This window comes from Tenrec ecaudatus, chromosome 2 (genome assembly GCF_050624435.1).
Source record: "Tenrec ecaudatus isolate mTenEca1 chromosome 2, mTenEca1.hap1, whole genome shotgun sequence".
NCBI classification, from domain to species: Eukaryota; Metazoa; Chordata; class Mammalia; order Afrosoricida; family Tenrecidae; genus Tenrec; species Tenrec ecaudatus.
In genome coordinates, this window is record NC_134531.1 from 48,809,348 (window position 1) to 48,953,526 (window position 144,179).

At 41.6% G+C, this 144,179-nt stretch overlaps 1 pseudogene; it reads left to right on the forward strand.

Moving 5' to 3' along the window:
* Positions 1-13,517: 13,517 nt before the first annotated feature.
* Positions 13,518-17,897, forward strand: LOC142439974 (beta-1,4-galactosyltransferase 3 pseudogene; annotated as a pseudogene).
* The last annotated feature ends 126,282 nt before the right edge of the window (positions 17,898-144,179 follow it).

Below are 144,179 nucleotides of genomic sequence, written 5' to 3' on the forward strand. Positions count from 1 at the left end.
TCAAAGACAACTTGATGGCAACTTACAGAGAGTCACACAAGTAAAGTATTCAGATGTAGACACCAGCTTTGGGAAATTTTTATTTTGTCTGTTTTTTAAAACCTTAGTGGTGCACCATTACTGAGTGGAAGTCCCTTGACTTGATATTCCTTGTGGAAGTTGAGTTTGGACATCTAGTTGCTGCTGACATGGATGTGTTCACATGACTAATAGTCAAAGCTTTCAGGAAGGAATTCACCACTTGTTTCCTCAGGACACTAATTACTTTCTGAAGGCTTGGTTGAACTTTTTTGGACACTCAAAGAAAACCAACAAGAGTCAGTGTGCCAGGATGCTTTGCAGATTTTCCAAAATTACCATTTTGGTATTCTGGTAAACCAAATCAAAATTTCCAGAACATTTCTCTTTTTAGTGACGTAGGTGAAAGCAAAATCAGAGTTTTCTTTCAGGGTCAGTGAGTGGTTCTGTATAAGCAATGATTGTCTTGGCAACTGTCAAACTTGATGTTGACACTCTTACTATTGTTGTGATCTTCCAAGGAGTAGCTCGGTCATAGAACAAACACAGACGTTCAGGGGAGGGTAGTGTTAGACAATTTTTTAGTTTCAAAATCAATAAGGGATTGGCAGTGTGTGTGAGCCATGTGGAGACTGTCAGACCTTTGCTTTGAACATGCCACTCTCTCTTGAGTGATGCGATTTGTACGCGTGCTGAGAAGCAGAAGTTGGCAATTGGCTCAATCAAGCTGTACCTTAATTCCATTAGGTTGTGCTCCACCTTCTCCTCCTGATAGCATTTTCGGTCCGTTAGTTCTGTTGTTCTGCATTGAAAAGTGGACTCCCACATTGAAAAATGTGCTACCTGATCTTTAAGTCCCAGCACATCACTCAATTCTTGAATAAATTTAGAGGTGTCTGTTATTCTCTTTGAATTTCAATGTTCTTTCCTTAATTTTGTTATGCCTAAATATCATGTGACCCACTTTTGCCACAGATCCCTATCAAGTGAAATAATCTTGGCAACGTAGGAAGGACTTTAAAATTATACTGTAGCATCATGTGTTCCCTTACAGGGACCACTAAGCAGCTTCAGGGGATCAGTTCACTCAAGGGTTATGACAGAGTTGGATACCATTTCTTCCAGATGACCAATCATTGTTCAGGACACACATAATGAACATTATAAAATAATAAAAATGTTTACTTGATTAAAATGATTCCAGAGGATTAGCAGTTTGTAAAATCTCTAGAATTTTGATCCAAGCTATAGCTAGGACTTAATGTTTGCATGGAGCTGATTTATAAACGTCAGCCAAAGCCTCATGTTTCAATCTTTATCTTCAACTCTATGCATTTTTACCACCTCTATGTTCTTAATATTTCCAAAATGTTTGAAATGCAGAAAGACTAAAAAGACTTCACATAAACAATGTACATCTTGGGGAAAGATACAGGGGCACTAATACATTGACTAAGTTACTACTGTAGATTTTTGTTGTTAATCATGCTGTGATCGTATCAGCACATAACCCTGGATAATAGCTTCATCTTCTACCTTATATATGTTTGAAATAATTTGCTCTTGACTTAAGAATATTCAAATATGGATTTATGAAAGAATAAGGTGGAAAATTGAGCCAATTCTGAATTGATTCTATTTGACTATTCTTTATGTAATTGCATTTTGTCCTTCTAGAAATTTCATTTTAGCTATGGCATCTTCAGCAACAAATTACAATTTAAGCTAACAGATAGTCTTAAAACGGAAAAAAAAATCTCCAAGTTTTCAAAGCCATGAGCCAAGGAAATGAAGTTGCCAGGTACCCAAAGCCGCCCAGCACGAGAACTGTTTCCCTTATATGCATGTCGGGCGACAAGCTTGCATAGAAAAAGGAGTCTTGTTCAAGAAGTAAAATAACACTTTTCTACAATTACGGAGTTCTCCTGTATTTGTATACAGGCCCCGTCCTTAGGAAAACCCCTCTTGCTACTAGCTCCCCCTCACCTCATGTTAGTAGGGGTAGCGCTAACATCATGGCAGCTGCTCACTGTCATGGCCCCCTCCGAATTCAGGATTACCAAAGTTGCCTTTTAATTGTGTTCCCCTTGTTTCTTCCTCCTCATTCTACGTCTCTGTCCCCAGGCTGTCCTTGAAAACATAGCTAAAGAGAGAAAATAAGTAACAACACACTGTGTTCTGGGATTATATTTCTTTCAATTTGGCTGACAACCTGCAACCTCAAGCCATGGGCTATTCAGAGTGTATCAAATACAAAAGGCCAGCTCTGGCCAATATTGAAATGAGATGCATCCAACAACAATAGAAATGTTGTCAAAAGTATCTGGGGAGTTGAGTACGCTTCTGGATCGATTCCAGGCAGCAATGTTTGGGGCGCTGTGTCACGGAAGGTACTGTCTCGCCAACTAGAGAGAAAAGCAAAGTTATCACTACAGGACTTTAAAAACGGCAAGCATGGTTCTCAAATGGAGATGAGTCCAGGGTATTTGTCAATAATATAAGTCCCCATTTTGTCTCAAATAAGATTTTTAGTTATTTTTCTTTAATTAAGGATTAGGTGTTTTTGTGTGCTATTGTTTGGGCATTTTTCTTTCCCTTTCTGAGATAGCTAAAGCTTATTTTGTCAACCTGGCCGGTTAACACATGTGGGGTTAATTGAAAGGCAGACAGATAAATGGCTTGGTGAGCCTCGCCTTTCTAGTTCTTGGGTCTCTTGCTTTCTGATGGTTGGACCAGGGTGCAGCTGCCTTAGCCAGTTCCCTGCTTCAGCTGGAAAGGCTCACTTCCTGCAAGACATCCCTGAGGAGAAGCCACATGGGCCTACCCCAATGCAGCCCTGGTTCCTGGAGCAGTAGTGTGGAGACCCCTGCCAGTGCTGAAATGCTTTCATACATTCACGGATTCGGCTTTCCTCCTGCAGTCAGCATCATTGTGTGTGTTTTGTGAGATGGAGGAGGACTTTGGGGACTGGTGTCGGACATATGATCTAATGTTGGACTTATGGGCTTGGGCAATACTGGATTGGCATGTTTTCTTGATGTGCATTTACCCTTTATATAAAACTCTCTCTTATTCATAGGAATTTCTGTGGATTTGTTTGTCTAATGTACCCATACCAACACACTTTCATATTACTTCTGTAATCCTTGTATGGTGCAAATGGTTAATATTTTCACCTACTGACTAAAAGGTTGGAGGTTTAAGTCTATCCAGAGGCAACTCGAAAGAAAGGCCTATAATCCACTTCTGAAAAACTAGTCATTGAAAAAGTGCTCCTCTGAAACACATGGGTTACCTCCTGTCAGAATCAAGTGTATGACAACTGTAAACTAGCATATTACTGTAAACTAGCACATTACTCCTAGAAGTATAATGTTAAGTGGCATGCTGCCTCAGTAGGAATGACTAACAATAAAGGCAACCTCCAAGTATAAAATAATGTCAACATATTAATGAGAAAAATGTAGTTTTATTTTTGTTATGAAGAATACTTTAAAACATTCAAATTAAGTTGAGGGTCCTGAGTATGAGATCATAAGAGGGCCCGGGTTTGCTTGGTTGCACTCGATCTGGGCCTGAATTGCTTGCTCAGTACCTGACTGTGTTTGCTCCTGACCTGGCCTTCTGTACACTAAATGTAGTGGGTTATCTTGTCACCTGCTGAGATGAGAGCTGGACTTCAGCCAGTCTTCAAAAAACACACAGGCTTGTTGTGAAAATTAAATTATATTATTTAAATTAGTTTATGTAATAACATAATTTAATTCGTTAATAAAGCTGTGCTTAGTATGGTACGTTGGTGAAGTCTGGTGGCGCTGTGAGTTAGGCACTGGGCTGCTAACCACAAGGTCAGTCAGTATTTAAGCCACCAGGTATTCCTCAAGAGAAATATGAGGCTGTCTGCTCCCGTAAAGATTTATAGTCTTGGAAATCCTATATAAAGCTGCTGAAGTCAGAATGGATGTGGTGGTGACTGCACAGTTCTCCTTGATATGATTAAATTATTGAACCACTCAATTATATAGTATGTAAATTGTGTGTCAATAAAACTGTTGGGGAAAACAAAACAAAACCAAAAAACCACCAAAAGACAAAAAAGAATCAACTCAACGGTAGTGGGTTTGGGGTTGTTGGTTTAGTTATTCTAACAAGTGAAGTATAACTATGAAACATGCAGACTAGGAGCCAGAAAATCAAAAGGAAAGAACAAACTCAGTATTTCACAAGCTGAAAAAACTGGGGAAAAATTGAGGCTTTAATTGCCATATTGAAGGAGTCTACGGACAACATATTGAGCAATGCAGGACGCATCACAAGAAGAGTCACTGTACCCAAAGAATGGAGCCGTGTTCACAATTTCAGAAGACAGTGTACAAGCTACAGCTGATGGTACTGGAGGATAAGTATAAGCTGCACGGAGGATGGTGGCAAACAAAAAAAAGCTAAAGGAATTGACAGAATGCCAATTGAAATGCTTCCACAGGCCAATGCAGTGCTGGTGGTACTTAATCATTAATGCCAAGGAATTTGAAAGACAATTATCTGGATACTAATTAGAAGATATTCATATTTGTGCTGATTCCCAATAAATATGTTACAACAGAATGCAAACACTATCACACATATCATTAATATCACAAACAAGTAAAATTTTGCTAAATATTATTCAAGAAGAATTGAAGCAGTAAATCAATAGGGAGCTATCAGTGGTTTAAGTCAGGTTCAGAAGAGGAGCTGAAGTGAAGGGGGTCATTGGTCATAAACACTGTGCTTTATTGACTAATATAAAGTCATTCATCTGTGTGGATCATAACAAACTGAGGATAATATTGCAAAGAATGGGAATTTTAGAACAGCGAATTTTCTTCACAGAGAACCTGTACATAGAACAAGAAGCCATCACTTGAACAAAATAAGGGGACAGGGCACACACAGTTCATAATCAGAAAAGCTGTGTGTGTCAAGGTCTTATTCTTTTCCCATATTTATTCAATCCATGTGCTGAGCAAACAATCAGAGAACTATATGAAGAAGAATGCAGCATCAGGGTAAGTGGAAGATTTGTTCACAATATGACATAAGCAGATGAGGAGAACTTGAATCAATTACTGATAAAGACCAAGCACTACACTATAGATTACACTTGAATATAAAGAAAACAGCAATCCTCACAAATGCACCAATAACACCATCATGAGAAATGGAGAGAAGCTTGAATTGTCAACTCTTTCATTTTATTTAGATTCACAACTAATGCCCATGGAAGCAGTAGTCAAGAAATCAAATAACCTACTACACTGAACAAGTCTGCTGCCCAAGATCTCTGGAAAATGTCCAAAAAAACCGAAACGAAGGTCATGCTGAAGACCAAGGTACACCTGGTATATGCCAGGGTATATTAAATAATCTCAAATGCTTGCAAAACTAAGCAAAGAATAGGAATATTGAAGACCTAATGCATTTGCATTGTGTTGTTAAAGAGTGGACCTCAGGAAGAATAAATCTGTCTTGAAAGAACTACAGGTACAAAGCTCCTTAGAAGCGATGATGGCAATATTTCACTTCACATATTTGGACATGTTATCGGGAGCGATCTATCCCTGAATAAGAACATTATACATGGGAAAGTAGATCAACGACAGAGAGGGAGAGCCTTAACAACAGGAATTGTCAGCAGCTTCAACAATGGGACCAAGGAGAACAGTGATTGATGAGATGGCAGAAGATTGAACAGTATTTATTCTGCAGTATGTGGGTTCACCATGAGTCAGAGCTAACACAGTGGCAAGGTTATAACAGCAGCAATATTTTTAAGTATAGAATTAAGTACTTATTCTATGTACAGATAATGGCTGGTGTAAATGTGGATTTAAGAATCCCTTTGCAAGGGTGACATCACAATAGATCCAGATGAAATACAAAGAATAATGCACTTGTATATAGAAATCTATACTCCAAGTGAAATAACTCAGAAGAAATGGACTAATTACTACACATAAATCACCTACTCAAAAATAGACAAAAATAGACAACCTCCACAGACCTATAACAAAAGAAGGAATAAAGAAAGTTATCAAAAATCCCCCAACCAAGAAAAGCCTAGGACCAGATGAGTTCACAGAGGAATTCTGCCAAGGTTTTAGCAAAGAACTCATTCTATGAAATGAGCATGCCTCTGATATCAAAGCTAGGAACAGATACCACAAAATCAGAAAACTACAGACCAATATCCCCCATGAAGTAGATGCAAATGTTTTCAACAAAATTCTAGTTAACAGAACTCAACAGCATATTAAAAAAATATGCCATGATCAAGTAGGATTTATACCGGAGATGCAAGGATGGTTCATCATCAGAAAAACAATAAGTGCAATCGACCATATAAACAAAGCAAATAATAAAAATCATATGATCGTATTGACAGATGAAGAGGAGACATTTGACACAATCCAACTCTGATTTTTTATTTAAACCCCCCCTCAAAATAGGATTATACAAGCAACTCCTCAACATAATAAAAAATATATGTGAAAAATCAACAGCCAACATCATGCTAAACAGGGAAAAACTGAAACATTCCCTGAGAAATAGGAACTAGACAAGAAGTCCCCTAACATTACTTTTATTAAACAATATCTTGAAAAATTTAGCAATAAATTAGATGACAGATAAGAACCAAGGGAATACAAATAAGCAAAGGAGAGATGAAACTCTCACTATTGGCAGACATGATTTTATAAAGAGAAAAACCCAGGGACTACACAAAACGCTTCTTGGAAACAATAGGGGAATTCGTAAAATGGCAGGATGTAAGATTAATAAGCAGAAATTAATTAGATTCCTGTATACTAAGAAAAAGAATTCAGAAAAAGATATCAAGAAAACAACACCACTTACAATGGTTATACAAAAGATAAAATATTTCTGTTACGTGTCATTGAGTCACTTCTAAGCCGTAGTGACTTAATGCACAGCTGAATGAAACCCTCCTCAGCCTTATACCATCTTCATAATTGCTCCTATGCCTAAACCCATTATTGCAGCCACTGTGCCAATCCATCTCATCGAGGGCCTTCCTAATTTTTCACTGCCCTTCTATTTTACCAAGCACGCTGTCTTTCTCTTGACAATACGGCCAACGTATGTAAGACAAAGGCTCACCATCCTTGCCTCAAAGGAGTGTTCAGCCATGGTCTTTCTAAGACAGGTTGGTTTGGTTTTTCAGCAATCCATTTTAGCAAATGGTACTTTTACTATTCTTCCCCAGTCTCACAAGTCAAATGTATCATTCCTTCTTCAGTCTTCCTTATTCAACGTAGAACTTTTACAGGCATATGAGGAAAATACCATGGCTTGGGTCAGGTTCACCTTAGTTTTCAAAGTAACATCTTTGCTTTTCAATACTCTAAAAAAGTCTTTATATATATACTTTGGGGGGGGGGGGGCTCTTACATCTCTCTTCACAATCCATACATTCATCCAGTGTGTCAAAAACACTTTTGCAACATCATCATATTCTAAGCATTCTCTTCCCACTTGAGACTCTAATATCAGCTCCCCATTTCTTCCCCCATCCTCCCCACCTTCTCTCATGAACCCTTGATAAGTTATAGATTATTTTTCCATATCTTACATCATCCTCTGTCGCCCCTCCCCCACTTTTCAGTTATTCGTCCCCCTGGGAGGGGGGTCTAGTTGATCCTTGTGATCAATTCCCCCTTCCTTCACCCTCCCTCCCCTAATCCTCCTGGTATCTCTACTCTCCTTGTTGACCCTTAGGGGTTTATCTATCCTGGATTCCCTGTGTTGCAGACTCTTATCTGTAGCAGTGTGCATGCTCTGGTCTAATCTGATTTGTAAGGTAGACTTGAGGTCATGATAGTGGGGTAAAGGAAGTACCAAAGCACTAGAGGAAAGTTGTGTGTTTCATCAATGCCATACTGCACCCTGACTGGCTCATCTCTTCCCTATGAGCCCTATATGAGGGGATGACCGATTGTATACAGATGGGCATTGGGTCTCCACTCCATACCTGCCCCCCCCACCCATTCACCTTGGGTATGGTTTTATTCTGTGTCTTAGATGCCTGATACCTGACCCCATCAACACCTCATGATCACACAGGCTGGTGTGCTTCTTCCATGTGGTTTTTGTTGCTTCTGTTTTGTTTATCTTCAAGCCTTTAAGACCCCTAGACGCTACTATATATTTTGATAGCCAGGCACCATCAGCTTTCTTCACCACATTTCCTTGTACCAATTTTATCTTCAGCGATCTTGTAAGGAAGGTGACCATCACAGAATGGTGGATTGTTAGAACAAACTATTCTTGCGTTAAGGGAATAATTAGACCTCTATAAATGTCCTTTGCCTCTGGGTTATTTCCTCTATTTCCCTTTTACTTTCCTTTTGTCCCACCCATCATATTCAGCCTTCATTCATATTTAATAATTCGTCACTGGTACATTGCTGTTAATTAAGCCCCACTAGGTACCATATGACCTTCCTTCCATTGATTTTAGTTCACTAGCTGTTCCCTTGTCCCTGGGTTGGAATCTCCCCCTCCCCCCATTCCTTTCTCCTACCTCCCCTTCTCCCATATCCCCCTGGAACCATTGGTCCCATTCTTTTCATCTCTGAATTATTTATCTCACCTATCTTATCTAGATAGACATGCAGATACATTAATAAGTGCAAAAACCAAGCAAAGGCAAATAAAACAACAAAGGAAGTAAAAACCAACAAAGCAATATCAGCAACAGCAAAAAACAAAGCCAAAATAACAATAACAAAAGAAAGCCACTGACAAAAATGGAAAAGCCTATAAATAGTTCAAGGTCTGTTTGTTGACCTTTATGAGTCTTTTCCAGTTGAGTCTGATGGGGTTCCACACTGTCTCCATAGTGGCTGTACATACCTACAGGTCCACCAGTAGTGGACAAGAGTCCCTATCTTCCCACAGTCCCTCCGACACTTACTTTATGATTTTTTGAATTGGGCTACCTTTGAGGATATTAGGTAGTATCTCATATTTGCTTTAATTTGCATTTCTCTTATGGTTTAATGATTGAGAACATTTTCTCGTATGTTGATTGGCCATTCAGATTTCTGCCCCTATGAAACTTCTATTCAGGTCCTTTGCCTACTTCCTTAGTGGGCAGTTATTTTTTTTCTTATTGTAACCTTGCAAAGCATTAAAATTTTAATAATAAGGCCTTTGTCTTAGGTGTCATTGCTAAAGAAAGATGTTTTCCCAGTCAGTGGGCTTTCTTATTAGTCTCTTAGTGAATTCTTTCAATGAACACAGATGATTTATCCCTCTTGTATATCCCACTTGTCAATTTGTGACTCCTCTGTATTTGTATTCTTCCCGATTTCCAATAGCCTATGTATTCCCTGTGCCAAGGTTCTCAGGTTTGTCCCAATTCCCTCATTAATGGCCATAATAGTTTGGGGTTTTACCTCAAGTTCTGTGATCCACCTTGAGTTTATTCTTGAGCATAGAGTGAAGTAAGGGGTTTGCTTCATTTTTATGCAGGTAAATATCTATTTTTTTCCAGCACCACTTATTGAAGAGGACATCTGCAGATTTACTTAATGCAATGTGTCCTTTGTTCTCTTGACTGCTGCTTCCTTGAGCATTGATTGGGAATCCAAGTAAGACAAAATCCTTGACAGCTTCAAACCTTTCTTCCTTTAGCATCATGCGACCTATTGGTCCAGTTGTAGGGATTTGGGTCTTCTTTACATTGAGTTGAAATCTATACTGAAGGCTACAATCCTTGGCCTTCATTAGCAAATACTTCAAGTGATCCTCGCTTTCAGCAAGCAAGGTGGTGTTACCTGCATATTGCAGGTTCTTAAGTATTACTTTGATCCTGATGCTGAATTTTTCTCCGTAGAATTCATCTTTTATCATTTGCTCCATCATGAGCATCCAGTTTGCAAAAGACTATGGTTAAGAGTGATATCCCCAAACCAACTTTCAGAGTCCCCACCAGGATGAAGCCTCTGATGAATCACCTCAGACTATTAGCCAGGTATATGACTAACTTGGGTGCATTGGAAAGTGAGTAAATGCAGATGTGATTTGGTTACAATGTAGCATCTGATCAATTCTCCACATACAATTTCAACAAAATTGTGAGGGGCAACAGACACCATTCCTGATGTTAAACCATGCAGTATTCTCTTACTCTATTTACACAACTGTCTCCTGATCCATTTAGAGTTTCTTCAAGAGCAAGCGAAGTGTTCCGGAATTCCCATTCTTCTCCACAAAGTTGAATGCCTTGATCTAGTCAATGAAACACAAATAAACAAAGTTCTGGTATTCTCTGCTTTTAGTTGAAGTCTACCGGACATCAACAATGAGATCCGTTATTGCATGTCATCTTCTGAATACAGCCCAAACCTCTGAAGCTCCCTGTTAAGTACTGCAACCGCTGTTGGATGATCTTCATCAAAATTTTACTTGCATTTAATACCAATAATATTTTTCTATCACTTAAGCTTACTGTTGGATCACCTTTCATTTAGCTCTGATGGACACATACTCTGCAAGCCATATTTCTGCATGAAGGCCCGCAATTTACACCTTCTGTAGGCCAAAGAACCTGCACTTCACCTCATAGTCTCAGCACTGCTCCTCTGCTCTGTTTCATGATCTTGATGCTGTGGCCTCTGGTGGCTCTGCTCCCTCTGGCACTTAAAGCAGGGGTCATGCACACACTCCACTGATGGCTCTTCTTTCCTGAGAGTCATGGTATTCGTCTATTCCTGCTCCTGAGATTGTTCGTTTGCAGACCCAGTGGAATGGCTAAACTGATCAATCCCTGAGTTGGAGTCTTCTACACCTTCTTTGCATGCTCCTACCCAGTAAGTGTGAGTTACAAAGACTATGTATAGAAGAATCATGTCAAACACTTGTACGCAACACAATGAGATCATAATAACAAAATAGTATTTTTCCTTACAGTCCAACATATTGTTGTTGTTAGTGTTCACATTTATTCTGCCTCATTGCTTAACAAAACTTTCTTGACAGGGAAGGAGAGCAATGGTGGGTCAAGGGTAGACTCTTCACCTTCCATACTGGTGACTTAGTCAGGAACAGCTATCGCTCATTTGTCAGTGGAGCTTGTGTGTTGCTATGGTGCTGAAGAGAGCTTTCTGACTAAGATAGAGGAAGAAAACAGCTTGCCAATGAGTTAGTGCACCCAGTGCGGTCACCTGGGAAGGTCTTCTCTGGTCACAGTGAATTTTTTTGTAAAAGTAGTTTCACTCGAACCTCATTTTTTTATGATAGCTGATTTAAGCGAACGGTGTTTAGCTGTGAAATTTTCCTGCTTGGGAAAAATGCCAAAGAAATTGTGATGGTGAACACAGCTTACAAGGATAGCACTATGGGAAAAACTCTAGTGTACGGGTGGTTTCCTCATCTCAAGAAAGGTAGAAAGTTGATTGATGACCAACATCATTCTGGATGTCCAACAACTCCCCTAATGGACAAATATGTAGACTCATAGGACATCTAGCCTTCATCCCACCAGGTCAGACTGTTCATCAGGCTTTCTATTTAGAGGTTCTGAAAAGAATGCATAACAGTGTGTGACAAAAACGTCCTGATTTGCAGTAGATAGGGTACTGGCTTTGCACCATGACAGTGCATCTGTTCACACAGGCATCTCAGTGTGCCAGTTTTTGGCAAAAAACAGCAGGCTTCTCTTGCCTCACACACCTTACTCACCTGACCTCACTCTGTTCAACTTCTTTTTGTTTCTGCAAATGAAGAGGGAAATGAAAGGACAGCTATTTGATGATGTAGAAGAGGTGAAGAGGAAAACGAGGGAGGGGCAGCCATCCATCCAAACAGATGAGTTTGAAAAATGTTTCCACGAATGGAATCGCAGATTTCACAACTGTACTAAGTACAATGGAGAGTACGTCAAAGGTTGCTTTGTAAAACAATTAAATCCATAGCTTTGAAAAGAGCTTCCATTTGTCCTTGATCCCACCTTGTGTAAACATATACATATTTGTGAATGTGTGTGTGTCACACACACACGTCTCATAGTGAAAAATAAATGAGAAAATAGAATACATTTGTCAGTCATTATAAGTATGTGTACATTTCTACATCAATTAATTCAGTTCTATTCATTGTTCTATTCTTATTTAGAATCTCCACTAAGTATTTCACGTTATGCTGTTGCACTTTTATAATTCACTTTCCAAAGCATGTAGATGACAATATGTATTTGACTTGAAAATGTAAAATTAGGTTGTTCCCTGATTATTCTGGGCTACTTTCTTCCTCCTTTCAATTAAGTTTAATTAGCTGCCATCATGTTGATGATGACACAGAACAGCCTTGTAGGGCAGGGTTGGAAGCCCATTTGTGTTTCTGAGACTTTCTCCCAAGAAGTAGCTAGTGGTTTCAAACTGCTGATCTTGGAGTTAGCAGTCCAATGCACAGTTACTACACCACCAGGGCTCCCCATTTAAACCCAACTTATTGTCACTTACCACTTTGTCACCTGACTGAGAGCAAACTGAGCTGAAGAAATAGAGCAACATCTTTTAACAGCGCACATTCAAGGCTTCTAGCTAAAGCATCATACGTACTCCTGAGTAACACCCCCAATCCTGCCCTTGAGTGAGAAATTTCTTTTTTAAGGATGAGAGGTAATGTTTATATAATTCAATATGATTTGTGGAATGTGGCAAATTTATAGCATTTTAATTTTCATAGCATATTTATGGTGCTTTTGTGGTGGTTATTACATGCCATCTGTTCACCATAGCAACCCCATGCGAAGTGGAAAGTCACACACATGACAGTGCGCAGACCGGACTGCTGTGGACCACATTTTCACTGGTTCATTTTCCTAACCCTATAATGCCTGAATTTTTAATTTCAGGAAGAAAACTTTCTTTGTTTTTATTCTTTACTTTCATAGCTATTAGTATATATAACAACCAAAACATATTTTAAAAATATAAAATTTGCAATGTTTTTAAAATGTAACCAAATTAGCACATTCGTCCATGGATTCATAATACAAGAATAAAAATGCACCTTCATTTCTGTATTATTTTTCACCTTATTTTATTATTAAATAAAAAAGCAAACTGAAAACTTATTTTATTTATAAAATATAATACAAAATTTATTTGTTTATAATTTTAGTTAGTGTGAAATTGAACAAAACAGTTTTTTCTTTTGTGATACAAAAACAAAGTTTGCATTTGCTGCAGAAAAATGCTGGTGCACTCTTGCAATTTGAATTTTTGCATCTTCCTTTGTTTGTGACCTCAAGGTAATGATGAAGACCATCCAAACGGGTGGTACATTCTGATGTGAATTCTGTACAGTGCAATTAGCGAGTCTATCAAATCAAGCAGTGTACCCCCAAATTGCTCACGTTCCTGTCTACTCAGTGCAAGAGGTTTATTGGGATTTTGCTGGATTGCATAAAGATTTGATTGGTCGACAATATGAGTAATGATATCCTTCGAGAAAAAATGTCTAAAATATTCAACAGGACGTTTTACTACCCCCAGAAGAATCTATTTGTCCTAACCATTCAGGTACAGATCTAACTGAACCATCTCCAGAAATGTGCTGCGGAATTCTTCGATTTCTTGATGTAGATGGCTTTGAACTTGTAGTTATTGGAAATGATTCTTCAACTTCAACAACTGAAGTTTCTAACTCATCTTCACTAGTATTATCATTACTAACTATGAGGTCTTCTAATTCATCCAAATCAGAATAATCAGGCGTATATTCACTTCCTATCATGGGAAAAACTAAATATTGTTACCAAAATAATTTGAATAGCAATATTATTAAATTTTATATTTTAAAATAAAAAATAAATATAATACACACTTTATTTACCAATTTCATCCATCATCTGTCTCCTTTTCTGAGTCTGTACCGCTTCCATCTAGGTGATAATTTGCCTTTTTCCATAAAGCAAATCACAACCCATGCTGTGCTAATTTTTGTCACCGTCGATTCAAAAGACAAATGTAACAAAGTTATGTTTTCAAAAAGCGTAAATACATAATAAATATAATGTTTTTATGAGCATTACACTTTTGACATAAAACTACAGTTTTATGAACATATACAAAAAGTATCAACACTAAAACTTCACTAGATTGAAAATTATCGTAAAATGCACTGAACGCCAACGACTACTTAACCTCAAACGCACAATCGGTCAAAACATGCGCCACTATCCAAGCATTGTGCTGCTAAAATGCATGACCAGCGGTGTGCATCTGTACTAGTAAAGTGTGACGATGTCGTTGACATCGTCCTCGGCTCCAAAAGCTTCGTAATTTCTGTACCGGACACGTTTTAATTAAAAGTTATGAAAACGTCGCGCTCGGCGTTATAGTGTAATCTATCTCAGTCTAGGAGCTCTGCTCCACATCATAGAAACACATCCGACTCCGCTGACAGCCGTCATCTCCATCGAAGGCGGAAAGTCAGCCACTGGCGCGCCACTACTCTCCCTCTCTCCTAAGAGAACTTATTCAAGCCTTGAATCAGAATCACCTTGTCAGCCACCAACGACATACTGTACTTTAAAATATAAAAACATATGTGTCAATTATTATGACCTCATGTAGCCCAGTGGACAAGTCATTTCAGGAAGGCTGTAATAGAACCTGGGAAGACCGGCGGACAAATGTCATGTGTCATCGCTTGCTCTGCTCTCTGCGTTCATTCAACTTAGCCATCAAACCTCCCAGTTTACTTCTGATCAAGATATAATTACAATATCTTTGCCTCAATTTCTAATTTCCAGTTGAAGGCAGATCTGATCAAGGCAGTTTGAATATCCTTTCCAGGTCTGATCTTTGGTCACCAGATGAGGCTCGATACTGTAAACCTAGCGGCACTGACCCTGGCTGGATGTTACTTACACAAACAGTGGCAGTTGGCTGACAAACAAAATTTACAATCGTGTTCATTGGCAACGTCATTTTTGGAGAATTCCAAATTTCCAATGCACTTTGTGCATTCGTGTTCTGATTTGTAATGGATGTCTGAAGCTGTCTCTTCTCATCTGGAGTTCAGTCACGCCATCCAACGAAGGCTCTGCACGCTTTGCTCCATCCGCGTCAAGAGCTGCTCCGAGGGGGCAGCTCTTCCAGTTGTACTTTGTATGACTTCCGGCCGGAGAAGCTCATCTTCGGACACCAGATCAGATAATATGCATAAACTTTTCAGTGACGAATCCCTCGGGAATGAACCACCCGTGCATTCTCCCTAGTGTCTCGCAGTCTGGAAACGGATGAAGAGGTGTGTGGCCTTGCTGGTGTTTGAAAGAGCAGCGGCAGAGCTGTAGCATTCTGTGAGTAGAGGGAGAAGTTTAAGAGAGATGGAGACACTGACTGGGAAAGTGTCTGGAACCAAATGAAAGATATTTTGAAAAGCAATCACCTCACATTTTCATACTTTTGTGTCATGTTTCTATAATTTTTGTAGTGCCACTTTTTGACTTACCATCTTGTACATGCATACATATATACAAGGCCCCCTAACTGCAGTCAGTAGATGAACCAAGACAATAGTCTTGAACTCTTGGCAGTTAATTCTCATCTCATTCATGAGATTGGTTTATCCTCAATGAAGAAAGCCCTTGTTTTTACTCCAATTGGAGAAAGAAAGGGTTTGAACGGAGTCTTCTGCCGTTATGTAGGAGTCTTGTAGTGATTTCATAAAAGGAATTAATGGCTGGTGCTTCATGTTACCAAATAGTAATACTGCATGACTTTTAATTAGCACCCCAGTTTGTTTAGTCTGAAACTGATCAAACAGTCAATCGAGATGTATTGATAATTATTGGTTACTAGAATACAAAAGTTGGAAACAAAGAGGAAGGAATAGTAGTTGGAAAATATGATCTTGGTGATAGAAAAGAAACGGGGGATCACATGATCAAATTTTGCAAGACCAATTACTTCTTCATAGCACGTACCTTTGTTCAACAACACAAAAGGCGATCATACACCTGGATGCCTTCAGATGAAATACACAGAAAGCAACTTGACTATATCCGTGGGAGGAGATCAGGAAGAAGTTCCACATAAGCAGCTAAAGCAAGGTATCAAACAACACGTTGCATTAGGTAAATCTGCTGCACAAGACTTTTATAAAGTGTAGAAAAGCAAGGTTTTTACTTTGAGGACTAAGGTGCACCTGACTCAGGTGCAATATTTTCAATTGCCTCATATGCATGGGAAAGTTGGACACTGATCAATGAATCAGGACACCAGAAGAAGAATCAATGCATTTGACTGATATGGGGCTGGTAAAGAATATTGGCAGTACCATGGACTGCTAAAAGAACAAACAGCTCTGTCTTGGAAGAAGTACAACAAAAATGCTCCCATAGGCAAAGATGCTGTGGCTTTGTCTCATGCACTTTGGAGATGGTAGCAGGAGAGATCGGTCCTTGGAGAAAGACGTTTACTTGTTATGTGGAGGGGCAGTTCAAAAGAGGCGAGCCCTTGGGTGGCGGTGAGGCTTGTCTAATGGTGGGGTGATGGGACCCAGCATCATCACGCGAGAGCTGAATGGGGCCTTCTCTGTCCTCAGGGAGCATTTCCAACTTTAGCCAATACTTCATATTTCTGTTCCCCTGAGGCACTATGAAGTCCCCAAGAGCCCCAGCTTGAATCTAGACCCCTCCCAGGATGTTGTGAATCGACCCTGCAGAATTGACCCTGAAAGCCAGCCCTGCTGGGGGTCAATAATAGACCTGTCTTTAGGGTGCTTCTGAAGCCTCAGTGCCCTATTTGACCAAGATCAAGGCCCCACTTTTGATTATGTTCACCCTCACTAACTGAGGTCTACACTAACGTCAGTCACCTACCTTTTCCCTTGTTGCCAGGGAGGCCGTCTAACTTCTAAAGACCTGCTCTACAGTCCAGAACATTCTCCTCTTGGTGTGGCCTGTGTTAATGTAGTGCTTCAGCCCAAGGCCATGCCTGGCAGAGATTGTCAAGCAGAGTCCCCTGTGGAACTGGTAGACCAGCCCTGTGTCCACACAGCCATCCTTGGGCTTCAATGTGCCCAGGAATGCCACCTCCGTCTGCTGGCTGCCACCTCTGACCCTTTCTGCAACACCAGCAGTTGGTCATGGCACCCGGGTCATCCACCAGGCTGGAAATGGAGCGTCGACAGGGCAAAGCTGCCGGGCACTGGGATGAGAGAACCCCTGTGGGAAGAGGAGAGGGCTTGCCTGTTTCTGCCCCATGCGAACCTCCTTCACACAATGAACGCAATTCTGTATGTGTGCGACCCCTGGGGCTCCAACATGTCACTGTAGCCATGAACAAGATTGGATGCAGCCTTCCGTACCCCCAGAATTTTAGGGGGGGGTTCAGCACTCACTCCTGAGGAGTACCTGAAGATGATAACTTCCCAGTGAATACTGGGACTGGGGTGATGAAGTTGATGACATAGCGACCAGGGTGCACCTAAAGAAGGTGAAGATCTCTCACCCTCCCACCTCTGTGGGACTCGATAAGATGGCAAAGCACCAAAGAGATAAAAGCAGTGAGGAAAGCTTGCAGGTTTGACCGCCTGGTTTGTACCCTGAATTCCTGACTCCAGATGGGATGAACTCACTAGCATACCAATTGCTGGCTGGAGAGCTGGGCCTTGTGTATTGCCATGCTCTCAGCAGACATTGGAACTGACTTTCAGGGTACCTAAGCAGCATCTAGCCCCGTATCTCCCCGCTGGGTCTCCCCAGGCTTTCTGTCAAAAGATGCTGCATTGCCAGCCCCCAAACAGACTTGGCGCCTCTACCTACTGCCCACCACACAGATCCCCATGGTTCACAGTGACCCCTCCTCCCATTCACCTCAGTCATGAGCATGATCAGAGGTGTGATACTCTCCCCACCTGCAGCTCCTTGCTGACCTTTGGAAGGATGAGAGAGACCGGAGCTCGAGGGCTGTGCCAGCAGGCAGGGGCTTCTTCTCACTGCTGGTCTGGAGCTGGGCTCCTCTAGGTCTGAAGGATCCGCTTAGAGTTACCTACCAGGGCTCATGACTGTGACTCCTTGATGTCACGATTTTATGTGATGATCCTGGGAGACCCCTGGCCCTGAAGTAGGACCACTGCTAGTCTCCAAGCCTCCTTTATCTTCCATGGACACAGAGATCGGGCTTTTCCTCTGGCCTCCTGTGAATATTTATTCTAGGTATTGTTTCCAGAAGTGGTTTTGGCAAAGGAAGGCCCTCCCTGGGCATTTTCTGCCTGCTGGAGTAGCTCCCTCTCCTGACTCTGGCTCAGGGGGATGGAAGTTTGATATCTTTCATAATAAAGAACTTGGTCTTTAAAAAAAAGAGAGGGTGGGGGGAGAGCCTTCCACACAATGGATGGACACAGTAGCCACAATAATGGATGCAAATACAAGAACCATTGTGAGGATAATGCAGGGCTGGGCAGCGCTTTGCTCTGGTGCATGTAGGGCTGACTAGATGGCACCTGGCAACAAAATAACAACATACTTGCCTTGCTAGCATACAATTTCTTTGAGAATTAATAGTTAATTTCCAGTAGAATAGAGTAAGATGATTGGTCCAAATGCTTTAAAACTGATTTTGCTAGCATTCAAACTACCATCTTTGTTTATGGAATTTTCTCCTAATTATAGAAATAGGACTTCACCCAGAGGCAGTACAATGTGAGTTATGAGTTAACAACTACAGTAAAAAGAGAATGTTGTTTTTTGAGGTTTTTTTCTATTTAAGTTGCCTTGCTTTTCAGACAGCTTGCTTTACTCAGAAGCAAAGGAAGACCCTTGACTTTATTTCTATTTCGAAGCCTAATCATCATGTAACATCTATTTTTCTGAGCAGTTGAAACTGCCTTGCTGACTACACGACTTAGGATGGATGTTAAAGGGCCATCCAGTAACGTGCAATTGCACCCGAGGCAGGCCTTATCGTGTCTGTTTGAAGCGACTGTGAAGAGTTCTCCCTCAATATTTTTAAAGGCATTTGATAGGTATCATTGGTTTTTATGAAAACCACCCAGCCACTTCCTCTTTTGACTGTGTTTGGAATTACTGTACAGATCTCCTTCCCAGCCTCTGGCAGAAGCATGTGATGTAAATAAGTTCATATGGCTGACTGGAAAGGAAGAAGGTGTGTATTATGAGACCCGATACATCAAAGGGGGTATGCATGTCTTCGACCGAAATTAAGAACAGAAGTGCTTTAGATAGACACCTCTGAGCTATTTATTCAGATTATAGGCTGCTTTCTCCTTCCATGAGCACTCTTTTCTGCCTCCATCTATACCTCCTATTCAAAGACTATTGTAAAACCAATGTGAACTATTAAAGCCATGATTAAAAAATGCTTGAATAACAGAAAGAGAATGTGAGTTAAGGAGTTGATGATACGCCCATGTCACAGATACATTTCTAAAAGTGTTCATTTGCTTATATAGAAGTCTACATGTGTCACTACTTAAAAAATTCTCTCATGGGACAACTTAATGTCTTACAAGCCTGCTCTTGATACGTTTTCTTAGCTGTCGGCTGAAACTGATTTTCAGAAGCATTCAGTCAATGCCTTATAAAACCTACATTGTATAAAATCTAATTCAGGTTTCTATGCCTGAGTTTTGTTTACATGTAGAAGTAATTGTTAAATTTTTGAAATGAAGTGACTACAAAAATTCTTAGCATGGAAGATTAAAAGCCTCCTAATCCTTTCTCCCAAAAGACAGCCATTGTCAACATCACTGCTGTCTCCCTTATCTATTGCTGTTACAACACAAATACTAGCAGCACGGCTTTCCTACACTGAAATTTATTGTCTCCCAGCGTAAGAGACTAGAGGTCTGGTTTAGGCATGCCAACTCTCGGGAAGACTTTCTTTTTGTGTTTATTTAATTTCAGCATCTGTGGGCCTGATGTTCCTGAAGATAACCATGTGTCATAGCAGCAGTGTCCTCTTGGGCGTAGGAGCTTCTTGGAGTGGGAGCCTTGAGTCTAAAGGATACCTTTGTTCCTGGTTCTTCTCTTTTGGTGGAAGTAGGTCTATCTGATCTGCTCATTCTTTTATGTCTCAGAAGCCTTTAATTCAACTAATATAACTACCTCTAATCTTGCTTTCACATGCGGGCGAGTGAATAAAGAAGACCAAGGAGGAATTGCTGCGTCGGAATTGAAGTGCCGGAGAAGAGTCTTGGGCTACTGTGGACTGCTCAAAGGACTCCCAAGCCGTCTTGGAAGAAGTAAGGCCAGAGTGCTGCTTGGAGGCAAGGATGGTGAGCCTACGCCTTACATAGTTTGGATGTGTCGTCAGGAGAGACCGGTCCCTGGAGAAGGAGGTCATGCTCGGTAAAGTGGAGGGGGCAGTGACAACGAGGAAGGCCCTCGAGCAGCTGGACTGACACAGTGACTGCACCAATGGGCTCACGCAAGCATGGGAGCAATGGTGAGGAAGGCGCAAGAACGGGCTGGGTTCGGTCTGTTGTGCATAAGGTCTATGGATCGGAACCAGTTCTATGGCAAATGACAATGACAACAATCTTGCCTTATACACGTCACAAGGGTTGGGATTTACAACACTTAGGATAGGACATAAGATCACAAAGTAGAAGATAATTACATAATAGTGGGCATAAAAGCCTAACCAAATTAACATATTTTGGAGGGCACAACGCAATCCGTAACAACTTCATATCATTATTTCTGACACAAAATATTTTTCTATTCTTATGCAAACATCTATTATTATTTTATTTCCTTTTAACAAAATTATTTTCCAGCCTGTTTTTGACCAAAATTGAGAAACAGAATATTTCACCCATTCTCATTCCATTTTAAAGCACAAAGAAAATGTCCACATCCTTAATGTGTTTGGTCATGCAGTTCATAGAAATCTCCTGATAGTCTCCCAAATAACGTCATTCAAATTTACACAATAATATACATGATTGATATTTTTTTCTTTTGGATATTTTAATAAGTATGATCTAATAAAGTTTTCTATAAAGAAAATTATGGCAAGTGAACAAGGTTCTCTGCTGATTTTATTTAAAGATAAGCATGCAGAATAAAAGGATTAGAACTTTATAAAACCTTTAAAATTAAATTTTTAAAAGACAGATTAACTTTGTGGTTAACATGAATAATAGTCAAAATAATGTGGTGGGAAAATGATACATATACACTAACCATTTGCCACTGAGCTACTTCTAACGCATGGTGACCCAATATGTACGAGAGTCCAACTGTGCTGCAAAGTGTTTTCAATGATTAATTTTCTGGAAACAGGTCTACGAAGCCTTTCTTCTAAAGTGCCTCGAGGCAGACTTGACTCTCCAACTCTTCTGCTACCAAGGCTCTTTTAGAGTTTTGAAGTAAGGAATGTTATTTTAGTTTTATTCCTAACAATGCATCAAAAAGCATAACATAAATATTTATTTTCAGAAAGTTTTCCCTTTAGAGTTTGTTATCAATGAAGTAGAAACAGAGCTGGATTGAAAACAAAAGCCTGTGGTATCTGTCTCTGGTTGTGTTAAAAGCTATTTCTATTTATTTGAAAAAGTAATTTAACTCTTCATTACCTTTCTATAGAATGAGAAGCATAGATTTGATTTTTTATAAGGATCCTTGCAACACTAAAATCAGTCTCTGTATGATTTTGGAAAAGCTGCTGAGGGAGTGAGCGGCTGAAAGAACGAAAACCTCCAAATGCAGAGGCTTAACCTAAGAAAAGTTCATTTGCATGGCCATGATAGAACCAAGTTCAATGCGCTATTCCGTGCAAATTTCCTCCATATGTCCGCAGGGGGCAGGCTTGTTATTTACCAGGTCATGAAGTGCCATCCACAAAGAAATAGAGAAAACACAAAGAGAAAACAGCCACTGTTTTACCTGAAAATGACACACCTTCTTTTCTCTGACTTAATTTCTATTGGTGAGAACTAGCCATATGACCTTATTTAGATGTAAAAAGGCCTGAGAAACGTAGTCCTTGGCTGGGCAGACACCTGCATCATCAATACTACATATGGAAGGGAGAGTCAAAATTTGATAGCTTATTAACCCCAAACACCATTCGAACTATAGTCTTTAAGTATATGGAAATAATCTAAATAGGACTTCTGGCAAGTTGGCATGCAGGTAAGCAGTTTGCATTGATAGCTCCATGGTGGTCAGCAAATTCACCAAGTAGGAGACTGAGTGGGAGATTCAGGAAAAGGAGAGAGCGACCCGACTTCAACCTGGGGTGCCAGCCTTGAGGGCAACATACCAGCATGTAACAGTAAAGTAACAGAGGTATACAGGGCCGGCCCCTAACCCAGCTTTGTCAACCACTATCCCCAGAAGAATGCACTACAGAGGACAGCACTGAAGATACAAGCCCAGGAAGAGTGGCAGGTCTGCCCAGACCACATGGGATCAAATTAAGAGGGAAAGGGAGAGAGGGAGAGAGAGAGAGAACAACATCACGGCCCACTAATCTTTGCGGGCGACATTCCCACTCAGAGAAGTCAATGCACAGAGAGTACCATAGAGTCGGCCTCATGCAGAGACATGGTGTCCTCTTACTGAACCACAGCAGTACAGGGGACAACACTGGAGACACAGTCCAGGAATTGTGCCCAGACTGACCCCCTACCCCCAAAACACACACACACACACACACACACACACACACACACACACACACACACACCACGGCATAATATGGAGGGAGCTCAACAAAGAAGCAAGGGGAGCAAAGCAACAAAGTCCCTGAAGAACTCTGAAAGTAGACTTCACATTCCATGGGCAGGGCTTGGCACTGCATCAGAACCAATCAGAAAATATTCATAAGGGTCATCAGACAGACCTAGAACTATTCATAGGCTACTTTTCCCCCTTTCTTTTCCTGTCTACCTATATAAGATAGACAGGATAAACAATCTAAAGGAGAACAAACCCAGGGACAAGGGAACAACAAGTGATCCAAATTGGTGGTGAGGAGGGTATAGGAGGCCTGGTAGGGTGTGATCAAGAGTAATGCAACTGAGAGTAATTACTGAAACACAAATGAAGGCTAAGCATGATAGTGGGACAAGAGAAAAGTCAAAGGAAATAGAGGAAAGAGCTAGGAGGCAAAGGGCATTTATAGAGGTCTAAATAAAGGCATGTGCATATGTAAATATATCTGTGAGGTTGGGGAAATAGATTTATGTGCATATATTTATAGGTTTATTATTAAAGTAGCAGATGGACATTGGGCCTCCACTCAAGTATTCCCTCAATGCAAGAATACTTTGTTCTATTAAACTGGCATTCCATGATGCTCACCTTCCTGACACGATCACTGAAGACAAAGCGGGCACATAAGCAAATGTGGTGAGAAAAGCTGATGGAGCCCAGATATCAAAAGATATAGAAGCACACCAAGAGATGTATGATCAAGAGATGCCAAGAGATGCCAAAGGGATCAGTTATCAGTCATCAAAGAACAAAAAATCATGTCCTTGTGTGCTCACCTCCATTATATGATCGCTGAAGACAAAGCAGGTGCATAAGCAAATGTGGGGAAGAAAGCTGATGGCGCCGTGCTATCAAAAGATATAGCATCTGGGGTCTTAAAGGTTTGAAGGTCAACAAGGGACCATCTACCTCAGAAGCAACAAAGCCCACATGGAAGAAGCACATCAGCCTGTGTGATCATGAGGTGTCGAGGGGATCAGGTATTAGGCATCAAAGAACGAAAAATCATATCATTGGCAATGAGGGGGAGTGCGGAGTGGGGACCCAAAGCCCGACTATAGGCAACTGGACATCCCCTTATGAAAGGGTCACAGGGAGGAGACGAACCAGTCAAGGGTGCAGTGTAGCAATGATGAAACATACAACTTTCCTCTAGTTCCTAAATGCTTCCTCCCCACCCACTATTATGATCCCAATTCCACCTTACAAATCTGGCTAGACCAGAGGATATACATTGGTACAGATAGGAACTGGGGACACAGGGAATCTGGGGTGCATGATCCCTTCAGGACTAGTGGTGAGAGTGGTGATACAGGGAGGGTCGGGTAGAGGGGGAAATGATTATAAGGATCAACATATAACTTCCTCCCTAAGGGACAGACAACAGAAAAGTGGGTGAAGGGAGACATTGGACAGTGTAAGATATGACAAAATAATAATTTATAAATTATAAAGTGTTCATGAGGGCAGGGGGAGTGGGGACGGAAGAGGAAAAAATGAGGAGCTGATGCCAGGAGCTTACGTGGAGAGCAAATGCTTTGAGGATGATGAGGGTAACATATGTACAAATGTGCTTCATACAATTGATGTATATATGAATCATAAGAGTTGTATGAGCCCCCAATGATTAAAAAAAATCTAAAGGAAAAAACAATGGGACCGATGGTTCTGTGGGGACAGAGGAGAGGAGGAGATAGGGAAAAGGGATGGGGATGCAACAAACCCAGGGACAAGGGAACAACAGAGATCTAAACCTGAATGCCTGGTGGGGTTCGATAAAGTGCAATGTAGCTGACAGGAAGTACAGAGAGTCGAATGAAGGTCAAACATGATAGTGTAACAGGGGAAAAGTAAAAGGAAAGAGAGGAAAGAACTAGGAGGCAAAAGACACTTATAAAGGTATAAACATAGGCATGTACTTATGTAAATATATTAATATATAATGATAGGGATATAGGTCTATGTATGTATAGATTAAGTATTAAGGTAGCAGTCCGACATTGGGCCTGTACTCAAGTCCTCCCTCAACACAAGAATGCTTTGTTCTAATAACCTGGCATTCTCTGATGCTCACCTTCCCAACATGATCACTAAAGACAAAATGGGTGCATAAACTAATGTGGTGAAAAAAGCTGGTGGTGACCAGCTACTAAAAGATACAGCATCTGGGGTCTTAAAGGCATGAAGTTAAACAAATGGTGATCTAGCAGGGAAGAAACATGGAAGAAACACACCAACCCGTGGGATCGCAAGGTATCAATGGGATCAGGTACTAGGCATCAGAAGACCCCCCAAAAAACAAACATTTTGATGTGAATGAGGGGGGTTGGAATGGACACCTAAAGTCCATCTGTAGGCAATTGGCAACCCCTCACAGAAGGGTCACAAAGAAGGGATGAGCCAGTCAGGGTACAGTATAGCCATGACAAAACACACAACATTCCTCTGGTTCTTTACTGTTTCCTCCTCCCCACTTTCATGACCCCCTTCTCAGTTATAAATCTGACTAGATCAGAGCATGTCAACTGGTACAGATAAGAGCTCACAACACACAGAATCCAGGACAGATAAACCCCTCAGGACTAATAATGAGAGTAGCAATACCATAAGAGTAGGGGGAAGGGGGGAAGAGAGAGGGGAGAAAGGGGAAACCAATTGCAAGGATAGACGCACAACACCCCCCCCCCCATACACACACCCTGGGGATGAACAACAGAAACATGGGTGAAGGGAGACAGCGGATGGCATAAATTATGAAAATTAAGATAATTTATAAATTATCAAGGATTCATGAGGGTGGGAGTTTGAGGAAGGAAGGGGCAAAAGAGAAGGTGATATGAACGGTTCAAGTTGAAAGACGTTTTGAAAATGATGGTGGCGACATGTACAAACGTGCTTGATACAATTCATGTATGGATTATTATAAGAGCTGTAAGACTCCCCAATAAAATGACTTATTAGAATAAAAATATTTAAAGAATCTATATAAGCAGAAAATAGATCTTGAGAAAATTCAGTAAATATCAATACACTCAAATGGCTTTATTATACTCACGGAGCACCGAAGAGTGTACTTGTTAGAACTGATCATTTCCAAAAAATATGATGTTTTATAAATACATTGAAGACAATCATGGTTTCAGACATAACTTGACATAATAAAGAACCTAAAAGGATCCCATGGCTTGCAGCAATTTATCTGCTGTTGAAGATATTAAATTACCTGTGAACAAGAGCTTGTTTGAAAAGAGTATTCAAAGACGTCATTTGAAAGAATATTTAAAAACCTTATCAATTAAGTTAATACGAGGTGATATTAACCTAATCTGAGGGGTGTTTTTATAGAAGGTTGGAAGGCACACACACACACACACACACACACACACACACACAGAGAGAGAGAGAGAGAAGGGACAGAAATGTGAAGGTGCATCTACAAGCCAAGGAATGCCAGAAGAAAGCAGAAGTTGGAACAGAGAAGAAAACGCATTTCCTTGGAAACTTTCGAGGGAGTATCACCCAAGTGATGCAGTGATTTGCACTTGTTGCCTCCAGCATTAGGCGACAATAAATCACTGTTTTGAAAACCACCAACTTTACTACGGCAATTCTGAAAAATGAGAAATATATTCATTCAAAGCAGTTCCATCACTTCCAGTAGTAAGACACATTGGCCCACTTCCACCATAAGTCCAAATCAATCTCTGCCAGAACTCTTTCTTGTTCTAACAATGATGTTTAAAGACTTCTCTTCTCAATGCTGACTGCATAAGTCTCTGTTTTTCTAAAAGCCTGCTCGTTTGTTCAGCTCCATTAAAGGCAGGACGATACTAGGTCCTTCTTCATCAGCTCTCCCTCATCTTGTCGTTCTCACTTCCCAGCCACTATTCTAAGTGAAAAATCACAGACTTGACACACTAGTGACAGAACAAGCATGCTGTGGAAGGACATACAACCTAAAGAAAACAAAAGGTCATTAAAAAGACAAGAAAGAAGCAAAAGATCAAAATAGATTCCAGATGAGACTCTGAAACCTGTTCTTGAATGTACAGTAGCTAAAACAACTCAAAAACACATAGGATTATAATGAAGTGTGCAAAGATGTGCAGTTAAAAAGGCAAAAAGCAAGAACAGCCTTAGAATATCTCAAGCTGAAAAAGTAAAGAAAATGACCCCAGTCTCTAATTTCAATATTGAAGGATTCTATGGATAAAATAGTGAATGATGGGGGAGGCATTGAAAAAAGATGGAAATACATACCGTCAGTGTGCCAGTGTAAACAAACAAAGAAACAAAAAACCAAGCTGCTTGACATACAAACACTTAAAGAAGTAGCATTTGATGAAGAACTGATGGTACTAAAAGAAGTTCAAGTTGCACTGAAGACACTATTGAAAATCAGGACTCCAGGACTTCAAGGGATGATGGTATCCTTGTAGGAACAAGCGTCTGCAGCTCACAGTGAGTAGTTGCCAGATTTTCGGGTGGGGGCTAATCCAGGGAATTTTGACCCAGCCCTGATCTCACAGCCCCGAGGGACTTTATAGTCATTTCCCCATAGCCAGCACAGGTGTGTTCACCACGATGCGTGTCCCTGTTTCTTACTAGCAGTGCGGCACATGCCAGCACTCCTGGCTCTCCCCAGCCTCTGAGATTCCTGCCTGCCACGTTCCCATGTGACTCCCATCCTCCACGCTAACACGTGTCATGGTCCTTGAGGGCTCATGACCAGCCTGGGGCTGCTGTGTGCCTGTGACTGGCTCCTGTGATCTGTTTGCACACAGGTTCCCTGAGAGGCTCCCTTCCCTATGGCGAATGCTGGGTCATGCAACTGGCCTGAATGCTGCTGCACGACCTTAAAACAGGCCCATAGAGCAACTCCCTGTCCTGCTGGGAATGCCAGGCCCTGCAAATGGCCTGACTGGCGCTTGCATTGCCTCAGCATAAGTCCCCTGAACAGCTCCCACCCCGGCAGTGCAGTGGATCCTGAATGCCAGACTGCCTGCATACGAGTGACCTGACTGGTGCCTGCTACTGACCTGTGCACAGATCACCTGGGAGACTCCCGCCCCCACTGCGAACACAGAGTAGCTCCTTACCCCGCTGTGGCCCATGAAAACCGGTCTGCCTTTGTGCAATTGGCCTACCTAGTGCCACCCTATTGTTTGCTTCCAGAATGGCACTGCTGCACGTGAACAGCACCTATGACCAGCCTGTGCACAGGTCCCCAGGGTCCCTGCACCCTGTAGTCCATGAGTGCTGGCCTGCACTGCATGGAATTGACCTGCTCTGAGCCTCCCTTACTGCTCATGACCGGCCTGGCGCTGAGGCTCATTACTGGAGCCACTAACTACATCCTATGCACAGGTCTCCTGAAGTGCTCACTGCACTTACTGGCCTGTGAGCGCTGGCCCGTGCCAAGTGTGATCAGCTTGCCCAGTGCCACCCTCCCGGCCCACAACTGCCTTGCCCATGCTGCCTGAGAGCTCCACCAACACTGTCCTCCAAATGGATAACCCCAGCTATCTAGGGAGAAAGTCAACCCCGTGAAACAGACACAGCTCAAGCTAGCAGCTCAGTTTTCTCCAGGTAGTCCCTACAGCAATTCTTCCTAGCCTCTGAGCAAAATAACGCAAGGCTCCTGGACTCCCAGAATAACAGCACCAAGCTCCACTGAAACACCACACAGACAATGACCCACATCATCAGCCACTACAAAAAAGCAAGAGAAACAAAAGGTAATGTATGAGGAGGACCTGAACCTAGTAATGTACACAGAAGGAGCAGACTTTGAACCACAACAGAAAAAAATCTTTAGAATACTATTTAGTTATACAGTATATGAGGGAATCAATACAGTAGAAGGATGAAAGAATGGAGAGGATAGAGTTCACATATCTTTAAGGGAATTTTAAGAGTCAAGGTACTATGCAATATGATCAAAGAATTCGGTGGGAAACCTCACCAACAGGCTGGAAGAAGCAGATAACTGCATAAGCAACCTCAAAGATAACCAAGCAGAATTCAACAAATGGGAAAAGTAATTAAACAAGGTAATCAAGAGGCTGAAGAAAACCTGAGAACAATGAGTGATGCAATGAAGAGGAACAATATTCAAATGATTGGAATACCAGAACAAGACATAACAAAATTTTGACCAAATGTACATAAAATGAATAATTCACCATGACCAAGTGGGATTCATACCAGGGATGCAGGGATGGCCCAACATCTGAAAATCCATCAACATTATCTGTCATATTGACAAGAAAAAGGGCAAGAACCACATAATAATATAATTAGACACAGAAAAAGCATTAGAAGCATGCAACAGTCATTCCTAATTAAAGCAATCAAGAAGATAGGATCGGAAGGAAATTAGCTCAATATAATACGAACTTTATATGAAAAACCAACAGCCAGCCTTACAATCAATGGAGAAAAGACAAAAACATTCCCACTGAAAAAGGACCAAACAAGGATGCCCCTTGTCCCTACTTTTATTCAACGTCATCCTGGAGGTCCTAGCTAATAACATCAGGCAAAGGAAGGACATCAAATGTATTCATCTGGGGAAGGAAGAAGTGAAACTATCATTATTTGCTGATGATATGATTTTATATATTAAGAACCCCAAAGGCTCCAAAATAGGAGTTCTGGAAGTGATAGATAATATGGAAGAGTGGCAGGGTACAATATCAACCAGAAGAAGTCAATTGGATTGTTATATACACTGACGGGATTACAGAAAAAGATATCAAGAAAGTGTGTGTACCCTTCAAAAGAGCCAAGCATAAATTGAGATATCTAGAGATATACCTAACCAAAAAAACAAAAGATCTGTATGAGGAAAACTATAGAACATTATTAACAAGAAACCAACAGAGACATTCATAAATGGAAAAATGTCCCATGATTGTGGATTGGAAAACTCAATATTGTAAAGATAACAATTCTATGTAAGGCATTCTATAAGTTCAATTAAATCCTGATATAAATACCAACAGCATTTTTCAAAGAAATGGAAAAACTGACTACGAACTTCATATAGAAAGGGAAGAAGCCCAGAAGTGACAAATAATTCCTCAACAAGAAGAATAAAGTATGAGAGCTTGCTTTACCTGACTTTAAAACTTTAATACAGCCACAGTTGTGAAAACAGCATGGGACTAGTATCATGATAAATACATGGACCAATGGATAGGAACAGAAAATCCAGATATGAAATCAGCAGCATCCAGACAACTGATCTTCAAAAAGGTCCTCAAAAATATCAAATGGGAAGCAGATGCAATTTTTAACAAATGGTGCTGGAAAAGCTGGATATCTACCTGTGGGAAAATGAAGCAGGACCCTCACTTCACCCAATACACAAGAACAAATTCAAGGGGGATCACAGATCTCGAGGTGAAACCTCAAACTATCAGGATTATCAATGAGAAACTTGGGACATATCGAAGAACCTTAGTGCAGGGAATACATGGGCTATCAGAAATAAGGATATACACTCAGAGTTAAGATCAAATAGATGAATGGGACATATCAAATATAAAACAGTTGTGGACATTGAAATACTTCATCAAGAGAGAAATAATAGAGCCCACAGATTGGGAAAAGATAGTTAGCAATGACATATCAGACAAAAAGTTTATTAATAAAATCTGCAAAATTCTGCGAGCTTACAATAAGAAAAAAATGAATAGCCCACTGAGGAGGTGGGCAAAAGACCAGAACAGAAGATTGGCAAGATAAGAAACCCAAGTGGCCAATAAATACATGAGAAAATGTTCCCAATCATTAGCCATCCAGGAAATGCAAATTAAAACAGCTATGAGATGCCACCTAACACCCACAAAGATAGCCACACTTAAAAAAAAGAATCAGAAAACAACAAATGTTGGAAGGAGTGTGGTGAAATGGGAACTCTCAGCCACTGCTAGTGGTCTTGTAGAGACGTACAACCACTGTGGAAAGAAATTTGGCAATACCTAAAACAGATAGAAATGGATTTACTTTACGACCCAGCAATTCCACTACTGGGCATATAACCTGAAGAAATAAGAAACAGACCACGACCAGACATCTGGCCTCCAATGCTCATCACTGTGCAGTTCACAATTGCGAAGAATTGGAATCCACCTACATTCCCATCAATAGATGGAAATTGATTAAAATGGATTTAAAAACTCCGGTATATACACATAATGAAGTACTACACATCCCCCCCAAAATAGCAATGAAAAGATGAAACACCTCATCTCATGGAGAGAGTTGGAGGATATTATGCTGAGGGAAGTTAGCCATGTCAGCCAAGCACAAGGCTGAGGACAAGATACTCTATCAAGAGCCAGACCAAACTAAATAATGCATTTGTCATCAAAAACAAAAAGAGAGAGAGAAAGATAAAAAGATGCAGATAGTACACACAACAAGAAAGCAGAAGGACTTTTGGGCTCTACTTAAATCTTACCTCAGAACAAGAATACTTTGTTCTAATAATGTGGCACTGTATGATACTCACCTTCCCAACATGATTGCTGAAGACAAAATGGGTGCATAAGCAAATGTGGTGAAGAAAGTTTATGGTACTTGGCTATTAAAGATTTAGCAACTGGGGTCTTAAAGGCTTGAAGTTAAACAAGCAGCCATCAGGCAGGGAAGTAACAAGGCCCACATGAAAGAAGCACACCACCTGTGTGATCATTAGGTGTTGACAAGAATACATATTAGAAGTTCAAAAACAAGCAATAAAACTGACGTGAGGGAATAAACCAAACGAAACAAAACCAAGTTGATGTGAAAGAGCATGGACAAAATGGAGACCCCAAACTCACCTGCAAGATAATTGGACAGTCCCTTATAGGAGGGCCACACAGAGGGATGATATATCCAGGGCGATGAATAGTACTGATAAAACACATAACTATCCTCTAGTTCTTTAATACTTCCTCCCCTTACTATTATGGTCTTTGTTTTACCTCATTAATCTAGTTAGACCGGTGCATATTCATTTGTACAATTAAGATCATTTGATGTATGAAAGCCAAGATAAATAACCCTTCAGGGTACGTGTGTTCGTGTGAGTAGACTAGAGAACAAACCCAAGGACATACATATGTGCATAAGAAAGAGTTTTATAGACAAGAGAAATTGAAATTGAGAAAACATCCCAGCCCAGTCCAGATCAAATCCATAAGTCTGATATTAGCCCATATGTCCGATAGCAATCCATAAAGTCCTCTTCAGACTCATGGAACACATGCAATGAAGCCAAATGCAGGACGATCACATGCCAGTGGGTAGAACGTCTTTGGGTCCAGTGATGTTGTAAGTATCTCAGTACTGGCAGCGATCTCTCGGTGGGTTGTCTGGCTTCATAGGTCTAGTTGCATCCATGTGGCTTGTCTTCTGCGATGTCTCCCAGGAAGTGGCAGAGAGAGAGAGAGAGAGAGAGAGAGAGAGAGAGAGAGAGAGAGAGAGAGAGAGAGAGAGAGGTGTCTTCAGCCTTCAAGGAGGAAGGACCAGATTTCCCAGAATTCTCAGGAGAAGGTCAGTCCCACACAGAAGTCTCATTAGCTATCTCCAGATTGACAGCCTAGACTCCACCCCTACACTCTTAATCCTTAAATTGACACCAGATTAGGTGACTACCACAGTATGGAAAGGGGTGGGGAGAGGGGAGAAGGGGAAACTGATAGCAATGATGACTGTATCACCCCACTTGAGAGGAATGAATAACAGATTGTAAGTGAATGGCTCCATTAGATGGTGTAAGGTACAGCTAAAATCATCATCATTATCATAACAAAATTGAATTATGGATTATTTTAAGATCTGTAAGGGTTTCCAATAAATGATTAAAAAAGAAAAAGCAAGACTCCAAAAATTCTTGGAATACCAACTGAAATATATCAATAAGCTGAAGAAGCACTGGAAGCATTCACTTGACTATGTCAAGAAAGCTGGTCAATCTGGTGGAAAACATCTATATTTGTGCCATTCCAAAGAAAGGTGACCCAATATGTGTAGACATTCTCAAACAATATCATAGATATGACATGTAAATAAAATGTTGAGGTAATACATCCAAAAGGAGCTACTAGACATTCCAGCTGAATGAAGATCATTGCTGAGGTCAATAGATCTTGGCTGGACACAGAGGATACCAGAAAGATGTTATTTGTACTTTATTGACTATGCCAAGGTATTGGTCTGTGTGGCTCATAAAAACTACTACCGTGAGAAAATGGGACTCTCAGAGAAGAGACTGTCCTGACTAAAAAAATGTATCCTGAGCATTTCTCGCATAGATTTATCACCTGTTCATTTCCTGAATAAACCTAGTAACCACGAGTATTTCCCATCAATTCTGGGTAGCCATTGCAATGAAAGAGAGCCCAGCAGAAAACCGGAGTCCTGTGAGACAAAGCAGCTGGATTCAGGTTCACAACAGGTTAAGAACATTTAAACATTTTAGTATAAATTTTACTAGTCATTTTTCTATTATGCCATGCCAATTTTAAGTCCAAATATTAGAGAATGTAATTGGAAGCATCAAATTACCCAGTTCCTGTTTATTGGCTCAGTGCTGGAGGGTGCCTCAAGCTGGCCGGAAAAAATGAATGACCCTAAGGCAGACTCAGGAATGGAAAAAGACCATCCATGAAGACACGAAGTCACATAAGAGAGCGCTTCAAATCACAGGAAATTTTGCCAGGTGAGTGAAGACACGTCTGGGAGCTGGAGGCAGAGCATGTGTGAACACTACTACCAGCCATCATGCTGGCTGCCAGGTTCGTGGTGTTACTCTAGGTAGACCAGAGAAACAAATCCATGGATATACATATGTGTTTAAGAGATTTATATACAAGAACAACTGGACATTGAGAAAACATCCCAGCCCAGTCTAGATCAAGTCCATATGTCTGATATTAGCCCATATTTCTGATATCAATCTATAAAGTCCTCTTCAGACTCACGAAACACATGCAATGACACCGAATGCAGAAGATCACAGGCTAGTGAGTTGAAAGTCTTTGGATCCAGTGGAGTTGTAAGTATCTCAGTGCTGGTACGGGTTTCCTTGTGGCTTCTCTGGCTTCTGAGGTCTGGTTGCGTCCATGTGGCTTGTCCTTTGTGATGTCTCTCAGGAAGTACAGAGAGAGAGAGGTGTCTTTTGCCTCTAAGAAGAAAGTGCCAGATTTCCCAGAATCCTCAGGAGAAAGCCATGCCCGCAGATGTCTCATTGGCTATCTCCAGATCAATAGCCTAGACTCCACCTCTACACTCTTAATCCTTAAATTGACATCAGATTAGGTGACTACCACATTCCCTCTCCCACCAACTGTTCTAGGCAAGTCCAGCCAGATGCCACTGCTTCTCACTGGGCCACCTATCCCACAGTGCTTGAACCCCCGGGTATGTTTAAACCTCTACTCTGTGACAGGTTCAATCTCTGGATTGAGGTGGGCAAGAGACTTGTTTCCATTGAGCCAATTGCTGTATGTGTCATATTTCTATCCATCTGAGCAGTGACTGTCACCTATCGTCCCTCCCCAGATACCACCTAAGGCTGACCAAATCTGTATCTATGCTCTGGATCAAGACAACATCACATGCTCCATTGTCCTTTCAGATTCTCCTGCAAAAACACACATTGAAAGAATTTCATGATTTCTAGGTCACTGCAGAGTATTAGCCCCCAAACACGGGACCCATCTGAGCCTGAGGCACTTTGCCACGAAATGCCTCAAATGAATGACTCTTGTTCAGCAGTAATCTGTCTTTCATCCAACTGTGATCCAAATTAACCAAAGGTTCAAAGTGGGCCCGCTGTCAAGGCAAAGAAACATAGCCCAACAAAGTGACCAAGAATCACGAAAATGGCTTTTACTCCCGTTTGCATTATGCGAGCCTTAATAAAGAGAAATCAAGAACTTGATTTACAACTCAAAGCAACACGTTTTACACTCCTGGTCTCGAATTTTCTCTTCCTAAAGCTGCTCTGGAGTCTGTCTCCACTCATTTTCTAGCTTACCACCACCACCACCACCCCAACAACAAAAGTAATAAAAAAATCCATACAAGATTTTTTGATGTCTTTCTTTCCTCTTTCTCGTCTCTTGCATGGATGAACTTGGCCTAATGGAATTCTTTCATACATGTTTCTTTGATTTGTCCATCACTGAGCTGTTCTGCCCCAAAGAGAAGCCTAGAAACCAAGACAAAGGGCAATTATCTCTCCCTTTTATGAGAGTGTGTGGAAGCTACAGATGAATAATTCTCTCCTTTTAGAAATCAAGGGCCCACACATGCAGGTTGATGTCACTTGTCTCTTAGGGATGCTCGTGATGCTGTAGCATCTATTAGGTCATTAAAGTGTGGCTTTTTGTGGGTGGGATAGAAGCAAAAAGCACTGAGACTGAAGGAAAACCTAAGTGCAAAGCTCAACTCATATCTGCTGGTGATATGGCGCTGGATGGGCTATTTGATCCACACCTTCCATCTACTGTGCGGATAACCCACAATTTCCACACACAAGAGCTTCATGTAGGAGAAGACTTGGTAGTCTGCATCTATAGAGATGATTCTGGTTGTTAGGTACAGTCAAATCAGTTTTGCCACATATATAACAGAACATTATACTTCCCATTCTTTTCTCACCATCATATTTGTTATATTTGACTCCATTGTTGGAGCCATTGTGTCAGTCCATCCCAGTGAGAGTCTTTCCCAATTTTAAACCACGCAATATTCCATTTGAAAAACTGCCTCTTGATTCACATGTTCCATGTAAATACATGAACTATTCTGGAATTCACATTTTGTGCAATATGATGCACAGTGTGTTATGATCCACACTGCTTTTGCATAGTCAGTAAGACACAAGTAAAGGTCTCTCTGGTATTCTCCAGCCAATACCCATCTGGTGTTAGCAATGATATCCATCATTACATGGCCTCTCCTGAATCTGGCTTGAATTTCTGGAAGCTCCTTGTCAATGCGGTAATGCAACCATATTTTAATCATCTTCAGAAAACGTTTACTTTCATGTGATATTTATGATATTGTTAAATAATTTGAGTGACCTTTCTTGAGAATGTTGAGTCACCTTTCTTGAGAATGAGACAAATATGGATCATTCCAATTGCTTGGTCGGGTAGCTGTCTTCCAAATTTCTCGGCCTAGACTAGTAGTTTGCTTCCAGTATTAAATTAAAAAATATTCAGCTGATATCCCATCAATTCCTACAACTTGTTTTTTGATAATGACTTCAATGAACTCTTTCTTCAGTACCCTGGCTCTTGATAAAATGCTGCTTCTTCAAGTGGTTGAACATGAATTCTTTTGGGGATAGTCATTCTGTGTATGTCTTCCATCACCTTTTGATACTTCCAGCATTGTTCAATATTTTCCCCATAATTTCCTTTAATATTTTAACTCAAGACTTGAATTTTTTTCGTTCGTGATTTCAGCTTGAGATATGCTGAGCATGTTCTTCCTTTCTGGCTAACTCTAGGTCCTTGTACATTTCATTATAATATTTGCTTTATCTTCTCAAGTTGCCCTTAGAAATTGCCCCTTACTCTTTTATTTCATCATTTCTTCTATTTTCTTTAGCCAAAATGCTCCCTAGGAACGAGAACGGTTAGACTGTGTCTTGATGTCTTCAGACATGTTCTCAGGAGGAATCAAGACCTAGAGAGGGACACTGTGGTTGGTAAATCAAAGAGTCAGTGAAAATAAGGAGTACCCCAAATATGACGGATTAGCCCGTTTTCTGCAACAATGGCCTCACATGTACCTACTATTGTGGTGGCACAAGCCTAAGCAAAATTTCCTTCTGTGATGTGTAGGTTGTTCTGAATTGGAACTGATTAGATAATATCTGACAATGCTGGTGTGTGAATATTATTTTACAAAGAAAATTTATAAGGAAGTTGCTCAGTGAAAAGTGTTTTACTATGAAAATCAATTGCCATCAAGTTGCTTCCAACTCATGGTAATCCCATGTGTATTGGAATAGAACTATTATCCTCCATAGGGTTTTCAATGGCTGTTTTTAAAAGGAGACAGCAAACCTTTGTCTAAGAAGCATCTATAAAAACTTGAACGAATCTAAAATTTAACAGTGCACAGAAACCTGATAGAGATTCTGAAATCACACACACACAAACACACACACGTATACAATAATAGTAATTATATACGTGTGTGTGTTTTCTTTTCAACATCATCAAAGCCTTAGATGACACTCTTCCTGGACAGAACATCAAAGATGGAATTTTATGTATTCCAGTCCTGAGGCAGTTCTTATTGTAGTCCATCTCCTTGGATCATCTGCTCAGAATACAGATTGAATAAGTATGGTGAAGGAATACCACCCTGACGCACACCTCGTCTGTTGAAAGGACTGCCTCTATGTACGAGTTCTGCATGAGCAGAATGAAGTATTCTAGAATTCTCATTCTTTGTAATGTTGTCCATAGTTTGTTATGGTCCCCACAGTTGAAAGTCTTTGCATAGTCAATAAAACACAAGTAAATATATTTCTGGTATTCTCTACTTTGAACCAATGGCCATCTGATGTCAGCAATGATATCCCTTATCCAATGTCCTTTTCTGAATCCATTTAAAAATTATCTTTAGAAAAATTTTCCTGGTATTTAATATTAATGATATTGTTCAATAGTTTGCACATTCTGTTGGGTCACCTTTCTTTGGAATGGCCACACATATGAGTTGTGATGACTACCATTCTATTTCTCATTTTGCCTGTATGAAGCTAATGTGCAATGACCCCACTTCCCTCAAAAGTAAAAATATGCTACATACTCAGCCTTGTGTTATTAGCAATATCAGTAGTCTAGAATAGAGCAAAGTGGTTTGAAGAAGACAGAAGGCTAGACTCAGGGCACCCAGGCAGTGAGTAATAGGGTTAACAACACCTCCATGAATTTTCAGTGATCTTGGAGGAGGCTGGTGCAGGATGGTGGGCTCCTAGTGAGCACTGAGGCTGGACAGGGTAGCTTCAGTAGTCTGAAAAATCTAGAACCATCCAAGCAGCTGTTACTTGGATCACACTAGTGGAGCGCAGCACCCCCAAATGTACAATGTCTTGGTGCCTAATGAGAATGATGATGAAGAAGATGGCAGAGTCATTGCTCCATCTGTGTGCTCCCCCTCCAGGCATCTTAGTTAGAGCTAAAGCCAGGAACATGCACACACTAATCTATGAAACCGGGATGGATACTACTGGCCTATTCACATAAACACATGCTTTGATGAATCACCTTTTTGATATGCAAAACTCTTCAAAGCGTTCATGCTTCATGATTTTCCAAGAATTTGTTTGCAGTTAGATTTTAGTGTTACATAATGGCATGCGATGTCATTTATCTATGTTGAATTTTGAGGACTAAAAAAATATCCATTCCTCAAAACATTTTATCTTGGCAAAGCATCTTAACTTGGATCCTTTGTCATTTCAGCTTGTGATGATATGAGGCTGCTTCATATCATAATAATTGTTTTCAAACCAAATACTTCACCATGCCTGACTTTACTGCCTGTGTTTTAAATCTACATTCCACTGTTTTAGGTGTACTATTGGTTAAGCATTGAACCACAAGGTCAGTAGTTCAAATCCATGGGTCACTGTGCAGAAGATAGATGAGTCCATTTGCTCCGTCAAGATTTACAAAACCTCCGAAAACCTATACGGGATCACTGTGAATTGAACCAACTCCGTGGGAGTGGGTTTCATTTGGTTTTGTTGCCTCCTAGTTTAGAATATTAAATTATTGCTGATCCTCAGCTTCCTTCTCTGTGATCTACTCTTTTAGAATTAGCCTTTGGGTCAAATGCAATCCTGTATGTATAGATTGCACATCAGGTACAGATCTAGGTCTTTGAAGATAAGTAAAGGGAAGATTAACAACCGATGTTACTCTCTTCTTTTATGGGTTACTTGGAAATCCTTCTATTTGCATAGAATCCCCGCACCCTCACCCTTTGCCCCCTGTTAGGGGTGAAAAACAGGGAGACTAGATATTTCAGAAGAGGTTGTGTTTGGCATGGTCAAAGTATTTTAAGGGTTACTTTCATTATGTATTTTAAAACAACCTGAAGACATACTGCAAGTCTTATAGATACTATAAACATCTTAGAAGAGAGTGGAAAGCTTAGGTATTTCAGTGCTCAGCTCTGATATTTACATAGCTTCCTAAAAGAGAAAATAAGAATCCACATTCCTGATGAAAGGACCAACGGCTATTGTTAACTTGCCAAAGAAATGTATTGGGATGCAATATAGGGAATGACTTTTTAACATCTGCATAGTACTATCATTCTTATTAGTTTTTACTATCCTCTGCCTTACCAAAATGCCATTGCCAGGCAGTTGCTGTCATGTTGGGGCTCCGAGGGGACTCATCTTTATGGGGCTGATGGCCACATCTTTCTCACATGGAGTGACTCCTGGGTTTGAACTGTTGACCTCTTTGGTAACAGCCAAGTGCTTCACCACTGTACCACCAAGACACCATCTTTAGCCTCCCTATTCTAAATTTCTAATCATGAGAAAGGAATTTAGGTGCTTATTTATTTCAAGCCTCTACCTTCTCTTCCCCCAACAGTTTCTCATTATAATTAAGTCACTTGAGATAAAATATTTGTGTGTGAATTTCTATACACACACACATGCACAAACATGCACACGTATGCACGCACACACACATAAATTGCATCATACTTTTCCCCACCCCATACCATAAGCAGTGTTCTATGCAAGAGGAAAGCATAAATAGTCTATGAACAGTGAAAGTAAAATTAATCAACAAATTATAATCTCTGGCTATTTGTGCTATCAGTTTTGCTAGACTGGTGTAATCAGTAAAAATTAATACAATGATGTAGTGTCTTGGCTAACAATTAAAAGGTGTTAACACTGTATTAAAGTTCTCACAAAAATAATCCTTCCTAAATCAAAACATGGGAACTGTAACACACACATTTGGATGCATCTTCCTCTGGAATTCACCCTCATGTACTCATTTGGTAGATGGCTTCTTCATTATTGCATAGAATAAAATATTGTAGTGATGTGTTTAAATTATTTCCATTTATATAAGCCTCTGAGTCAAAACTAGCTAGATTATTTGCAGGATTAAGTGCACACATCCTGGCCCACAAGGCCTTGAGGACCATCACCACAATTAGAGCAGCCAGTCCACAGAGAGGACCACATGGCCAGCCCCACTATGAGACATAACACCCCTCACTGACCCATGGCACTGCGGGGACAGCACCGTAGACACAGCGTGGGAATTGGACCCGATCTGATCCTGCCACACCTGAGGTAATGCACTGGGGGAGTGCAGCGGAACAGCAAAGGAATGGAGCGGTAAGGTCCCAAGAGAATGCTGAAGGTGGATTTTGGGGCCTGGGTGTGGTGCCCCAAAAGACTGGGCTGGAAAACACTCATAAAGGCCAACAAATGATCTTTGAACTAACTACAAGCTTTTCTTTCTTGTGTTTTGTTTTGCTCTTTGTCAGTGGTTTATTGTTGTTGTTTTGTTGTATGTTGTTGCTTGGTTTTGCTCTGTCTTGTTTTTGTACATGTTATTATCTCTGCAGGTCTGCTAAATAAGATAGGCTGGATGAACAATCTGGAGGAGAAAACAACGGGAGCAACAGTTCCAGGGGGATATGGGGTAGGGGGAGATTAGGGGAAAGGAACTGGTGTTAACAAACCCAGGGACACGGGAACAACAAGTGATCCAAATTGGTGTTAAGGTGGGTGTGGGAGGCCTGATAGGGCATGATCAAGGGTAATGTAGCCAAGAGGAATTGCTGAAACCCAGGTAGGGATTAAGCATGATAGTGGAACAGGAGGAAAGTCAAGGGAAATAGAGGAAAGAGCTGGGAGGCAAAGGGTATTTATAGAGGTCTGCATAAAGACAGGTACGTATGCAAATATATTTATATATGAGGATGGGGAAATAGATCTATGTGCCTATATTTATAGGCTTAGTATTAAGGTAGCAGAAGGACACTGGGCCTCCACTCAAGTACTCCCTCAATGCAAGAATACTTTCTTCTATTAAATTGTTATTCTATGATGCTCACCTTCCCGACACAACCACTGAAGACAAAGTAGGTGAATAAGCAAATGTGGTGAAGAAAGCTGATGGTGCCCGGGTATCAAAAGATATAGCATCTGGGTCTTAAAAGCTTGAGGGTAAACAAGTGGCCATCTAGCTCAGAGGTAACAAAGCCCACATGGAAGAACACACCAGCCTGTATGATCACGTGGTTCCGAAGGGATCAGTTATCAGACATCAAAGAACAAAAAAATCATATCTTGGGTTCACGTCTCCATGATACGATTGCTGAAGACAAATGGCTGCCTAAGCAAATGTGGTGAAGAAAGTTGATGGTGCCCGGCTATCAAAAGGTATAGCATCTGGGGTCTTAAAGGCTTGAAGGTGAACAAGCAGCCATCTAGCTCAAAAGCAACATAGCCCACATGGAAGAAGCACACCAGCCTGTGGGATCACGAGGTGTTGAAGGGATCAGGTATAAGGCATCATCAGAACAAAAAATTCTTACCATAGTGAATGATAGGGGGAGTGTAGAGTGGAGACCCAAAGTCCATTTGTCAGCCACTGGAGATCCCCTTACAGAGGGGTCTAGGGGAGATGAGCCAGTCAAGGTGCGATGTAGCAATGATGAAAAATACAAATTTCCTCTAGTTGCTAAATGCTTCCTTCCCCCACCCACCCCTATCATGATATGAATTCTACCTTGCAAGTCTGGCTAGATCCGAGGATGTACACTGGTACAGATAGGAACTGGAAACACAGGGAATCCAGGGCAGATGATCCCTTCAGGACCAGTGGTGTGAATGGCGATACTGGGAGGGTAGAGGGAGAGTGGGTTGGAAAGAGGGAACCGATTACAAGAATCTACATGTGATCTCCTCCCTGGGGGACAGACAACAGAGAAGTGGGTGAAGGGAGATGTTGGACAGGGCAAGATATGACAAAATAATAATTTATAAATTATCAAGGGTTCATGAGGGAGGGGGAGGGGGAGTGGGAGGGAGGGAGGGAAAAAATGAGGACCTGATGTCAGGGGCTTAAGTGGAAAGCAAATGTTTTGAGAATGATGAGGGCAATGAATGTACAGATGTGCTTTACACAATTGATGTATGTATGGATTGAAATAAGAGTTGTATGAGCCCCTAATAAAATGATTAAAAAAAGAATTAAGTGCACAATTAAAATATTGCATACCTTATTTTTAAAAGTATTAAGAATTTCAAGACAGAGGATGAAACTAAATGCATGCCTCCAGGTCTTGTGCAACCTCACAGGTCTGTAGTTGACTCTTTCAACATGTGTTGTTGATGAGTTGGTCCTCTGTTGATCCCAGTTCCAACAGAACGAAATGGTGCTTAGATCAATTGAGGATTGGACCCTTGTGACCCAAAGGATTTACATTGACTGATTTTTGGAAATAGATCACTGGTCTTTTCTTTCTAGTCTGTCTTAGTCTGGAAGCTCTGCTGAAACCCGTTTAACATGATCACAACACACAAACCACCATTAGCATGATCACAACACACAAACCACCATAGACAATCAAGTCACAGAACTTTTACAGTGTCACCTAGAGAAAAGTAGAACTCATTTCAGATGAAAAATAAGAAGGTGTTTTCATATTATAGCCCTTTAAGTTTGGAATTCTTGTCAGATGGAATGGAGGGGTAAATGTCATCAATAGAAGGTCCCTTTGCCAGGGTCTTAAGGGCAGAGCAAATGTTTTGAAACTGATGAGAGCAATGAATGTACAGATGTGGTTTACACATTGATGTATGTATGGATTGTGATAAGAGTTGTATGATCTCTAATAAAACGATTAAAAAAATAAAGAAGGTCCCTTAATACTTTCACAACTCCAGGTCTCTTTTGCAGTCACTTCAAAGATCATTTACTGTGCTTAAAACCTCTAGGATTAGGCAGAATTCCTAAGGCTATGCTTCCAGAAACTGGATTTTGGTTGTTATTTAAAAATGTAGGGCCCATACCAAGAATATACATACCTTTTTGCACATTCAGAATCTTTCTAAATACCACAGCCTCCCCACTCTCACAGATATCAGTACTGCCCTTTGAAGTACAACCTTCCACCTTCACAGTCTTGCTGTGCTGTTTTATTCCTATAAATTCCCCATTGCCAGTTCCATGGTTCCTCATGTTTCAGAAGTCTCATTAAGTCTCTGTCCTGAGAGTGGTTGGGGACTAGTTGTTTACATGGCATGGGGATTTGCAGGTCTAACCTCCACGGGCCAGTAGAGGTCCCTCTCTGACAGTTCTAACATTGTTGAAACAGTCGCTGCTCAGCAGACACATAATTCTAACAGAATACCGCAGCTGGATGCCCTCCAGAACCCCCAGCTACACCCATATCTTTCTGTGCTAAAAAGATGAGAAAACTAGCTTTTTTTATTAGCTTTTAAAAAGTATGATGATTAGATTTTAAGCCAACTGGATGTAGCCGGCTGAAAGTAGGGGTGGAACCCCATCAGTGGAGTTCTGTACAGGAGAGACATGCGCAGAACTGAGTTCTCTTTTGTCCCTTTGCTTTCTGCTGGATGTGGATCCTGTGTCTCATTCATCTGTCTCTTGTTTTGCCAGCTGTCAATCCCAAGAGTCTTCCGTAGACTTCTGATCTTGGATTCAGTCAATCTCAGATTCATTCAGGTCTACATCCACCAACTTGTAGCCCTCTTACTTCATCTTCCTGCTTCTTGACCATCAGCTCACGCAGCTACAAGAGTCAGGAGAAACCTCCAGCTTACACCTGACCTGCAGACTTGAACTAGATTGGACTTAAAACTACTTCTACAACTGTGTAAGCCATTTCTTGATGTAAGTCTCTTTGTATACACACACACACACAAGTGTCACTGGTTTTACTTTCCTGGGGAACTCAACCTAACACAAAAGGAGCACTTCAGGGCAAAGAATGTACAGATGTGCTTTAAACAATTGATGTATGTATATGTATGGATTGTGATAAGAGTTGTATGAGCCCCTAATAAATTGTTTTTAAAAAATAACAACAAATCAATGACAAAACTATAAAATGGAACACAACAAGAAAAAAAAAAAGGAGCACTTCCCGAGTCCTGAGATCAGTATTTGCACAGATCTTTGAGGACTCTTCCAAAATGGTCAATTTACTCTTTTCTTTGATGGTCTCTTCCTTCAGGGATTTTGGCTCTGGGCCAAGACCCAAATTGGCACTGGGCAATCTAAAGTACAGCAAGAAAACTTTTCTCAGGATATTTATGAACTGATGGGAAAAATAAAATAACTGACATTTCATGGGAAATCCTCTTCTTGTATGATTTCCAGTACAGATTTGCTGACTTAAAAGAACCTTTTAGTTTGAAGAACTGTCCATAGTCTTAGATACGTCCACAGACCTGAGAGCCAAGTCTTTTGATGTCAGCTTATCAGTCATCTAGACCAACCTTGCCCAGGTTCCAAATCTCCAACCTAGACTGGATGACTCAGAGAGAGGAACTGTGTTGTCTAAGCTTTCCCGTAGTATAAAGGAGACGCCGGTGGCAGTGACCTTCCTGAGTGACATTGAGTGGGAAGGAACAACAAGAAAAACCCCATGCCGCTGATCCAGAAGCGAAAATACTAGAAGCAGCATTTCAAAGGCCTGAAACAAAGCCCATGGAACCTTTAGCCAGTGAAATGTAAAAAGAATGAAATCTATAATCCCATAAGCATGCTATAACCTTTCTCCCCTCTAAAGCAAATATCAGGAGCCCTGTTAACACAGTGGGCTAGGTGTTAGGCTGCTAATGATAAGGTCATCAGTTCAAACCCAGTAGCTGTTCCCAGCGAGAAGGCCACGGCTATCTGCTCTGTGGGTAGTCACAGACTCAGAGTCTACTCGATGACAGTGTTTTTTGTTCTGGTTTCCATTTTTTTTGCTCTCTATAACTCATGTGGAGTCCATCAGAGATACCTCATCAGAATGATCTCGTGAACCGCCCCCAAACCTGCCATTGACACCCTTGTGGAGCCCAGTCTACACTGCAGCACACGGCTGGCCACAAGCTCAATCTCAACTCGACAGCACCTGGTTTGCTTTCTTTTTAAGACTGAAGGTTCCAACCTTGCTCTCTTTCCCCCTTGTCTTTTCCAGTGAAGCTTCCACACTAACTCCTCCCAGGAGATTCTTTTCGCCTGTTCTTTGAACATTCAGTAACGTGCTGGGGAAATTCCCTTGGGGTGTGGAAAGCATGCCTGCCTTCGTGGAAAAGGGCCTCAGCAACTTTCATTGGTGATCAGATGAAATCAATGGTCGACGTCTTCTTTCTGTATTCTTGGCACAGGAGACCTTGCTGACAAGGCCAACTTCAAAATTAAATAATTAATGAAACTGACCCAAATGGACTAAAACATTGGGCCAGAGTCACTTTGACATTCATCAAATATTTCCAGAACCATCCAAGTGGCAGCAGGAAGGCTCCCAGCATGCAGATAAATGGGTTATTTTATTTGGGGCAGTTCTCAGATTCAGGTCTTCTGTCTTGTTTATTCCTGTGGAGACGTTGCGGTTTGCAAGTCACTTGGGTACCTTCTCCCATCATCATGACTGGAGAAGTATCCATGCATCTCTGTCTACAGGGCATATGATCTCATCGCTCCTTTTCACATCAGCTTTTCAGAAATACTTCGGATCAGCGTAACAGCTCTAATGTCCAAATTCTGCTTATAATCAAGTCCTGAGAAGTATATTCAGGCCTTTATTAAAGGTTCTACTTATTGCCTGCTGCAAAATCATTCCAAAGTGCCTTTGTAAATCAAAGCTGCTTCCCCTGCACGATTCCCAGCAGGCTTTGTGCCCACCGATATTCATCCAAAACGTGATTGAGTCATACATTCATCCCGGGCACTCCTATGCAGGTATGCAGCCTACATTCTTTTACACGGAAAAGCTACATGTGTCCACAAGCCATGAAACAGGCATGCCCACGGCTCAGGATTTGAACCTTGGCTCTTTCTGATTTCTAAAGAATAAAAATGCCCCATTTGTCAGACTGTGACAAGGTGGTTTGTTCGCCCATTGAAATCTACAAAACACCTGTGATTAATACACATACACACACCGGCCTCTGTACCTATGTGTCTGGGTTTATCCTTATCTTTGGGATCTCACTAATAATTTGGAATTAACTCTTTACTGAGAAATCCTTTGGTTGTAACTGATTGGGTTTGGTCTGGGAAAGAAACAAATCCTGTGATGAGGATTCTTGTGCAATAATTTGTTTAAAAAAATGATCTCAGGGAAAGGGGAACAAAACATGGGAGGCAGTGGCGTGGGGCGGGGAGATAATACAAAATGTGGTTGAAGCTGTTAAATCCCTTTAGCTTGATCGCCTTGGGAGCTCAATAGTAAAAACTACACTTTAGAACCGGTTCCATCTTGAGGCAAGGAAACAGTGTGTGTGGACCCTGCCTGATTGTCCCTGGCTGGGGATTGCACGAAACAGAGGGGAAAGCTCCAGAATCCGAGGCAGTGGTGAGTCATTAGCAGCTAACACTCTCAACTGCCAGGAGGTAAGTACATTCTCCAATAAAGTAGATAAAACCCAGGCAGGAGAAGAATAACAGCACCGCCCGTTCTACTCTGCTCCTCACACCGGTCAGATCCACTCGCTTCTCACATCAAATTCACTTCATCCACACAGAACTTCTCCCAAGTTTAGGTCAATTCGAAATTCTAGTGGGGACATCAAAAGGAAAGTAAGGTCCGTGAAAACATGATTGCAGTTTTGACTACTACAGTTGGTTCCACGGTTGTAACTGATAGTCATTATCCGCCTCTTCCACTATCCATTTCGGACTTCTTTCTCTTTTGGCAACCTTTCAAAGGGCCTAGGTGTGATTTTGTGTGTGTGTGCGTGGGTGGTGAGTTCTTATCCCTAAGGTATGTGCATCTAGTGATCAGGCCCTTATCAGACTTGTGGTTGCTGAACTTGCAAATTTACATAAAAACTGGGCATCAAAAGCCGTAAAAGTGAATCCCCTGCATGCCAAAAAGATCTCTCCATTCTTCGTTATCTAACAGCCACCTACTGAGAAGAGAAGTCTCAAAATGACCACGAATTAAGTGTTTATTGGGATTCTTGCTGTGTCTTCTCATTAAGAAAAAGGACCATGCTTGGGAACCAGGAAAAGGGAAACATTGCAGGAACAACAAACACAAATTCTCCACGTGGGTCCCTGGGAGTGACAGTAACTAGAACTACTTACACTTGCGCTGAGGGGGGGGGGGGTACCCAATAAGCAAAGTAAGCACAAGCTTATTTGTGCTTACTTACTAAACTGCAGTGAATAATTTCAGATGGAGTCCATCTTTGATGTGGTCCAACAAACATGTGAAACTGTTCACTACAGAGTAGTAAGTAAGCACAAGTAAGATCATCCCTTCCCTTCCCTTGCATACTGAATCATTTGTCCCTGCCAAGGAATGTACATTGGAAAAGATCTTTTGATTTTGTAGGAAGGTGCTGTGGGTTTGGGAGAGAAACAGATGCTAGCCATACTTCAACTCCTTGATGTCGTGAAAAACAGGGGAAAGGAGAATTATTCACTATAGATTAGTAAATCAGTACAACTAAACCCAGTTTGGCTTGCTTTATACATAAGCTGACACTGCTTGGCTCCTTACTTCTCAGGTCCTTAAATTTCACCCATTGGGTACATATAATTGCCATTGTTTTAAAGGAAAACCACATCCTGAAGCGTAGGCCTATGTCACAGAGTGCCATGGCCAAACTTACAACCCCACTGAGAAGAGTCAACCCACTACTTTCTCAGGCTAGCAGTTTGGGAATGGTGTGCTATATTGTAGTCTTCATGGACACAATGATCATGTAATCATGATCACAACGTCCCTGCTATATAGTGTATCCTTTTGTTCAGAAAATGCTGTGTGGCAGGCTACGCCAATAGCTTAGACACTGAATTTTTGGATAAGGATGTTGGCTGAGGTATAAAACGTCAGTCAACAAGCACGGCTCCTTTCAGCAGTTAAAAAAAAATCCCAAAACCCCATAAAATAAAAGCGCACGTGGTATAGGAAGCTATGCACTAGGCTGGTAATCACCAAAAGCTTTTAAAAAAAAGCAATCAATAAATCAAAAACCAACTTGACCTCAAGTGGTTGTTTGATCTCCTTGACGAATGGTCTCTTCGGGGCTCAGCACTGGTTGTGGTGGCTGGCAGCTCAATTTGATCAGCTTTAGTGAGCAAGAAAGGCAATGTACCAGTGGGCCTATGCAAAACCTTTAGAGGTAATTTTCTACCACCTCTCCACTCAAATCCATTGCATAAGTGCTGAGGATACACTGATTGTTATCTACGCTCTTCCACTAATTCTCACTGTCTCTTCCACATTAATATGTGATATAATGTTACTTACACTTTCACCTTCTTCCTGTTTCTTTAGATCTAACCACTTGCTCCTTCAGTTCTCCTTTTCCTATTCTTCCTGTATTTTCTTTCTAAACTCATAACTAGGCAGCTCATGAGTCCATGGACTTGTTTCCAAATATTTAATATCCAGTAAGTAACTGAGCTAGATCATTTACTATTTACCTATTTAAAGAATTTCCTTCTGAGAAAACAAAAATTTCTACAAATAAGAAACCAAATGGAATATATTATGACAGAGCCAAATAAGAAAAATAATCACACAAGGTTCTGAAAAATTGTACCGCAACAAATTTGAAAATCCAGAATAAAATGGACAAATTTCTAGATATGCATTTTTTACCTAAATTACCACCAAATAATGCAGAAAAATCTCAACAGGCCTATAACATGAGAAGTATTAGATGTAGTCATAAAACAAGCAAACAAACAACAACAATAACAACAAAACTCCCAGTATCAAATAGTCCGGGTCCAGACAGTTTTACTGGAGAACTCTATAAAAAGTTTAGGGGAGACTTAATAGGAATTTTATATAAACTACTTCACAATACAAATGGAAAATACATTACCCAACTCATTTTATGAATCAAGTATGACACTAACACCTAAACCATTACCAAAGACATACCAGAATTGAAAATTATAAACCAATACCTCTAATGAATATGGACTCTAAGATCTTCAATAAAATTTCACCCAACAGAATTCAACAAAGCACTCAAAAAATAATGCTTCAGAATTAAGTGGAATTCATACCAAATATGAAAATGTGGTTTAATTATTAGAAAGCAATCGATGTAATTTGCTACATAAACAAAATAAAGGAGAACCATATGATTACATCAATCAATGCAGAAAAGACATTTGAAAAAATTCAGCATCCATTCCTGAAAAAAACACTCAATAAAATACAAGTGAAATTTCTCAACATAACAAAAGCCTTATATGTGAATCCAATAGCTTACATCTCACTTAAAGGAGAGAAATTGAAAACATTTCCTCATTGAACAGGAACTAGATAAGAGTACCCTTTAACACCACTTTTATTTTAATATAATCCTGGAAGTTTTAGCTAGAGCCATAGACATCAAAAAATATATTAAAGGTATCCACATAGGCACACAATAAAAAGCTCTTTATTTGCAGATGGCATAATCCTCTATCTAGAAAACTCCAAAGATTCAATTAAAAATAGCTCAAACTGTAAAATTCGACTGTGTAGCAGTCTATAAAATCAACATACAAAAACCAGTTGGATTCCTGTAAATTAAGGATGATGATACGCAAAGAACAGTACTGTTTACAATAACTACACAAAAGATAAAATACTTAGGAATAAATCTTACCAGAGAAACCCAACTTTGCTATAACTCCCGTGTCTTCTGTGTTCCCTTTCTGAGGGCAAGCATCGAGCAGGGTCATGATGTAAGAACTAAGTGTTCTTAAGTTGGAGCTAGGATTTATTGTGAGCCAAAACACATTCCTGGATCTAGATTTTGTTATTTGTTTAATTTATTATTACTTGGGAATTGGTGCATATGTCATATCATTCACATCAAACAGAATTGTACAATTGCTTCCACACTCAGTTTCCAAACATTTTGTCTTACTGGACTCCTTGACATCGTCTCCCTTTCACCCCATCACCGCCTCTGTACACCCCCACCCCTGAAGCCCTTATTCTACTTGCTGTCCCTATAGGTTCATCAATCCTGGGTTTCATTCACTGAAAACCAGAAAAACATATAACACAACTTCAAGAGGGTGACCCCCAATGAAGTAACATCTCTGAGAAAACATGCTAATTTGAACAAACAAAAACAACATAAAACAGAATGTCTGTCACAGATTTGCTGGAATAATGCATATCTTAATGCGGCATATAAGGCATTGCTGTAGCAAGACCATGTTTGTCTACCTACCGATAGTTCAGCAAACTTGTTCTAGCTGTCTTCCATTTGTGTGGACACCATGTAATTTCTGACATGAGTCCTCAAGCTACAAGTGTGCCTGAGGAAGAATCCAGTTCACCCAGTGGAGTTTCCACACTGGATCTCACTGATGACGCCTTTGGAGCATGCTGTGCACTTTGAAGATCCAGAATTCAGTATCCCAGCATTCCATGGCACCCAGCCTAGGTCCCAGGATTCATCCAGAAGCACGGGTCAATGTCAATGTGGCCCATTCAATGCATACTACCAAAGACACTCCCAACCTAGTGTCTTCCAAAGCATTTTCAGTCATTCATCCCCCCAACTGGAGGTTGATCCTCCTTTTTTCTTACCAAGAAATCCATTTGTGTTCCCCCAGACTTGTTTGCTCCCTTTCCCTGATCCTGAGTTACCTATCAGTATCCCTCATCCCTCTGATAGGGTTATCTGCCTGTCTGGGGAATCTCATCGTAGATTTACATGTCAGCCACTCAGTAGACAACATCCCCTTCCTCTCCCTTGACCATTTGATTCCATCTGCCCTGCAATGCCCTCCGGCCAAGTGCCTTCAAAATACTTCCCTATAGTAGATAGTCTATGGTTCATTGGCATGAGTCAAGCTCTCTCCTGGGCTGTCTGACTCCTCAGCCAGCAAACTGGATGCCCTACAAACCTGGGCTTGTAGACATCTAATCTTTGATAAAAATTAAAACACATTTAATTTTAAGAAGAGACCATCTTTTCACCAAATTGTGGTGGGAAACACTGGATTTTCACTTTCAAAAGAATGAAACAGGACCCATACCTCACACTATTGCACCAAAAAGTGGACTCAAAATGGATCAAAGACCTAAATATAAATCACATAATTATAAAACCACCAACGAAAACTTAGTGACCGAAATATAAGGCATAAACACACTATAGAACATAATGAAATATCCACAGTATAGAAGACACATAAAGAATTGGGACTTACTAAATATATGACAAGGCACAAAAAGTGGCTTCATCGAAAGACTCAACAGAAGTCCCACAGATTAGAAAAAAATATTCAGTAATAATATATCAGATACAGGGTTAGTCTCCGAAACCTATTAAAACAGAAACCTACAAATCTTAATAAGAAAAATACCAGTAACCCAATAAAACAATGATCATAGGACCTGAATAGACAGTTTACCAAAGACAACATCCATGTGGCCAACAAGTGTATGTAGAACTATTCAAGTTATTAGCAATAAGAGAAATACAAATTAAAATGAGATACCACCTCACACTTACACTTTTAGAAAAAGCCAATAAAACAGAAAATAACAAATGCTGGAGAGGAAGCAGAAAGATCAGAATGCTTGTGCATTACTGTACCAGCTGTAGACTTGTAAAACCACCACAGAAATCGGTATGGTGCTTCCTTAAATAGATGCAAACCCAAGTACCTTATGAGCCAGCCATCTCTCCACTGGGCATATTCCCTGAAGAAATCCAGAATACAGCACAGACCCATGCACACCTATGTTTATTGCAGTAATTTCCATAACAGCAAAAACATGGCAACAACCACAAACCCCAATTATAGAGAAATGGATAAACAAACTCTGGTATATTCATCCTATGAAATATTTTGCATCAATTAAAAACAATAACAACACTCTTGAACACTGAAAGACATGAACAAAGCTAGAGCATATTATGCTTAGCAAACTCAATCTTACAAAGATAAATGTTTAATAACACCATTATTATAAGGAAAAACAAATGAAAGGAAACGTGATCTATCTGCCTGAAGACCAGACTTTAGTGACTATAAGGAGACCAAGGATGGGGCAGGGACAGGGGGAAGGGAGGAAGAAAGGATGGAGTGGGGGGCTGTGTGGGGGGAGGGGGAGAAGGGAACCACGTCCATGGAGGGTTTGCCATGGAGGGTTTGCCAGGATATTGTTGATCCATTTCTTGAGATGGGCCATGTAAATATACACATTATGCTTCTTTTAAAAAATACATAAACAAAAATCCCTCCAGATCCCATATCCTTCAAACCTAAATAGTGGTCTGAGTGACTAGGGCAAAAAAAAGTGGGGACTGGGGGGTAAGTAAAATTGAAATGAACTTGGAGCTTTTAGTAACAACCAAGTTCATATCAAATGAAAAGAATTTCCTTTTACTACTGTCATCTAGTCCTTGCATTTGACAGTCTGTTTTTAGTGTATAATCACATACCAAGCTGACTGATCTAGGAATCAAGTTCGGGCCAATGCCTCTTCCATCAGCCAGATGTGAGAACCCCTTTCAGAGCATAAATGTGAATTTGGGAAAAGCATTGATGTATCATGACATGAGCTTACACCACACACCTTACTTTTAAATATTGGACGTGCTCAGCAGGTCTCATTCTGAATCTAACACTTCTACCTCCATTGTCTAATGAATTGTTACTGGATACACTCAAATTGAATCTTTGGTGAAAGAAATCAAGCTCATGATGGGAAGTTATGACTGAATGGTCACTGGATAGCACAAAATGAGAGATTCCGTTTCTGCTGTAGACCAATAATGTACCAGAATCCATTTGCTTGCTTTTCTATAGATGCCATGACCTTACCAAAAATCTGCTCTGTACTCTTATTTGGCTGCCCAGAATGCCGTGGCCCTCTGTACTGCAGTGCTTGCTGGCACATATGCCCCAAGGGGCAGCGCTGCATGTGTTCTCCCTCTCCCGCTCTCTCTGCCAGTGACACGCAGCTAACATCTTCTCACCTTCCAAAACAACTAGGTCACAGTGGTGTTACCAAGTGCAGAGTGCTGCCTTAAAACCCAAAGACACCAAATATTGTGCTTTCCTACTGCTAGAGAGGTGTAAGGTGCGATAATTTAGCCTCTACATTAAATAAAGGTGCCTAGTAGCGCTCCCTGCAAAATGTGAGTCAAATTCACCAACTGCTCCTGTAAAGATTTCCTGTCTCAGAGACTCTACCCAGAGTTACTAAGAGTAGGAATTGACTCGATGGCAGTAAATCTGATTTGGGATCCTGTGGATTTAATTTTTAATAGGTTCGTTTTATCTTTTTTAAGATTATAATTAGCTTGGATTTAATCATATATCATATCACTCCATATTCCAATCACATTAAGTAGAACTGTACAATTGCTACCACCATCAGTTTCTAAATCTTCATTTTCTACATGCACAGTCTCCTTGACATCTTCTCCCTTTACCCCCACCCCCCACACCACCACTGGACCCCCAGTCCCCACACTCCCTTTATTCGACTTGCTGTCCCTATAGGTTCGTCAATCCTGGCTTTCATTCACCGAAAAACAGAAAAGAATATAGTACAGCGTCAAGAGGCTGATCTCCATTGACAAAACACCTCTGAGATACACTCTGATATGAACACGCAAACAATACAAACCAAATATACAGAACATTCTGTAAACCAGATCAGGTCCAGCCTGCATCATAGGGGGATCAACTGATAAAGTTTTAACTGCTAAAATCAGGTTTATCTAGTTGGACTTCGATGCTCCTCTCTCCCAAGCACTCTGTTTGGTGACCACTTTCCTCCCATCCCTCCATGTTTGATAGAGGGGCTTTCCGGAGTCTGATGTCCTATGTAGTTCCACAGACGAATCACGGGACCCACTTTCATGCATTGCCTTAGGCACACTGGATTATCATGATTTTTTTTAGGCTCTGATATCAAACTATCCTTCAACTTCGGCTTATATAGGCTCCAGTCCTTCAGTGTCTGATGATGGTGTACTTCTTCCATGAAGACTTCATTGACGCCTCACTTGGATAGCTGGTTGTTTGGACACAAGCCTTTAAGACCCCAGTTGCTATTTTATCTGACAGCCAGGCACCATCTAAATTCTTCTTCATATTTTGCCACAGCATCCATATCTTCTGTGTTCCCTTCCCGGGGACAAGTATCAAACAGGGACACAATGTAAGAACCAATTGTTCCCGGATCTATGCTTTTATTATGATTTCTTCCTTTTAATTTGCTATAATTTGGGAGTTAATACATATTTCATATCATTCCATGGTTCAATCACATCAAGCAGAATTGTATAATTGCTTCCATAATCAGTCTCCAAAAATACTTTTTTCTTCCTGGACTCCTTGACCTCATCTCTCTGGTACCCTAGCGGCGCCTGTGTACACCACACCCTGCCCCAGAAACCCTTATTCTATTTGCTGTCCCTTTTGGCTCAACATCCCTGCATTTCACTTACCGAAAAGCAGAAAAACAAATAACACAGCTTCAAGAGGGTGACCCCAATCACGATGCACCTCTGACATACACCCTTATATGTACAAGCATAAGCAAAATAAAACAGAATATTGATTACAGAATTGCCAGAGTGATATGTATCCTAAAACAGCATATAGGACATAGATGTAGCAAGACCTGGTTTTCCACCAACCAACAGTACACCGCTCTTGGTACAGCAGTTTTCTGCTTCTTCATACCCATGTCTTTTCTGACTTGTCTTCAGGTTGTAAGTGTGTCTGAGGTAGAGTCCACTTGACCCAGTGAAGTTCCGCATGGTGCCTCACCGATGCAGATTCTGGGGCATGCCATTCATATGCCCTGGAGATCCAGGATTCGGTGTCCCAGTGTTCCACGGCACCCGCTCTGGGTTCCTGGATATGCCCAGATGCCCTAGTTCAATGTTGCCCATGTGCTGTACACCACTAAAGACACCCCCCACCTAATGTCCCCAAAGCATCCTCAATCAGTCCTCCTTCCACCTGGAAGTCAGCCCTCCTTCCCCTCCCCCTAGTGGACAAGAACCTATATTCCCCCAAATGTGACCTTTTCCTCTCCACTCTCCTGTACTGCCCCTCCCATGACTCAGCCGCATCCCTCTGAGAGAGCCACCTCCATCTCCAGGGGACCTGCCCCCAGATCCAAGTGGCAACCACGCAGCAGAGAGCATCTCCCCCACCCCAAGCCCGACCCCTCTACCCTGGCCATTTGATCCCAGCTGTCGAGCTTCACTCCAGCCAAATTACCTACTGTACCTACCTGGAGTGGATGATGTGTGATTCATTGGTACTTCTCCGGCTCTTAATCAGGCTGTCTGGTCCCCAGCAAGAATACTGGATACCTTACAAAGTTGAGCTTGTGCCCCTTAGGATTCTCAATATATAGAATCATATCTTCTGCAAATAGCGACTATGTCACTTCTTTTTAGTCAATTGTACACTCTTGATATCTTGTCATTGCATTACGGTGTTGTCTAGGACTTCCAGCACAATGTTGAACACAAGTGGGGAAAAGGGACATCCTTGTTGCATTCCCTTGTTCAGTGGAAATGTTTTCAGCTTTTCTCCATTGACTGTAAGACTGGCTTTTGGTTTTTCGTATATGACTTCAATTGTATTGAGGATTTTCCCAACTAATCCTGTCTTCTTGATAGCCTGTATTACAAATGGGTGTTGGATATTATCAAATGCTTTTACTGCATCAATTGATATGACCATATGGTTCTTGGTCCTTTTTCTTGTTGAAGTGGTGAATTATATTAATTATTTTTTTAATATTGAATCATCCCTGGTATGATGCAGCAGAAATAAAGGTCTGAGATTTTGCTTATCTGTTTACTTTTATATGTGACTGGTTTTTTCTATCTAGCTTTTCTCATGATACTCTCCTCTTCCTTGATATTGGATAATTTAACTACTATATGTCTTGATGTGTGGCTTTTTGGGGGGAGGGGTGGTGTTAATCTAATTGGTATTCTCTCTCCTTCTTGAAGGGTTATTGTCTCCTTCTTTGTGATATTAGGGAAATTTTCTTCCAAGAATTCCCTTACTATTTTTGACATTGAATAGGGATGACCTACTATGTCTCAGCTAGGGGGCAAGGAGGTGTGTGTAGTGGTTACACGTTGGGCTGCGAACTGCAAGGACACCAGTCTGAACCCACCAGCCACTCCTTGGGAGAAGGACGAGCTGTCTACTGGGGAAATTTAGAGTCTCAGAAACCCACAAGGGCAGTTTTGGTCTGTCCTTCCTAGACAGTCACTGTGAAGCAGAACCACCTCTTTGTCCGTGAGTTTGACTTTATGAAAATGTCTCATGTCACTGGACCTCATTTTAAAAATTCACGAATCTGAGCCTTTCTCCAATGTATCGCTTTCCCTCAGGAGCACATGTTTACAAGGCACCACTTCTTGCTCATCAATGTAGCATTCTTAATTAAGTAGACTAAAGCAATGCTGTGCAGAATGTCCAAATGATTCAATACTCTTGAGTGTGCATTGTGACCAAAGAAGAGAGTCAACATAGCCTTGGAGAGTAGATTCTTGTCCTTCTCGTGTGAATGTGGACTGTGTCTGCTCCTGCTGTTTGATGGGCACTAAAAGGAGTGAGTTTGTCAGTTAGATAGCTGCATGTCACATAAAACGCCTCAAACTCAACTCAGTGCCATTGAGTCAATTTGGACTCAGCAATCCTGCAGGACTGGGTAAAGCTGCCCTGGTGGGTTTCTGAAACTGTAACTCTTTATGGGGAGTAGAAAGCCTCCTCTTTCACCCAAGGAGTGGCTTGGTGGTTTCAAACTTTGGACCTTGGAATTAGCAGTACAATTTGTAAAGGTATCACAGTAGGCACAGCAGTCACGATTGACTAAGTTTGTATAGCCCATTGTTCTTCTATCATTAGTCAGCCCTGGTGGTGAAAACACTTAAGGGCTTAACTGCTAATGAAAAGATTGGCAGTTTGAACCCACCAAATATTCTGTGGGAGAAAGAAGCAGGAGGCTTCTCTAAAGACTTTGCACCTTGGAATTCCCATGGGTCTATGGGTCAGTTCTACTTTGTTCTATTGGGTCACTATGAGTAGGAATTGACACAATCACTTCATTGTCAGCTTTATTGCTGGTGTTTTATGATGAAGATCTCCATGTCTGCTACCCTTAATATTTGAAAGGAGGCACTGCCTTCCCAATCTCTTCAGAAATTATACTTTTTCAGTTTACCCTCTGAGAGAATAAAAGCATTTTCAGGGTCTTCAACTTGACCTATCCAAGTCTAATAACTCTTCTCAAAGTAAAGGAATTAATAAGAAAATTCTAGTGACTACTAGTATCTCTGTTTTCATGATACATCCAGAAACAGGGGAAAGGCCCTGTAGTTATAACGTACCCTCAATGGACAGGCTAAAATAGATATAGGCCAAGACTAATTTTTTAAGTTGAATTTATATGTCTTTACCCTGCTGAGTGCCATCGAGGCACTTAGATTCTTGGGTCTCAGGATCACTTCAGACTCAGATCTATTATTCTTGGAATTTGAGTAAATGAGTGTGCGATTTCTCAAGCACATGGCAGTAGGCTTCTTTGGAGAAGACCTAAGGATGTCACAGCACAATACATTTGTGGTGCTCCTAAATTATTCTTCTGGGTTCCCGGCCACTCCGTCAGGTGTGTGACTCTGGTCTGAATACTGGCTAAGTGTGGAAATTAATGAATGATGACTTTCCATCAGGGCAATTGACCTCTGCTTTCTGCTTACCCATATGTGATCTATTTTGTTTCCCTAACAGAGTATTCAAGCAAAATAGAATATATTTTGTAAGCTCACTATCTTGCTCCTAGGAACATGATGTGTGATTCAAATTGTCCCTAGAATCCCATGGGTCAACAATCTTCCCTGACTGCTATTTCAACTTCTACCCAATAGCATTATCATGCCCATTTTGCTTCTGGCAGAAGATCCCAGTGGTGCAGTGAATTAAGAGTCAGGCTGCTCCATATTTGTTTCTACTTGGGCACTTTTGACCTAGTTTTTATCCAGTGCTTGATGTCCCAGGATGCATGCTACAGACACTGTGACTTTAGACTGTCTTTTTGAGGTCTACAACATCCTTCGGGAGGCACGCCAGAAGGATTTGATTTGAAAATTGCACTGAAGAAACTGGACTTTACCTTAAACACTCATGTAGCAACTTAGGGAACTGAAATACTCCCTTGGGCTTAGGCTGAAATGTCTTAGTGTGAGAAGAAGCAGATGACTACTATCCCAAGGTTGTGGATTTGGAAGTGTTTGGACTTTGGTTCCACTCTCATGCTTTGAGGGTTCCTAATATGCAGCTCAAGATTCCTATATATTTGCTGCTTTAATTTGCTCTTTGCTTTCTTATGACATGTCTTAGTTCAGAAGCCATAGTTTTGCCTCTGTGAATGAGCATTATTGAAAGTCTACCCTATCCAACCTTCACAGTTTGTGTAAATAAGATCCAGTCACTTACGTTTTTAATTTGTACAAAACAACAATCCATGTATTTTACCCTAAAAATCTGTCTTATAACTGTATGCGTTCATTTTATAACAGTATTTTAAATTTCATGTCATTGGCTCAATCAATGGCACAATCAGTAGAATTACCATATGGCCCACCGGGGATGACTTGTAATATTCTTCAAAAAAATTATAATGAGAATGATGTCTCTAAAATGAACCAGGGGAATATATAAACCATAGATGTGTGAATGAATTTTGAACTTGTACTTAATCATAGGCCTGATTTAAGAACAATTAATCCTTATGTCATGGCCCTGTCTGATACTTGCCCTTAGATTACCTCATGAAAATATGGGTGCTATAGCAAATTGTAGTGAAGAAATCAAATGGTGTCAGGCTATCAGAAAGAATAGTGTCTGGGGCCTGAAAGGCTTGCCTTGAAACAAGCAGCCAACTAAGTGAGACGTCAGCTAAGTCCACACATAAGAAAGACACCAGTTTGTGCAACTAAGGATTGTAAATAACAAAATCCAAGACCAAAGGAGGCAACAGTATGAGAACTTAAACTCTGACCACTAGGTTTTCAGAAGGTTATGGATGACAGTGAAATCCCAAAACCCATTTGCAGAGTCCCCAGGTAGATGCAGTCTCTGATGGACCCCCTCTGGCCATTGACCAGGGATGTCAACAACCTTGCTGTCAGTGCACTGGAAAGTGAACCTGCCCATGCTGACACAGTTAGGTTAATAACACCCTATCTTTTGTTCTCCCTTTTGATTCATTTTAAAGTTATTCTAGTTTTTTATATGGTCTGCTTTCTATTGGGGACTTTCATTCCTTTAATTTGTTGTTGTTGTTGGTTTTTGCATGTGTTGCGCTACATGAAATTCAGGATATGTAAATCTCTACAGACAGTAACTAAATTAATAGTTTCTAAGGGTTACGGCCAGGGAATGTGGGAGCTCATGAGTACAACAAAGAAGCAGATGTTCTAAAATGGACTGTAGTGATGATTGCACAGCTCTTTCATATGTGCAGCCCATCGCATTGTACACGATGTGAGTTGGATAGCAACTAAATTGTCAAAATTAAAAGAGAAAAGATACTTTGGCTACTCACCTCAAGGTTGATAGTGCAAACCCAACAGCTGCTTGATGGGAAAAAGATGAGGCTGTCTGTTGCTACAAAGATTTATAATCTCAGGAATTCTAAGGAGTAAATAGTTCTACTCTGTTTTATAGGGTCAGTATGAGTCTGAATTGACTTGATGGAAATGGGGACAGTTTTTGTCTTTGCTTCTGACAGTGAAGTGTGTGGCCTAGCTATTCTACTAAAACCAAACTTAAGACCAAAGAGTCCCCATTGTTTCCTTTGCTAGTTTTATATCAACATCTCCTATTCAGCTCTGTGTAGAGAGGCGAGCTCCCATGTAGCTTCTTGAAGATCACATCTCTCAATAATGAACAGATTGTTTGTGGGTTCAGTAAACAGGCTCTCTTGGCCCTTCCAAAGACTGTAGTTAGTGGTCCATGCTGTGTAGTAGCCTCACTCTCACAGGCCTACCTCTGGAACATTTTATGACGCACCTTCATAGTACTCCACAGCAGTTCTGGTGCCGCTACTTAATTTAATGTGGTTGCAAACCATGGTTCTCAAATGGTATTCAGCCCCCTAACTTTTATTTTAAGTAAAGTTCTATTGGAATATTCAATTTATGGACTGTTCCCACTTGTATGCTTATTGTGCACGGCTGCTTTTGAGGTACAACCAAATGTTGAATAGCCCAACAGAGACCAAAGGGCCCTCAGAGCCTGAAACATTTACGATATAAAACATTTACTACAAATGTTTCCTGACTCCTGATGTAGGGCATTGCTTTTTCATTTTTTGTTTTTGTTTGTTTTCTAAGTTCCCAAGACCTTTCCCAGCAGCACATTAAAACTTCATCCCGGAAGTCATGCCAGACTACTTAACCTTTTGACATAGGAAGATGTCCCCATATCAACACTCTACTCCCCTTATCAACACACTACTTTTTATCCAGCTTTAAACTACTTTCTCTTTGATCTGAAACATTCAGAATCTACTCCCACGGACTATCTCCTGGTTTCTGCCAGCACATGTTAGCCAGGCCCAGTGGCTCTGTTGGTTTTTACTTTCTCTCCTTCCTCAGCTAGCTAGTACTTCCCTATAAAAACCTTGTAAAAATCTGACCCAAGCTATGTATCTGGTACCCTGGAGGAGAAGCGAGGATGGTGGCTTAAGAAGGCGTTCATTAGTATTATATTTTTTAATCATCTTCTTGGGGGCTGGATCAATTCTTATCACGATCCATACATGCATCAGACATTCATTATCATAAAGGTATTTGTCACCTTTGAGGCTTCTGAATGTCTTCAAGCAGGGGCGGGGACTTTACTTCAATCCTTCAGTGGCCGAGAATTTGCCAAGGATTTGCGATTCAAGTTCTTCAGGAGCATATATCAATACATCCCCACTTCAGACTTCAAATTTTTTACTATCCCAGCTCTGATTTTGGTATAGAAGGTTTTCTTAGGATGAGAATTTGTCTTCTCTAAAGTTCTCTGCCTTTATATCATTATCTGAGGGCTTACAAAAAAATGACTCTGGGAATCAGGATTCCTCCTTGTATCATTTCATACCAAGGGGGCCCCAGCAAAGAATGTACAGGAGTTAGCACTTGGAGTGTAGAACCTGCTAATCATAACACAGACTGTACCAGCCAGGCTCAGCTAAAGGACCAGTTGTTTGGTTTTTTCACCAATTAATTCCCAACATATAGAATATTGTCTGGTACATATTCTTGCTTTTGTTCATTGAGATTGAACCAGACTCATGGAAAACTCATGTAAAACAGAATAAAACATTCCCTGGTATAAAACAAACAAATCAATAAACTAAAGTTTTCTGTCTTTTAATTAACTCCGGTATGTGAGTAGTTTTGACTACCCTCAAACTACCGAGATCAGAACTACCTTATATGCTGCCAAAGTGGCCTTTTGACTCATTTTGCTTTAAATTGCTGATGAGCAGAACAGAGACTATAATATTCTCACAACACATAAATCCCACTAAGAGAAAGCAAATCAATTCCACATCCCAGACCGTTATTTGTTCCGTGTATCTCTTCCAAACACTGGAGCAGTTGGCGCAGTCTTCCATCATATGTTCCATTCCCCTTTGTCTTCGGTAAATGTCTTAGCAATTACACTTCTACAACACATCCACAATGATCAGTGCTCCACCTATCCAGAATAGGGTGTTTGCTGCCATCCAGACAGCGACTAATCCAACTCCTCCATGACATCCTTAGATCTAGTTCTTAGGACGACTCTTGCTATCATGTCTTAAAAGCAGAGCCTCAGATTAGGATTCTTACATGAAGTACTTTTGTCCCCCTTCTTTTGCAGAAACAAAAAAAAAGTATCACCGAGGGAGGTCAGATAAGAAAGGTGTATGGGGCAAGAGACACATGCTGTTTTTGCCAAAAATTGGTGCACTAGGATGGCTGTGTGAGCAAGTGCACTGTCATGGTGGCAAAAACCAGTCCCCCATGTGCCACAAATCAGGCCTTTTCTGTCACACATTTTGATGCAATGTTTTCAGAACCTCTAAATAGAAAGCTTGATTAACAGTCTGACCTGGAGGAATGAGCTCCAAATGCATTCCGAGTTGATATTTTCACCCATTCAGGAAGTTGACAGATGTCCAGAACAAGGTTTGTCATCAATCAACAGTTCACCATTTTTGAAATAAGGAAACCATTCCTACATTTGAGTTTTTCCTAAAGCACTGTCCTTGTAAGCTATGTTCAACATCACAACAGTCTCTGTGGCATTTTTCCTGAGTAGGAAACACAATTTTACAGGCACATGCAGTTCTCTTAAATCAGCCATCCCCCAAAAAAGAGGTTCAAGCGAAACTCCTTTCATAAAAAAATTCATTGTGACCAGAGAGAACCTTCCCAGGTGATGCCTCTGGGTGCACTAACTCAGAGCAAGTTGCTGGATGCTTGCTCGCCCAGCGGGGAGAATGCATACTGGAAAGCTCTGCTTCTCTCAAGTGCAATTCCAGGTTTTTGGGGGGTACCCCCTGGTACACACACGAAACTCACTGCTATTGAGTAAATTCTGACTCGTAGAACAGAATAAAGCTTCCCCTGTGGGTTTTGGAAACTATATCTCTTTATGGAAGTAAAAACCTCATCTTTCCCCCTCAGATCCACTGGTGGTTTCCGATGGCTAACCTAGATGTTAGCAACCCCAATACATAACCACGATGCCACCAGGGCTCCAGAAAAGAAAGATAGAGCACACTCAAAGCATATGAACAAGAAACCAGCCTGATTTATAAGGAGCTTTAAAGTATGCATTTCTCATGGATATGTCCCCAATTTCAGGCAGGGGTCTGGGTGCTGCCCCTCCAGCCCTCTTCCTACTTCTAGGGTTAAAAAAAACAATGTCAAGGGGCTTCTATTAGACTGAGAGCATTTTCTTGTGAAGAGAGCTGTTTTCAATCATTAGGAGCTAATACTGAGGGATGGGCACAGGAACACAGCAAAGGGAACCTGGGTGGGGCACAGACTGGGCCTATTGTATGTCTGACTTTGGTAAAGAATTGAATGCTGGTGAAAATGTGAAGCTGTGTCTCCTGAGGGCTCTGTTCTACTGAACAAAGGCTCTCCCTGAGGACATTTAGGGGAAAGGTAGCCACTCCATATAGAAGTAGAGATTTGGCTTGGATTTTAGCAGGGCTAAGCAAACTTCTGAGAATTCTCTGACATCAATATTCATTTGTTTTGGCTAAATCAAGCCTTAGGAGTACAAACTTACTTGTCAAGTTCAAAATCACCAACACCTCATGGTAAATTCTGTTATCAGACCTTTCTAACTGGACTAAAGTTTAAAGAAGCAATTCAGGGGAAATGGGAAGGGAGGAGAGGGTTTGGGACACAGGCAGTAACTTGGAGATGTCAGACCCTGAGGAAGACTCCACATGGCAAGAGGTCCTGTAAGTCAACCACTTCTTAGATAAAGGCACATGGTTAGATGTGCCCCTGGGGAACGTAGCAGGCAGCCAACAATAAGCCTCACCAGAATGTCCTCTATAATCCACTTGGACTTGATTTTGGTTGGCTGGACTCAGCTCACCATAGAGGCTAACTTCTGAATTTCCAATCATGCTCCTTCATTTCCCTGTCACATTTTTCCCAGGACAGAAATTAGATTATTCCAGCTCAGAGAACCATTGAGAATAGGAGGAATATATCTATTTAGCACTTCCTTCAAACCCAGGAAGTAGATGCATCCACACTCTTCTAAGAAGTGAAAGCCCGAAAGCACTGCTGACAAAACTGAACCCAGTTAGGAGTGGGTGTGTTACGTATTCAAGAGAGATAATTTTAAGAGAATTCAAAGATGGGTAATATCAAAGATTGCAAAACGGTTGCAAAAATTTGTTCAATTCAAGATTATATGAACCAGTGGAGCTTCCGTTCTGGAGCTTCCGTTCAAGTCCCTCCGGACTCTTGGCAGTTTGAGAAAGTCTGTCCACAGAAGTTCTCAATTGACCAAGAGATGATGGAGAAGTTCAATATCATCGGTCAGGACAAGGCCAGGGGGCAACGATAGCACAGACCATAAACTGATTTTTTGCCAGTTCAAATTAAAGATGTGGAAAATGGAAACAAGTTCATAAGAGCCAAAACACGACCTTGAGGATCTATCCCACCTGAATGTAGAGACAATGTTGAGATTAGATTTGATGAATTGAACACTGATTACTACAGACTAGATGAGTTGTTGGATGACATTAAGAATACCACACATGAAGAAAACAAAAAGTCATTTTAAAAGCAGGGAATTTGACAGAAATGGATGTGAGAAGAGTGAAATTTTCTGTTGAATTTACAGAAACTAAATTGAGAGTTTGAAATGATGAGTTTAGAACTGAACAGAAAACCTCACAAGGAGAAATAAAGTACTATAAGGCAATGGACAAAAGCCAGGAGTTATAAAATTGAATGGGAAGGGCATGCAAAATCTGTGAGAGCTAAAGGAAAAATTCAAACCTCAAGTTGTAATAGTAAAAGCTCCTTTGGGTAAACTATTGAAACATCCAGGAAGCCTCAGAAGATTGGAGGAATCCACAGTCAGCATTCAGAAAGGAACAGGTTGTAATTCAACCATTTCAGGAGGTACCACTTGATCGAGAACTGATGACTTCAAAGAAAAAAGTCCAAGATAGTTTATTGACAGCTGCTCCCAAGGGAAGCGCTGGTGAAAAGAAGCCTGCAGGAGTCGACAGAATAGCAACTGAACTATTTCAAGAAATGGATGCAGAGTTAGAGAGGCTCGCTTGTGTATGCTAAACTCTTTGAAAGACAGCTACCTGCCCAGCCAACTTGGGCCCATTCACAAGACCCAACAAATGTGAACAATATTGTTAAAATCATGTGCAAGGGAGATTTCCCTGAAGTTAATTAGGAAATGGTCACAGTACATTGAGAAGAGGACATAGGATGAGCGATACCATTGCTGACTTTAGATGGATCTTCGCAGAAAGCAGAGAATCCCAGAAAGGTGGTTTCCTGTATTTTATTGACAGTGCAAAGGAGTTTGATCATGTGGATTATAACAAACTTTGGATAGCATCCCACAAACGGGAGTTCCACAACACTGAATTGTACTCCAGGTACCTGCATTTAGGCCAAGATGCAATCATCTGAACAGAAAAACAGGGGGATAGTGAGTACTTTATAATTCAGGAAAGGTTTGGATCAATGGTTACGTCCTTTGGCCCCACTTAATCAGTCTGTATGCTGATCCAATAATCCAAGAACTGGATGTTGTGAAAAACACAGCTTTCAAGATTGGGGGGAAAGCTCAATAACCTTCCGTATGCAAACGACACAACTTTGCTTGCTGAAAGTGAAAGGAACTTGGCACACTAGTGAAGGTCAAAGATGACAGCCTTCAGTATGAATTACACCTCCGTGTAAAGAAAACCCAAGCCCTCACATCTCTAGTCAGCAGCACCACCATAAAGAGAGAAACGCTTGAAGTGACCCAGCATTTCATCTTACTTGGATTCGCAATCCATACCCTCGGGAGCAGCTGTCAATAAACCAAACTACATATGACAGCGAGCAAACTCCTTCAAAAGGAGCCTCTGAAAATGTTAACCAGTAGAGATGTCACTTTGAGAACTAAGCTGTTCCCGATCCAAATCATGGTATTATCACTTGCCTCATATGGATGCAAAAACTGAAAGAGAAATAAGAAAGAATAGAGAAAAATGGATACATTTGAATTATGGTGTTGGTTAAGGATGTAGAATATAGTGTGGGCTGCCAGAAGAGCTAACAACGTTGTCAGGGAAGAAGTACTATTCCAATGCTCCTTCCAGGGGGGGATGGGAGATTTGTTTTCGCAATCTTGGAATATGTTGTCAGAAGGGATCCACCCCTGGAAAGGGACATCACATTTGGTAGAGAGTCCATATGAAAGAGGAAGACCTCTCATGTTTCCGCCACCATAGTCTCAAGCAGGATGACAAAGGACTGGGCATTGTTGTGCATAGGGCCACTCTGAGTCAGAACCAATTTTACAGTAGCTAACAGCTAATGCCAATGATTCATCACAAGATGAATTTAGATAGGGAATACAAGCCAGAGGTGGAAAAGGGGAGGGTATCAGTGTTGGGAGTCATATTAGATCCTGAGATTTCTGATGATAAGTCCAGCACCCCTGCTCTTCTCCACACATTACAAGACAGTCACAGGCTGACCTGTGACCGTCTGTATACAGAAATAGACTTATGGAACCTAGTCTCAATTTTAGGAATACAAACAAGGACATGACCATTTACCCAAATGTTCCCCTTGGCTACTTATTATTGTACCTATGAATAATTTACTAAAATAACTTCAAAATGTGGGACTCAAGAGAGGCTGTCTGTCTGCATAATGGTGTTTTGCATTAATGGTCTGCCCATCTCATGTAAGAGTACAATGAGGCATGGATGTCAATTAATCACTGATCCCTCCTTGCTCAAAAGGTTTCGATATTAAAAGTTTGTCTACTTAAATTGCTTCAGCGAGTTTATTTTAAAATAGAACTCATACAACTACCTGTAGCAAAAATGATCTGTGAACTTTTGATTCCAATCTTTCCCTCTACCTGGTGCTTCTTTGTTAAAGTCAAAGGGCTACAACTGATATATAGAGATGAGAATGACATAGAGATGCTTTCTGGAGTCTGAGATTTGCTTTTATTTTCAAGAAACTCCGGGAGAGGGAAGTAAGTGCCTGAACTAGGTCTCCGAGCTTATAGATAATTCCAAGGGACAAAGAAAGAGTTAAGAGTAGAATTCCAGGCACAGGAAACAACATGGTCACAAAAGCACAGAATATGCGTAATCACCAATAAACCTATTACTCAAGCAACATGAAGTTCTTCCCACCCCTTTTGAGATAATCATTTCAACTCACAACACACGATAGCAGGCCTTGGTCCGACTCCAAAAGGTCGCTGCATTTCTGGGAAAGATACAGTATGGTGGGTCTTCTGAGTTCAGACTCCTGTAACTTTTAAATTAGCTCAGATAGTAATTTTTCTACCCTGGGCCTGTTGAGCCCTGGTCTGCATTATATGATCCAGATGCAGCACGTAGAGCCTTCTCATCAATTCTGCCAACAAAAACAGCAGCGGCAGCAGCAAACACTCAGCATCCAACCCCAGTATGCATTGACGTCTGTGCAGGTAAGTGGGGGACCATTGCCCTACAGGCCAGCAGAATAGGTATTGCCTGTGAATTTGCTAAAAATGCAGAATCTCAGACCTACCGAATCACAATTTGATTAGTATGCATATTAAAGTTTGACAGGCAGCCAGGGGAAATGGTGGCAAGAAGAGGTCGAGGTAAAAAGAAAAAAGAAAGGGGGAAAAAAAGACCACGATTGCTTTTAATTGAATATTAGATTTCTCTCTTCTTTGGCTACACCAAAATCTTTGGTCACATGACACTTAGTATTATTATCATTAAATCTACTCTAAATATTGTGTCACCCTCCTCAACTCTATGGCACGATGTCTCTCTAGGATTGTCCTGGGAAAGTCAAGGACTTCTATTTCTTTTTAAAAAATGAGCTGTCAGGACATCTTCTCTATTCCTGTGGTAGGATCATAGCTATGTACCCACCGCTATTCCTCTGATCCTCAGAGCTATCCCTTTAGCAAGGTCTGCTTTGCACAAAGAGAGTAGAAGTTCAAAAATGCCCCCCTTTCTCCAGCACCCCTTTCAAAGACATAAAATCAGTTACACTGTGGCTAACATCGACTATCCCTGGGTACAATTACTACACTTCAACAAAAGCCTGTTAGATCCCTCCTACTCACTAGGCAATCATTAGATGCAGCTCTGGACTCTTGTGATACAAGACCATTCAACAAACTCTAAACATGTTAAATACAATAATTAATTTAGGATTCTGTGAAAGGCAAAATACTCCCCAGTTTACCATATCCTGGTCAATTTTAACAAGTGGCTCTCTGGAGAGGAAAGCAATGTATGTGCATATGGGGACTTTAGTAGTTTCCCCATGACATGCGAGCCCTGGTAGTGTAGTTGGTTACATGTTGGATTGCAATTCACAGGGTCCATCGTTCAAAACCACCACATTCTAGGGAGAAGGGCGGGATTTTCTACTCTTGTAAACAGTTACAGTCTCTGAAACTCACAAGGGCAGTTCTACTCTGTCCTCTAGCGTTGCTGTGCATTGGCATTGAATCGATGGCAGTGAATTTGGGTGTTTTGTTTTTTATCAATGACACGATCTCTTTTCTGATTGAGGTAAGAGTTTTAAATTCTGGAAGAATATTTTATTCTGCATTGTTGCCCAGATCGCCCTCACTTTCTTAAGTCTAATCAGTAAAAATGAAATTCTTGTCAAATCGATCCCAATTCACGGCAGCCCTATGTGTGTGAGAGTATAACTGTACTCCAGTGGGTTTTCAGCCTTTCAGAAATCGATTGCTCGGTCTTTCTTCTGAGATGCCTCTGCATAGCCTCACACCTCCACACTTGGTTGGTCATGAAGCATGATAACTATTTGTACCACCACAAAGTCTTTCTTAAAACAAAACAAACAGAAAACATTAAATGAAGCCCCTTGGTAGCCAACCGTGACCAATTTCAAGCTACTAGGATGGCATTACTAAACAGCAAGCTGGAAAGAGATGTGCAGCAGCATACCCCAGCTTAATCGTTTCGCCTTTCAGGCATCATACATGCAAAGCCTGCAAAAGTCACGAAACACAATAGATTATAGTAAAATAGTATAAGTGCCAAGTCTTGAGGATATTTGACCTTTGCTTTTTGCAGAATGAGGTTGGTTGTGAGTCGGTTATTGTTCTTGGTTAACATTGAGCTGATTCAGACTCACAATGGCGCCATGAGTCTTGCACCTCCGTGTGGTCGTTCGGAAGCAGAGCTTCCAGGCTGTGTTCTGGGGCGCCTCTGACTGGGTTCAACCAGCCAACCTTCTGGTTAGTGGTCAAGTGCTTAACTGATTGTAATTCACACAACTTAATTTTTAATAACCACACCGTTTAACAGCCAGCTTGCAGCATCCCTGGGATTTTAACAAGCTGCTCTTGCAAGACAGCACAAGACTGCTCCAGCAGGCCACTGCTTCAATTCCTAATAAACTCAGGAATTAGGTTCCCAAGAGTTAAGCTAATTAGCTTTTCCTAATGTCAGAGTGCCCTCATTCAACTTTAAAAATGTAAAATCATCTCCTCCATTGCCATGACTCCAAATTGAATAAATGGCCAATGAATTCAACACTCACTACAAGTCTACTGAAGTGAATCACACTGAGCTTCAAGGACAATTTGCAAAGAAAACCAAATAAGCACACTTCTATTTCTGCCTGTGAAAAAGAGAAATCGCACAGTTTATTGATGTGTTTTCCAGAGACCCATCAGAGATTTGTCTTCACTTATTCACATTGTGTCTGGCACCTGGATTCTCCACAGATTAAGCAGTCTGGTCTGTCAGCTTTAATTCTACCTAACCTTGTGATGATGGTGGAACAAATCCTATGACCTCTTGGTGTTTCTTCAAGTGTAAAATGAGATAAATAATGCAAAGTAAATCTCACATGATTGTATATAAGTTTCTTATTGATTGCCTAGAATTCTTGCAAGGGGACCCACTTCACCCTGGGAGATCACTGAAATATAACATTAAAGTGTTTGTTTTGTTTATTTTTATGGGAAAATCTTATGATCATCATATTTGCAGGACTCTAGACTAGCATTGGCAAATAGATCTTTCTATGATAAAAATATACTGTACCCACAGAGCACAGCCGGCTTGTCACTAGCCACATGAGATTATTGAGAATGTGAAAGGTGGTTCGTGTGACTGATGAACTGACTTTTTAATTTAATTTAATTTAAAGGAGCTGCATTTTACAGCTGTGGGTGGTAACAGATATATATTCTTAAGGGCTAATTCTCTCTTTGGTATTAATTTTCATATGTTAGAATCTAATTTTCATATGTTAAAATCTCCAGTAATTGCACAAAGATCTACTTGATCAATATGAATTTGCATAAAGAAAACAGGCTGTGTTCATTTTGTTTCAAATAAGGTTTTATGGATGACTGCCAATCCCGAAACAATCCTAGGACAAGAAGTCACCAAACTGTAATAGATAAAGCATATTTGAAACATTGAATAAAAATGTTTTGCTAGTCGTCTTCACAAAGATCTAGAGAACGACCTATGATGGGCTTGAATGTTTTCTGGTTAAATTGGAAGTTTTGAAAACACAAACAAGAACAAAAAGCAGGGCCACTGTCCAAGGTGGTCACATGAACTGCTATTGCAAAAACAAGCAAACAAAGAAAGAAAAATGCCTCCAATTTCAACTGAACGAAACAGGGCTGTTGTGTTTTCAGCACAGTTTCCAGGATAGAATCTTTGTTGACCAAAGGTGGGCAAGCACAACAGAAGCTGCTGTTTTGTTTTGGGTATTTTTTTTAAACTGTCTTTAAGGAACTATCAAAAGTCACCCTAAAAAGACTCAGAAAAGAAAGTGAAGGGTATTCACTGGGTATTGAATTTGCAAACTAGACTGTTAAGACTTACAGTAAGTATTTGAACTAGACTTTGATAAGTAAAACCAGAAAAATCCTCTGTTGTCAATTCCAACTAATAGTGACTCTATGGGACAAAGTTTAAGTGCTTCATGGGGTTTGTAAGACCGTTAAGTTTTAGGTTTTTCTCCCTCAGTGTGGCTGGTGGACGTTGCAGTTAGTATCCCATTGCTTTGCCCACTATGTCACCAAAACTCTTTGGAAAATAATTAAGGTTGACATTTCTCAAAGTGCCCAGTGTACCAGAAAACACACACAAAACCACTCTTTCTTGTTGCCCTAGAAAATCGGAATAGTACCTTGGTTGTTGTTAGGTGCCACACAGGCAGTTCCAACCCATAGCAGCCCTGTGCAGCACAGACGGAAACACTGCATGGCCCCGTGCCATCCTCACTTGTCTTCCTCTGCCTGAGCCCACTGATGTGGCCACGGCGCCAATCCACCTCATTGGGGGCCTTTCCTAACATGATGTCCTTCTCCAGGGACTGATCTCTCCTGACAGTGTGTCCAAAGTATGTAAGGTGAAATGTTGCCACCCTTGCCTCTAAGGACCACTCTGGACTTACTTCTAATGTATATTGGTTTGTCCTTGTAGCAGTCCATGATACTTTCAATATACTTCTCCAGCACCACAATTCAAATGCATTGATTCGTCTAGTCTTCCTTTTTCAGTGTCCAATTTTCATATACAATTTTCATATACAATAGAGAATATCATGGCTTGGGTCAGGCACAACTTAGTCCTCAAAGTAACATCCTTGTTTTTCAATACTTTAATGAGGTCTTGTGCAGCAGACTCACCCTTTGCAATAAGTCTCTAGGTCTCTTGACTGCTGCTTCTATGAGCATTGATTGTGGATCCAAGCAACCAAAATCCTTGAAACTTCAACTTTTCCTCCATTTATCATGATGTTACATATAGGTCCAGGTGTGAGGATTGTGGTCTCCAAAGAACAGTGCCTTCAGTGGACACCAGAAGTAATACAGCATGTCATGACCAAGTAGGAGATCACAGAAAGTTCAAAGGATAATTGCATACTCGTGTCAGTGCAGTGGAATAGTTTTTTTCTTAGCTCTCCTGCCTATTTTTTCTTCCAACATATTAATGAATTGAGCTATAGAACTATCTCAACCAGGAAAATCTATTCAAACAACATCAATATGATATAGGAGGTCAGACACAATGGCAACAGCAAAAATGCTTCTGCTTTATTTTCCATTTTCCCCTCAACAGGGTCTACTTACAACTACTAAGTGCCTCTAAACATTCTGGATGTCTACAGAGCCTTCCCAGGGGTGCTTAATGTTCTTAAGGTCAGCAGTTTAAGCCTGCCAACACAGGAGAAAAACGTGCCATTCTTTTTGTTTAAAGATTACAGCTGTGGAAATCCTATAGGACAATTCTACTGTGTTCTATAGGGTAACTCAACCTAAAGGATTCTATGATGGCAGTGCCAGGCTGCATTCTCGAGAGAAGCAAAAGATGTAACGCCTAGATATCCATGTATAGATTCGATAGATGAAAGCCACACAAACGACAGATAGATAGGGAAGCAAGTAGGTAGGTATGTAGGTAGATATGTAGGTAGGTTGATGATCGGTATCTAGGTAGGTGGGTAGATGATAGATAGATAGATAGATAGATAGATAGATAGATAGATAGATAGATAGATTTATCTTTAGGCAATATCTGACATGGCTCAATGGTAGAGATTGGCAAGGTCAAAGTCCATGGGTCAGATGTCAAGCTGGAGGCTTCTCCTGACCCAAGTAGCTGCAAAGGCTGACAAATTCAAAACCGCTATGTCAACTCGTAGGCTGCTGACCTAGAATTAGATGAATCCAAATCCAATATGACAGGCCTCTGATACAGGTGGAAAAGGCTAACAAACCTTTGCGTGTGTTGGGCAGGCACCACAGCAAAAGTCCCAAGAACTAGAGGTCAGGTGATGATGAGTCAGATTCAGAGCCACAGGCAGCAAAATGCAGCGAGCATTTGCAGAAGAGCCCTATGTATTAGAAGCATGCCACCCCCCGGAGGAAACTTCTATGAAACTTCTATTCAACAGATTGCTCACAGCAGATCGCATCGTGCAAGCGCTTACACTATCTCAAATCTCATCAGAGGGTAGCTACATCATAAATGGCAAACCACTGAGAATCATGGTCCGGCCAATTGGACTAGCAACCGGAACCCTCAGAGGTCATATTTCGACACGTGTGAAAATGTTCAATGATTCTGAGAAGGATGCAGCGATGGACGACTTGAAACGAGGATGTAATCTATGTGCGCTCTCTTTCCAAGTTGCTGCCACTTTTAAATAAGCTCCCTCCCAGAAAGGTTTCTAGCAGTTGGCACTTCCAGTCTTGGCAAGGGCAACTCTGCCACATGTCTAGCCTGGCATTAACTATTCCTTCATACCGAGTCTCTCAAATGTCATCCAAGTGTGTTGAGCGCCCCATAGGCCAGAGGAGAACTTTACAAATTAGGTGGTGACTTTGTATGTAAAATCATAAGAATCAGTGGGGGGGGGGTGTCTTACTTCACAGGTGTTTTTTAGGAGCTACTCATTATACTGGGTATTTTTTCCATTGAATATTGGTATCGTATCTGGGCTCCATGGTATCTCAGAGATGTTGACAATTGCATTAAGATTTGATTCCACTTTAGCATCAGACCCAATACCCACTTAACCAATCCTCTGAAATCCTTGAGACCAAAGTCCCTGCCGAGCTGCACATCAACAGATTATGCCATTCCGTCCTGACACGTATTCAAAGGCAATGTTTGATCATCTGGAATAATTAGGTCCCAGCAAAGCTCTTAGAGAATTCCTGGCTTGCCTTACATGCCCATTTTGAAGAGTTCAATAGAAGAAAAATCTGGTCTATTTCAAGAGGATTGCAGGGATGCGAAGAAGAAGCTCAAGGAAATGCGGAAAGGATCGTGAAGAATGTCGTCCTAGGGTCAATGCTTATGAAAATGTGCACTAACGGTGGATCCCTTGGCAGGAAGCATTTGGCCATATAAGCCAAACTGTATTCATGAATTCCTAGGACGGTGAAAACGTCTCTGTTTTGTGTTGAATATTGTCTGGAATCAGTAGGCCATTAGCCAGGGGTGTGGACATCCTTTTTGCTATGAGCCTTTCCAGTCTAAGGACATATTTTATAATGGGAGTAGACATGAAAGATAAACCAAGTTCTCAAAGCACATAATATCCAGCTTGATTACTAACAATAGTAAAATTGATATAATTCTTTTTCCACTTTTAAACTTATGCGAGTATACTGCATTACGAACGGCCATCCACCGATTGTCTCATGTGAAGAATTATTTCTGCTGGGTGACTGGGTAAGAATAACGATCTTAATGCTTAGTATCTGGGAATATAGGTAATTTGGTGAGGAAAAGATGGTGGCTAGTGAAGTTAAATATATATTTTTGTGAGATTTGGCCAGCTTCCTGGATGGAACAAAGTAATGCAGGTGGAAATGTTTATTTTTTGTCTAAGTTAGAGAGGTTACATATGAGTTTGCTGCAGTCGTCAGGTACCATCGAGTTGGTTCCAACATCTTGAGACAGTAACTGCACCCCGTTCCAGGGGTAGGAGCAGACAGACCACCTCAATCCCATACTATTGATAAAGCTAATCTCCTGCTGCTTCCTCAAATCTAGGAGTAAACAAAGGCATAGGGTTAATGTTAATACCATGGGGTTTATACTTAATGTTTCTGTTTCTGTAAGTTACCCATTTACTTACCAGCAGGCCCCTTCCTGACAAACTTCTGAACCAGCTGATCCTAACCCTGCACATCTCCCACCATCCACCTGAACTGCCCCCCAAGGGTCCCACTGCTATATAGGTAGGGTTCTCCCTAAGGTCTGATCTCAGTCTTTGGATCAGAATCCACTGACCCATCTGCCGGCATAACAATAAAATTCTTCCTTTGTTACAACCCACTTTGCGTTGGCTACTTCTTCGGAGCTTGTCCACATAACAACTCTATGTACAACCACACACAGCACTGACTGTTCTGCATCATCCTGACAATCCTTACTGTGTTTGAGTCCATTGTTGCGGTTAGTGGGTCCACCCATCTGGCTGAGGGTCTTCCTCTCGTTCACTGACCCTCCCTTTATGAAGCATGATGCTCTTCTCCAGGGATTTGTTCCTCTTGATAACTTGTCCAAAGTAATCAGGACCAAGTCTTGTCATCCTTGCTTCTAAGGAGTATATTTGGCTGTCTGTCCAAGACAAACGTCACATTTTTATTCTGACCTAAATTCTCAATGCTTTTGAAATAGTAATTGAGTGTAGTTACAGTATAAACGTTTACTCACCCAACTCTTCATCAAAAGTCATAATTTTATAGATAAAAGTCAGAGAGAACTTTTCTTAAAAAGATACATCCTATAGAGCTTTACTTTACATTTCAGTTCTATCTTCTGAAAAATGCAGATTGTGTTGCTGTTTGATGCTGTCAAGTTGTCTCTAACCCATAGCAATTTTTAAAATAATTTTATTGGGGTTTCATACAACTCATCACAATCCATCCATACATTATTTGCATAAAGCACATTTGCACATTCGTTACGCTCATCATTCTCAAAACATTTGCTCTCCACATAAGCCCCTGGCATCAGGTCCTCATTTCACCCTCCCTCCCCACTCTTCTCATGAGCCCTTGATAATTTATAAATTATTATTTTGTCATATCTTACACTGTCCTACGTCTCCCTTCACCTACTTTTCTGTTGTCCATCCCCCACCGAAGAGGTCATATGTAGATCCTTATAATCGGTTCCCCTTTTCTACCCCACCTTCCCTCCACCCTCCAGTATCACCACACTCACCACTGGTCCTGAAGGGATCATCTGTCCTGGATTCCCTGTGTTTCCAGTTCCTATCTGTACCAGTGTACATCCTCCCATCTAGCCGGATTTGTATGGTAGAATTGGGATCATGATAGTGGGGGGAGGAAGCATTTAAGAATTAGAAGAAATTTGTATGTTTCATCGTTGCTACACTGGCCGGGGACCATCCTCACAGTCAATGCTATGGAGATCCCACTGCTGCAGCACCAGTGTCAATTCATTTCATTAAAGGCCCCCCCACCCCTGCTGCTCCTCTATTTTATCAAACATGATGTCTTTCTCCAGTATGCTCTTCCAAGCCTGCAAGCATACATATCTTCTCTCTCCTTTAGTAGACCAGCTCCACAGTCTGGCTTTGCTGGGACAGTACTCTCAGTGCCAGACTCTAGGATTTGACTCTGCTTCCCTAAATTCCTGAGAGACAAGTTCTTGTTTGCCCATGGCTCCTTTGAGACATGTGCATGATCTTCAGGCAGTTTTCTAAGAATATATGACCTCTTCAAGACCTAAAGTTTCAATGTATTCTAGAAGTGCAACTGGAGCACCCCCATGAAAGTCCCCACCTTAAAGTATAGGGTCCCATTCTTCCTCAGTACTGCCTGAATTGGCTGTAGAACATTAACTGGGAGTGTGAATCCAATCTTTTCTCAGACTGTTCTCTTCCAGGCATTTGAGTTCGGTAAATTCATTCTGTCTTCTGCCTGCAGGACATTAACGATTTCCCTGGGTGCTGCCAACAAGATCGTGTGGCTTTTGTGATTTGCTTTGAGTTGGTGAATAATCACCGTATGTGATCATATCTTCAATGAATCAGTGGTACGCAACAACAACCAGCCACTTGTATTGTTACCGCGGCTATTATGTCCCCCATAACTGTTAAGTACCAGAGAGAGTGTACCATATGGTGTTTCCTTCCACTTTATTTCATCTGCGCTCTCGCCTGGTGAACATATAACCATCAGACTATGGAGTACATTACATTGACCCACCTACCACTTAGCACCAGCGATGAAGTCCTCGGCGCTCCCCCACCAGCGAGGATTCCATATCCCAAGTCCAGTAGAGACTGCTTCCCAGGATCATGCCCTCTGGCTGTCATTTTTTCCTGGCAGCAGAGATGGAGGGTGTCTTAGGCTGGATCTCTAGAGAAGCAAAAGCAGTGAACTTATAATATGTGTGCATATATAAAGAGTTGTTTTATATGTTCTTTCATTTATTGGTATAGAGAACCAAGGATTTATGAACCTATAGAGATAGCAAATCAAATAAGGGATTTGGGGCGGGGGGGCGGGTACGGTGGTGGTGGTGGGGTTACATTGTTAAGAGTCCATGTGGAAAAGAAATGTTTCGAAACTATTTGTGGTAACAAATATTCAATTCTGCTGGACACGATTGAACTATGGAATATATAATGAACATATTAATTTGAAATTAATAAAACAAAATGGATCACACAGTTGCAGAAGCAGGCTCACCCAAGTCCAGGCAGTTTCTAAGTCTGTGGGTCAGCTGTTAAATTGGAAACTTCTCCTCACTCAAGAAGCTATTGGAAATAGTGAAGCTTGGGTCAGAAGTGATGGCTGTAGTGACAAATGAAGCCCAAAGTTAGCAGGTCACGGCTTTTGACTGCAGAGGTGAATGAATCTGGGGCTGGTAGGTCACATGGCAGGCTGCACATGGCTTCCACAATCAGCAGACAGTACAGCATGTCACTGGCGTAACTCCACTGAGCCAGAGGTGAAGGAGCCATATGCAGAATCCAGACAGTGTCCACTTATATTGGAAGCAAGTCACTTCTCAGCGAACACTTCCTTTCAATTGCTTGCAGCAGGGCTGCGGCCTGCATAAGGGTGTTGTTTCCCACCCTAATCTTACACTTGCTTGACTGTGATTATAGTGTGTTAGGTCTGGTAGAGGGAGATTATTTGGTGTTAACTTCCAACCCGCTGGGAATCCTGGCCCTGCCACGTTGACACACAACCTAATTGATACAGAGGGTTCCATGGCGTGAAAGGGGATGCTCTTTTGACACACATATAAGGAAATCGAAATATACATGCAAGGACATGAGAATGACAGAAGCGACAGAGAGGCACAGGGAGTAGGCGGCTTTCAGTCCTACTGAGCCTCCAACAATCTCCTAAGGAGATGTGGCAGCATTGGGATTACTCTTAAGAGCCATCTCCAAAGGAAATAAGAGCTCTGAGCTCCGTGGGTTCAGACATTGGCTGCAGAACCTCCCGTGAGAGCAAACAGCCTCTGGTGAAGCAGACCCTGTCACTCAAGGGCAGTTTTCTCTTGCCATATAACAGGCTCATCAGCAACTGAAATACACGGTCAGTGCAAGATGGATATTTTGGCCCTGAAGAGGGGATCTGGGAGGAGAATTTTAAGATGTCCCCCTATCCCTAGCCCTTTGCTTCTGACTCAGTAAACAGCAAAAGGCTTTGTTTCATGCTCTGCTTTTCCAAGAACCCAAGCTAAGCCACAACGTTCAAAGGGTTGTGTATGCCAGTTGTTTGGTTTCTCTCTCTCTCTCCTTTTTAGGACTCAGGTGCTCGTGACCCAATCATGGTATTTTCAATTGCCTCACGCTCACGTGAGAGTTGAACCTGAAAGAAGGAAGATCACAGAAGAACTGATGCATTCAGTTGTGGGGCTGGAGAATAATATTGAAAGTCCCCACGCCTGCTCAGAGGACAAAGTGATCTGTCTTGTGAGACGGCCAGCGTGCTCACGAAAGGCAAGGACGGCGAGACGTTGTCTTACATACGTTGGACATATTGTTAGGAGAGACCAGTCCCTGGAGAAGGACATCATGCTTGGTAATGTAGAGGGACAGTGAAACAGAAGGCGGTCCTGGACCAGATGGACAGACACAGTGGCAGCAACAACAGGCTCAAGCATAGGAACAATGGTGAGGATGCTGCAGGACCAGGCGGGGTTCCCTGCTTTTGTGCATAAGGTCACTGTGGGTCAGAATTGACTCGGTGGCATCTAACACGAACAGCAACATCTCTCTACATCCTACTCTCTCTGCCAGGCAACATTTTATTCTGTTACGTATAAGGCTTCTGTGAGTCCGAACCAGGTGGAGAGCGCCTAACACCAACATACCCTCTGCTATGACAAAGGCATTCCCTGCTGTTCTCTGTCAACTCTTTTGACACTAACTTCACCTCGTTGCCTCCCGCATCCAGTCTTCACACACTCTTCTCAGAGGTCTGTGCATCGAGCCCCTCCTCCAAGCTCCTTGGGTCAGTAACCCCAGTCTCCCCCTTTGTTTCTTCAGCTTTAAGATCCGAAAGCTACTCTTGCACTCATGGTCCCAGACTTGCCTTTGTGCTCATTTAATCTTTTGACCCCCTAAGTTCCCAATATCCACCATTTCATGTTCTTTGTCAAGATATCTACCATGCTGTCTGGGTTCTCGGCAGAGTTTACCTGACACAGTCTTTTACTAAAAGAAAAAGAGGTAGCAATGTGCTTTGTGCCTTGATAAAAAGGTTAGCAATTTGGAACCGCTGTTGCAGAAGAGCTAATGCAAGAACTGACAAAGAACTTGAAAAATTATTGATTTTAATTTGCTGCCCAGAGTTAAAAACTGTTGATCAATTTTCAGTAACACCGTTTTATGCAATTCTGTGGCTTCTTCCGGCTGCCTAGTTATAGAAGGGGAAAAAGCAAATATTTCCATGGATTACAGGCTATGTGTTTACTGAGAAGATGGGTGTCAGAAGGGCAAGAAATATGGTTATTGAGTGTGCTGCCAGGGGTGGGGGGTGGTCAGAAATCTCTCTGAGTAATGTTTGGTATGGAATAAAACTTTTTATTCCCAAAGGAATTACCTACATAAGCGAGGTAAATAGAATTTGATATTAAGACCATCCTATCCTAGTGCCTAAAAGTGATGACATTGTTTCTTCGTCTCTGTCTCAAGCATCAATGGTGTAATGGTGAACATTTTTATACAACCAAGTATTTCATCAAATCTTCGCTAAGCCATGCGAGTCCAGTGCTATGGAGTCATCCTTTGGATGCTGTTTAGGTTACATTTAGTTAATAAAGAAATAAATAGATGAACTCTGTTTTGCCTTTTATACCCCGAACTCGTTGCCAAACACTGAAGGCTCGGGGAGGGTCACTTCAGCACAAGCTGTTGCAAATTTCCAGACTACACGCTGACTCTGTCATCTCTCGTTGTGTCACAAGACTCTGGAGAACTGCCTTGTCAGAGGGAAGCCTGCCCCCCTCTCCCAGCAGAGCTTGCCATTTGCTATTGCCAAATATGGGTGAGGACAACTCATAAGTCAGAGTACAACATTAAGAACCTATTGTTAAATGATCTTCCCCGGGAAGATGAGAGTCTCGTTATCCCGCTTGACACAGCCTCCTCTCCTATAAGAGAGTTAATCACTTGTATGTAATCCATGAGGACACAACCCAGTGCTCTTTCTTTAAGGTGCACACTGATCCTTAGAAGAGCTGTTCCCCCCCATCCCGGCTAAGCTTGGTTCTTCCTCTGGCAATCGGTTTGACTTACACCTCCGATGGACCGATGTTTCAGACTTGTTCGCACTTAGTCTAAGTTACTGCTCCAGAGGAAAAACAATGTCTCATCTTTTATTATCCTGGAAATGTATGCCTCCTGATTAGCAATAAGCACAATTCTTTTAATTTTTAGGGACTTGGCTATTTGGCTGTAGCTCTTCTGGATAGAATACAGCAAACTACATTTAAATAAGTCCAGGAGAGGAAAATTCCATCTCTGCAATTTCTCTATTCCCCTGAAAAGCTTCCTGAGCCCCACATGTCCCAGGCCAGTGAGAGCGACACCTGAGAAAGGTAGGGAAGCCAGTAGGACCTAGAGATTGATCTTGGACATGAAAAAAAACAAAACAACAACAACAAAGGTCTGTCCTCAAACCCAAATTCTCTGATAGTCTAACACATCCTGAGAAAAAGATTTACTGTGGAATGGTGTGCGCGACTTGGTTTGTGAAGGAACTTAAGCTTGGATGGGTCATTTACCCAGGTATTTGTGTTGTGGACTTCTAGGTAAAAGATAAGCCTCCCCCCCCAAAAAAAAGGGTGGTCTAAAACAATAACTCATTATCTCACAATTTTGTAATCTGGGGCTTAACACGGCTCCAGAGTCCTTCCGCTGGGCTCATCAGGGTTATCTCTGTCTCTCCTATATGGTGCTCTGGAGACCAGCCTAGGCCCGAGAAGCCAAGATGGCGCCCCACATCTGGTGTTCCTTTTATATGTGAATACTTATCGACTGTGAATCTTGAAACTTTGCACAGTAGTATCTTTCCCTCTTGCTCCTTTCCCTGGCTTTCTTTTAGGGACTCTCTCAGTGAGGGTCCTTTTCTCCCCTGGTAGCCTGGTGGGTTGTGCAGGGGGCTGCTAACTGGGCGGTCAGCAGTTTGAGCCCAGCAGGTGCTCTCCAGGAGAAAGGTGAGGTTTCCGGTTCCCAGAAGGATTTACAGCCTCAGAAACCCACGGCTCGGTTCTAGCTACTCTGTCCTAGCAAGCCACTAGGAGTCAGACTTGATTAGACGGCAGGGAAGTGGTGGTGTACCTTCATAGTGTCTGCACATTGCCTCCCTCCATGCACTCACCCCGCCCATCCCACGCCACCTAATCTCAGCCCTCTTATCTTAGCTGCCTTGTAAAGTCTGCATCCTCCCCCATCCTGCTCTCGTCTCGGTTTTCATTCCCATGCTCTGTATGCACACAGATCAGACTGTCTGCAGCTGCAGAGGTGTATCTATCTTTTTAAACAGTCTTTTAAAACATTGCCATATAATTCACACATCATACAATGCAAGAGTTCAATCATATTAAACAGGGTTGCGCAATCATCTCCACAATCACCTTTAGAACATTTTCTTCTGTTCTGTATTCATTGTATGAGCTCCCCAACCTCGCTAGGCATACCAACCCGCCCCCCAAGAAACTTTCTATGCAGTCCCTGCTTTTATGGCTTTCAAATTCAGGAAAAAAAATCGAGAGATACAAATTGTGTTCATAGCTTTATTCCACGTGTCTGACACTGTGACTGGTACGTAACAAGTGATTTCTGTGACTGTTGAGCAACAATAACTAAACAGCAAAATCACAAATTGAAAGTAAGATGACATTTACATGCCACCACATGGGAAGTCCGCAAATACATAAGAGACGTCACTCAAAAGGATGGAGAAGTCAGGGGTTTGAGCGATGAATCATGACAATGAGGTAATAGCAGTGTTTGATAAAATCCGTTGCCTCATTTCATGATATTAGACCAACATGGGCTTTTCTCCAGGTAAGCAGAATTATACAGAAAAAGTTACCTAATAATGACATATGAAGCAATCATATCAGAGTACAGTTTTGCGTAATTTTTGAACATATGAAATACCTAACAAAGCCATTTGAGGTCAAAGAGTTTGTTTTTTTGTTTTCAATCTAAGTTTATTTCCTCCATCGTGCGATCACAGTTTGGCTCTAATTTGTATTCAATGGATATCACAGTATATGAAACAATGAATGGGAAAACACACTCAGTGAAACACAGGGGTAAGTAAGTGATCCCTGCCCAAATGATCCCAAGCATTCAGGTCCATAAAGCTCAGGGCCTAAACCCATAAGGCTCTCAGAGAACTCCATGTTTTCCACATGCAGTTCCCTTTGTCCCCTGCATCTTTAACAAGCTTACTGACTTCTAGCCATTCTTTTAAACGCAGTAAACGTGTCTTCAATGTCAGGAAGCTGTCCAGGAATCACTGTGTTTAAGTTATATCTACATACTATACACTAACATTCAATGGCTCCTTCTATCATGGTGACAACATTGTAGGTTTGCTTATTCATCAGATTACAAGTTTCTTTTTTTAAAGATCACTTTAGTGGGGTCTCTTACAACTCTTACATCATAAATTGTATCAGGCATATTTGTGCATATGTTGCCATCATTATTTCATACACATTTACTATTTGAGCTCCAGTTACCAGCTCCTCTTTTTTCCAATCTTCCCTCTCACCCTTGTGACCCCTTGATAAATTATAAATTATTATTATTTTTATATCTTATACCAACTGTTATCTCCCTTCCCCCATGGTTTCTGTTGTTCATTTTGATGGGTGTCCCCTTCCTCCCCTCTCCTCCCCACCTGTCCCCTCTCCTCCTGGTATCGCTATTCCCATTTCTGTTCCAGAGGGGTTAATCTGACCTGGATCCCATGTGTTCTGAGCTCTGAACTGTACCAGTGTACCCGCTCCAGTCTAGCTTGAAGTGAAAGGCAGGACTGGGGTCAAGATAGTGGCAGGTAAGGAAGCTTTAAGGAACTTGTGGAATATTGTGAGTTTCTTCAGTGCTTTACTGCACCCTGGTTGACTCATTCCTTCTTTGTGACCCTTCTGTGAGGGGATGTCCCATCGTCTACAGATGGATTTGGGGTCTCTGCTCCAGCCCCTCTTGTTCTCAGCAATATGTTTATTTGTTTGTTTCTTTTGGCTCTTCTGACGCCTGTTACCTGATCCCATCAACACCTCATGATTGCACAGGCAGGTGTGCTTCTTCCATGTTGGCTTCTTGCTTTTCTGATAGATGGCTGTTGGTTTAACTTCAAGTATTTAAGATCCAAAACACTAGATAGCCAGGCACTATCAGCTTTCGTCATCTCACTTGCTTGTGCACCCATTTGGTCTTTAGCGATCGTGCCAAACAGGTGAGCATCACAGAATGCCAGGTTGTTAGAACAAAGTGTTTTTGCGTTGAGGGAGGCTTGAGTAGAGGCCCAAAGTCCGTCCACTACCTCAATGTGTTGCCATATAAATATATGTACATAGGCCAATACCTCTATTTTATGAATCAATGTATTTACACATGTACATACCTATGTTTACACCTCTTTCCATAGCTTTGCTTCCTAGATCTTTCCACTGTTTCCTTTTACCTCCCTCCTGTCCTACCATCACACGCACCCGTCTTCTGCCTCTTAGTAATTCCTCTCAGCTAGATTGCTGTTGCTCCAACACTTATAGGATCTCTACGCCCTCCTTGTTGTTAATTTTAATGCCCCAGTTGTTCCCCTGTCTATGGCGTTGCTTGCTCACCACTCCTTTCCCCTGCCTCCTCCTCCCCTCAAGTCCCTCCAGAACCATCGCTCCTATTGCTTTCTCCTCCGACTGCTTCCCGAGATTATCTTAGATAGATAGATAGATAGATAGATAGATAGATAGATAGATAGATAGACAGACAGACAGACAGACAGACAGACAGACAGACAGACAGATAGACAGACAGACAGACAGACAGACAGACAGACAGACAGACAGACAGACAGACAGACAGACAGACAGATAGATAGATAGATAGATAGATAGATAGATAGACAGATAGGTGAACCAATAAAGGAGACAACGCTAAAAGAAAACAAAAGATTGAATGAAAAAGAAAATAATAAGTAACAAAACCAACCAAACAAAAAAAGACCACATAATTCCAGGTCTGTACGCCGACCTTATGACTATCTCCCTACCGGTCCTGGGGGTTACAGGAACTGCCCACCCACCCCCAACCTGAAATCTATTTTGGGGCCTCCTCAGGGGCTTTGTGGCTTGGCTTTGCTCCTGTTGCTGATCTGTTATGTGCCCTTCTTGGTGGGCCCCACTGTGGGGGGTTCAGACTGGATTCACTCCCTGTCTTGTGTCCCCAGTATTGTCCTCTGTCACAGTATGCTCCAGCAAGGGGACATCATCCCTACAGTCCTCTGTACCTTAGCAGTGCCATGCAGGGGCATCGCCCTCAGGGCTTGATCTGCCAGTATGGGGTCTCGACCCTCATTCTCTCTTTATCCTTCTTGGTTTGCTTCTGTGTGGTCATGGCAGGCTGGCCCGTCCCCCCAACCGGCAGGTTTCATGTTGTCCTCTGTAGCACAGACTTCCAGGGAGGGGTCAGTCTGGCTCTGATTGGGGCTGGCCCTGTAGACCTCTCTGTTCAAGAGCTGCTCCATGTGGTTACGCTGCCCTCAAAGTTTGATGCTCTGTGGTGGGGTCTGCACTCACACTCCCATGTTTGTGGAGACATAAACAACACTCTCCCCCCTGGGTGGGTTAGTGCCCTGCTCTCCCAGTGTCATTGACTCCCTTACCCCCATTTCCCCTCCCCCCTTTCCCCTTCTTTGTGTTGGAGTGATATGTACATCCTTGGGTTTGGCCAGATTACAAGTTTTTTTATGGAAACCTAACAAATACAAAGAGGGCTTAAAAATGGTAGAAAAATTCCATTATCTTACAATTCCATTTTTCTATAAACTTTCTCAAGCTTCCTCATATTTCTGGATAAAAAGAATGATGGGGTAGAACTGACACATTGTATAATACATAGAATGGGATAAAGGGGATTCTGTGGTAGAATTATCACCTGTGTGGGAGTTTTAGGTTCAATTCTTGTGGCAGTGTCAGCTTCACTCCTGGTCAAAGGAATTCATGTACAGCCATTATTCATCAGTCCATGAACTTGTATGTCACTATGATGTTGAACAGATTTAAGTGGAGCTTCCAGACAAAAAGAGAGTAAGAAAAGGCCTGGTGAACTACTTCCAAATCCTCCGCCACTGAAAACCCTACAGATCCCAATGGGCCAATCCCATTGTGCACGGTGTCATGTTTCAGAGGTCAATTCGATAGCAGCTAAGTACAGCATTATGCATGCAGAAAAGTGTAACGATCAGGAAAACACAAAAGAGTACCTGAAAGTCATTCCTTTTATTCAATGTATCTGCAGCAAGACATTACTTAAATGTGTGATTCTGATGATTTTTTCAGATTCTCCCATCACTAATGCTATCTCTACTTTTCATGAATAAACTCATTAGGGGAATGAGATGAGAAGAGAGTATAGAAAGAAGGTGGGGAATAACCCAGGAGTCAACTGTTCCGGCGAGCATCTATTTGTTGGGCATGTAGCTTCCCCTATAGCACCTCTGTTCATCCTGAGGACACGGTTTTATGGGGGCCATGCCTGATCTGGCTACACAAAGGAGGAGGAGACTCCAATCCACACCAAGCCAAGGCTGATTGCCATAGGCAGAGGTCAGATATGCCTCCACCCTCCACCCTTCTTTATTCCAACAGTAATCACCCTTCCCACAGTACTCTACTTATCTGATGGGTTCAATAATTAATTCCAGTGGTCACATAGAACTCACAGACAATACTCATGATTGTGCGTTTTATTAGGGAAGTTAATACATTATGAATTGTGAAGGATAGAGTTCGTTTGACCTCAATCCCTCTTCTTACCCTTCTGGCAAGCCTGTCTCTGGTGCTCAGTCTCTTTGCCTTGTGGCCCCTGGGTCTCTGGCTGTATGGACTGGGAAGGCTGCCCACTGCCTCACTCTTCATGCTGCTTCTCCACTCTGTCTCACAATCCCACTGCGGCTCCTCTGTTCTGGTGCACAATTTCAGTGCCGGGGTCCCAATGCCTCTGCTGCCTCCAGACAGAGACCTCACATGTCATACACACGCAGGTGCTCTTCTCTTCTGATGGTCACAGGATTCTCTCTCTTCCGCATGATGTGGCTCACATATATACCCAGGGAATGACAAAATTGACGGTGGTGGTTACATAATCTCTCGTTAACCTGAAGGTATTAAGAGTGCAGGGGTAGAGTTTAGCCTGTCATTCAGGACATAGCCTGATGATGCCTCCTTGTGGGTGTGACCTCATAAGGAGGATTCTGGGAACTTCCTCTCTCCCTCTGCTTCACTTTCTGCTATCGAGACACTCAGAGAGCTGGGGAGCCAGGTGGAAACCTGATCCAGTGCTGAGATGCCTCCCACACAGTTGAAGCCACAAAACTTGGCACCCACTGGCCTGTGATCTTCCTGCATTCAGCACCATGGCATGTAGTTGTGTGAGTCTGGAAAGGGACTTATGGACTAGTATTGGACTTATGGGCTAAGATGGACTTGATCTGGACCGGGCTGGGATGTTTTCTTAATATATAATTTCTCTTTGATATAAAGCTCTCTATTAGTGATATTAGTAATTAGCTCTTTGATATTATCTCTCTATTACCAATCCCCTCTATTAGTATTACACAAATGGCCCCACTCAATCATCTGATGGAGTTACAAAGACATATTAAGCAATTTAACTTCACCATACATCCTCACAACACACCTAAGAGCTAAACACCAATGAGAAAAAAAATGTCATTCAGTTATCTAACCAAGTAGAGAGAGGAACATGGATTTAACGTGCGTCTTTTATTATTATTTTATTAGGAGCTCATAAAGCTCTTATCACAATGTATCCATTGTGCCAAGCACATTTCTACATTTGTTGCCATCATCATTTTCAAAGCATTTTCTTTCTACTTGAACCCTTGGTATCAGCTCCTCATATATCCACTCTCTCCATAACGAACCCTTGACAATTAAAAAAAAAAACATTTTTCATGTCTTACATGGTCCGATGTCTCTTCACGAACTTTTCTGTTGTCCATCTCCCAGGGAGAGGATTATATGTAGATCATTGTGATTGGTTCCACTTTCTCCCCCTACCTTCCCATTACCGTCCTGGTATTGCTACCCTCATTATTGGTCCTGAGGGATTTATTTGTCCTGGATTCCCCTTTTCCAGCTCTTATCTGTACACATATACATGCTCTGGTCTAGTCAGATTTGTAAGGTATTTTGGAATCATGATAGTGGGGGGTGGGGGAAGAAGTATTAAAGAATTAGAGAGAAGTTGTATGTTTCATCAGTACTATTCTGCACCCTGACTGGCTCGTCATTTCCTTGAGACATCATTCCTTCTGTAAGGGAATGTCCAATTGTCCACCAATGGGCTTTGGTTTCTACTCTGCACTCCACATTCACATTTATATGAGTTTTTGTTATGGGTTTTGATGCCTGATACAAGATCCCATTGACACCTCATGATCACACAGGCTGGTGTGCTGCTTCTATGTGGACTTGTTGCTGTTCAGATAGATGGCCGCTTGTTTGTCTTCAAGCCTTTAAGACCCCAGATGTTATATCTTTTGATAGTCAGACACCATCAGCTTTCTTCACCACATTGGTTATGCATATATTTTGTCTTCAGCAATCATGTTGGGAAGGTGAACATCATGAAATGCCAGGTTATTAGAACAAAATGTTCTTTCATTGAGGGAGTACTTGAGTAGAGCCCCAATGTCTATCAGCCACCTTGATACTTAACATATAAATATATATACACAGATCTATTTCCCTATAATTACATAAAATATATTTACATATGTACATGCCTGTATTTAGATCTCTATAAATGCCCATTTGCCTCCTCGTTCTTTTCTCTATTTCCTTTTACTTTCCTCTTGTCCCACTATCATGTTCAGCCTTCATTTGGGTTTCAGTAATTCCTCTGTTACATGGCCCTTGATCAATACCTACCAGGGATCCTATGCTCTCCTCGCTGTCAATTTTAGATCACTTGTTGTTCCCTTGTCCCTGGGTCTGTTAATACCCACTTTCTTTCCCCTACCTCTGGCTCCCATGTCCCTTCAGAACCTCCAGTCCCATTGTTTTCTCCCCTGAATTGTTTATCCCACCTATCCCATGAGCTCATATTTAATTTCACCAATGATTTGATATAGATCCAATGTCTCAGAATTATTTCAGCAAGAAACCATCACTGTCTTCTACTAAAATATATCCCATGAATCTAGTGTTACAACTATAAAAGCTCACTAAAAGGCAAGAATTGTTTTTCTCTTGTTTCCTAATATTATTTTTCTATAACAAACAATATTATTTTTCAGGCCTATCTAAATGGAGAAAACGAAGTTTTCTGCTGATATTTTACTCTATTTGGATTTCAGGAAACACCAAGCACCACGGAAGGGAATTTGTGACCAAACTGTCACTGTGTTATTGGTGAAGTTAGATTGGAAAATGTAGTCTGGAGTCTAGAGTCTACTCCCCTAGGTCTGAGCTGAACTTATTAAGCAGCTGCACAATTACAGAACTTGAGCCTTCACCTGGCCTAACCCAACTTGTGTACTCATTCCAATTCCCAGAAAGAGCCATATTCTGCTTGCTCATTGACTCCAACTATTCTCTTATTTTTCATTGCATTTGATTCCTTGCATATTGCTCTCACACTGAAAGTTATGTTACAAATATTTCAAACGTCAACAGACTCATTCATGGTGAACAGGTTTCTAGAGACTTTCTAGACTAAGAACAGATTATGAATAAGGAATAAGGTTTCCACGTCTGAAAAAACAGTCACTGGAAATCTTATCAAAAACATCACAGTATTGTCTGATATAGATAGATCCAGAAGAGGAGCCACTTTGGTTGTGAAGGATTCAAAATATGGCTGGGGCTGAGCTACTTCATCAAAGTAGAAATGACTTCAATGGCTTTGAGAGACATTATGCTTGGTAAAAGAGAGCGGCTTCAAAAATGAGCAAAGTCTCCAGAAGATAGATTGAAACAGTGGCTGCAGAAATAGGGTCAAACATAAGAACAATTATGAGGTGGCTCAGGACCAGGCAGCTTTTCCTTCAGTTGTACACAGGGTCCTTATGCGTCAGCACCAAGCAAAAGCACTGTGGAAGTTACATGATCGACTGTCAACTTGAGGAATGGGTGGAGTCTATCAGGTCGTAACACCGATTAATAGCTCACTGGAGGCCAGACCCACTCTGCTGCACATTCCTGTTAACAAGTCACATGGGGCTACACTGATGGAGCCAGAGCCCTGGAGCTGGAGGAGCCACACGGGGACTCCTGCAGCACTAAGATGCTGCCACCACCACTGGATCCATAAGACTTTCCACCCACTGGCCCCCGTGATCTTCCTGCATTCAGCATCATTGCATGTGTCTGAAGAGGAATTTATAGACTGGTATCAGACATATGGGCTAATATCAGACTTACAGACTTGATGTGGACTGGGCTGGGATGTTTTCTTAATATACAATTACTGTTTATATAAAGCTTTTTCTTATACACATTTTAGTATCTAAGAATTTGTTTCTCTGGTCAACCCCGACTAACACAGGCACCTAACAACAACAGCATTAGGAAATAAAAGAACTTTTACAAATTTCAAATCAAACGTCCTACAGATCATGATAACTGATTGTAATTCAGTAAAAATCAAAGTTAACACCAAAAAGTCAGCAATTCAAAAGGTAAAACAAAAAAAAGGTCAATATATGAGCAGAAAAATCAAAAGATTTCTAAATACCTTTTGGAGGAGTTAAGAACTCAATTAGATACAATAAAAATTATTTACAAGTAAAGGAGCCCTGCTAGTAGGAAGGTCAACAGCTAGAATTCACGAGCTGCTCTGGAAGAGCAGTGACACTTGTCTTCCATAAGGATTTGCAGTCTTGGAAATCCGGTGGGTCAATTCTACTCAGTCCTATGCTGCCACTAGGTCTTAGGAATGACTCAAAAACAACAGGTTTCGGCTTTGATTGGTTGGTATTTAGAAATAGACAAAAATGGCTCACGGTATAGTTGAATGTGACATTCTATTAGCATGAGAGTTATTTTGTTTTCAGATTATAGAAAACCTGACCCAGTATAACTTAAACTATGAGAAAATAGCTAATTTCACATATTCAAAAGTCCTAAAACAAAGCAGCTAATCGAATGGCTCACTAATGTCATCTGGAAAGCAGAGGATTGTCGCATTCCTTTCCTAGTATCCTTAGCCTCTTAGATCTGTTCTGAGGCTGTGGTTGTTGTTCGGTGTCCTTGAGTCAGTCCCAACTCACTGCAACACCATGTAGAACAACAAAAAAGTTTAACCAGTCCCATGCCATATGTGTAATAGGTACAATTTTTGAGACTGTCCTGTAGCCATTCTCTCAATCCATTCCATTGAGACTCTGAGTGTGGGGAACAACATTTGATCTCCTCTTGCTACACAAGGGGGAAGGAGAATCTAACTCCACTCCAGCAAGGCTGATTGCCACAAGGCAAATGCTACAAGGTCCATGCTCCTCCCTCCAACTTCCTCTATGGTACTGTGATGCCAACGATCACCCCCACAGCACTCTATATCTCTGTTAAATTCAGTCATCCCTTACGGTGGCCACACAGAACTCAGAATACTCACAATCATTCACGTTTATTAGAGTAGTTAATAGGGTCAGAAAATATTATGGATACAGTCCCTTTTCCTCAACAATGCCTCTTCTCAGCCATGTCAACTACCATATCTCTCCCTCTGGTCCTCAGTCCCTCAACCATTTGACCACTTAGCCTCTGCCTCATTTCACGGGCCAGGAAGCTCACTACTGTGCCTCAAGGTCTCGACATGGCTTCTCTGCTCTGTCTCATGGTCTCAGTCGTGTGGCCTCTAGTGCTTCTGCTGCCTCCACCACTTTAAAGCAGGGTTCTTATACAAGCTTCAATGGCGATTCTTTTTCTTCATGGTTATATGATTTCCTATTTCTGCTTCTAAGACCATATGGTTTCTCCTTGCTACTTATAGTAAAACCAGAAGAGAAATAAATACTGTATATAATCGAATATAAGCCAACCCGGGTATAAGCCAAGGTACCTAATTATTACCTGGGAAACCAGAAAAACTGATTGACTCGAGTATACACCTAGGGTGGAAAATGCAAAAGCTATTGGTGAGTTTCAATAATCAAAACAAATGAAAATATAATTACTAAAAATTGAGACATTAGTTGGGTAATATATTTAAATATTTATTTTAAATAAAAACATAAATAAAAGGACAAGTCATTTAACATTAGTAAACCAGCACAGTAAGTGGAAAATAGGTTCAACAAAAACAATAAGGGTTCAACAATGATACATTAAGAGTACTATTCCCTGAGCTCAATCAGCAACCAAGCTAAAATGTAAGAGTTAAAATCCTTCAAAACTGGATTCTTCATCATCATCCGTACCCCAATGCAGAGCTTCAGCTGGTGTGAGGTCATCATAGACGCTGTCCTCACTGAGATCGCCATCATCACCATCACTGCTGTCATTTTCATACAAAGCGCAGTCTTCACTGCCATCCATAGCATTACTAATACTACATTTCTGGAAGGCACGTCGCACCATGTCTTCTGGAATGTCTTCCCATGCATCTCGAACCCACTTTGCTATTAACTCTTTGTCAGGCTTCATGAGATTTCCTCCTTTTGTTAGTCGGGCTTGACCAGATGACATCCATTCATGCCACATCCTTTGCACACGGTCTTTAAAAGGATTATTCAAAGATACATCCAGAGACCTCAGTACAGATGTAAGCCCACCTGGAATAACAGCTAAAGTAAATTTACTAGATTTTGCCAAATTTTTTACGTCATCTGATAGGTGGGCACTGAACATATCCCAAACAAGTTAACAATGGCTTTTTCTTTAAGGCTGCTCCTGGTGGTCAGTTCCAAATTTCTTCCAGCCATTTTTTTTTCTTCCGTCTTCATCCATCCAGCCCTTAACATGTGCACACACAGTAATTCTTGGTGGGAAATTGATCTTTTTAGGCAAGGTCTTTCTTTTAAAAATAATGACAGGATGCAGCTTAGTTCCATTAGCCAAACATGAGAGAACTGTAAAGTTTTTTTTTTCATTTCCTGTGGTTTTGAGCGAAATGTTTTTTTTTTCTCCTAAAATTGCCACAGTTCTGTTGCTTGGAAGATCAAAAGTCATAGCAATTTCATCCATATTCCCAATATCTGCCAGGTCATAATTATAAATCCTTCTTTGTTTTATAATAAATGACTGGAATGACATAATTTTTTCTTCAAGGTCTTGTGGCAATTTCTGGGAAATCTTTCTTCTTTGTCTCAAACATAGTAGGCAAAACCTATTCATGAAGCGGGTACACCATCCTGCTGACACAGCAAATTTTTCAATGCCTGGTGCTTTATATTTGTCATCCTTAGCCATTTGTAAAGCACGTATGCAGATTCCCATGTGTGTTACTCAGTAACCATTTTGACGACACTCCATAACCCATTTATGCAATTCACTCTCCAGAGCCCCATAAAAAGACATTAAACCATGACGAGCTTTTTTAGCATTTGGAATCTGTTTCAAGTCAGCCTTCATTTTTCTGCCACTCCCTCACTTGCTTTTCGTCAACACAGAATCCCTACTTGCAATACTGTTATTGCTCCCTTCTGCTCTTGACACAACCTTCATTTTGAAACCAGCCTCATATGACCGGTGTTTTTGTTTTGGTTCAAGAGTATCCATTTCTAATAGGATAAAAAAACAAGACTTTGAAAAAGAACTTTCATGGTAATGCCCCTATTCAACCCCCCCCCCCCACCTGCAAGGTGTTAGCCGGGAGGAGGGGAGGGAGTCCATGTGGGCAGGGGATGCAGGATGTGAATGAACACAGAGACCAGAGGGGAGAGGCGGAGTGCAGCTACAGACACATCCTTACCAGTTCAGCTGCCTGCATAAGTGAATCAGTAGGTGTGCTTGTGTGAGTTGTAGCCGTCCATGTCATAGGACGGCTCTGATAGGTTAGATGTGAGTAAACAAACATTCAAAGCCCTGCAGTGTCAGCGGGGCTTTGAATGAACAGCGGAAAAATGGCAATCACCTGCGAGATAACGGGCGCTCGTCCCGATACCTCTGGGGGGCGCCCCAGCAAGATGTTACACCTCGCTGGGGTACCACTGACCCGTGTATAAGCTGAACCCCAGTTTTTCAGCGCATTTTTTGTGCTGAAAAACTCGGCTTATACACGAGTATGTACAGTAGGCTTAAAAAATGAAGTTCACAAAATGAAAGCACAACTTAAAGATTTGGGAAATCTTAAGGCACGTGCTCTAAAATGTTCACCAAAGACATGGTGATACAATCCTTAAAAAGAGATCAATCCTGTGACCAATGTATCTCCCCAACTACTGCAGCAGAAAAGCCACAAGCTTAGACTGATTGAGACAAGACAAAAGTAGAGAAAGCTGCCTGCCTCTTAAAATTATCTAGGCAGGAAACAGGTCTCAGGATCTATTATCAGTTGCCCTCCAAAAAAAAGAAAAGAGCCATCCCTAAAGCAACTTTAAGGTCAATTTACTGTTGGAAGGAGCATGAGATAAGGGCTACCTCAGGTTCAAGGTAGGCCACAGCCTCAAGTTTTACAGAGACAAAGCCTCCCTAATTAGGTTCCATATTGTGGAGCTGCCACTCACACATGCTATGGGCATGGGACTGATGCCTAAATCCAATTGTGTGGGGCTGCCCTACCCCAGGGGTGGAAACATGGGACCTAAAAGAGCTAAAGTTCATGCTTACATGCTACCTCTTGAAATGATTGAATGTCAACCTTTTTTTTAGTACCACCACCTGTATGAGAATATGGAAATTCCAGAACACGTAATTATGCTCATGTGGAACCTGTGCATAGATCCAGAGACAATTGTGCAAACAGAGCATAGTTTAAAACCAGGAGAGGTGAGCATCAGAGTTATATTCTTTCAACATTCTTCTTCAAACTGTATACTGAGCAAATAATCAGGAAAGTTGGATTGCATGAAGAGGATGCTCAGAACTGGAGGAAGGCTTATCAATAACCTATGATATACAGATAACATAACCTTGCCACATAAAGTGAGGAGGATCTCAAGCACTTGCTGATGAAGATCAAAGATTACAGCCTTCTGTATAAATTACTGTTCACTGTTGTTTTAGACAGGGTTCTCTAGAGGAACAAAGCCAGGATGCTTAGGATTTTATAGGTATCGATTAATAGATAGATAGATAGAGCACAAAGGAATATAACAGCTTATTGGCCCAAACAGCAGCCACACAATGATTCAATCAACAGAGAGCAAGAGAGAGATGGGTGGGGTTTGCCAAGCCATTTATCTCTTTGCCCTTTAATCAAACTGTGGCCTTATTAATCCCACATGTTCTTATTAGCCAGGTTGGCGCAATAAACCTACCTATCACAGTTCAACCCTTGCCAACTGGGCACCCATACACGATTTTTAGCCATATATAATTTCCAAACATTAATGAAATCACACAACATCAAATATCTATCATACATGTAAATGAAAACACTTTGAATCTAATTTTATATGGTATATCATACATGAACAAAAGATATTCAATAAGCACATATAAAGAAAAGAAACTTACAATCACAAACCTCACTTTTACAATTGATCACATGGCCATAAATGATAGGTAGAACTACCTTCTGCGACTACCCTTTCTGTATTACCTTTGCCCTTGGCCAGCACCTTAGCTAGCCATGGTTCTTTGCCTGGTGGGGTGACCCAGAACTTCATTTCTGAGGGTTCTGGGTCATTAAATGTCCTGTCAGGATTGGATTGCTGTAGTTTACCATTTACTTTAATCACAGGGCATGGTAGTACTAAGAGACAGCATACAGGAACTCCTGGATTCCAGACATATTCTTCTTTACCTCCATTATATAGCACCAGTCCAATTTCTCCTTGGTAATCAGGATCAATCACACCACTCAGTACAGTGACACACTTCCCAACCTGTTGATCCAAAGGCATGACAAACCCAAAGTCACCAGGGGGAATTCTCAGCTGCTAGTTCAGTGGAATCTGTGCTGTGTTTTCAGGTGGAAGAGTTCCTTACTTCGGGACCAGGACCTCCAGACCTGAAGTGCATAGTGATGTTGGGACAGGAAGCAAAAATGCTGTAAGTGGATCACTAGGAGTAATAGTAAATGGTGCCACTCCAGCTTCCACCCCTTAGTTCCTGGACCCATGAATCCTTGATATTGGAGGCACAGCATCATATATTGGCTGTTGGCTTAGAGTGTATACAGCCTCCTGAAGAACATGGCCCCAGACCCGCAAGTTGTTGCTACCTAGCTGGCATCCTAATTGTGTCTTTAGGATCCCATTCCGTCGTTTTATCAAGCCAGCAGCTTCAGGATGATGAGGAACATGATACGACCAGTGAATTCCATGGGCATGTGCCCATTGCTGCATTTCATTTGTTGTGAAGTAATTTCCTTGATCTGAAGCAATGCTATGTGGGATTCCATGCTGGTGGATAAGGCATTCTGTAAGTCCATGAATGCTAGTTTTGGCAGAAGTGCTGAGTGCAGGGAAGGAAAATCCCTACCCAGAGTAAGTGTCTATTCTAATAAGAACAAAACATGCCCCTTCCATGACAGAACCGGTCCTATGTGATCAACCTGCCACCAGGTTGCTGGTTGATCTCTCTGAGGAATGGTCCCATATCTTGGACTTTATGTTGGTTTTTGCTGCTGGCAGCTGGGGCACTCAGCAGTGGCAATGGCCAAGTCAGCCTTGGTGAATAGACGTCCATGCTGCTGTGCCCATGCATAACCTCCATCCCTGATACCATGTGCACTTTGTTCATGTGTCCATTGGGCAATTACAGGAGTGGCAGAGGAAAAAGGGTACTAGTCTCCACAGTGCATATCATCTTATCCACTTGATTGTTAAAGAGCTCTACTTCAGAGGTAATCCTTTGGTGAGCGTTCACATGAGACATGATTATCTTTACTCTCTTGGTTCACTCAGAGAGGTCTGTCCACATACCACTTCCCCATACCTCCTTGTCACCAATTTTCCAATCACGGTCCTTCCAATTTCCTGACAATCCAGCCAAGCCATTAGCCACAGCCCATGAATCAGTGTACAGTCTCACATCTGGCCATTTCTCCTTCCAGGCAAATTGAATGGCCATGTGCCCTGCTCAAAGTCTGCTCATTGGGAGAATTGCCCTTCACCACTGTCCTTTAGGGAGATCCCAGACTGGGGCTGTAGTGTTGCTGCTGTCCACTTATGAGTGTCACCTGCATATCATGCAGAGCCATCCGTAAACCAAGCATGACGTTTCTGCTCTTCAGGGCAGAAATTATCAGAACAGAATTATCATAAGGCACTCCCCAGGAACCCATAGGTGCAGACTGGGAGAAGGAAGGTGCTATGAGGGGAGTGGAGACTGAGCATTTGGGCCACTTCTTCATGTAGCTTACTTGTACCTTCAGATCCTGCTCTAGCCCGATCTCGTATATATCACTTCCATTTAACAATGGAGTATTGCCATGCACGTCCAAACTTATGACTCTGGATCAGACAATACCCAGTTCATGATGGGCACCCAATTCACCATGGGCAGACCTTGTGGTGACTTGGTGGCCCATGGTGAGGCATTCAGTCTTTACCAAGGCCCAGTAACAGCCAATGGCTCTTTTTCAAAGAGGGAGTAGTCTGCAGAGGACGGCAGGACTTTACTCCAAAATCCCAATGATCTATGTTGTGATTCGTCAATAGGGACCTGTCAAAGACTCCACACTGCATCTCTATCTACAACTGACCCCTCTAGCACCATCGGGCCGGCTGGATCATATGGTCCCAGTGGCAAAGCAGCTGGCACAGTAGCCTGAACCTGATGTAGAGCCTTTTTTTGTTCTGGGCACCACTCAAAATTGGAGGCCTTTCATGTCACTTGATAAATAGTTTGAAGAAGAACACCCAAATGAGGAATGTGTTGCTTCCAAAATACGAAGAGGCCCACTAGGCATTGTACCACTTGGTTAGCTGTTGAGGGGGAGGCCCAGATGCAATAGTTTATTCTTCACTTTAGTAGGAATGTCTCAACATGCCCACACCACTGGACCCCTAGAAATTTTACTGTGGTGGAGGATGCCTGAATCTTCATTGGGTTAATTTCCCAACCTCTTGTACGCAGATGTTGTACCAATCAATCTAGAGTGTTTGATACATTCTCCTAGTGGGTCCAATCAGCATAATGTCATCAATATAATGGACTAGTGTGACATTTTGTGGAAGAGACAGGCGATCAAGTTCTTTTTTGGACTAAATTATGGCACAGGTGGAAGAGTTGATGTACCCCTGGGGGAGAGCTGTGAAAGTGTATTGTTACCCCTGCCAGCTGAAGGCAAACTGCTTCTAGTGGTCCTTTGAGACTATTGAGAAGAAGGCATTGGCCAAATCAATAACTGCATACCAAGTACCAGAAGTATTAATTTGCTCAAGCAATGAAATCACATCTTGAGCAGCAGCTGCAATTGGAGTTACCACCTGGTTAAGTTTATGATAACCCACTGCCATTCTCCAGAATCCATCTGTGGTTTTTTTTTTATAGGTCAAATAGGTCAGTTAAATGGGGATGTAGTAGGAATCACCACCCCTGCATCCTTCAAGTCTTTGCTGGTGGCACTGATATCTGCAATCCCTTCAGGAAAGCAGCATGGCTTTGGTTTACTATTTTTCTAGGCAATGGCAGTTCTCATGGTATCCACTTGGCATTTCCTACCATAAGAGGCCCTATTCCACATTTCACGAATCCAATATGACTTCTGCCAGTTATTAAGTATGTCTTTTCCAGTGATGCATTCTGGAACTGGGGCAATAACAAAAGGATAGTTTGAGGGCCCACTGGAAATCAAAATCCTAACAACTGGACCAATAGGTGACATCATAATAAATGGTTAAAGGAATGATGTTGTCAAGGGTTTTGTCTTATATGGAGCCACAATCTATGCTCAAGGAAGTAACAGTCAACAGAACAAACGGGTCAATCTGCTGCACCAAACCTCTTTATAGTGTTGAAAGCAAGGATGTTACTTTGAATACCATCTCATCTACACCTTATATACATGTCAAAGTTAGATACTGAATAAGGAATACCAAAGAGAAATGGATGCATTTGAATTATGGTTTGGGTGAATAATATTGGTAATACCAGGGACTGCCAAAATAACCACCAAATCTCTCTTAGAAGTACAGTGAGAATGCTCCTTAGAGGCAAGCATGGTGAGACTTTGTCTCACATACTTTGACATGTTTTCAGGGGATACAAGTCCCTGACATCATGCTTGGCTAAGTAGAGGGGGAGCAAAAAAAGGGGGAAGGCCCTAAATAAGATGAGTTGACACATTAGCTACAATAGGCTTTGACATAAGAATAATTATGAGCGTGGTACAGGACTGGGCAATATTTCCTGCTGTTGCACATAGGGTTGCTATCAGTCAGAACTGACCTCACAGCATCTAACAATAACAACAATCAAGGGTGAGGGGGCAGGGTCACCACTCAGATGGACTAGAAAAATGCAACCAACTAAAGCCGTAGAATGAGTTGACAACCCAATGGGCTTGGTTGCAATCATGAAGCCCAGGGCCATGGGGCCACCACCTAGAATCCAGAGAGCATGGCCAATATCCAGCATTTGGAGGGTAGAGCTCTTGCCCAGACAGTCCCAAAGAACAGAGTTATTTTCAAGTCTTGAGAGCTAACGAAAATTGCTCTGCTGGGTTTTGAACTAGTTTAGTCCTTGTTATCCCCCCTTTTCCCTAAAATATCTCCCATTTTTAATGACAATGTCTATTTGTGTGTTCCACCATTGTACTTTGGAAACACATAACTTGTAGTCTAGCTTTCACAGATTCACAGATGAAGAGAAAGTTTGTCCAATGATGAATATAGATTTGGGACCAGAGTTGACTTAAAGTTTTGGGATAATTTGAAGGGGTGATTGTGTTTTGCATGTGGTGAGGACATGAGTATAGGAGGAAGGGTAGAAAGTTATAGCGAACCCCCAAAACATAATCCCTCAAAATATGTGTTATAAATCTTAACCTCTATGCATATGGTTAGAATCTTATTTGGGATGAGTGTAGGGTGTTTCTTGAGTCTATCTTTCACAAGAGGAAAAAAAAACAGGTAGAACAAGCCGATAGAGGAAGTGGGAGGGAGGGGACTGGAAATAGGTACTAAGGCATATTGAGATCTCCAAGGGACCTGGAAGCAGGTTGAAGACAAAGGCCTTTCCCTGAGCTGACAGAGAAGCCACCTGTATTTGTTATAGCTGCATTAGATAACAACATTTGTTTTCAGTGAGTGTGAAATACGTAATCAAAATTAATTTAGACTTTAATCAGAACTTTTAAATGACACTATTTCCTTTTCAGCTGTGACACCAAAGGGCAGAAATGAAACAATAGGTGTAAATGCAACCAGTATCCAAAATGAGGTAATAACTGACCGATGCACATCCTGCAATGGCTGTTTCTTATCTGCAGCCTGGTGGCAAGGAGAAGCTATGTAAAAATTGACCTTGCGGTTTCACTTTTAATTCCATTTCTGCCCCTATATCTGGGAGACCGCCAGGGAACTGCGACCTTGAATCTAAGAGCTTCCGTTGCAAAGCTCGTAGTCACTGCTCTCATTGGTGTCTGGTTAAAGGTGCATCCTCCTGAGAGAAATGGGATTGCCGTGGTGGAACCATAGCACGGATCCCACCTAAGAGAGGGAGAAGGAAGCACTCAGTGGAAACGGACTTGAAATATACACATGGAAATCGTGTGACAGGTTGAAAGGGAAGCTCTAATTGAATCAGGAGAGCAAACCCAAAGGTTGCTGTGGGCTCAGCTCCAGAAAGCTCCCGTGTCCCCACAAAGCAAAGAGTTTGATTTTAGCAACTGTGTCAAAGAGAGGAAATCAGTACTAGAGCATTACTGTGTCCCACAAGTTCAACTCTCTTGTTGCTATCTCTCTTACACCTGACAGGAGCCGAAAGCAACTTGGGGGAAAGGAAGTAGAGAAAGGGGAACAAGACAGAGGTGAGAGAAATCTCGGCCACTTCCTTTATCCTGCAGGCTGACTTGAAGCAGACCAAACCCAGAGAGAGAAGACCTTTTAACTTGAACTAAGACCAAGAGCTGGTTGTTCAATGATTATCATGGGCATATTGTTTTAATTACTAAATGAAGACTTCTTGTAACTGAACTCAGTGAGATTATTTCCTACAAGCAATGGGAGAAATATAGGGACAGGAGCAGAGAAAGAAGGAGGGCCGGAGAACTAACATGAATGGGAGGAGGGCAAAGTGATGCTGGCTTGGATTCATTAGGAACCCAGTGGTCCCACTTTTTAAAATTCAGTCAACAAGTTGGCTCAAGAGGAAGTTAGGATCCTCAAGAGTTCCATAAACTAAGAAGAATTTCAAAAAGAATTGATCCATGTGTTACATTCATTTTAAAAAATGAACGCAAATGATCTGTGAGAAAAGGCAGTGCCAAGATACTATTTACTGATGAGTAAGATATATGACAATGAAGGGTGATTACACAGGCAGCGCCCCTCGCTCTGGACGCAGAATATGGTGGCACTAATTTCAATGGAATTTATACGGCCTTGGTTTCACAACTCGGACAACGTCCACTGGAAAGCCTTCCAATCCTCCATTCAGTTTCAGTCGGCATCTCTCTCTCTCTTATGAAACCCAAACTACTTTAAATCTATTATTGGTATATTTATACAAACAAACATAACCCAGGTTGAGATGGTTAGATAAGAAGATTAAAGACTGCTAGTCTAACAATCTTTGACAACTAAGTTTTATGTCTAGAGAAACCATAGAAGTTCAACATCTCATAGCAAGCAAAAAATCTGGAACAATGGGGAAAAGGTAAGCAATTCCATGTGCAGTATACAGTTGCTAAGTAAAAATTCATTTTTTTGTTATATGTACTATATCCTTTGAATATGAAAATAAAAATAAGTCATTTAAATGAAATAAATTCCACAGCCACATAAGAGCCTTAAGAAACCTTTCCAGTATTCAGAAATATCCTTGTATATCTCAGGTATCTACAGGAATACTGACGATAGAGGAAGTTCTTTGCTCTGATGAATCCAGGCTGGTAACCTGGCGTCTTATCAAAAAGAGCATGTGGCACTGAGACATTTCCTAGAAATGTTCTCATTTCCTCGGGGACGTACTGCATTGTAACCCGGGACCCAGCAGTGATTCAGAATGCTGAGGTTTCGAAATGATTCATACGTAAGGTTTGTAGCAACGTGAGTCATAAGAAGGGGGAAAGGTGTGAGGAAATAAAATGATTAGAAGAAAGCACACCATAAACCTGAGACTGGGGTTAGTCAGGACGTAGGAGACAGTATGAATGCACAAACTTGGCCATTCATATTTTCTTCTTTTCTGACAAAGGCAAATTGCTACTCTCAGAGGAATCATGCAATGAATCACAAGTGAAACCATGATGGAATCTGCTTGACATGACTCACTCAACACACATTTTTGAACTCCAAATAGACGTCAGGAATTTTGCTAGGTGTACAATGGATGGACAGATGATTAGATAGGTAGGTACGTATAAGGTATGTAGGTAAGTCGATAGGTATGTGGGTGGGTGGGTAGGAAGGAAGGTAAGAATTTAGATGGATTAGAGAGATAGAGAGATAGATAGAGAGATAGATATAGATTAGATAGGAAGATAGATAGATACTCCTTGCCCTTAAAGAGTTCACAATAATTGTGAGGAGAGCATTAGGCAGACACATATTTTTCACCAATACTGACTAAAAGCATGAAGAACCAATGAAATGCTCAAGGGCAGAACATAGATGTTGAAACTTCCCCCCCCCAACCCAATGGGGAGGGGTGAGGCTGGGGGGGATTTATTTGCCCACATCATTGAACTAGATTGGGGCTTGATATAGTTATATCATTCAGGGTCAATTTTTTTTCTGTGCAGCACAAAATAATATTAACTTCTTAAGCCCCTTAGGGATAAATTATTGAATGTTAGTAATATGAATTTTAAATAATTCCTTACTTTGTTCGCCTCTAAAATAACAGGATATTAAAGGCTGGGGTGGGTGGAAAGAACACTGTTTTTAGAGAAAATTATTTGGCTTAGTTAAAATGGCAATTTTCTAGACCAACAAATTTAACTCCTTTGGTGTGAAAATTCTAGATTAGTGAATATTGTGATGAGTCCTTAAAACTGGCATCCAGAAAGCAGTAATTTTCCTTCAGATTAACCTGAAGCACTCAGCAGCACAGGAGAAGGAAGCATGGGCTTTCTCCTCCCAGAAAGAGTCAAAGAAACCCACAGTAGCATGTCTCCCCTGTCCTAGAAGGAGACTCCATGCTGGCATCAATTTGCTGGTCGTGTATTTGGTTTTCTGGTTTACCCTGCAGCACTTAATAGTGTGGCTTTCTCTGTGCGCCATATATAATTTTCAAGGGTGTGGCCTTTTGAAAGCATATCACAAAACCTTTCTACCAAGACACCTCTGACGGGGTTCAAACCACCAACCTTCCTATAAGTAATCAAGAGCTAACCATTCTCAGTACCAGAGACTCTTTACCAAAGTAAGCACTCAATAGATATTGGCTAAATTGGAATTCAGAACTGGAATATATTAGGTTAGTGCAAGAGTGCCCATTTCCAAGGGAGGGAAAGGAGATAAGGATATCCCTTCATTTCTTCTTTCCCATCTTCCTTTATTCTTTCATTCATTTCTTGGTTGATATGATAATTCATTCAATGCACTAAGTGAGTGCCTTGCTGGTTTTTTAAAAATCATTTGATTAGGGGCTCATACAATTCTTTTCACAATCCGTACATACATCATTTGTGTTCAGCACATTCATACATATGTTGCCATCATCATTCTCAAAACACCTGCTTTCTACTTGAGCACTTGGTATCAGCTCCTCATTTCCCACCCCCTCCCCACATACCCCTCCCTCTGAACCTTTGACAATTTATAAATAATTGTTATTTTATCATATCTTACGCCATCCGATGTCTTCCTCATCCAGTTCTCCACGGTCTGATCTCCAGGGAGCAGGTTATATATAGACCTTGTTATCTGTTCCCCCTTTTCCCCTCACACTCCCGATATCACCACTCTCACCACTGATCCTGAGAGGTTCACTTGTCCTGGATTCCCTGTATTTCTAGTTCCTATCTGTGCCAGTGTACATCCTCCAGTCCAGCCGGATATGTAAGGTAGAATTGGGATCATGATAGTGCAGGGGAGGAAGCATTTAAGAACTAGAGGAAAATTGTATGTTTCATCATTGCTACACTGTACTCTTATTGGCTCGTCACCTCCCCACAGCCCTTCTACAAAGGGATGTACAATTTCCCCTAGATGCGCCCTGGGTCCCCACTCTGCACTCCCCCTCATTCACAATGCTATGATTTTTTTTTTTTTTGGGTCTTTGATGCCTGATACCTGATCCCTTTGACACCTTGTCATCTCACAGGCTGGTGTGCATTTTCCATGTGGGCTTTGTTCTTCCTCAGTTAGATGGTCCCTTGTTTATCTTCCAGCCTATGGGACCCCAGATTCTATATATTTTGACAACTGGGCACCATCAGCTTTCTTCACCGCATTTGCCTATGCACCCGCTTTGTCTTCAGCGTTCATGTCGGGGTAGGCTGGTGTGCTTCTTCCATGTGGGCTTTGTTGTTTCTTAGCTAGATAGTGGCCCCCATTACCAACTAAGTGTACATCACCACCCTCCCCCCAAGAAGAATTCACTTCAGAGGCCAGCACTGATGCTACAGCTCAAGAAGAGGGGAAGGTGGACTGGTCTGGTCAGAGCACACAGGAGCCAATGAGGGGGCATAGGGTGGATAAAAGAAAAGAGGGAGGCACATCCTGGCTCACCAAGTCCTGAGGCCAATGTTCCTTCTCAGAACAACAATGCACAGAGATGACCACAGGGCTGGCCCCACCATGGGACACAGTGTTCCTCATTAACCCATAGCACCATTGGGGAAAACACTAGAGACACACAGCGGAAAGTGTGCCTGCCATGAGCTCACCATGCCGAAGCCAGCCTCTGGGGGCACGCAGCAGAGCAGCCTGGGAAGCAGAGCAATGGAGTCCCCAGGAAAAGAAGCGGTGTCAGGGCATGGCACCCCATCAGACTTGACTGGAATGCACCTGTGAAGGAAAACAAACAGACCCTGAAGTATTCATATGTTTATGTGTGTATGCATGCGTGTGTGTGTTGTTGTTGTTGTTGTAGCTATTGTTTTACTTTCTGTTGTTGCTTCGTGGTACTCAGTCTTGTGATAGTACATAGCATGTCTACCTGGAAGGGATAGGCGGATTAAACAAGCCAGAAGAGAGAACAACAGGATGACAGTTCCGGGGGGACATGGGGGTAGGGGAGGTGGGGGAAAGGAAGAGGGTATTAACAAGCCCAGGGACAAGGGAATAACAAGTGATCCAAAATGAGTGTCAAGGGGTGTATGTGAGGTATGGCAGGGCTGGATCAAGGGCAATGTAACCGAGAGGAGTTCCTAAAACCCAAATGAAGGCAGAACATGATAGTGCGACAAAAGTACAACGAAACAGAGGAAAGAACAAGGAGGCAAAGAGTAGTCATAGAGATTTAAATACAGGCATATAAAAAGGTAAATATATTTATATATGACAAAGGGGGAATAGATCTATGTACATATATGTATAGGTTTAGTGTTACAGAAACAGATGACAGTGGGCCCCTGCTCAAGTACTCCCTCAACTCAAGAACACTTTGTTCTAACAATTCGGCAGTCTAAGATGCTCACCTGCCTGGCACGATCGTTAATGATAATGGGTGCACAAGCCAATGTGGGGAAGAAAGGTGATGGTGTCCAGCTACCAAAAGATATAGCACCTGACGTCTTAAAAACCTGAAGATAAACAAGCAGCCATCTACCTGAGAGACAACAAAGCCCACATGGAAGAAACACACCGGCCTGTCCAGACTTGATCGCTGAGGAAAAAGAGGGTGCCTAAGCAAAAGTTGTGAAGAAAGCTGATGGTGCCTGGCTATCAAATGATATAGCATCTGGGGTCTTAAAGCCTTGCTGTTGTTAGATGCCAATGAGATAGCTCTGACTCCTCATGACCCTTTGTTCAACAGAATGAAATACTGTCCCTTCTGGCAGCATTCTCACGATTACCATGCTTGAGCCACTGGGGCAGCCGCTGTAAATCCAGTTCTCCATGAAGGTCTGCCTATTTTTCACTGACCTTCTCCTTTCGGAAGCAAAATGTCCTCCTCCAGGCACTGGTGCCTCCTGATAACATATACAATGTCCATGAAGCACAGTCTCATGAACCATGCTTCCCAGGAGGATTCTAGGTGTATGTGGTCCAAGACAGATGTATTTTTTTTCATAGTCTTTTTAATGGTAAATTTATGTGTTTGTTTGTTTTTAGCAATCCATGATACTTTCAATATTTTTGCCAACACCATAATTCGATTGCCTCAGTTCTTCTGAGTCTTCATTATTTATTGTCCTTCTTTTACGCATACATATGTGAAATACCATGGCTTGAGTTAGGCACACTTTAGTACCTAAAGTGACATCTTCACTCTTTAACACTTGCAAGTAGTCTGACCTCAGAATCCCTGAATAGTGCCAAAGGCTAATTAATGTACTCATCCCCTAAACCGAAAGGCTGGTGGTGTGAGCTCACCCAGAAGCGCTTTGAAAGGAAAGACTAGCCACCAGCCAATGAAAACCCTGTGGAATACCAATGCCCGTCAATTCTAACACATACAGGGTTATCAGTCATCGAAATTAACCAGTGAGAATAGTTTCATTTCATTTTCCTGGTTTAGGTAATATCACCAGGTCCAGGGGTCATTAAGTGGTGGAACTAAATCAAAATGACTAAGTAGTTTTGCTTAGGCTCTTTCTATTACATCACACTATCCCCTCTCACAGGATGCCACTTACCAAAGTCATCTTGTTATCAGTTCACTATAACAGCAGTCACTCAGGTGGGCCAGGCATCTTCCCTGAAACACTGGTCTAGAGCCAGTACCTCTGTCCTGAGATCAACCTACACTGCAGAAGTCCAAGGTAAGAGTACCCAAGAAATCAAAGGAGAAAGAAAAATGTCTTTGTTCTTTTTTAAAGTACCTCATTATGAATTATGGTGCTATTGAGAATATTGGAAATACCATGGGCTACCAAAGGAACAAACAAATATGTTTTGGGAAAAGTATAGCCAGCGTGTTCCTTAGAGGCACAGAGAGCGAGACTTTGTCTCACATTCTTGGGAAATTTTGTTAGGAGAGACCAGTTCCTGGAGAAAGGTGCATGCTTGGTAGAGTAGAGAGGCAGAGAAAAAGAGGAAGGCCTTCGATCATAAGGGTTGACAGAGTAGCTGTAACAATGGACTCAAATATAGGAACAATCGTGAGGATGGGGCAGACCTGAGCAGGTTTCCCTTCTGTTGGACGTAGGGTTGCTACATGAGTCTGAACCTAACAACATATAGCAAGCCAGGTGCTCAGCCTGTGTTATGTTATGTGCTTTAAAAATTGCAGCAGCCATTGGGAAGAGAGCCTATGAATACCATTTGAGTATGGAGACTATTCAGCACTTCAGAATGTTCACCTTAAGGATTGTAGTCATCTACGATCCTCAAAATCTCAGTACATTTTTCTAGGTTTGTGAAATCCTCCTGGCAAATAAACCTCAGAATTTCTGTAGGATTAATACCTATGGTTATTAATCTGGGCTCCCATATGGTAACTACCACATCAATTTTTAATGCATAAGAATAACATTGCTTTATATTTGTTGCCACTTTGTTAACTGCCTGACTCCTGACCCCTGACTCGTGGCGACAGCATACACAAAGAGACAGAATGCCTGTGCTTTACTCTTGGTCCTGTGTCATCCCTGTAGCAGGTTACTGATCAGACGCTTACTATCTATAGAAATTTCAGTGACTGATATTTGAAAGTAGATCATCAGGCCTTCTTACAAGTTCATTCCTACTTTACATTTATAGATAGACAACTATGTCATAAGCAACATGACAGAGATTGTACACCAGGAAGGTGTTGCTGTGAGGTGCCGTTGTGTTTGTGCTCATAGTGACCTGGTGTACAAAAGAAGAAAACAACCCTGATCCTGCGCCATCCTCGAAATTGTTGTTGTGTTTGAGCCCATTGTTGCAGCCACTGTGTCAGTCCATCTTGTCGAGGGCCACCGTGAAGTAGTTCCCATCACATTTCCCATTGAAATATAACCAGCGAGTCCATAAGAGATCAAATTACTTGCCCAAACTCAGGCAACTCGTAACAGTAGAGTCTAGCCCTCCAAAATTATTTTCCACTATATCACATTATGTTGATTTATCTTATTCCTGGATGCCCGGAGCAGACAGAAAACAGTTGAGAGAGACCATAGGATCTACACTTATGCTATGCAGATAAATCTTCAAAGATGTCACTGCACAGTACAGGGAGAGCTGAGTTTTATCACCTCCCACAACATTTTGGCAGGCAAAGTGAGTCTGGATTACCTTTGCTCTTTACTGGAATGGTTTGTTGATTTGGCCCTTGAATTAGAGGATTTTGGAATGAGATTCCGTAGGTGCCTTTGATACTTGTTCTGAAGACTATCTGTAACAATGCAGAGAGATCTCTGAGTGTATTCTCATCTGCATATAAAGGAACCAAGTGATTAGCTACAGATTACAGCAGAGGCTAGCAATAAAAGGATGATTAAGAATTTCAGCCCTCAAGTTACTGGCTGTCTGCCCAGCCTGCAGTATAATATTGCTTCCTTAGAGATCAGAAGGCAATACCTCTGTGTGTGATACACCATATGCTAGACAATCCTAACAATTCATTTCATGCCCCAACTATTCTTACATTACCATCAGCCCTGATGATTGCACTGGGAATGAATTTTGTGGTAATGACATATTCCAGACCCAGGATAGGATAAGTAATTTACACCACCCCCATATGTGGGTTCTGGCTTCGTGGGCTACCAAGGGAGTTATCAGACTTTATATGATTCTACACACATTTCTGCTGACTCAGAAATGAATGTAAAATATACAATAGCACGCTGGGACAGAGCACAGTTTTTGAAACACCCTTGGGGAGCCTTTGTTCCTAAATCAGTGACTGGATGTTACATGTTCACGTGCAAGTGCAAGTGCGTGCTTGTGTATGTGTGTATGAGACGCACTGGTTGAGGTGATAGAGTAAGTCATTTGGAAATCATTCCAGGATAAGCCCATAGAATTGTTAATCTGACATTAAAATAATGCTGATTCATGATGCCTTTTATTTTTCTTAGTTTTTCATATCATTATGCTTTTAAAAAAGTACAAATGCTAATTAAATGTATGGCCATATCTGGATTCTTTCCCTGTCTTTGAGATGCACATAGCACTGCAATTTCCATTTATTTGCTCTCCCATGATAATGAGATTTAATGGGACCTCAGCATTTTCTGAGACAATAAATAGATGATGAATATTTTCTAAGCCTTCATATGGTTTTGCTGCTGTTGTTAGGTGCTCGCAAGTGAGTTCGGACTCAGTGAGCCTATATACAGCAGAACAAAACACAGCCTGCCCCTGCACCCTCCTCACGACCATTCCTCCATTACCCTTGTCGTAGAACTATAGTCATAATTGCTTCAACCGAGCTGATGCTGGCAAAGCCATCAGTTCAGAACCACTATCCACTCCTCAGGAGAAAGATGAGGCTTTCTGTTCCCATAAAAAATTAGTCTCAGAAGCCCACTGGGGAAGTTCTACCCTGTCCTATAGAGCTGCTATGAGACAGAATCAACTGAATGGCTTTGACTGAGTCTTTTGAAAGAGAGCTTAAGGATTGTGCTTAATCCTCGTGTTGAAGTGGGGTGTGCATTGAGCTGCATCACGAGGCCCATTGTTCAACCCCACCAGCCTACCTGTGGGGGACAAGGAAGCTTCTGCTCTTGTAAAATAATTTTACATCCTCAGAAACCCACAGAAGCTATTCTACCCAGCCTATAGGGCTGCTATGGGTCAGAATTGATTCAATGTCAGTAAACAAACCTAAACAACAACAAAACCCTCTCAACCATCCAGTCTCTATGCCAACTCATAGAAACTCTATTCGACAGATGAGAACTGCCCCGGTTGAGATTCTGAGACTGTAACTTTTTATGGGCATAGAAAGCCTTGTCTTTCTCCTGCAGGGTGTCTGGAAATTTCGTGTCACAGCCCAGCACATGACCACTACCGTAGCTCCCTCACTAAGTACCTGGAGGCACCCCATTCCACAAACTAGCCTGCTGCCTGAAGGCACTCAGCTCTACCGAGTCTCATGCTCTTGGTTCTGCTGCTGTAGTTCTTCTACCATTCCTCTGGAACCACAGCTGTTTCCTGGGCAATGGAGGTTCAGTGCACAGGGATCCCGAGATCCAAAGGACACCCTCCAATCATAGGTCTTTTCTCTTGATGGCTGTAAGGTTCTCCCTTTCCTGCCTCTGAGATGGCTCACTTTATACCCAGCAGGATCCCAATCACAATTAACCTTGTAATGATCATAGCCACTGTCATGATCTTCACCCACCTTCTTACCCAGAGGCATCAAGAACACATCCTTTGGTGAGAAAAACAAAGACTATGACAAAAAGAGCTCCATTAAATACTTCACTGTATGTATGTATATATAAAATTAGTGATGTGTAAATAAATACAGTGAAGTGCTGTACGTGTTATGATTGATCTGCAGTATACAATGAGGCCCTCTCTCTAAGGGATAAGGCATTGGTGGCAAGATTCAGGACACCCACATAGAAGGGTTCAATTCCCAATAAATGCATAGACCCTCATCTGTCAGTGAAAGCTGGTTTGCTGCTATGATGTTGAACAGGTTTCAGCAGAGTTTCCAGACTAAGATGGGCTATAAAGAATGTACTGCTAATCTACTTTTAAAAAAAATCAGTCAACGAAAATTCAGTGGATGAGAATACTCTGATCTGCGCTCAATAGCAACTACAAAAAGACATTTTACAGGGGTGAGTGGATGTAAAAAGTAAAACAGATGCATCTCCTTTAGTTAGGAGGTGAATAAGAACTTGATTTGACCCTGTAAATGGAAAAAGAATGTTTTCAGTGCTTTTGCCATTTCTTCCTGTAACCAAGACAGTTAATTGGAAAAGGATAACGGTTATCTATCCATGTTAGGAATCTAGCATCTTGTGCACAGATATGACACTGTATGGAACCCAGAACATCAAGGTGGGGGGGGGGGGAAATCTATGTGCTTTGAGTGGTACATAAGGTGCCACAGGCATATTCCACTGCCTTGAGGACAATAGTTCTCTTCTTTAATAGAAAGTTATAGCATGCCCTCTCTAAGAATTATGATTTGTTTAAAGAACCTTGTTTGTGCATATATGTGTATGTGTTCTATCCAGAGTTAACAATAGAAAACTATAATGTAAGAGAAATATGAGGGGGGCATATTTTGTCATAAACCATCAGCCAGACCCTAAGGTATGCCTGGACTGGAGTTACTACTTATGATGATGCAGGCTTCATACCACACACGGACACACATAAGCATGCACAAAGGCAGTAAGAATAAAAATGAATTGAAATAAAGGATAAAGTTCAATGGCATGGCTTGTCACAAAAAAAATGGAGAAAGTATACCATTGGAATGGGCAATAATAGGTTTAATTATGAAAAGTCAACTCTTCAGAGTATTTCAACACCTTTCATTGCTATATGAAGAGGTTTGAAGAAGTTCATAGAAAAATGGAAATTAAAAGATAATGACCATTTTTCATGAAATTTTTGAAGCCCCACTGTAAGTGGCAACCTACGTTCCAAACACATTGTAGGACTTATATGCTAGTGTGTGGTAAAGATATCTCTTCTTCCCCAAATTCTTCTTGAATTCTTTAAATTTTTTATTGGTAACTCTGCATAGAGTACCCACACACTGGGCAAGTTTGGCAAACCTCACCTACACCAGGTGAGACAAGGATTCGCATGAAAATAATTGTTAGCTGGAAGGGAGTCAAGGCCTTACTTTACCTCTAATCCTAACCACCCAGAGTTATATCAGACCTCCTCTCTATCTGTCCTGTTGTCGTTGTTGCTCTTATTAGGTGTCATGGAGTAATGACACATAGCAACCCTACGTACAACAGAACCAAACACTGTCTGGTCAACTGTGCACCATCTTCACAAATAGTTGCTATGTTTAAATCCTTGTTGTAGCCACTGTGTCAATCCATCTCACTGAGAGCCTTCCTCTTTTTCCCTGCTCTTCTACTTTACAAAGCATGATGGCCTTTTCCAAAGACTGATCCTGTCTATCCTGAGCCAGGTCAACATATCTCTGGCTTCGCAAGGCAGTTATTCAAACAGAAAAGGGAACTCTGAGTGATTAAAAATCAGGAAAGCAGTGCCTCTGGGTTTCAGCTCTTCTCCATCTTTATATAATCTGTATAATGAGAAAGTAATCTGATAAACTAAACTGTATGAAGAGATTACAACATCAGGATGAGAGGAAGTCTCATTAACAACCGGTAAGATGCAGGTGACGCAGCCTCTCTTGCTGAAAGCAAGGAAAACTTGAACCACTTGCTGATGAATTTCAAAGACTGCAGCCTTCACTATGAATTACCATTCCATGTACACAACACACAAAAAATCCTCACAACTCACAACGGAGCCAATGCACACAACATCATAATGGAGAAGCAATTAACGTGGTCTAGGATTTCCTTTTATATGGATCTATAATCAATGTTCATAGAGGTAGCAGTCAAGAATACAAAAGACATATTGCATTAGACAAATCTGCTATAAAATCCCCCTAAAATATGTTAAAGAACAAATATGTCCCTTTGAAATATAAAGTGCACCTGAACCCAGTCTTAGTATTTTTCAATTGCCACATATATATGTGAACACTGGACAATGACTAAGGAATGTTGTAGAAGAACAGATGTCTTTAAGTTATGGTGCTAGTGACAAATATTGAAAGTACACGGGCAACGAGCTGACAGTCTGATTGTTCTTGGAGCAGCTACAACCACAGAGGTTCCTTAGAAGGGAGGACGCCAAGACTGCCTCCAGTGCTTTGTACGTGTTATCAGGAGATACCAGTCCCGGGGAAAGGACGTTATCCTAGAAGCAAAACAAGCAATGAGGAAAACCTTCTACAGACTGGACTGACACAGTGGCTGCAGCAATGAGGGTAAATGTAACAATTGTGAGTGTGGATCAGGAATGGGCAGTGTTTCATTTCAATGTCCATAAATAAGGTCACTGTGAGTTGGAGCTGATTTGATGGCACCTAATAACAGAAACAAGAGGGAGAGCTTCAACGAGATGGATTGACACAAGGGTGCAACAATGAAGTCAAGCAGAGGAACAATTATGAGGATGGCGCAGGACTACAGTGTGTCCCTCTGTTGTGCAAAGGTGGGGGACCTAAAAATAACGGTCATAGAAACAGTAATGGGCTAGGCCTCAGAGAACTGGTGTAAGCTCAGGAGTTTGCACAACTCCCCACAGTTGAGACCAGCTGACCCCCTCCATCACTCTCTCTGTGTTAGTCTGGGTACTTTGGAGAAACAAATCCACAGAAACTCATGTGTAAGAGAGAGTTTTATAAAAAGGTTAAGTGAACATCAAGAAAACATCCCAACCCAGTCCTGCCCAAGCCCACAAGTCCAATATTAACCCAGTAACCCAAATGTCCATCACCAATCCACAAAGTCCTCTTCCATCTCACAAAACAGATGCAATGATGCTGACTGTAGGAGAAAAGCCGAGTCAGTGAACCTGCAAGCATCTCAGCACTGGCAGGGGTCTCCACGTGGCCACCCCAGGCTGCATTGGGGTAGGTCCATGTGGCTTCTCCTCAGGGATGTCTTGCAGGAAGTGAGCCTTGCTAGCTGAAGCAGGTAACTAAGGCAGCTGCACCCTGGTCCGACCATCAGAAAGCAAGAGACCCAAGAACTAGAAAGGTGAGACTCACTGAGCCATTTATCCCTCCACCCTTCAATTAACCCCTCATGTGTTTATAGGCCAGGTTGGCACAATAAACTAACTACCTCACCCTCCCTCCTTCCTTTCTGCTTCTTGCCCCTCCAGCCTCCACCTCCTCCCTCATCCCCTCTCCCCTCTCCCTGTTCCCATTCCCTACCCCCTGGGAACTCAGTCAAAAGCCAGAAGGGCTCAATCTTTCATTGGCTGCCCATGTGTACAGAGGTCTACATAAACTGACTCTATTCTCAGAGCCTCTGCTGGCCCATTGCCCCTGTGCATTCGTTAATGTTCTATTCTAACTGCCAAAATTCAAACAATTACTACCTCTATGCACAGTTGCCCATTAATTATAACCATAAAGGATACTGGTATCGAGACTCGTCAGACAAAGTCTGGCAAATTTCCCAACATGGGCGCCCATTTTCACCAGTGACTCGCCACTCTCTTTCTTGTGCTTAGATGCTCTCATCAATCCCAAGGAGAATTCTCCAAGGCCCCAGGTTTTCTCAATAAATATGCATATTTTGACTTTATTGCAGTCAGGATTGAGCCAATCTATGGCTGCAGGAGCCCACTCCCTTCCTGAGGTGAGTTTGCCTGGTGTAGGGTTTTTGTAGACCAGAGATGTCCCAACTTATTTGGCCTACCAATCCTTTTTCATAAAAAGAAAATGCTCAATGCCTCCCTAGCACTTAAAAACTTTTGTATAATAATCCGTAATCCAGGTTAAATATGCATCTACTGTTGCTGCCCCTGCTCCCGTACAGTTCCAATAGCCCCCGGGTGGTGGTATCATCCTCTTTGGAAAACACTGGTGAAGAGTCTAATTTTCCAAGCTATTTTGGAAACAAAGGCACCTTGATTGATCAGGTTATTTTTCATCAACCAGTCAAAAGGCCATACCAAATTTTACCTACCCACACGGAGCTTTCCTTGAGCAAACAATAGTTTTCCAAGATAGTGCGGTCCTTTAACTAGCATAAGCCATGAACCAAAATCCACACTCACTATTATCTAGTTGACTATGCTGCACAGACCCCAGAGGACAGAGCAGACTGCTCCATTAGGTATCTGAAGCTGTAAATCATCACAGAAGCAGACTGCCTCATCTTTCTCCCATGAAGCAACTGCTGGTTTGAACCACTTGACCCACTGTGCCTCAGTGCAAGCCACAGGGAATGGTGGACAGATTCTGTAATCACGGTAGATGCTTCCTTTATTCCACATTGTTTCTAAGAGTGCTCTCCAGGAAACCGCATACATGCAAATCTACATCTCATAGTCTGTTTCTTAGGGAACCAAATATAAATAGAGAGAGTGGAAAAGATCAATTGAAAAGTTATAGTCAAACCCAGAGAGCTCAAGGACAACCACTTTTAAGAAATAAGTATAAGAAAAAAAGACAGAAAATATATTAGTTGGGAAAGACTCTCGGGGACGGATGAAGATAACTTTAAGAGGACCCTGCAATCTGACTGTATACGAGAATGAGAAGAGAGAAAGTTAAATTTGGGAGTTTTGGCCACTAAGTTATATGACAAATACCATGCCAAATTAGCCAGGATAGAAGAATTTTAATGAGAGGGCATGGTGACAATGATATCTATAAGAGGAACCAGAGACATAATAAGTAAACCATAGATGAGGCATGAATGGATTTGGGGCTTGCACTTAATCCTAGTCCCAATCTAAGAACAATTAGTTCTTATGACATGACCCGGCTTAATGCTCAGCCTCGTGAAGAGATCACTGAAGATACGGGTGCTATAGCAAAGTGTGGTGAAGAAATTAGATGGTGCCCTGCTCTCAGAAAGAATAGCATCAGGGTCGAAAAGGCTTGTTTTCAAACAAGCAGCCATCTAATTGCACACAGCAACTAAGTGCACACAGAAGAAGAATATCAGCTTGGGTTTGTAAGTAATGTCATCCAGATCTAAAGGAGGGATAGCATCAGAGTGTAAATAGTGAAAACGTCATTTGCAGAAAGCTAGGGACAACAGTAGATGCCTAAAATCCATTTGCAGGGTTCACACAAAAAGAATACGAGCAGCTCGGTTATCAGACAGAGAACATTGGAAAGTCGATTATGACAGACACACTTAGGCAAAATGTGGTATCTTATCATGTGATCTCCCTTTTGACCCATTTTAAAGTTTTTTTCAGTTTTAAAAAAAAAAACATTTTATTAGGGGCTCATACAACTCTTATCACAATCCATTCATATACATACATCAATTGTATAAAGCACATCTGTACATTCTTTGCCCTAATCATTTTCTTTTTTTACATTTTATTAGGGGTTCATATAACTCTTATCACAATCCACACATATACATACATCAATTGTATACAGCACATCCATACATTCTTTGCCCTAATCACTCTCAAAGCATTTGCTCTCCACTTAAGCCCTTTGCATTAGGTCCTCTTTTTTTCCCCTCCCTCCCTGCTCCCCGCTCCCTCATGAGCCCTTGATAATCCACAGATTGTTATTTTGTCATATCTTGTTTGTTTTTAAGAAGCGAAGAAGTACATGTGGATTAAGCCTCTGGGGAATCCCTTTTGACTATGAACCAGGGATCTGAATAGCCATGCTAACATGCAAAATGATTTGGAAAGTGGATTATTGCAGATTCAGTTACTTTAAAATTTATCACTCTATCAGTTGATCTCCCTTATTATCCATTTAAATTTGTTCTACTTTTAATATTTCAGCTATCTTTTCTATTGAGGTTTTTATTTGTTTTACTTGTTAACTTTAGTTGCTATTGTTTGTGGTTTTTTAATGTTTCTCTGTTTATGAAATCCAAGAGAGATGAGTCTACGGCGACAATAACTGGTTAAATTGTTCACTGTGGGTATGGCAGGGGAGGCGGGCGGGGGGGGGAATGGAGAGCAAGTGACGGTGAGTACAAGAATGAAGAAAATGTTCTAAAATTGATTGGGGTGATGATTGTACGACTGTTCTTGATGGGATTGAACTGCTGGATTTTATGATATGGGAATTATATGCCCATAAAACTGTTTTGGGAAAAAACCCAGAAGGCATTGCTTAGATGTGTCGTACATTTATGTCTGCAACTTACTTTAAATAGTAATCTTATTCAAAAGATAGGTGGATGTAAAGATGGGTGGGTTAAGAAAACATGGTAAAATATTAAGGTACATGGTTGAGGTATGTGGTATCATCCGTTCAACTTTCTGTATGATTGAAAACTTTTTCAATAAAATGTTGGGGGAAATAACCCACTGGGCTTGACAACCATTGATGGCCTTTCCAGAGCGGTGTAGTGCCATCAAGAGATGTGCAATCAAAGAGATTGCAGTGGGCTCAGGAATGAGTCGGATGCCCAAAAAGCGTAAACTGTAATTGTCAACATTTTGTTCCAAGAAGTTTGACTGTGAAAGGAAATCAACAAATGGAACCAGAGCTGAAGAGGAGGCAGGGCTGAACCACAGGGTTTCTGCTTTTTGTGCGCTCTTTTGTTTTTGTCTGTCTGTTTGTTTGTTTGTTTCAGAAAAGAGACTGGAACATATTTGCGGATGTGGGTAAGGAGTCAGCAAGTTACATACTTCTGAATGTGATCTTGTTAGTCCTCATTAATCTTTAAGTCAGAGATTTTTGTATGACAGTGAATTGCCAGTGCCATTCATTATTAGAAAAAGGAGATTTCCATAGAGCAGCAAATAGCAGGTGGTGGGGTTAGTGCTAACAAATCTGTAGTTCTGAGGAAAAATCCCTAAATTAAAAGTAGCTATGAAACCAGGAAACAATAACACCCATTTTGAGTTCATGCAAAATTTAAGAGAAAATGGGTCGCCCTACACAGAAATGTATACAAAGTGTTAAGTCTTTCTTTTGAGTCCCCTTGCTTTCACCCATTGATTCCATATCATTTAGTCTTGTGGCACGGGGCAAAACATTCTGTAAGGCCCACTTCTCTCAACTGCCCAGTGAGAGCATTCATAATAACTCCCTCACCAGGTTGTTAGGAAGACCAAGGGAGAGGATGCGGGTACAGCACTTAAATCGCTGTGGTCCACATTAGGTTCTCAGTAAACAACAGCCATTATATAAGAGAGGTGTTTTATAAACTCGGTGTTCTCTTTGTGTGCCGTGAAGCAAGGAAGGGACGTTGGGAAGCTGTGAATGGCTTGATAGAATCCTTGGCACTGGAAAAGGAGATGCCGAATTGAAAATTGCAGGTACCCAGACACTATTCTTCTTCTCAGACATAATTAAGTTGGGCTGGGTTGTGGCTTCTGCCAAGAAACATAACTGCAAGCTTCTCCCTGTCTGTTTCTCCTGAAGGCGTCAACTAAAACGTTACCTGCCCAGACGAGTCCCCAGCGGCTGAGATGGGACACCCGGAAGGCAAAGTATCCTTCCAACCTCCTCGGGCTTCCAGCTCTGATGTGGAGCTTTGTCTCCTAGCACAACTGTGCTCTCCTCCCGGGAGGCAGCAACAGCTGGCCGGATTCCTTCAAAGCAGCCTCCACTTCACAGGCACTTTAGCCGAAGCCCCCAAATCAGATATGCTTGTATAACCATGAAATAGCAAGCATTGACTTTTATTCCCTTAAGACTCCCAGAATATGAATTCCAGATGAGATCAAAGGTAGCTCTTTGGGTGGGAACTGCAAATATGCGACTGGTACCTGCCGCATTATGGTGCTAATACTCCGGGAGCAATGCAAATCCACATGCAAAGGCAGGGCCTTGCTCCAGAGAGACTGCAACGTGGCGCCCACCAGGCCATGCCTTCGCCCACACTAGTCTGGGGCCTAGGGGTTAGATGTGTCGCTTCCAATTTGACCCGTGGGAGGGAAACAAAGTGTCTAGTGTTGTGTGTGTATCAGGATGGCTGATATTGCGTGCACGCGCGCACACACACGCACACATACAATGGACTTCTTAAAAGCCAGAACTTGTTTTGTGCTGTTTTTTTTTTTTCTATTACAGTGACAAAGGGGACAGAAGACTAAACCAGAAAGGGAAAGAAAAGAAATTTAATCTCCAGAACTTGACTCTCGCCACTAACAAAAAAGGCTTGAAAAATACCGAAATCATTCCCAAGTGCAGTGGAGCTGGTACACATATTTCTCTGGCTGAGGCGCAGGCATTAGGAAAATTTTCTGAGGAAGTGGAACTGAGGAGCTCAAGTTCTTATGCAGACTGATCTGCAACAAAAGAGACTGACACTACGGAGCAGGCTGCAGCCGTGAGTAAGGAGCGAGGCAACGCCTCCGAGTTTCATGGTACCGTAAGCTGGCCATTTCCATTTTTCAGCACAATCCTTAGAGTCTAGCAGTTCACCAGTGTGCTTGCTCTGACCCAATGGAATATGATCGACTCATTAACATTCCCTCTCAATTCTGCAAAATCTAGCAACCGTGGTGATTTGCCTGATTATTGGAGTTACTTGATGGTAGTTTTATATTTTGAAAAAATGAAGTTGCAAGATAACGTTATCATTGTTAGCTTTGCATGTGTCTCTGTGTGTGAGTGCTTATGAACTGTTTACCTATGAGTGGTATACATCATGCCATTTCCTCCTGAACACTTCCTGTGGACTTCCCAAGAACAAAGGTGTTTGCCCACAGAACCACCGTCTAATTCCTTAAATCAGGAACTTTAACATGGCTGTAATTTTACCACCTAATCCGTAGATCAAAATCCAGTTTAGTCTATTGTGCCAATGATGTTCTTTATACGATTTCCTTTTCAATCCTGTCTCTTTAGTCTTATCAGACATGTCCTTAATTATTGTATCACCCGTATTGCTTCTTTTAAATGGAAACTCTGACATGTGCCAGTGTGTGAATAAGCTTTCCAAATGAGAATCCAGTTTTTGCCAAGCCTGGATCTCTATAGCTAGGCTTGTTTGTATTCAGTGGCGAGAGCCTTCTGGCAGGCCTCAAAGCCTAGAATTATTGCTCTCTATAGCTGGTCACTCACTGAATGAACGTCTCCTTCCTTCAAGTTATCCAGCAACCATTTGTCTTCATCAGTCACGGCCTGTTATAGTCACAAAAATGCTGACCCATAAAAAACAATCTGTTCATAATTCAGATTGTTTTCTTTTCAGCCACCGTCGATACCCTTGCTATGTAAAACAACGTGTCTGCTTGTCTGGTCTGAAAGGGAAAAGAGATGTAACAAAGACATGATTGCAATTCCAACACTAAAATATTGGGAAGGAAGATGTTTGCTCTTGAATCAAACTAAAGCTCTTCCCAGCTTCCCACAGCCCACAGTCCTCCCTTCTTTGGGTGTGTGAAACAGCTCAACATACACAGACTCTTCATAAAGTACTTGGAACCACACACTCGACCCTCTCTATAAAATGTGCGTGTAATATTATATTTCCCGAGCTCCTTCCAAATTGGCAAACGGATTCACACCCTACCATTCTAGAAAGCAGCTTTCAAGAGCCTCTTATTTATCCGAATATATGTGCTACATTGTAATTCTTTCAGAAGACCATTAGCTCAGGGATTCTTTTTAACCAGAAAATATATCATAAAAATCATAAAAGTGCACGCCTGCCAGGGAACATAAGATCTTAAATAGTTCAATTCCTTCATCTATAAACAATGACAGTGATGCACAGAACGCTTAGGTGACTAATCCAACAACATACAGTTAACTAAACGAGAGCGCCAAGACAAAAATGAAAATCTTCTGAGAAATTCTGAGGACCTTTGCCACCGTAGGATACGCTGCAGAAGACACATGTCCTCCTAAAACCAGGGGGTCGGGGGGTGGGGGGGGTGGGGGGGGGGTTGTTAAAAATTGAATCCTATTTGAACACATATAGGAACTATCCCAAAGAAAATGAAAATTAGGAACTGCTCTTATAGAAATTACCTATGTGGTGACTCCTTTGGTTTGCGTTTTATAAAGCTTATATTGTCAGATCATACATTTCTTCCAAGGGGCTATCTTAAAATTTTCAAGCAACTTATACTAGTTCTCAGAATGCTGTAGTTTAGAGAGTCTTCAAAGGGGTCCTGGACATTTCTGATATGTGCATCTGACACAGGGAAGCTTGAACCCCCAGATCTTCTCCACGGAGGTAGACAAGGGAGTGGTTTGGGGGCTCCAGAGAGGGCAGACTACAAAACAACAGCAGGCACTAAGATTGTGAGTTCGGAAGACACTGTCGGAAGAGCATGCGGGCATTTCCCTGAACAACGGCTTCCAAAGACTGGCCTCTCGCCAAACTTCTCCGTCCGTGTCTACTCTAACTAAATATTGACTCCCTGAGTTCCTTTGCCATCCTTCATTCTCTCTCTGTAGCTGAATCTTTGGGATTAGTGTGTGGTAGTTATAAAACCTGGTGTCAACTTGTGGAAGGGTGCAGTCTAGCCTGTCAATCAGGTCACAGCTTGATGACCTCATTTAGAAAGGCCACGAATATAAATAGCTCGCTGGAGGCAGAACACCACGTTCACTCCCGGTGAGACATTTCTGAGCCTGATAGAGCTATGCTGATACAGCCAGAGCCCTGTAGCTGCAGGAACCACCAGGGAGACCCTTGTCAGCACTGAGGTGCTTCCACTGCCACTGGATCCTCAAGACTTTCCACCCACTGGCCTGTGATCTTCTGCATTCCATGTCATTGCACGTGTTGCTTGAGTCTGAAGAGAAATTTATAGATTGGTATTGGTCATTTGGACTGATATCAGACTTATGGACTTGATTTGGACCAGGCTGGGGTGTTTACTGAATATTCTATTGCTCTTGTATAGAAAGCTCTTTCTTACACACATCTGTGTCTCCCTGGATTTGTTTCTCAAGCCTACCTGGACTCACACCAAGTGTCAATAAAACCAAGCCACACTCACTGCCTACAAATGAAGTCCGACTTCGTTTGACCTCATGTGTTACAGAGTAGAATCCCTCCATTGTTTTCTTGGTTGTAATCTTTATGGAACTAGATCGCCAGACCTGTCTTCCACACCCTCACTCCCAAGCTTTAGGTTAGAAGTTGAGCACACTCTGTCTGTGCTACGCAGGGACCTAGAGTGCATATTGGATCCTCATAAATTTATCTTTGGGAAACAATTAGAGCAAGTAGTTTCTAGGTAGGGAAATATACTGGCAGGAAAAAAAATAATTTCCTAAATCCGCACACTTAATTGGGAAGCAAAGCCAAGAACCGCAGTGTTTTGACTCCTCCTCTATTTCCCCAACCTTGTGATATGTCATTTGGATTTGGAGGTGGGCAGACCTTGATTCAAGTCCCAGTGCTGCTGCTTGGTGACTAGAAAATCCTTTAAAATTACTATCTCTCAAGCTCTGTGTGTGTGTTTTTTTTTTTGTTAAAATGACAGTGAAGGTAGGTTTGGAATGGAGAATGAATTCCTTGCTCTTAGTAGCTACTTAGCAAATGTATACTCAATAGACTTCATCAGCTTTCCTGGGCTTGTCAGAGGCCAGGAGGAGGACTGCATAGCTTGTACACTACCAATATCACAGAAAGGGTCAAAGTGACAGATGGCATTGGTCGGATGTGCTACATACATTCACTAACTTTCCTCTCATACTGAAAAGGAGGCTACCCTTTCTACGAAAACCCTTTCTCCATGATGGCATTGTTAGGTTTCTGTTTCTGGAAGGAAAACTATAAAGTATCTCTGAAAAAGCTAGTTCTCACTACATCAACCAGGACCTCAAAAGAGGGTTAACAAGTTCAATCAGAATGAAAAAAATAAATAAAATTTACATCTAGGAGAATGATGGAGTTAGGAGGAGAAGGGAAGACATCTCCACGACACTCTTTTCTTTTTAAATTTTGTGATACTCTTTATTATTTAAAATACATCTCATCCCTGGCATTCAAAGATCCTGGAAGTAATGTGCACACACCGGACTTCCATAAGGCCCTTGCACTGCCTACAGGGCCCTTGGCTAGAAGCCAACTGGGAAAACTTCAAGTTACTACAAGGATTGGCAAATACTGGGAACCTCTTAGAGAGCTGATGATTCATACTTATCTTCTCAGAATATGCAAACGTCAAACCACAAAGAAGAGAAATTTGTTGTAACATTATCTGATGTACACTGGTATCGGTTACTAAGCCAGAGGATCGAAATGCATGCCTTGTCAGGAAAAGCTGCCGCACTTGATAACTGACTGTAGAAATTTATCTCGACTAAGAAGTGTTCTCCCACATATCTATTCCCAGAAACAATGGGGCAAATACGCTTGGGAGGGGGTGGTGTTTCATTTTTTCTTCCTATAATCAAGAGTTCAATGGGGGGAAAATTTGAGAAGATACTTTTGCCCAGACAACACAGTGATGTGTCAACTGAAATCCCTGCCAAGTTCACAGATTAGACCTTTGGGGATATTTAGTATTCTTTTTACAGGATGTGGTCTGGTGACTGGATTTTAGGTCAAAGTTAGGTTCTCTCCGTGGTTGTGTCAACCCACAACCTCGGGGAAATTTCTTCAACATGCCAAGCTTTAATTTTGCTTTCTACCAACTGTCATTTCTGACCTGTTGGGTCAGATTCTTCCTGCCCTCTCATCTGAGATTCAGGTCAGTCTGTCACAAGCCTCCAGCGTCAACCTTATGTTCCCTGCCAAGTCACTCCTCCCTTGGCTTGTCCCAGACCAGTATCACCCCTCCAGCTAAGGTAACACCTAGTTATAAACCAAGTGTCAAACTATTGCCTGTCTGAAGGAGAAATGCCTTTGCATGTTGGGACACACCTCTTCGAGGCACCCTGAGGCCCAGCAGCCAGGTGGAAGAATCATCGCCACTAAATTCTTGGTGGTCCAATCAACTAGACTCATGTGTACGGAATCCTTAAGATAACATACACACCTAGAGAGGGGATGAATAGATTGTACTTGCCACATAATGTCTGGGGAAGGATTTAAGTTCTGAGAGAAAGATGTAACATAAACACAAGGTATAATGCTGAGATGGAGCGACACCCAGCTCTATTGACATTGTTTGCTGCATAAAGATCTTCAAGCTGAAGGCCAAAAGGTACTGAGTAATATCCTGCTGGGTAATTAATCTTCTATTCACCCTGATGTTATTGGTGGCAATGGCCTGTGAATGCTCAAACACGCTGAGCAGAGTGGAGTGTTTATATTGTTCATTAAGAGCATCAGGGCGGGGGAGCAGTAACGCTAGAGGTGAATCCTTCCAGAAAATCCATATGTGGGAAATGCCTGGTATTCTGTTTAACAATATTATGCAAAGAACTAGACACCAAGGTAAACAAGAGGTGGGCCCTGCTCAAGAAGAGCTCATATTCCTTTACCATGCTGTTCAAACCTGGTGACGTGTCAAAATCTGACTACTGGTTAAAACGAGAAATTCCCATCTTCATTCCCTGCATTAAAAATCCAACGTTGAGTCCTGAGAGCATTCATGATCAACAAGTTCTCTAATGATCAGGCAAATATAGGAAACATGAGTCTAGCGGAATAATGAAGTATCTCATGTACTGAGTGACTCTATTTTCCTCTATTATAATGAATAATTTGTGCAATTCTAAGCAGAGTGAAAACCACTCAACATATTTCACACATATGAGGGGTCCCCCACCAAAAAAAAGGCAACAGATAAAAGCTCTGCTGGGCAGAGCCTTAATGGTATGCATTTTCCCCAACGAGGCAAGCAAGCCTCCAGCAACTCCATCTCATTTTGTGCACCCAGTGGCATCACCTGGGAAGGTTCTCTCTGGTCCCGGTGAATTTTTTTTCCCTAAAAGTAGTTTCTCTTGAACCTCATTTTTTGTGATGGCTGATTTAAGAGAACAGCATGCAGCTGTTACATTTTGCTTCCTGATCAGGAAAAATGCCACAGAAACTGTTGTGAGGTTGAACACAGCTTACAAAGATAGCGCTATAGGAAAAACTCAAGTGTGTAAGTGGTTTTCTCCTCTCAAAAAAGGTGAAATGTCGATTGATGACAAAGCTCATTCTGGACATCCATCAACATCCCAAACAGTCGAAAATGTCAACAAGTAGTGCATTTGGAGTTCATTCCGCCAGATCAGACTGTTAATCAAGCTTTCTATTTAGAGGTTCTGAAAAGAGAGCGTAACAGTGTGAGACAAAAAAGTCCTTATCTATGGCAGGTGGGGCACTGGATTTGCCACCACAGCAGTGCACCTGCTCATGCAGCCATCTCAGTGCGCCAGTTTTGGGCAAAAGAACAGCATGCTTCTCTTGCCCCACACAACGGACCTCTCCCTGTGTGAGTTCTTTTTGTTTCTGTGACTGAATAGGGTCATGATAGGACAGTGATTTGATGATGTAGAAGGGGTAAAGAGAAAAATGAGGGAGGTGCTGTCAGCCATCCAAACAAATGAGCTTGAAAAATGTTTCCAAGGATGGAATCGCACAATGGACAAATGTATCACATGTAATGAAGAGCACTTTGGAGGTGAGAAGTTTGTTTTGTTAAAAAACGTTAAATACATAGCTCTGGGGGGAAATTTCCAGTTTGTGTGTGTGTGTGTGCGGGGGGGGGGGGGGAATCCATTCACACAGTTACCCAAGACCCATTTCAGTCTTATGTCCTCTTTAATCCCCAGTCATTCAGGGAGTGCAAAGAACATAAACAATAAATATAAATAAATCGGCAGATTAATAAAAATAAATCTCTCTGCAATATCCTATTTTTTAAGGTTTCTGCCTAGTTCAGAGGTTATTTAAGCTTTTCTCTAATACACCTTTGGAATCTGCAGGCATGTCCTCTTGGTGACCTAAACTCTGGTTTGGAAAAAAAATAAATGAGTGTCTAAACCAATAGGTAGATAAAGAAATTACAACAGAAAATATCCACTATAATTTCTATCATCTCTCTCCCAATTTCTCCCAAAAGCAGTTTTACTTAAACATCTTTTAGACTTTGAAGATTTTATATTTCTCTCTCTAAATGACTAAATACAATATGGGGTTCTTGGTGTCCATGTTTTGTCCTTTAAGCTGTAAAGTTTTATTTCCTCCAAAATCAAGCAGATATCTCTGCCAGTAGGATTTTTTTAATGTGCCCTGATGATCTCTTACTTCCTTCATAATTATGTTACAGGGAAATTGCAAGGAAAGCTTCCAAACTTTGTTTGGGGGGAGGGGGGTATATAATGTGATGTCATTAATGGTATGGTGCAAGAAAGGCAGGTCTTTTATAACCTTATACTTGTAATCGTTGCAGTATTAAAATGTAAGGGGTGCCTTGAACTCTAATTTAGCCCAGTTCTTAATAGTTGAAGTCACAATAAACATATAAGGCAAAAATAAAGCCCTAGTAGTGTTCTCAGCCAGGATCTATTCTTGCACTCATTGCTAAAGCAATCCACTTATCATTCCTGAGAAATGGGGTCAGTAACACTATTTCGTCTTTCCTGGGACAATTAAAGAAGCAATCTTTTCAGGAGCCAAAAGAGATAGCTGTCTCATGAGTTTCAATTTTTTCAAGTCCCTTGCCACTGTAATTTTAGAAATAAGTATGCTTGAGGTCACTTAGTGTTTGTGGCAAAACAAGAGCCTGTGTCAAAGGAAATGAGTGAGCAGCCCCATAGAGAAGTGACAGTTCCCCCCATTCAGCCTCTGCATTTACTGGTGTGCACAATTAGGGAGTCAAGGGCAATGGAATGTGTATGGATCTGAGAGGTTTCCCTCTCAGGTTTCTTTAAGCATTTATGCTTGGAGCACCCACCACCCAAGGAAGCATGTTGTTTCTTTGGATCAGCAAGGTTGCTTTCATACTAGTTTCACAATGGTCCTTCTGGATGCTGTACAGAACCAGGCCTCAAAAGGCCTGTGAGACTCCAATAAAGACCCAAAAAAAGGCTGATAGTTATTGGGAAAACAATAAAATGAACAGGTTTCCATTTTATTTATTTGTTTGTGTCATTTCTTTGTTTGTTTTGTGGAGGAATACAAAGAAAGCCCCAACAGCTAGAAACCCAACCACTAGAAAGACATTTCGGGACCCCATGAAGTGTTACAGCGAGGCCTCTCTCAAGTGATGCCCATTTTAATGATACACCCAAATATAACCCCACTCCTTGCCTGTGCAAGCTGATGAGATAAAATCATAGAAGTGATCAGACTTATGGGTTGAGTAAAGATTGGTAGAACCTCCTCCATCCCGCCGCACCCGCAAACCACCCCCCCCCCAACACACACACACACACACACGACTATGGCTCTTAGTCATCCTTCAGGTCTGGAAATGGACCCTCGCCTGTGTTAGGGAAGCATTTACCCAAGAACAAATTTCAACAGGATGGGACAGAAGAAGGAATGGAAACCTGGAAGGTGGAGAAAGCAGAAAAAACGGTGACACATTGAGGAAATTGCAATGGATGCATTGAAACAAAATATGTATGAATTGCTGAATGCACGGCTGATGCTCAGGCCTTCCACTGATTCCCAACACAAGGGTTCTGTTGTTGTTGTCGCTGTTTTTACAAACTACAGTCTTGGAAAGCCTGTGGGGCAGTTCTTTTCGATCTATTAGATTATTAGGAATCCGAATAGATTCAATAGAATTTTACAACAGTAACAGTCTGTGTCCTATAGGTCTCTCTCTCTCTCACTCTCTCTCTCTCTCTCTCTCTCTCTCTCTCTCTCTCTCTCTCTCTCTCTCTCTCTCTCTCTCTCTCTCTCTCTCTCTGCTGTGATTTGTCTGTTTTTGTTATAATAAAACTGCAATCCTAAGTACAGTGGGGGAAGGAGAGAAAACTCTATGGAATGCAGGTCTGCTCTTACATTTGTGGGATCTGTTCTTAATACTAAGTTCACCTTGTCAACTCCATCCCCTGATCACCTCCCACTGATCACAGAGCCTGTGCATTCTGTTCACCAAATATTTACCAAGTTTATCTTTGTCCCTTGGTTTCAGCTCATCTAGCTAGGCCTCAACTCCTATTTTGCTAATTACAATAGTCTCTTACTTATTGCTCCTTCTCCACATTTTTATTTGACTCAATCTACCTCCTGCCAACACCAGCTCCTTCATTGCTGCCAGAGTTATTTTCTTAAGAGGAAAATATGATCATTTACTCATTAAACCTCTTTAATAGATGAAAAATTCCCTCATGATTCAAATTCTGACAGTCCTTTCAGACTTACCTCCCAACCTGAAAGTATTTTCTATGAATGCGAATCTGTTTATAAGCATGTACAGTGTGGTTTTATCATTGTCTTCAAACAAGATTAGAATGCCCTTTCTTCTTGATCCATCTCAGATGGCATTCTTTCTCTGAGATTACAGCAAAGGTAGAGCTAAACAAATGGACCCAAGTGGTGTGAGCAGTTGTACTTGTTCAGACTGAGTGCAAACTCCACGGGTAGCTTTACATAAAAGCACAGAAACAAGGAGACTTCTGGGCTGTTCTATATTTTCTCTATGGATTAGAACGTTGGTGAATGATAATGAATGTACAAATGGCTGGCAGAAGAAAGAACAAGTTTGTTTTAGAAGAACAATCAGAATGCTCCCCTGAAGGGAAGACGGGGAGACATTAGCTCATAACTTTGAACATGCTGTTAGGAAGGACCAGTCCCTGAAGAAGGACATTATTCCTGGAACAGTAACAAGGTCGGTGATAAGAAGTGCTTCAACCAGGTGGGTTGACACAGTAGCTACATCAATGGACTCTGACAACCTGGAGGTCACCTGGAGGTCACCTAGAAGTGTCTTGGGAAACAGGCATGGTGACCTGCTTCTTAAAAATCAACCACTGGAACCCCTACGAGGAACGCTTCTTCCTGAATGCACATAAGGTCCCTATGTAATGGAGTTAAATTGACAGCAACGGGCAGGTCTAACTTTGCACATCATCCGTCCCATGTAGCAATGAACTGAAAAGGCACCTTTACTAAGTACCAAGGAGAGAGGTACAATTCCCACAAGTCCAGTCATGCCAAACAACACTGGTTATGGATGAGTATCATTGAGTTATAGTCTGAAGGTCTGGAGAAGCTCTCTGCTACAGGAGAAATGATACATTTTTTGCCATCTTTTTCTCCAAAGTTGTCTGCCACCCATCAGATAATGAATCCTTTATTATGTGCCCTATTCATTTATTACTACACAATACTGGTGTTAACTTTTAACTTGCTATTTAACTCTTTATATATTGATGACTTAATTCTGAAATCAAGTTGTACTCTTCCTGTGGGCAAAATGAGTATATTTTTGTGGGCTTCTGGTTTTCTGTAGTTCGCTCCCAATCACCAGAGAATTTGGCCTTTATTTGCATAAGATTTTTGACTCAAAATACATTTTGGAGTCAGAAACAGTAAGAGCAAAATATAGAAGTTTGTTGGGGTTTTTTATTGACTGTATGAATTCAACTTAGAAAAGTCTCAAAAATTGTATGAATTCCATTCATTTCTTCAAGAATGTGGCTGTTTTTATGAATACTTGTGAGAAAAAAATGGGAAAAGGTTATTGTTTTGAATTGTTGAATTGTGGGACAAAAGATAAATATGTCTCAAAATGCTTCAGGAGATTCTCATACACATTTTTTTTCAAACTTTAATTACGAGAAAATTATTTTTTAAAGTAGTCTGTTCTAATGAAATGAAAAGTGTGTGTGCATAAAAGAAGAGGCGTGTGACTTTAGCACGTTACAATCCTATTAGATCATTACTTAATTTCATTGATGTATGGATTAATTTTATGAGAAACCTAATTACTCACTATCCAATATCTCTTTTTTCATTCCACAAGAGATAATGAGGCAAGGTACAATGACTAAAAATAAATTACAAGTTAGTGATTATTTCTCCCTTATTAAAAAATAGTTTGCTTATTTGAAGAAATGCCATTTTAATTAAAAGCAAAGCTACCGGTGGTGGTATGTTTATGGTTCTGCCTTGGGCAGAGTAACCTCTTCCTATTATCTCCAGTCCTGTCAGCAAAAGACCTTGCAAAGTCATGTGACAATATAAGCCAAGATTGCTGGAAATTTCAAAGACTTTCAATTATTTCCTAGGAGTTTTATCCTCTGTAGATTGTAAGCTTCATTCCAGAAATAAGGGATGTGACTGTGATCAATCAAATAGGAATCCCTTTGACTGAACGTAGAGGATCATATGGGCATGTGCAGTTACCCAGCAAATGCCCCTCCTATAATCTATGTGTACAAGCACAGTCAATCTCAACCAATTTGGATTTCTCACCTTTGGCAGAATTTAACAAATTGGTCGACACTGTGGTTTGTTTTTGCTTTTTATAAAACTCTCAACTAACTTTACACTGGTTTGATTGTGCAATCTCCTTTTGCTTATACAGCAATATGTGTCATGAATGAAAAGAACAAACTACGTTTTGACTAAGAACTCTGACCTTGTCTACATAAGTCAAACACTTTTGAATAGAATGTGCTTTTAGCCTCCCCTCCCCTATTAATCCCCATGAATCTGTCAGTTTGACACACTGTGGAGGCTGAAAGGGTGCTGTAATGCTGCAAGTTATGCCACCAGTATATCAAGTACTTGAAGGTCATCCATTGTGAACGGGTTTCTGTAAAACTTGCAGACTAAGTAAAGACTAGAAAGAAATAAGAGGTCCACTTAGACATTTGGAATAGCAGTGGAACTGTGTCTTGTACAATAACAGAAGATGAGGCCCTCTGGTTGGTGATTCATAATACAACTGGGGAAGGTCCTTCATCCAAGTAGAGTAGACGCTAATGACCTAGATGAAGGAAAGCTTTCCAGACATTTATTTGGTGATGGGGCACAACTCAGGGTAGGAAACAGTTGCTCTGTGACACAGAAGGACTGCAAGACTGACAACAGCTCGAGAGATGATGTTCCCTCATGGGAGCATAGCGATACAGAGGACAACTCTGGGAACACAGAGTGGGGACTGGGTCCGGTCTGACACACCTTCCCCTACAGTGGGGGGATCCAAGAGGGAACATAGCAGATCAGCAATGGGAGCAAAGTCACAAAACCCCTGAGGAATCCCCAAAACAGACATCAAATTCGAGGGACAGTGCCCGGAGCCCCGCTGGATTAGTGGGGTGGTAGTCATAAAGGGCAACAAGAAACCTGGGACTATGCATGGTTTTCTTTTCTCTCTTCCCCTCCCCTTTTCTTTCTATTTTCTTTTTAGCTGGTTTTGTTTTTCTAGTCCTGTCTTTGTTGTTTCTGTTATGTCAATCTATATAAGATGGCCATGAGAAGCAAACCCAAGGAGAAAGCAACAGGTATGACAGTTCTGGAGGGACTTGGGGAGAAAGGAATGGTAATCAAACAAAGTCATGGACAGGGGAACAACTAGGGATCTAAAGTCAAGGGTAGGGGAATGTAGAGTTCCTGGAGGTATTGGAACAACCGTAATGTAGCCGAGAGGAACTACAGGAAAGGGGTGAGTGTGGTAGTGGGGCAAGAGGAAGGTAAAGGGAAATAGAGGAGAGAGCTAGGAAGCAAAACTATTTTTTAAGTACAAACATAGACAGATGTAAATACATTAATACATAATACATGATGTACAAATGTACATTATATACAAATATACAAATGTACAAATACATTAATACATAATACAGATGTAAATACATTAATACATATTAGGCTAATACATATATTTATTTATAAGGCAATACATTGAAGTAGTGGACGAACTTTAGGCCTCTACTCAAGTTTTCCTTCAACACAAGAACACTTGGGTCTAACAATACGGCATTGGGTGATGCCCGCTTTCCTGACACAATCGCTGAAGACAAACTGGGTGCATAAGCAAATGCAAAGAAAGCAGATGATGCTTGCAACCAAACAAGCAGCTATCTAGCAGTGCACATGACAGAAGCGCACATGACAGAAGCACACCAGCCAGTGTGATCATGAGGTGCCGATGAGAACAGGTATCAGAAGTTCACAAATAAAACGAAGGAAGGAGAGGGGTCAAAGTAGAGACCCAGAGCTCATCAGGGTATAATTGGACATTCCAGCACAAAGGAGCCACACAGAAGGGAAGATACATCCAGGAAGCAATATAGCACCAACAAAACACACAGCACTTCTCTGGGTCCTTAGTCTTCCTCTGCCCAAGATTATGATCTCAGTCCTACCTCACAAATCCAACTAGTCTGGTGTACATACATCAGTATAAACAAGAGCTTTCAATTTACGGAATTCTGGATAGACAAACCCCTCAGAAACCATAACTAGAGTAACGACTTCAGGAGGTCAGGGATACCCACCCCCCTTGAGGGGATAAATACCAAGATTGTAGTTGAAGGGATAGAAGGGGCAGTGTAAGATATGTATAAATAACAATATATAATATATTAAGGGTTCACCAGGATGGCAAGGTGGGGTAGGGAGGTGAAAAAGAGCAACTGATATCAAGGGGCTCAAGAAGAAAGATAATGTTTTGAAATTGTTGATGGCAATATTTGCACATATCTGCTTAATATAATGGATATGCGGACTGTTAATAATTTTAAGAGCCTACCATAAAATGATTTATTAATTTTTAAAAAGAAATGAAACTTCCCTAATAAAAAAAACTTTTCACATTAAAAATCGAGAAACAAATACAAGCATCTATTAATAATCAGAATGTGGGTATGTACGAAGCATGGATCTAGAATAATTGGAAGTCATCTTCAAAAGTGAATTGTCATACAAAAAGATTCATCTCCTAGGTGTTTGTAAGCTGAAATGGACTGGTGGTAGCTATTTTTAATCAGAAAATGCATATGTTCTATGTGGTAGTCACCTAATCTGGTGTCAATTTAAGGATTAAGAGTGTAGGGGTGGAGTCTAGGCTGTCAATCTGGAGATAGCCAATGAGACTTCTATGTGGACATGGCCTTCTACTGAGAATTCTGGGAAACCTGGGACTTCCTCTTTGGAGGCGGAAGTCACTTCTCTCTCTCTGCCATTCCCTGGGAGACATTGCAGAAGACAAGCCACATGGACGCAACCAGAACTCGGAAGCCTGAGAAGCCACAGAGAGTCCCCTGCCAGCACTGAGATGCTTATAATGCCACTGGACCCAAAGACTTTGTACCCACTGGCTTGTGATCATCCTGCATTTGGCTTCATTGCATGTGTTTCATGAGTCTGAGGAGGACTTTATAGATTGGTATCGGACATATGGGCACTAACTGGGCTGGAATGTTTACTCAATGTTCAATTCCTCTTGTGTATAAATCTCTTTCTTATACACATATGTGTGCCCATGGCTTTGTTTCTCTAGTCTACCTAGACTAACATTCTACTATACCAAGTGTAATAGTTGAGGTTTTCTGTCAACTTGATAGAGCTAGGATTCTCAGTAGTTTGACAGTTGACATCTAGTAATTCCCATTACCTGATTTAACACAATGTAATCCCAGCTAACCAATGGTAGGCCTCCTTAATTGGAAAAAATTCAGATGAATGCAATATCCTTACTCAGGTGACACTCTTAATGCAATTATGTTTCCTCAGCTGTGTGGTCTACTTCCAATGTGAAGGGACAGTGTGGGAAAACTTGCTGATGTTTTGTTGGGATTATGCATCTGGCTCCTTGCATTGCACTTGTTTTACACAGCTTGCCATATTGCATGCCAATTCTGGGAGTTTTCAGATGCCTGCCAGCAGAGAGCAAATACTATAATAGGATTAGAGTTATAGCCTTTATAGTTCAGAAATAATGGCTCACGGATATGTTCATAGTGTCTTAAAATTGAAGACTCAGATTAACATTTGTGTTATATTATCGAAGGTGACCCAAGAGGTACACAGAAGATCAAGTGCCATAAATCTTTGAGCAGAAAGTCCTCATGACAACGTGTTAGTCATTTTGTTTGGCTCTATGACATCAAAACACTTGATCCTCAGACACGATCTTTTAATATAATTGAGGAAAAGGCTCAAAGATAAGAATTTGATTGTTTTCTCCTGCCTACCCAAAGTGACTCTCAAATTACTAGTAAAATAATGGGCTTTTTAATAAAGATGTTTCCACTTTGCCATAATGAATGACATAAAGAGAGGTAAATAGATAAGTAATTATGTGGCATCTTTATTAATATTTTTAAAGTTACAAACCTGTATTATGCTACAATTCCACATTGACACAATATGAAGGGGCTTCATAAAGTTTGTGGGGAAAATTCCATCACCTTTTCATTTCACTTACCCACAAAATGTGTGAAGCTCTCCCAAATCCCTCCATGTGTGTACATAGAAAAATAAATAAGAAGATTATAGAGATGGGTGTTAATTCCCACTGCCTGGTGAGACTATGCGTAGTGTGTTTTCTTCCACCTTGCTCACTATCTTTTCTGAAATGGTTGTGATAGCATGCATGACATTTTCTCCTGTTTATAAATATAATCATTTTAAAATGCCAAATATATAAACACTTACTTAATAAGCATAAAGTATAATATATAGTAATTAAAATTAAAACAAAATTTTGTATTAATGAGACAATTCGTACCTTTTTGTTGTAGCGAAATTCATCTGGAATTCAGAGTTCAATCTTAAATCACAGATTTCTGTGAGTGACAAAGCACTCACAAGGTTTACCCACTGAAACATTCTAGGGTTTGACCAAGCGTGTCAACCCCCCAGAATAGACAGTCTCTGAAACTGATGAAAAAGTCCATGATGTTTTATTGGCTATCACTGGACTGAGTAAAGATTTCTAGGAGTCTTCGAGAGAAGCTGACCAGTTCATAGGCTGTTGCTGATCCAGCATCCAGTGGAACAGAAACTAATTATATAGAACTGCGTGCATGAAACGATTACTATGGGCTTTATTTCAGGGGTATTGTTTTCAAATATATATATATATTTGGATATATACAAAATCATGCTCTCCTAAACTATCTGAAATGGTTTTTATTTTATTTATTTGGTGTTCCTTTTTCTTTTTTTAAAAATCATTTTAGTGGGGCTCATACAGCTCTAATGATAATCCATACGCACATCCATTATGTCAAGCACATTTTTACATTTGTTAGCATCATCATTTTCAAAACATTTTCTTTCTACTTGAGCCCTTGGTAGCTGCTCCTCATTTTTCCCCTTCCTCCTCCACCCTCCCTCCCTCAGGAGCCCTTGATAAGTTATAAATTATTATTAATTTTTCATGCCTTACACTGGCCGATGTCTCCCTTAACCCATTTTTCAGTTGTCCATCTCCCTGGAGGGGGTTATATATAGATCATTTTGATCAGTTCCCCCTCTCTCCTCTCACATTCCCCTTACCCTCCTGGTATCGCTACTCTCATTATTGGTCCTGAGGGGCTTATCTTGTCTTGGATTCCCTGTGTTTCCAATTCTTATCTGTACCCATGTACATGCCCCCGTCTAACCTGATGTATAACGTAAAATTGGGGTAATAACTGTAGGAAAGTTGTGTGTTTCATCGGTGCTATACTGCATCCTGACTGGTTCGTCCCTTCCTTGTGACCCCTCTTCAAGGGGATGTCTGATTTTCTACAGATGGGCTTTGGGTCTCCATTCAGCACTACTCCTCATTCACATAGATATGATTTTTTTGTTCGGGGTCTTTGATGCCTGATACCTGATCCCATTGCTACCTCTTGATCACACAGGCTAGTATGCTTCTTCCATGTGGACTTGGTTGCTTCTCAGCTAGATGGCCGCTTGTTTATCTTCAAGCCTTTAAGACCCCCAGATGCTATATCTTTTGATAGCCAGGTACCATCAGCTTTCTTCACCACATTTGCTTATGCACCCATTTTGTCTTCAGCACTCACGTCGAGAAGCTGAGGATCATGAAATGCCAGGCCATTAGAACAAAGTGTTCTTTCATTGGGGGAGTGCTTGAGTAGAGGCCCAATGTCCATCTGCTACCTTAATACTTAACATATAAATACATGTATATAGATCTGTTTCCCTATCATTATATAAAAATATATTTACATATGTACATGCCTGTATTTAGACCTCTATAAAAGCCCATTTGCCTCCTAGTTCTTTCCTCTATTTCCTTTTACTTTCCTTGTGTCCCACTCTCATGCTCAGCCTTCATCCGGGTTTTAGTAACTCCTCTTGGCTATATTTCCCTTAACCAAGCCCTACCAAGCATCCTATGATCCTTAAATCACTTGTAGTTTCCTTGTCCCTAGATTTGTTAACAACTATTTCCTTCCCGCACCCCCATCCCATTGTTTTCTCCTCCTGATTGTTTATCTCACCTATCTTAACTACATAGATATGCAGACACAATAATAAGCACAAAAACCAGGCAGAGCAAAACAAAACAACAGAAAAACCCAATGACAAAAAGAGAGAGACAGATAGAGAGAGGGAGAGAGAGAGAGAAGCCTATAAATAGTTCCAGGTGTTTGTTGACCTTTAGGAGAAGTTTTCCAGTCCAGACTGGTGGGGTGCCACACTCTGGCCCCAAAGTCCATTTTTGGCATTCTTCAGGGACTTCATTGCTTTACTCCCTTTGCTGCTCTTTTGCACGCCCTTAGCACTTTGCCCAAGTGTGGCGAGGTCAGATCGGGCACAATTCCCCATCCTGTGCCTCCAGGATTGCCAGTGTGGATGGCATGTCTCATGGTGGGGCCCTATGGTCCTCTCTGTGCATTGGCTGCTCTGAACAGGAATATTGTTCTTGGGGCTTGGTGGTCCAGGATATGTTCCACTCTCTCTCCTTCTGAAGTGGTTCTTATTTATCTGTTTTATTTGTATTTAGTGTTTTCTTTCACCTGCAGATTAGGCTGCTTCTTAGTAATATGAAAATTAGAACCGGAAAAGACATTCTAAAAGAATTGAAAGAAGAATTAGGAGATGAGCAAAACACTTAACCCAGGATACTGAAATCATTTACTGAAAGGTCGTCCTTGCATTAAAAGAAATGATGAGATTTGAAGTGGATTTAGATAATGTACTTATAAATTAGTCAGTTTCAGTAAAGCCTTGGAAAACCTATGGGCTCGTTGTACTCTGTTCTATAGAGTAACTTTGGGTCAGAATTAACTAGATAGCAAGATATTTGTTTTTAGTTTTAGCCAAAATGTAAATCCAATATGCAAATCAAATATTAAATCAACTTCAACTTAAAAAAAACCTTTCTATACAGTTCCCCGTATCCCAGAGATGTGGCAAATGAACAAATAAAGCTCATTGCAAATAAAAATATAGAATCTCTCAGCCCCTGAGCATTTGCATTGCCTTTAACAGGTCAATAGTCTACCACTGACAAATCTTGAACTATAATTCTCTCCAGAAATGGAGATGAGTCACGGTCACTTTTAAGAAATACAATGGGATATTTTTTCCCTTGTAATGAATGCATAAAGGGAAATGTCTTACTTGTTCTGACAACTCTAGCAAGACATTGCCCAAAAATATGAGTAGGACATAGAGCCAAATGTATTTTAAGGCTGGACAAATACCAGCGGCATCAATAAAGAGCCAGAAAGACGCCTATTGCAGCACCCTTGGGGTTTTCAATGTGCTTCTTGTTTCATGAGAAGAGAGAGCACCGTGAATGCCAGAGCAGAGTTCAGTTACCTAGGTGCTGGGAAAACTAGGAGGTGAGAGGTATGGAGCATCAACAACGAAAAGGTACTGCGAGCAAACATCAAGGCATTTATGACTGAACACCAAGGTACTTAAGTGAAGATTTTTCATTTATTGGAGCCAGAATTTCATTTCTGTGGCAAGGAAAACATCGGGAAGCCCTGGGGAGAGCTTTTGTGGTGCTGTCTTCCTGTGCAGCGTCCAGTGAATATTCTGCTGTGCTCACAACAGTAAGACATTAGTAGAAATGTGTTTTTTAAAAACATAGCATTAAAGGAGTAGCAATAAGGTACCCATATCTCTCCCAACTTCCTGGAGCAGTTTCCCTTTATCTCCAGTTAATTTATTTCCAATTCAGGCTCTTCTGTGTGATTATGTGGGAACAGCCCATCTCAAGGGCCAAATGAAGTATGTGAAATCTATGAGAGCTGGAACTCAATGGAACGACCTTGCTTCCCTGAGTCCCAAGTTGTCTGCCTTTGACAGGGTGCAGTCTGACCACTTCCCCACTGCTTGTTCTTCTCTGACTGGTTTACACCTGCTACAGATTCTGGCTTTCATGCGTTTTACTACTACACTCTGTTCTAGCAATATTGTAAATCCACCAGTTAGGATTTCATGAACTTCTACTCATAGCAATCTATGTGTATCCAAGAGAAGCTATACTCCACGGGGTTGGTTTGGTTGGTGGGTTGGTTGGCTTTCTGCTCCCTCCCTTCCTTTCCTCCCTCCCCCTGGAACTCCATAGCCTTTTCAATGGCAGTTTGGAGTGTTAACTCCTAAGACTTAATATCTAAGTCTCTGTCCAAAGATTTCCCTCAACTGAAGAAGAATGCCTCACCAGAGGTCATGATTTCCCTGGGAACAGCCTGTATTTAGTAATCTATCAATATGGGTCAGGGTCATTGCCTTTGTCAGGACCACTTTGAAGGGCCCTCCCCACTCTAGGGCTCTGCATAAGGTCCTCTGAGGTGCCTCCTATTGCACCCCTCCAATAACCCGCTCCCCTCGCTGCGCCCACATGAGCTTTCTGAAGTCATACCCATGGACAGCTGGATGCACATCTCAGTGATAGGGTTTTGTCTCAGGGGGTGGAGGTGGGGTACTCAATCCAAGATAGTCCCCAAGTGTTGTCCAGACTCTAAAATGAAATTGTGGAGCTGCATCTGTCACAAAGTGGCCAGCGTGAAAACTAGAGTTAAGAGATGCATGGATAACACATAATATGCAACATGATTTCGAAAAACCCCACAGTAGTGACAGTGCCTGCTGTAGAATTTGCAGGACCCGGTGGAAAATAAAAGTTCCCATCCTCTTTTCAAAAATCAAGGGCAAAAGTGCAGTGGAAGGAATGAAAACTCTCTTCTGTAGTATCTCTCTCAACTTGCCATCATGTTATTTGTTACTTAATGTCCTTCTAAGTAAAGAAAGAGGAAATTTTTTAATTAGCATGGCTTTTACTATTTTGCTTTCTCTTGTGCAATTCTAGTTTTAAATACAAACTGAAAATCTTTTAAGTCATATGCAGAATCACCAAAATGACACGCAGAATAGCCAAAGGCCATACATAGGCTGTATTTCATTCTTCCCAGAACAACAACCAAAAATTACTGCACTCAGTTGTGTTTATTTAATTTTTAATGTTGAATTTCATTTTACTGTTTCATTGTGAGAGGTATATAGAATAAAACACTTGCAAATTCAACATTTTTGCACGTACAGTTCAGTGACATCAATAACACCTATAATGTACAAAAATTGCCATTACACGTTTCAAAATTATTCATCGCATTATTTCATCGCTGCTAACAGAGACTCAGTGCCCGCCTAAGCAGTGATTCCACTTCGTCTCCTCCCTCCTACCTTCGGTAACCACTAATAAGCTTTTATCTCTAAACCTTTGCCTCTCCCAGATATTTCACATAACCCCCTGCCATTGGATTGATTGCAACTCATAGTGACTGTGCATGGGGTTTCTGAGAACAACAATCTTTGTAGGACCAGACAGCCTCATCTGACTCCCTGGGAAGAACTGATGCATTTGAATTGCCAACCTTGTAGTTAGCAGCGCAACACCAAACCCATAGCACCACCAGTGCCCCTTAGATAGTTCATAAAAGGGGATCATAACAAAATGGGTGAATAAGCAAATGTGGTGAAGACAGCGGATGGTACCCAGCTATTGAAATATATACTGCCTGGGGTCTTAAAGGATTGAAGTTAAACAAGCAGCCATCCAACAGTGAAGCAACACGCCCACATGGAAGAAGCACACCAGCCGGTGGGATCATGGGGTGTCATTAGGACTGGGTAACAAGTATCAGAAGATTCATAACAAACAACAAACACATTGGCGAGAATGAAGGGAGTTGGAGCAGAGACCCAAAGCCCATCTGTGGAAAATGGAACATCCCCTCACAGGGGGGTTGCAGGGAAGGGATGAGTCAATCAGGGTGCAGTAGAGCACTGATGGATCACGCAATATTCCTTTGATCCCTTGAGGCTTCCTCACCCCCCCCCCCATTATCATGACCCCAGTGCGGCTTCCCACTCTGGACTGGACTGGAACATGTACATAGGTATAGGCAAGAGATAAAGCTCAGATCCATGGAACCCAGGAATAGGAATGGGAATAGCGATACTAAAAGGGTAGGGGGAGTCGGGGAGAGGAGGGGAAGAAGAGGGTACCAATGCAATGAATGACACATAACCTTCTGAAGAATCACAGAAACCAAAGAGGAAGGGAGACAGCAGTCAGTGTGAGATATGAAAATAATAACAATCTATCAGGGGACCATGAGGTTGGTGGAGGGGGAAAGAGAGGAAAAATAAGGAGCTGATCCCAAGGGCTAAATAGAAAGTAAATGTCTAGAAAAGAACAATAGCAATGTATGTACAAATATGTCTGACAAGAGTTGTAAGAGCCCCCAATAAAATGACCTTTAAAAAAAAAGAAAGCCAACATTGAATTTTTTTTAATGTCATAAAATGACATGTTTGAATTTGTGGAAGTTTTATCCCACACTAGTTGCAGCAGTATGTCTGCAGGGTCCTGGCAGCCAGAAGGGCAGACTGGATTAAAAAAAGGACATGGGACAGTGAATATCATTGCTGATGGCACTTGGACATTGGTTGAAAGCAGTGAATAGCAGAAAGATATGTGTTTGGATTCTATTGGCTATGCAAAGGCATTTGATTGTATGGACTGTACCTAACTACATATGGCCTTGAACAGAATGGGAACGCCAAATATTTCATTGTATTTGTGTCGAATGTATGCATGGAACAAGAGACAGTTGTGGGAACAGAACAGCAGGATGCTGCATGGTTTTAAATCAGGAAACGTGCATCTGAGCTATATCTGCCAACCATACTTACTCAATCTGTATGTTGAGCAAATAAGCAGAAAAGCTGGATTATATAAAGAAGATAGTGGCATTAGGATTAGAGGAAGGCTTCTTCTTCTATTTTTTAATCATTTTTATTGAGGGCTAGTACCATTTTTATCATAATCCATACATGCATTCATTGTGTCAAGCACATATGTACATTTGTTGCCATCATCATTCTCAAAACATTTGCCTTCTACTTGAGCCCTTAATTTCTGCTGCTCATTTTCTCCCTCCCTCATGAACCCTTCACCATTCATAAATTATTATTATTTTTATCATATGTTACACTGTCTGAAGTCTCCCCTGCCCCGCACTCTTCTCTGCTGTCCATCCCCCAGGGGGAGGTTATACATAGATTCTTATAATTGGTTCCCCCTTTCTACCCCACATTCCCTCCACCCTCCAGGCACCGCCACTCTCACCACTGGTCCTGAAGGAGTCATCTGTCCTGGATTCATTGTGTTTCCAGTTGCTATCTGTATCAATGTACACCCTCTGGTCTAGCCAGATTTGTAGGGTAGAATTGGGATCATGATAGTGTGTGGGGGAGGAAGCATTTAAGAACTAGTGGAAAGTTACATGTTTCATCGTTGCTACCCTGAACCCTAACTGGCTTATCTCCTCCCCACAACCCTTCAGTAAGGGGTTGTATGGTTAGTTGCCTAGCGATGGGCTTTGAGTCTCCACTCTGCACTCACCCACATTTACAATGATAGGATATTTTAGTTCTTTGATGCTTAATACCTGATCCCTTTGACAGCTCGTGGTCACACAGGCTGGTGCGCTTCTTCCACTCTATTGCTTCTGAGCTAGATAGACGCTTGTTTATCTTCAAGCCTTTAAGACCCCAAACGCTGTATATTTTGGTAGTCAGGCACTATCAGCTCTCTTCCCCACATTTGCTTATGCACACATTTTTCTCCACAATTATGTCGGGAAGGTGTGCATCCTGGAATGCCAATTTAAGAGAACAACGTCTTCTTTCTTGAGTAAGTGCTTGAGTGGAGGCCCAATGTCCATCTGCTGCCTTAATATTAAACCTATAAATGTATTCACATAGATCTGTTTCCCCACACGCTTTTTTTTAAATTGTGAAATATTTATTTCTTTTTTTAAAAAAAATTATTAGGGGATCATACAACTCTTATCACAGTCCATACATATACATACATTAATTGTATAAAGCACATCTGTACATTCTTTTCCCTAATCATTTTTTTCTCCTCTTTTCTATTTTTACATTTTATTAGGGACTCATAGAACTCTTATCACAATCCATACATATGCATACATCAATTGTATAAAGCACATTCATACATTCTCTGCCTCAATCATTCTCAAAGCATTTGCTCTCCACTTAAGCCCTTTGCATCAGGTCCTCTTTTTTTTTTCCCTCCCTCCCCTCTCCCCCCTCCCTCATGTGCCCTTGATAATTTATACATCGTTATTTTGTCATATCTTGCCCTATCCGGAGTCTCCGTTCCCCTCCTTCTCTGCTGTCCCTCTCCCAGGGAAAAGATCACATGTGGATCCTTGTAACCAGTTCCCCGTTTCCAACCCACTCACCCTCCACTCTCCCAGCATCACCCCTCACACCCTTGGTCTTGAAGGTATCATCCACCCTAGATTCCCTGTGTCTCCAGCCCTCATATGAACCAGTGTACAGCCTCTGTCCTATCCAGCCCTGCAAGGTAGAATTCAGATCATGGTAGTTGGGGGGAGGAAGCATCCAGAATCTCGGGGAAAGCTGTGTCCTTCATCAGTACTACCTCGCACCTTAATTAACCCATCTCCTCTCCTAAACCCCTCTATGAGGGGATCTCCATTGGCCGACACTTGGGCCTTGGGTCTCCACTCTGCACTTCCCCCTTCATTTAATATGGTATATATATATATATATATATACATATACATATATATACACATACACACACATATATCTTTTTTATTTTCATGATGCATTATACCTGGTCCCTTGGCACCTCGTGATCACACTGGCCGGTGTGCTTCGTCCATGTGGGCTTTTTTGCTTCTGAGCTAGATGGCCGCTTGTTCACCTTCAAGCCTTTAAGACCCCAGACACTATCTCTTTTGATAGCCGGGCACCATCAGCTTTCTTCACCACATTTGCTTATGCACCCATTTGTCTTCAGCGATCCTATCATGGAGGTGTGCAGTCAATGATATGAGTTTTTGTTCTTTGATGCCTGGTAACTGATCCCTTCAGGACCACTCGATCACATAGGCTGGTGTGTTCTTCCATGTGGACTTTGTTGCTTCTGAGCTAGATGGCCGCTTGTTTATCTTCATGCCTTTAAGACCCCAGTCACTATCTCTTTTGATAGCCGGGCACCATCAGCTTTCTTCACCACCTTACTTGTTCACCCACTTTGGTCCAGCCGTTGTGTCGGGAGAGTGAGCATCATAGAGTTCCAATTTAAAAACGAAAGTATTCATGCATTGAGGGAGTGTTTGAGTAGAGGCCCAAGGTCCTTCTGCCACCTTAATGCTTGACCTATAAATATAGACACATCGATCTATTTCCCCATCCTCCTATATATATTTGCATGTACATGTCTTTGTCTAGACCTTCATAAATGCCCTTTGGCTCCTAGCTCTTTCCTCCATCTCCCTTGACTTTCCTCCTACCTTACTACCATGCTTCATCGCCACCTGGACTAGAGTATACCTCTTCTCTACGCAACCTTATCCTTGATCATTCCCCAGCAGGCCTGCCATTCCCCCCTCTCTACCATTTTGGGTCCATGTTTTTCCCTTGTCCCTGTGTTTGTTAACACCACTTCCTTACCCCCCTTACCCCCCCACCCCAAGTCCCCCCGGAACTGTCGGTCCCATTGTTTATCCTCCAGATAGTTCATCCAGCCTGTCCTATTCAGACAGACCTGTGGAGACACTAACATGCATGAAAACAAGACAGAGGAGAACAAAGCAACAGTATACAACCAGACAATAAAACAACAAAAACAAACCACTTAAAGAACAGAACAAAACAGTTCACAAGAGAAAAGCTTGTAGTTAGTTCAGGGATTGTTTGCTAGCCCTTAGGAGCGTTTTCCAGTCCAGTCTGTTGGGGCACCACACCCTGGCCCCAAAGTCCACTTTCAGCATTCCCTGGGGACCTTGCCACTCCATTCCCTTGCTGTTCCGCTGCACTCCCCCAGTGATTTGCCTCCGTGTGGTGTGCCTCAGTTCAGGTGCAATTCCCACACTGTGTCTCCGGTGCTGTCCCCTGTATCGCCCTTAGTCACTGATTGGCATCATTTCTTATAGTGGGGCCAGCCATGTTGTTCTCTCTGTGGACTGGCTGCTCTACTCAGGAACATCATCCTCACGGCCTGGTGGGCCAGGCTGTGCTCCACTCTCTCCTCCTGCCCCTTCATCTGCTCCAGTTTGCTCTGATCAAATATGTTCATCTCCCGGAGCTGCAGAGTCAATGTCGTCCTTTGGAACAAATTCTTTTTTGGGGAGGGGCAGGAATCCACTTAATTTTTGGTGCTGGGGCCAGCCTCCCAGACCTCTCCACTGGTTCCCTACTCCATGCCGGGATATTGCATTCACACCTTGCAGCACTGGGTTGAAGTCTGGTCCCACTTTCCCTGTGGAGATATAAACAATACCCTCCCCTTGGGTGGATTAATGCCCCATGCCCCTGCTCCCCTTTTCTTCCTTATATTCATCCTTTTGTTTTCCTTTCCCCCCCCTCCTCCACCATTGTCTACCATGTAAATCCCTGGTTTTGGTCTGGTCACTTCCATACTACACAGTCATCACCCCTAAATCCCCACACTCTTTTTTTTTTAACAATTTATTGGGGCTCATACAATTCTTATCACAGTTCATACATATACATACATCAATTGTATAAAGCACATTCATACATTCCCTGCCTCAATCATTCTCAAAGCATTTGCTCTCCACTTAAGCCCTTTGCATCAGGTCCTCTTTTTTTTTCCCCTCCCTCCCCTTTCCCCCCTCCCTCATGTGCCCTTGGTAATTTATACATCATTATTTTGTCATATCTTGCCCTATCCGGAGTCTCCCTTCCCCCCCTTCTCTGCTGTCCCTCTCCCAGGGAAGAGGT